The following is a 144179-nucleotide window of genomic DNA, read 5'->3' as shown; positions in this document are numbered from 1 at the left end:
CAAGGGACTGCAGGAAGACTGGGGACACACTGCGGTCCCTAAAAGAAAAGGAGTACTTGTGGCACCTTAGAGACTAACAAATTTATTTGAGCATAAGCTTTCGTGAGCTACAGCTCACTTCATCAGATCATTTCCTGTGCACTGTGGAAGGGAGCTGCCTGCCAGCCCCAAACAGACCAGCACTCAGTAAAGGTTTGGGAGGACCAAGAGAGGGTGGTCTGGGGAAGGGCTATGGGATCTCCAGCTTTGCATATTCAGTGGCCCTAACACCCCATACAGGAGGTGTAAAGTGGCGAGGGCCTCTATTCCTGCCTTTGGCTGGGGTCGTGTCTGCAGAGGGGCTGTATGGCAGCCACATGTGGGTTGGAAGTACTGAATCCCAGCCTCCTCGATTCCCACTTAGTATCCCGCACAAAGCCCATTGATTCGGGCTTTGTGTGGGTTTCTGCTGTTTGTTTGTGGCTTTGGGGCTGGTAGGTGGATAGGAAGCTATACAATTGTGTCCTCTGATCATTATACATGTACACACAGAACTGGATAGAGATAAACAGAATAAACGGGCAAACACGGGGCTTGATACGGCATTGTAATATACTGTTTATATAGAAATGTATATACAAGTTTTCATGCACACAATGTAGCTATTGTTTGCTGTAGATAGGTGTGTGGGTGGGGTGGGTTCAGTTAGTATGGGTATCTGTATGTAAATGAAGAGCTGACATCTTTTCTAGATACAATACAACATTGCCTTTGCTCAGAGCTTTGTTTTTGGTATATTGTGAATAGATTACAAACTGAAATCTTGCAGGTTTTTAATCAATTTTGAGACTATCTGATTTAAGCTGTGATTTGTTCCATCTCTCATACTGCTTGTGTTTTCTTTACCCACATTCCATTTATATGGCTTCCTTTTGACTGGATATGACTGGAGGAGAGCTAATGTGACGCCAATTTTTAAGAAGGGCTCTAGAGGTGATCCCAGCAATTACAGGCCTGTAAGCCTGACTTCAGTACTGGGCATACTGGTTGAAACTATAATAAAGAACAATATTGTCAGACATAAAAATGAACATAATTTGTTGAGGAAGAGTCAACATGGTTTTTGTAAAGGGAAATCATGCCTTGCCAATCTACAAGAATTCTTTGAGGGGGGTCAACAAGCATGTGGACCAAGGGGATCTAGTAGATATAGTGTACTTAGACCTTTAGAAAGTCTTTGACAAGGTCCCTCACCAAAGACTCTTATGTAAAGTAAGCTGCCACAGTATAAAGAGGGAAGGTACTCTCATGGGTTGGTAACTGGTTAAAAGATAGGAGACAAAGGGTAGGTATAAATGGTCAGTTTTCAGAATGGAGAGAGGTAAATAGTGGTGGCCCCCAGGGGTCTGTTCAGGGACCAGTCCTATTCAACATATTTATAAATGATCTGAAAAAAGGGGTAAACAGTGAGGTGGCAAAATTTGCAGATGATACAAAACTACTCAAGATAGTGACATCCCACGCAGACTGCAAAGAGCTACAAAAGGATCTCTCAAAACTGGGTGACTGGGCAACAAAATGGCAGATGAAATTTAATGTTGATAAATTCAAAGTAATGCAAATTGGAAAGCATAATCCTAACTATACATATAAAATGATGGGGTCTAAATTAGCTGTTACTACTCAAGAAAGAGATTTTGGAGTCATTGTGGATAGTTCTCTGAAAACATCCATTCAATGTGCAGTGGCAGTCAAAAAAGCTAACAGAATGCTGAGAATAATTAAGAATGGGATAGATAATAGGACAGAAAATATCATGTAGCCTCTATATAAATCCATGGTATGCCCACATCTTGAATACTGTGTGCAGATGTGGTTGCTCCATCTCAAAAAAGATATATTGGAATTGGAAAAGGTTCAGAAAAGGGTAACAAAAATGATTAGGGAAGGCTTCTGTATGAGAAGAGATTAATAAGACTGGGACTTTTCAGCTTGGAAAAGAGACAGGTAATGGGAGATATGATTGAGGTCTATAAAATCATGACTGGTATAGAGAAAGAGTAGCAGCTGTGTTAGTCTGTATCCGCAAAAAGAAAAGGAGTACTTGTGGCCCCTTAGAGACTAACAAATTTATCTGAGCATAAGCTTTCGTGAGCTACGGCTCACTTCATCAGATGCTTATGCTCAAATAAATTTGTTAGTCTCTAAGGGGCCACAAGTACTCCTTTTCTTTTTGGTGTAGAGAAAATAGATAAGGAATTGTTGTTTACTACTTCTCATAACATAAGAACTAGGAGTCACCAAATGAAATTAATTAGGCATTAATTAATGAATTATTTTGCTCCAGATCTAAAGGCAGGGAGAGGTCACTGTTTTCATGTGTTTTTAAACCATGGAAATTAACAGACAAAAGGCTCTCTCAGTGCAGGTTGCTATCTGTGTATCTACGAAGGAACTGCATATTTAAAAAAAATCTATGCATTTTAAGTCCGGAAATGAACAGTTAAGGGAAGATAAACATTCCAATATATTCATAGTCCATACAATCTCTTAGACAAACATAGCCATGTAAAATATGCCATTGCATATGCCAAAACCAACTTTAATTCCACCCCTGTAGACTCATTTAGGAAGCTCTTGTAAAATAATACATGGCCCATTGTGGTATATTTTACACGGTTAGAGTCAGTGCTGGGAGAGGACTTTTGTCACACCCATGAGATAAAATGGAAAGATTAGATACCTCAGATCAACCAAATGTGCACACACACACAACCTGGAGGTGGGCCCGACCCAAAAACCTGAATTCAAATACACAACAGAGTTGAGAAACTCTAGAACTGGATTCAGATCTGAGGTTCAGACCCTGTTTCACCAAAAATGAAGAGACTCAAAAGAATATATATGTATATTTTGCTTTTGTGGAAGAATGTGCCTGGATCTTCTAATATGGCCTGATGTCTGCAATACTCCCTATAGTCAGCATTTGTATTCTCTGAGATGGGATCATGCTTAGTACATACATTACTAAGAAGTGTTCATTACTATTGTTAGTATGAAGGGGAAGGATGAACCAATTTAGACAAAGTGAAACCCAACCAGAACTTGGCCTAGATTAGTTGCAGTAGAGCTGGTTGAAAATGGTCATGCTTAAAAGAGGAAATGTGGGCAATTTTTAAAAAAAGGAACTGTAATAGCATTGTGATTTCTTGGGTTTGGGAATTTTTTCATAGTCAGTATTTGATTGGTTGACTTAGTCACATGGTGGGACTTTCATAGTCAACATTTTGTTTTCAGCATGTTTCTATTTTGAAACTCAAACTTTTTTTTGTTTTTGGAAAAAATCTGATTTTTCAGAAATGAAAATATTTCTGTCTGAAAAGATTCATGGCAATTTTTGAAAAATAAAAATTTCACTCCATTTCCAAAACCAGAAGAATGAAATAATCTTCAGGAAAAATGGTTTTGAATTTTTGACCATCTATATATAAGTGTTTAGAAAGGCAGATGAACACCAGTGGGGTAGGGAAACCCACCGTGAACCCACAGGGAGAGGCTCACTGGGCCTAGTAGGCTATGGGAGGGGAAAGAAGACCATCACCCTTTCCTCTCAGGATGATAAGCTAAATAGCAGGAGCATAGGCCTCTGAGTGGAGTGGAAGGAGGATGTTCCAGGAGGCTTCTTGGATATCCCCAATATTTAAACCTTCTCCCACACACTTTTATAAAGTACACTAAGTATAGAATCCAGAGAGGGTTCAAAGTTTGGTACAAATCTAAGTCCTGTGGCCTAATGCTTTAACAACTAAGGAACTCTCTGCTTTCATCTATTGAGGAACAGGAAGAAGAATGGCTGCTGAGCTGCTTTGTCTGTATAAGCTTAGGGCTGCCAATTTTCTAATTGCACAAAACCAAACACCCCAGCCCTGCCCCTGCCCCAGGGCCCTGCTCACTACATTTCCCCCTTCCTCGGTGGCTCGCTCTCCCCCACCCTCGCTCATTTTCACTGGTTCTGGGTTAGGAGGTTAGGGTGTGGGAGGGGGTCAGGGCTTCGGCTGGGGGGGCAGGCTCTGGGGTGGGGCTGGGGATGAGAGTCTTGGGGTGCAGGACAGGACTCCAGGCTGGGGGGTGGGGCCAAGGGATTCGGATTGTGGGAGGGGGCTGCGGGTTGAGGCAGGGGGTTGGAGTGCAGGAGGTGGTACTGGCTCTGGGGTGGGGGTACGGGCTCTGGAGTGGGGCAAGGGATGAGGGGTTCAGGGTGTGGGAAGGGGCTCTGGGCTGGGGTTGCGGTGCAGGGGGTGAGGGCTCCAGCTGAGGGTGCAGGCTCTGGGCTGGGGCTGGGAATGAGGGATCTGGGATGCAGGAGGGGGCTCCAGGTTTGTGGGGGCTCAGGGCTGGGGGTTGGGCTCGGGTTTGGGGCATGGATTTACCTCGGGCAGCTCCCGGTCAACAGCGCAGCAGGGCTGAGGCAGGCTCCCTGCCAGTCTTGGCACCACGCTGTGCCCCAGAAGTGGCCAGCAGCAGGTCCGGCTCCTGGGGGCTGGGGGGAGGGGGCAGGAGGCTCTGTGCATAGCTCTTCCCCACAGGCACCGCCCCCCCCCCAGCTCCCATTGTCTGCGGTTCCCAGCTAATGGGAGTGCGGAGGCAGTGCTCTGGGTGGGGGCAGCACATGGATCCCCATGGCTCCCCTGCCTAGGAGCCGGACCTGGTGGCCACTTCCGGGGCACAGCGCAGTGCCAGGACAGGTAGGCCTTAGCCTTACAGCACTGCCGACTGGACTTTTAACGGCATGGTTGGCTGTGCTGACCGGAGCCACCAGGGACCCTTTTTGACCTGGTGTTCCGGTTGAAAACCAGATACCTGGCAATCCTACGTAAGCTATTTACCCAGAATTCCAGATGGACAGAAGAGGCAGAGGGAAAGAAGTTTCCTCTCTCTATCTAGTGGTGGACAGGAGAATGTATGGCTACAGAGAACTTCTTTTGCATAAAATTTCAATGTACAACTTCTCCAGTAACACTGTGGAGTCCCCCTAATTGTACACAGACTCAGAATTGGTTGGAATTGAACTGTGAGAGGAGAGAGGATAGAAAGAGCTCATACTTTAGGATGGGGAGTACATGCCCGGTAGCAAGGACTGTGTTCAAAGGTTCCCCTCTACTAAGGATCCTTTGTTTGTTGGAAGGAATCTTTCATTGGGGAATGATGCAGGGAGCAGAGATGAGTAAGCTTTGGTAAGGCTGCTCCTACCCAGCCACTAAAGAAAGCTGTACTCCAAAATCTAAGTTAGGTGGTAGAGCATCAGGGCAGGACTAACCAACACTCAAGAGATTGGAGAGAGGCTCTAAGGACTCTGGGACTGCACTACACACTGACACCAAACCACGAGTAGGGTTTTGCAAAGGGAGAAGTGATATGATAAAGGACATTTGCATATTTACAAATTCCAAGGCCAGAAGGGTCCATTGTGGTCATCTGGTCTGACCTCCTGTATAACACAGGCCACAGAACTTCCCTAAAATAATTCCTAGAACAGATCTTCTAGAAAACAATCCAATAATAGTACTGCCCAATCTCACAGGACTGTTCGGAGGATAACTATGCTAAAGTTTATGAGGTGCTCAGATTTTATAGCAATGGACCACAGAACATAGCTGGATTAAGTGCTTCCTGCCCATCTCTCAGTAGGGCCCTTTGGATTATTTCTCTTCTTGCTGGCAGCCACAGCTCCTCCCAGTTCAGTGTCCTCTGGGAATTTCTCTTCGCTGTTGGACATTCACTCCAGCAGATGAGGAACTGAGTTAACAGACTACTGACAAAGTTACAGTGTTATTTATCATTCATATAGCTATATTGATGCTCTGTTCTCTTTTTACCCTTAATAAAGCTTTCTTTGTTTCATACACACACTTGGTGCTTGTGAATGGGGAAGTATTGCAAATAAGTGCATCCAGGGAAGATATTTAGTGATTCTAGAAATTCTACATGAGGGCAAGAGATGGTGGTGTTTGTTTGTAAGTTTTAAGAGGGATCCCTAGATTTGTGGAACTTGGCCTTTGTTATTAATCACCTGGCAAATGGCTACATAATAAGCATTTCACACATTTCCCCAGCACCTTCTAATTAAACACTCAAGCTTATAAATGGATCCCATTCTCCTAAATCCAGTCACTCAGCATATGCCAGACAGGGCTGGGCTCAGAACTTCCTTACAGCTGAGGGTTACTGCTAGAGCCCAGGAGGCGGTCAGTTGGCAGTAACAAGTGTCTGCTCCCCAGGTTGCGCCTGGTTTAAATGTGCTTTAAGGCTGGTGATGAAGAGGAAGTCACCCATAAGAAAGGCAGTGATAGCTCAATAGATCAGACCATGAGACCATGATTTGACTACTGAGAACTAGTCGGCAGGATGAACCTACTGCTGTAACCAAACACTACTATTGGCACTGGTTTGAAATTTCTGGATGGACAGGTTCCGCCAGAAAATGCCAAATTGTAAGAAATTGAAATGTTCAACAGAAACCAGTTTGTTTTGATGGAAGTTCCATGGAAAACTAGACAGGTTTCAGTCAGAAACTTACCTGATGTCCTGCCAGTCTACCTGCCTCCCTAAGTCCTTGGTAGCCCATATGGATGGCTGCTGGGGAGCCCAGGGTCCCTGACTCTGCAGCAGCCTATTGGCTCCCAGGGCCGCCTGATGAACTGGCTAGAGAGCAAGCTGAAAAACTCTGTTTCAGTTGATCTGAAATGGAATTTCTTCTGTCTTTCCCTCCTGCAAAAAATATTTTTTGACCTTTTGTCCTGATTTTTCATGGTGGAAAAGACTGAATTTAGAATGGCTATAAAACAATACATGTGAGAGAAGTGACTGTTCAGACCCACAGACAGGCTACATTGCCTCTGATACCAGCAGTCTACTCCTGTGTTCCTTCCCCTGCCTTGTGGTGTCTCATTGGTACTCCTTTTGTGGTCAAAGATTGATCAATCAGCTTCTTCCCTCCCCACCCCATCCTCTCGTCTCTTTCTTCTCCTTGTCTTATTTTGGCTTTCTGTTTGTCTCTGCTAGGATAGTGCTACCTACAGGAGAGGAGGAAGTACTGCCACCAGATTCAGTCCAATACTTCCTCCAGCTAATACTGGTACTGCCAGACTATGTCAGTATCACCTGGCACTAGAAGGCTGGTTGCCAGAGGTGCATATCACAGAGAATTGAGAGAGGTTTTGGAGCTAAGAAAGGAGATTGTTTCTTCTTGGCATACACTTTGTCCTGGACTTCAGGAATGATTTCCAGGTGCTTCATGCTCTTAAAACCAGCTGCTCGGTTACTCCTTGTCACACTCATGGGACGAGCTGTCAGAGTTCAGGATTCCTCAGGTTGACCCTAGGCCTGTGTGCTAAGCAAACCTAATGATGGGGCTCTCAAAGGAAACTCTGCCACACAGAGATAGGTCCATTGCAGTAGCTTCACCTGTTTGAATCTAGGATAGGCCTTAAATAAACAGATCTGGTGTTAGACATGTTTTGGGAGGCAGAATCCAACAGATCCTAAGTTAAACTTTTTGACTCACAACAAATCTCACTTATGTCACCTTTGAGAAACAGACGGTGGGTGGACTTGGAAGTATCATAGGGACCTATGTGTCACCTGCTCTCTCTTTCACTTGAGAATGTATACCAAACTGCTCCTTAGTTTATAAATGCAATTTTTTGGAAGGGAAATGTGTACAAACTGCTATATATTTTATATGCTGGTCATTGACATTTTGAAAATAATCACATGCTAAATTTTAGCAAGCAGACCATACAGCCAATAAATATCTCCCAAGTGGAACTGTTTTAATTTAGTTGATTGGTTACTACTGTGGCAGGTACAAGTATAAATAGGAGAACTAAACTCCTGATCGTCCTTCAGCAAGTACCTCGAGCCCCAGATATGTATTTCCCTTCTAATTTTCCTGCAACACTTTTGACCAAATAACTGTTTTGATTATATTGTGAACTGTCATTTTTTTGCCTTTGATTCCCCAGATTGATTGTTATTCAGGGTAGCTGGAAAAAAATATGGCCTGATTTTTTTTCCATTTGCTTCAGTGAGAACAGTGGGTGATTAGTATCTTTGGAAAGCAGATAGTACATCAGAAGGGCCAAGATGGAATTTGAGAAGCAAATAGCCAAAGATAAAGACAAAAACCAAGAAATTCTCAAAGAATATCAGAAGCAAGAAGCCTTTCAGGGTTTATTAAACTACTAGGGAGGAAAAGGACACTGCAGAGAAGTTACTAAAAAAATACACCTCAGCCTTTCTAAAAGGGGATGATGGGCAGATACCTACCCCTGAGATACTTTATAGAGGTGGTAATAAAGATGCGGCAGTGCTAGAGTGTGAGGTGTCAACGTAAGACATGCTGGAACAAATGGATAAAATAAAAGAGCAAGAAGTCACTTTGACTGGTTGGTGACTTGGCTGAGCTGCTAACAAAAATCTGTAATAGATAATGAAAATGAATTACTCTGTTAGTAGACTGGAAGGTAGCCAATGTTGTTGCTATTTTCAAACAGGTGCTTAGGGTGAGCCTGGGAACTACAGATCAGGGAGCCTTACTTCAGGACCAGGTACATTAAGTGAAAAAATAGAGAATTATAAAACACTTACATGATAGCATAAAGAGAGGACCAGCGGTGCTCCTGTAAAGGAAAATTGTTTGTCTAACCTATTAGAATTATTTTCAGGACGTTAACAAATTAGTGGATAAAGGAGAACGAGTAGATATAATTTGTTTGGACTAGAGCTGGTCAGGAATTTTCCAAGGAAACAGGTTTTACTAGGAAAATGCCAATTTGTGGAAACAATGTTTGTGAAAACACATTAGTTTCAACAAACTCCTGACGAAACATAGGCAGGGATCTGATGGAACTTTGCCTGGTTTCCTGCCAGCTCACATGGTGGACTTCTGGGGAATCTGGCAGACTAGTAAAATGATGGAATCTTAATGACAAAAAGTACTATTTGCATCCTCTGTATGCATCACCTGGATAATAGCATAGCTGGAAGTAGCTCTCACATTAAGCCATTGGGCAAATCTCTTATCTGTGGTGTAATCAAGTAAATTATAAAGTGCATTTTGGTCACAGTTCATCTGTCATGATTATTATTATCTATCAATGAGCAGAGTACTGGGAAAAAAGCATAAACAGAAAAATACACAAAATCTAGGACTCTGTCTTTAACAGGTACAGGTGAACGTGCTGTGGATGTAAAGGAAAGAAAGAACTGTTGTTATTCAGGCATTTGAGAAAAAGAATGCCAAACTAAGGGATGTTGTTTTGATTCAGCTCCACTGGGCCCCCAACATAAAAACATCAGAACGGCTACACTGGGTCAGACCAATGATCCATCTACCCAGGTGTGCCCTGGTGTTTCCATCCTCCGATAAAAAAAGGTAACATATCTCTATGAAATGTGTATAATTATCCCATTGCTTGAATACACGAAACTAATGGTAGTGGAGGGTGATCCTGTGTTCTCCCCGGCCTGCATTATGCTTTGTGTGATGCTGGCAAATCCCTTTTTGACAGAACTTCATGAGTTTTATCTTTATTTGGTTTTCTGTCTCTCCTATACAGACACACTCACGCCCACAGTATTACATGCTGCACAGCGTGGTTCATCCTTAATTGGCTACCACATACTAGTACTAGTCCAATCTCATTTTTAGTGGACTACATGTGCCTAATTCAAAATAGCCAATGCTGTGTTATGTGGAGAGGATACCCTTACATATGGCACGAGCCAGCTCCCATTACATCAATGGGAAAATGTAATTTAATTTTAATTTAGATTAAAAATCTAAATAATTTCCATGAACATTTTTATGGAATTGGAAAATATTTTGACTATTTTTTTTAAACCAGCTTTCATGCTGGTTGTAAACTTGAGGGTAGGGAGAGGAATAATAATAATAAAAAATTGTATAAAAATGTTTGCAGTTTTTTGTTAGAATATCTTTTCAACTAGCTGTAGTGAAGTGTCTATCTTCATTAACCTGAAAAATCGAGAATAGTTATTGCATGGGCATCACAGTTATATGTTGCCTACACAAATAAATGATATAGATTGGTTTCGTATTGCTGTATGTACACATGGTACATATGGTACTATTCTTCTGTTGTTGGCCCTCCACAGCTAGGATCCTGTGTCCTCCATTAGTCATCAGGAGAAATCCCACATGAAAGGCAGATTCCAGTTGTGGCATCCCAGTCTTTATGCAGTTTCCACTATCAGGGCCTCTCCTCTGATCTTAGTCACTTCTTGGACATAACAGAACTAATGAAAAAGAAAATCTTGACACATTCCTCATAGACCAACTGAACTGTACAGTCATCTGAGGAGGTGTAGAAGGGGACTGTTGAGCTGAACAATTGCCTAATATACACCTCTCAATTTGTCACAGGTTTCCTCCTTTGTGATTCAGAAAAATAATTTTCATTGACCTCTGGACTTGATGAGAAAATCTGACCCTTTAAATATTGGTTTTCTTTTTTTTTTTACCCTCGGATTGTTAAAGAAAATCTACCCCAAGAACATACACCAGGAACTTTTGTCAATAGAGCCATTTCCTAAGGAATGTGTTTAAATCTAGTGGTTTTACTCAGTAAAATTCTGATTTCCAGGTCATTCCTGTCTTGGTTCTACTACTTTACAATGACACAGTTGATCATTGGACGTGGTGGGGGTTGGGTACCAACTCATTTTTAAACAAAATCCTCTTCACTGGTTTAGTACTGGGCAACTGTTTATCATTTTCAATGAATCTAAATAAAATATATAACTGGTGTGTTGCATACCAGTTTGTTTTTAATATTCCTAATGTTTCCTCTACCTTTCAAAATTATGTCTTTGATTCTACACTTTGTCTGTGCTGCATAATAGGTAGTGGTGGCCTCAAAAGCTGGCTACAACTCCCTGATTCCTGACTGCTCACACCAGTGGGAGTCAGAACAGCAGAAGGCCTACTTCAACTTCTGCCTTTGGCACATGCTAAGCTCACACTACTGGGGGGACCAGACATAGGTGGAGCCCAGCTCCACTGGGCCCCCAACATAAAAACATCAGAACGGCTACACTGGGTCAGACCAATGATCCATCTAGCCCAGCATCCTGTCTTCCGACAGTGGCTGGTGCCAGGTGCTTCAGAGGGAATGAATAGAACAGGACAATTATTGAGTGATCCATCCCCTGTCATCCATTCCCAGCATCTGGCAGTCAGAGGCTTAGAGATACCCAGAGCATGGGGTTGCATCTCTCACCCTCTTGGCTCATAAACATTGATGGACCTATTCTTCATGATTTGTTTAATTCTTTTTTGAGTACAGTTATAGTTTTGGCTTTCACAACATCCCCCAGCAATGAGTTTCACAGGTTGACTGTGCATTGTTTGAAGATGTACTTTCTTATCTTTGTTTTTAACCTGCTGCCTAATAATGTCATTGGGTGACCCCTGGGTCTTGTGTTTAGGTGACGGGGTAAGTAACACTTCTTTATAAACTTTCTCCACATCATTCATGATTTCATAAAACTCTACCATATCCCCCCTTAGTCATTTAATTTCCAAGACGAACAATCCCACTCTTTTAAATTTCTCTACATATGGAAGCTGTTACATACCCTTAATCATTTTTGTTGCCCTTCTCTGTATCTTTTCCATTTCTAATTTATCTTTTTTGAGATGGGGTGACCATAATTGCATGCAGTATTCCAGGTGTGGGCATACCATGGATTTATATAGTGGCATTATGACATTTTCTGTCATATTATCTATTGCTTTTCTAATGGTTCCTAACATTCTGTTCACTTTCTTGAACTGCTAAGGCACATTGAGTGGATGTTTTCATTGAACTATCAACGATGATGCAAGATCTCTTTCGTGAGTGGTAAAAGCTAATTTATACTCCATCATTTTGCATATATAATTCAGTTTATGTTTTCCAATGTTCATTACTTTTCATTTATCAACATTGAATTTCATATGCCATTTTGTTGCTCAGTCACCTAGTTTTGTGAGATCCCTTTGTAACTCTTTACAGTCTGTTTTGCACTTAACTATCTTGAGTAATTTTGTATCATCTGCAAAATTTGCCATTTCACTGTGTTTACCCTTTTTTTCCAGATCATTTATGAGTATGTTGAACACTGGTCCCAGTACAGATCCCTGAGGGACACCACTATTTACCTCTCTCCATTCTGAAAACTGACCACTTAATCCTACCCTTTGTTTCCTGTCTTTTAACCAGTTACTGATTTATGAAAGAACCTGGCCTCTCTTCCCATGACTGCTTAGTTTGCTTCAGAGCCTTTGGTGAGGAACCTTGTCAAAGGCTTTCTGACAGTCCACGTAGACTATATCCACTGGATCACCCTTGCCCACATTTGCTGACCCTCTTAAAGAATTATAATAGATCAGTGAGGCATGGTTTCTGTTTACAAAAGCCGTATTGACTCTTCCCTAATAAGTCATGCTCATCTATGTGTCTGATAATTCTGTTCTTTACTATAGTTTCAACTAATTTGCCTGGTGCTAAAGTTAGACTTACTAGCCTGTAATTGCTGGGATCACCTCTGGAGCCTTTTATAAAAATTGGTGTCACATTAGCTATCCTCCAGTCATCTGGTACAGAAGCTGATTTAAGTGATTGGTTACATACTATAAGGAAAAAGAACGAGGAGTACTTATGGCACCTTAGAGACTAACAAATGTATTTGGGCATAAGCTTTCATGGGCTAAAAACCACTTCATTGGACGCATGCAGTGGAAAATACAGTAGGAAGATATATATACACAGAGAACATGAAAAAATGGGTGTTGCCATACCAACTGCAACAAGACTAATCAATTAAGGTGGGCTATTATCAGCAGGAGAAAAAAACTTTGGTAGTGATAATCAGGATGGCCCATTTCCAACAGTTGACAAGAAGGTGTGAGTAACAGTAGGGGAAAAATTAGCATGGGAAAATAGTTTTTACTTGTGTAATGACCCATCCGCTCCAAGTCTTCATTCAAGCCTAATTTAATGGTGTCCAGTGGCAAATTAATTCCAATTCTGCAGTTTCTCATTGGAGTCTGTTTTTGAAGTTTTTTTATTGGAGTATTGCGACTTTTAGGTCTGTAATTGAATGACCAGGGAGGTTGACATGTTCTCCAACTGGTTTCTGAACATTATAATTCTTGATGTCTGATTTGTGTACATTTATTCTTTTTCGTGGGCCATCCTGATTATCACTACAAAAGTTATTTTTCTTCTGCTGATAATAGCCCACCTTAATTGATTAGTCTTGTTGCAGTTGGTATGGCAACACCCATTTTTTCATGTTCTCTGTGTATATGTATCTTCCTACTGTATTTTCCATTCCATGCATCTGATGAAGTGGGTTTTAGCCCATGAAAGCTTATGCCCAAATCAATTTGTTAGTCTCTAAGGTCCCACAAGTACTCCTCGTTCTTTTTGCTGATACAGACTAACACGGCTACCTCTCTGAAACATATTACAAGTAGTAGTTCTGCAGTTTCACATCTGAAGTCTTCAGAACTTTTGGGTGAATACCGTCTGGTCCTGGTGACTTATTACAGTTTTTGTGACAGTCTGAATGACTCTCTTCTGTACTGTGAGGATAGTATTATCTGCAGGCAAAGGCTTAAAAACGTAAGTGTCATTTAAGCCAAAATTTTCAAACTATGGTGCCTAAGGTCAGACACCTAAATCCACATTCAGGGCACTTAATAAACAGCCTGGTTATAAAAGTACTGAATATCCACAAACCAGTGTGAGCTGTGGATGTTCAGCCCTCTTTAAAATAAAATAATAATAATAAAAATGATAAAAAAATTAAACCACTTATTTAGGTATTTCTTCACCCTCTACTTGTGATATCTGGGTAACTGCATCCGCAAATACAAATTCAACTCTATGCAGATGACTCAAATCTACCTCTCTGCTGCAGACCCGACTCCTTCTGTCCAAACTAAAATCTCAACCCGTCTCTCTGACATCTCCTCACCTATGTCAGCTCAAGCGCAAGATGGCTAAAACAGAACTCTTAATCTTCCCACATCCCGAAACACGCTCCACTACTTCTACCTCGATCAGTGTGGACAATACCATCATTTTGCCTGTCATTCAAGACTTTGACCTGGGCATCATCTTTTACTCAGACCTCTCTCTAGAACTCACCAGGGGCTTTGCAGACTCAGCTAAACCACACAAAGACACTTCTAATGTGGAATAAGAGTGTCACATGGGGAGTTCGTGTGGAATAGCTATTGCACTTTAAAGTCACACTTTAGTTTATTCTGCACTAACTTCTCTGTGTAGATAAGCCCTAAGTCTTGCCAGTTCTTTCCGTATCATGTCTCTGATTCTACCCTTTTCTTAAACTAAAACTCTTGTCCAGGCTCTCACCTTGTATCTTGATACTACAATATCCTTTTCTTTGGCCAGGACAAATGCAATCTTGCCCCACTCACAACCATTCAGAATACTGCTGCAGAGTTAATTTTCCTAGCCCATTGTTTTGACCGTGGCCTCTCTTCACATCCCTCCGCTGGCTCTCTCTTCATGGTCATATCAAACATAAGTTACTTATCTTCATTTTCTAGGCCTTTCATGACCTATCATCTCTCATTCAGTATTCAAAGGGCAACTCACACCACTGATCAGCCCATGATACCAGCCTCCATCTAATGCCCCTTTGTGCATTCTCCTGTGCAGCATCTCACACTTGGGAGGAGCTCCCGGTAAATGTCTGCAAAGCCAAATAATTTTTCTCCTTCAAATCCCTCCTTAAAATTCTCCTTTGATATATCTACAAAAAACTTGACAATGGTTAGGCTGTTGGTGTGCTGAGACCACTGCCTATCATACTGACCAATATTGTCTCATTGTTTCCTGTCAGTCTGCATCCATCTCTTGTCTCTTATACGTCAGTTGTAAGCTTTTTGGGGCAGGGACTATCTTTTGTTCTAGGTTTGTACAGTGCGTAGCACAGGGGCATAGCTACAGCTGGGCGGGGCCCACCCACTTAGCATCCGGGTCCACACAAATCAGGACCAGAGCTCCCCAAATCCACAGGCTGGGATGGGGTGAGTCTTTCCAGGCGGAGGGTGTGCTTCATGGGGGTGGGTCTGGGCACGGCTGGCGCTAGGGCCGGAGCAGCAGCACACGGCACTGGCAGGAGAGGGACGCGGCCAGCCGGGCGGACAGACCCTAAGACAGGATGGATCTTGAGCCCCGGCAGGGCCCCCCCTCTACCCAATGGGGGTGCCCTGCAGCCTCATCTTCTGGTGCCTTCTGAGTGGTGAGGGCTGACTGGAAGGATGGGGGGAGACAGGCCCCCCATCATTGCCTGCCCACCCAGTTTTCCTGTCCTAGCTACACCACTGGCCTAACACAATGGGGCCTGGAACTCTTATGCACTTGTACAATACAAATAATAGGACTTGAACCCGGATCTTCCACATCCCAGGTGAATCCCCTAACCACTGGACTATTAGAGAAACATTTGAAGAGACTAGTTTTTGTTCTGATGCAGAATGAAAACAAATGTTAAAACCTCAAGATTTTTCAAGGAATGGAATTCTTATTTTCTGGCCCACCATCGCCCTAAATAAAGTCAAAGATCTTACTCCAAAACACTATAACCAGCCTCTCACTTTAGGATTCTTTTTCAGAGCTTCTCTGACCTCTCAAGGTTGTTTTTAATTTGCTTCCTGTGCCTCAGATGATTACCCATTTGGAAATGAGCTGCACCTGTGCCTTAAACAGATCACTGCTGTTCTGGCTTTTCTAGCCATTAGTAGCCAGGCAACCATCAGCATTAGTTCCTACAGAGGAATACATATTTGCCCAATACTTCTTTTCCTAGTTTCCTTCCTGCTGGGTGGAAGAAAAGAAGTTGCAGCACATTCAGAAAATGTAAATGCAAAAGAACACTTTACTATGTTTTTTATCATTAATTTCACCTTACCATTTATTCACATGCCTCCAGCCCGAGCCCAGAAGTCTATACAACAATGAAACATGACTGCAGCCTGACCCTGTGACCTCGAGTCAGCTAATATGGGCCCGCTGTGGGTATTTCTTTGTTGTGTAGACATACCCTAAGCATCAGGGCTCATTCTTCTTTATTCCAAATACTTAATCTACCTGGCCACAGTTTTTCTCAAGCAAGTGATCTGTTTCTGATTTGTCTTCTTACATCTGATATATATAGCTAATATTAATTCTTTGCATTTACACACTGCTTTATCATCTGTAGATCTCAGAGCGCTTTACAAAAGGTGAGTAAGCACTTTAATCTTATTTTGCAATTAGCCTAAAAGCTGAGATTTGAAAAACTTTATGAGAGGCAATGTTGTCCAATGGATAAGGTATGAATCCATCAGGGGTTCTGTCCCCAGCTCTGCCCCAGATTTCCCACATAATCATAAGTGAGTCACTTAAATTCTGTTCCTCAGTTGCCCCAGACACTTCACCGTTACAGTGATGTTATTGATCATTATTAGGGCTCTGTGTCTGTCACAGAGGTCGCAAAAGTCAGGAATTCCATGACTTTCTGTGACTTCTGCAGCAGCCAGTGTGTCTGACCCCACGGCTGCCCAAGCAGCTGGCTCTGGAGCCAGCTGCTCATGTGGCCCCCAGGACAGCCCCACCAGCCACTGCTCCAGCCCCCAGGCAGCGGTCCCCGGCCAGCCAGAGTAGCCGCAGTCCGTGGCCCCGGCAGCTGGTACTGCTGACCCCAGGTGACCTCCCAGCAGCGGCTCCCCCATCCCTCCCGGACAGCTCCCCTCAGCAGTGACACCCCCTCTTGTCTCCCCAGCACTCCCCTCCCCCAAGATTTAATCACAGGTATTTTTAGTACAAGTCATGGACAGGTCAGGAGCCCTGAATTTTTATGTATTGCCCGTGACCTGTCCATGACTTTTACTAAAAACACCCGTGACTAAATCCTAGCCTTAATCACTATTTAAAAAGGGTTACTTAGGTTGTATCTTAGCCATCGGTGCTGGGCCTTAGCTGAGCCTTTATCAGTCCTTCTGGATTATGTAGCATCTGCAGTTATCAATAGTGTGACATTTTAAAGACTAAGGCCTAGATTTATGCCATTTAGATAAACCTTGAGAGATAATTTTCTGGAAATAAAAGAACGAACAAACTGTTCAGAAACTTCTTCTTCCAGATGTTTTATTGTAAGGTTTTATTTTTACTGTGTGGAGGAGGGAAGTGCAGCTCTGCTTCTCCTCCAGCTTTCTTTATATGGATAGCAGGAGCCCGAAGTGCTACAGACAGGTAGTCAGTTATACACGGGAACTACCATATGACTGAAGTCAGTCATGTGCTTAAGTACCTTACTAAACTGAGGCCTTAGTTCAGAAGTGAGAAAAATGTTAAAAATCCTACATAACTTTTGTCTGCTTTTCAGATTTTTTCCCCTTTTTTACCCTGAATTATGCACTACCAGAAAGTGCTCATATACTACAGTGATGAGGTGATATAAGAAGCCATATAGAATAGAACTAGTGTCTCAGACATATGGGCACGGAGGCCCAGATATTTAAGTGTTGCAGCACCCAGCATTGTAACACCTAACTGATTTAGGCTCCTAGGTGCCAAAATCCCATTGACAATTGATGGGATTTAGGCTCTTAGGAGCCTAAATCACTCTTGCAAATGGTCTTTATGCTCCTAAATCTATTAAGTATTGCAACACTGAGCACAGCAACACTTATGTCCTTTTAAAAATCTGCTTCCTGGTGGCTTGCCAAAATATCACTTTTTTAATATTAAAAATAATTGATACTGAACGCACCCATGATAGAGTTTCAACTTCCTTCTGATAAGGTTAGGTTGACAGTACGGAATGTAAAATCTGATTGCCATATAAGCTTTAAATCTACACCAGCATTTTCCCACTTTCAAATATTTATTACTTCACTGGACATTGTATGGGCTGGAAAATGTTTTAATCAAAAAGAGATAAATGGAGAGAACTGCCAAAAATGCCTCCTTAGGTAAATGTTATTTGAAACTATTTGATCAAACAAAACTGCTATAAAACAAAACCCTCTAAGGACATTTTCATCTGTAGACTCACATTCTTCTTAAAGACTGAACACTGAAGACTGCAATGGAAAATAAGGTGTTCTGGTTACTGACCATTTCCCTCATTGTGGGGCTCAGCAATGCCTTGCTGCGTAAGTGCATGTTTAAAATATCATGTTCAGGGCATAAGCTCAAACCACCTGAAATTAATCAACACTAATTCTGAGTATTGTTAAATAAGGTATTTCCCAAGGATCTTACTTTATAATTTCAGTAATGTTAAATATTAAGAAACTATTATGTTGATTGTTATGTTGAGATGTAAAATTTAATGTACTTTAGCTTCATAATGATTCCAAATGGGAAAGAATAAAAATTAGGACCCCTCTAATATTTTTTTCTTGGCATGAGTGGGAAGGATAGAGCAAAGATGTTTGAGATCTAATACATTTATGTTTTTTTCTGTCATGCAGAGATAACTAGATGTGGGTCTGTTCTTCTAACAATAGTGTTTTTTTTCCTGGAGAGATTTGTCCACATAGGGCCCAATTTTGATCTGGATGTTTGTGCAGAATTCTACTGATTTCATTGGAAGCTGTTCGTGTTCAGGGAAAAAAATTATCCCAGAGATGGGAAAAATAGACCTGGAGGAATTAGACATAATACAGTCTTGTGGCAAGGTGCACTACCTAGTGTATTAGCAGCATATAGCAATTCTTTCAAGAGCTTAGCTCATGTTTTTGTATTTGCGAGAGTCCTTTTGCAGAAATGTTTGATAGTACTGCTTACAGAACAGATCTATATGATAGAAAGATGACATCCTTGTCCCCAAAATATAGTCTTTGGGCCCTTTGCATGTACATGCTTGGGCAGCTGCTCGCAAAAGAGAATACACAATATGCAACACAGCAAAAGTCATTTTTGATAAGGTGAAGCATGTTTTACATACTCCTATGTAGGATCTTATTTTTCTATGGAGTTAATATTATTTAAAGAAAAAAAGTCAGTTACTTTAGAACCAGAATTAAGGTTTTGCAAATCTTATTGGGAATTACTTCAAAATTTTACAAATTTATAAACAGTTCTTGTTTGGGCTTTAAGCTTCGAGCAATCCAAATGCTGGAATCCAAACATTGTTCTATTGTAGGGGAGCTATCTGCCTATCTTAGAATTTTATATTGCTGCCCATCCCCATATCATCCGAAAGCCTTCCATGAATATAGGCTAGCAACAGTGAGGCCCCTAGAGGACTTCATGCTAGACTGACTAGTCCATTTTCATGGTCCAAGTTAAATGCATTCTAAAGTACTGTATATAAACCAGCATATATAATGTACATACTTCAGATTTTTAGTTATATTTATATTGTTAAAAATACAAGGAATTTTAATACACAAATTTATAAGACGCAGTACTGCAAAATTCTTATTATGCAACCCTCAAAAAGCTTTTCCTAAGGTCCCGATCATGCTCCCATTAAAGTAAATGGAAAATTTCATTGACTTCAATCTGCAAGATCAGGCCTTAGGAGCTGCAGAACCAGGTTGTGCCTATTTGTTCCCATGAACTCGGATGGGCTCCCCTCCAGAAATCCACCCAGCTTTCGAAAAGGGCCTGCTCCTTAAAACCAGGTTGTGAGTGTGTCTTAAGTACTTACATAGCACCATACATGTACACCGTGCTTTACAAAGCATGAACAAAGACAAGATTCCTGCTACATGGAATTTACTGTCTAGAAAGGGTAAGAGAATCGTGTCAAGTCAAATCTCCAGAGAGTCTAGGTATTCCAGACCTGAAGTTTGGAAAAACGCCACTCTCAATAAGTAAAGTAGCAAGAAAACAATTTCAAATAAACAAAAAATAAAAAGGACTAGTTTTCACATCTGTGGTATTAGATGATTTAAGCAAAGTACTCGATATAGTAAACCAGTTCCCACTTTTGCATTTCTACTTTGATTTTTGCCAGTCTGCTCTCACTTTTCATTGGGATTTTACACAAATGTAACTCCATTGATTTCAGTGCAGCTTCTTTCAATTTACAGTAACTACAAAATTAGGGACAAATTCTTCTCTGGGGTACTTGCCTGGGGTACTACTGACATAGCTGGAATTTGGCTCTTAGTATTTTACAATTACAAATTTGTACTACCAGTAGTTGTATAATTTTTGTAGTGAAGTAAAACTACTGTACAGTAATGCTTACTGTTACTGTGCTGGAGGGAGGCTTCTTTTGGAGAAAGAATGCCAATCATTACAAAGCTGTCTAGTGGTTTCATAGTGGTATAGGATGACCAGATAGCAAGTGTGAAAAATCAGGACAGAGGGTGGGGGTACTTGGCAGCTATATAAGAAAAAGCCTCAAATATCAGGACTGTCCCTATAAAATTGGGACATCTGGTCACCCTATAGTGGTAAGAGCAAATATTCAGCAGTCTCAGGACACTAGACTCATTTAAATTGTGAATTTGAACGTATTTCTTCTGCAATATAAGTCTAAGGAAATAACCCATTTCACTGCTTGGTCCCATGCTGAGGGACTGTTTTGAGCTGGGTCTATTTATAGTTTAAGGTAATAAATTGTTTAGGTTTACAAAAGTGCTTGATGTGGCTGAAAGTGTCATTTACAGGCCGGTGCAATTTTGAATCCCTTAAATAACGGATTCATAATGATTTAAGGAAAAATATGTTAGGCTATTTACCTTGTACTTCGTTTTAAATAGCTCCAGGTGAATGTGATGTGCAACCAAAAGCAAGAGAAAACTGTGGGTATCCAGGCATCACTGAAATTGAATGTAGTGCAAGACAATGCTGCTTTAATTCAGATGCTCCAAATAGCCCCTGGTGTTTCAAACCAGTTCCAGTAGAAGGTAAGTGTGTGAAGGATGTCAGTTTTTTCAGTGCTGGCAGACAGACTTATTTGTATAAATCCCAGTTCTGCAAGGTGTTGAGCATCTTCCCCTTCCATTAAAGTCAATGCAGCAACTTTCAGGAGGAGTCCTGTGATCAGTTAAATGTCATGCTAAGGTAGGGATTGGTGCTGTCTTCTGCATGGTGACGTTACCATCTTGTGAATGCAACCATATAACTAAATGCATTCTTACACACTAGTGTGTACAGAAGCCACACGGTGAAGCAGAAATGACATTTTAGTAAATCAGTAGATTTCAAAGATAAATGGAAGATTACAAATGTGACTGCCTTAGAGAGATTGGTCATCTACAATTAATAGATACATTGAAAGAAAAGGAGGAAACAGAGGAAAAACTGAGAGGATTTGGGAGGTTGAGGAGAATCTTGTTTAAACTGGTTTTCAGTTTTTCCCTCTCATTTATTTTTTCATTTTCTTCCTATTCAACACCATCTGGCACCCCTTTATGTGAAAATATTTAGAGTTCAGTTACTAATTTGTTTCCTCTATTGATGACAGGGAAAATTAAACATAGTCCTAACTTTCAGAATGATGTCAGTGTTTGTGAAATGGGTGTTTTTGAAATTGTTTGAGATAGGTAACGCACTGGGCAATGGTCATTTTCATTTTTTTCCTTCTCCACCCAGAATGTCAACTATAAAATGGATCTTCTCTAGAAACGTGTCTCTCACAGTGGAGTTCTTCATTATGACAATGACAAAGTTCACTCATCTGTACAATGTATGCAAGCTGTAATGATGCTGATTTCCATGCAGGTCATTTCTGATCCCTCTGTTTTCTTTACAATGACATAGTTTACCACTGCAGTCTTTTTTCTATACTTTAGTATCATGTACCTGCCTGAAACAATAAAAGCAGCAAAACAAAAATTGCTAGATGCTTCTTTGGTATTTTTGTGCTCTAAATAGGTTGCCCTTTCCTGGAAAGTGGATATTTCTCTCTCTGACTTCCCAAGAGAAACCAATTACTGTCAGTTCTGGAGAAAAATACATCATCCTATTGTCAATACAAATACTACAGATTAAAACATTACCAAAAAGATGAAACTAGCGCAAGTTGGGTATGAATTAAAGTTACCAGCTAAAGACTTTTCTGTGGCCTACATGATCATAGTCTATTTCCAAATGGACAAGTATCCACATGGCTAACCCATCACATATGGCATGGATTGATAAATTTGTTGGCTGTCTTAACAGAGACACAAGGACTCAATGGACCAAGGAGACTGAACTACCTCCTCACCCCGCAGGTACTTCCTCCAGATCATGGTTAAAGCACCTAGACAGGGCAATGTGGACAAGTATGCAATGCTACTACCCATGCTGCTGGAGATTTTAGTCTCCAGGGCTTTCATGCTAGAACTTTTCACGAGCACTAGATGTGCTCAAACAAACCTTGTTTAGATGAAGAGAACTGATGAACTAATCAGATAATTCTGTGTCACTTGGATTTGATTTCATGATATGCACTTGCAAAGGATTCCTGTCATGGAAAAAATGCCACGAGCTCAATCCATTTCCCACTGAAGTCTTTTCATTGACTGAGAGTTGATCAGGGCCCATGTTTGTAATGAACTGGAGCTTGGAATCCATCTTTCCAGTCACACCCTCATTGCAGATTTCTTCTGCCTTTAAATTCAGCTTTCTAGCTGTGTCTTGGACAAAATGGTTAATCCCTATTGACACCAGACATATCTTTGTGCTTTTATCCTATACAAACCCCCCACTGATTGTTGATAAAGAAAATAAATAAATGGCAATTTAAGCTTTACATTTCTCAGATGCAATTGCACAGCCTGATCAGAAATAGCCTGCCAGTTTCCACATTTAAAACAGAAGTCACCCCGTAGATAGCTTTACCTTCAATAGACATCAATAATAATTATTTATTTATATATATGGTCATACTTCCTAGAGGTCTGGGCCTAATTCTCATAGATATTAAGGTCAGAAGGGACCATTATGATCATCTAGTCTGGCCTCCTGCACAATGCAGGCCACAGAATCTCATCCATCCACTCCTGCAATAAACCTCTCACCGATGTCTGAACTATTTGTCTTGCATCTTATTCCAGTGCTTAGTCACCCTGACAGTAAGGAAGTTTTTCCTAATGTCCAACCTAAACCTCTCGTTGCAATCTAAGCCCATTGCTTCTTGTCCTAGTCTCAGAGGTTAAGAAAAAGAAAATTCTCCCTCTTCCTTGTAACAGCCTTTTACATACTTCAAAACTCAGGTTTCAGAGGAACAGCCGTGTTAGTCTGTATTCACAAAAAGAAAAGGAGTACTTGTGGCACCTTAGAGACTAACCAATTTATTTGAGCATGAGCTTTCGTGAGCTACAGCTCACTTCATCAGATGCATACCGTGGAAACTGCAGCAGACTTTATATATACACAGAGAATATGAAACAATACCTCCTCCCACCCCACTGTCCTGCTGGTAATAGCTTATCTAAAGTGATCAACAGGTGGGCCATTTCCAGCACAAATCCAGGTTTTCTCACCCTCCACCCCCCCACACAAATTCACTCTCCTGCTGGTGCTAGCGCATCCAAAGTGACAACTCTTTACATAATCAAGTCGGGCTATTTCCTGCATAAATCCAGGTTTTCTCACATCCCCCCCACCCCCATACACACACAAACAGCAGGAGAGTGAGTTTGTGTGTGTATGGGGGTGGGGGGGATGTGAGAAAACCTGGATTTATGCAGGAAATAGCCCGACTTGATTATGTAAAGAGTTGTCATTTTGGATGGGCTAGCACCAGCAGGAGAGTGAATTTGTGTGGGGGGTGGAGGGTGAGAAAACCTGGATTTGTGCTGGAAATGGCCCACCTGTTGATCACTTTAGATAAGCTATTACCAGCAGGACAGTGGGGTGGGAGGAGGTATTGTTTCATATTCTCTGTGTATATATAAAGTCTGCTGCAGTTTCCACGGTATGCATCTGATGAAGTGAGCTGTAGCTCACGAAAGCTCATGCTCAAATAAATTGGTTAGTCTCTAAGGTGCCACAAGTACTCCTTTTCTTTTTGCGTATACTTCAAAACTGTTATCAAGTCTCCCCTTAGTCTTCTCTTTTCCAGACTAAACAAAAGAAATTTTTTAAATCTTCCCTCATAGTTCGTGCTTTCTAGACCTTTAATCATTTTTGTCGCTCTTCTCTGGACTTTCTCCAATTTGTTCACATCCTTCCTGAAATGTGGTGCCCAGAACTGGACACAATACACCAGCTGAGGCCTAATCATTGCAGAGTAGAGCGGAAGAATTACTTCTCGTGTTTTGCTTACAATACTCCTGCTAACACATCCCAGAATGATGTTCGCTTTTTTTGCAACAGTGTTACACTGTTGACTCATATTTAGCTTGTGGTCCACTGACCCCCAGCTCCCTTTCCTCAGTACTCCTTCCTAGGTAGTCATCTCCCCTTTTTGTACATGTGCTAATATAAACACACAGAAGCTCATACATAAACAACTCCCCCCTTCAAAACAAAGCCTTGACAAAACAAAAAATACCCTACAATTCACCCACCAAGGAAATGAGAGTGAACGAATCACACATTAGTATGGTTAGATAGGTTCTCCTGCCATCCGCATCATAATACTATCTAGAATAGGCAGAGCAAAAATTAGAGATCTGAACCACAAGGGGATAGTTTCACCAAACCGCCTTCAACAAAACCACGGACAAGAATTTAGGAGCAGTTCATCTGTGTATGAGAGAAGCTGGGGGTAGGGACTGAATTGAAGGGATGGGGACAAATTCCCTCCACCCCAAACCCGATATAGAAAACTTTGTAAGGCAAAAAGGAAAGTGAACTATTCTATATAACGTGACTATTGTCTGCACCTTACTGGGAATGGAAGTGAGAAGACAAAGAAGGAAATGATACCTTTGACAAATATTGCAGCTACATGTAATCTCTTCAGGGACTATATTCTGCTCCATGAGAGAGAGTTACTGCAGCTCCCCCAGGAATTAAAAACAGTGGTGTTTGTGTGGGCATTGATTATCCCTGCCCCAGCCTGGAGCCCCTTCCTGCACTCCAAACCCCTCGTCCCCGGCCCCACCCCCATTTGGAGTCCTCACTCCTCCCCACACCTCAACCCCCTGGCCCAGCCCAGAGCCCCCTCCTGCACCCCAAACCCTTCATCCATGGCCCACCCCAGAGCCCACACCCCCAGCCAGAGCCCACACCCCTTCCTGCACTCTGAACCCCTCGGACCGAGCCCCACCCCAGAGCCTGCAACCCCAGCCCAGAGCCCATACCCCTTCCCGCACCCCAACCCCCTGCCCTCGCCAGGTGAAAGTGAATGAGGGTGGGGAAGAGTGAGCAATGGAGGGATGGAGCGAGCAAGGGGTGGGTCTCGGAGAGGGGGCAGAGGAGAGGGCAGAACAGGGGTGTTTGGTTTTGTGTGATTAGAAAACTGGCAACCCTAATCTAAGTGCTCATAGCTCTCTGAGCCAGAGTAACCTATAGTGGTACAAGGCACATTTAGAGCAGTATAACTGCATCTATATTAGGGTTTATACTAGTAGACCTACTTTGGTTAAAAAACCCTGAAAGTTATACCAATACAACTTTTAAATATAGGTCAGCCTAAGGCCTGAATGTAGCATGAAAACTGACTTCCCCTGTCATCCCGACTCCAGGGCAAGGCTGAAATACCTGGGCCGGGACGGTTTATGTGGGAAGCTTGCACTACTGCTACCTAATCTGGCTACTGCCATAGGCAGGATACAGAGATAGATGGACCTGACCTGGAGTGGCAAAACTGATATGGATAAACAGAGGTCTTTAATGTCCAGAGCGTTCAATCCAGTATTGTTCACCAACAGCAAATTCACTTAAAGGTTTAAAAAACAAAACTAAATAAATTTTTCATGGGAGCTCACAGCAGAAAACAAGCACAAGGAGATTTCCCTCAAATCCCTACCTCAGTCCCTATTGACTCTGCCTTTCTTCACCTCCCAAGTTTCAGGCAGTCTGCCTCTCTCCCCGAAAACCATCAGGGATATGGAAGTTTTCTTGACCTGGCTGGTTCTTTCTACCCCACACACCAATTAGAAGCAAGAAAAAGGTACAGATTTTGGAGCCGGAATCTTTCTTCTATAGCAGTAGCTTCTATAGGACCATCTAGCACTTCTGAGCCTGCTCAGTCAGCCCATGTACCCTGTAGGTTTGCTCTGCCACAAAACCTTCCCAGCATCTACATCTGCCACCGATGGAATATCTGAGCTGCTGAATACATGGATAATAACCAAAGGGCATGCCATGTAGATTTGCTCCTCCCCACCAGCATCTGCCACTGATCAGAAAAGAGACAAATAATTAAGGCTGTTGTGAAATTCACCAACTGAAATCCCTCCTTTAATGCTGGTGCCCTTGGTCAGCTTTTGATCAGGTAAGTGAATGAGAACTGGCTTGAATTCTAAACACAGAGGGGAAGTCTGGTACGTAGACAAGAAAAAGTGTTGTCCAAATCTTATAATAATTAGCAGGACTGTTAAAAGGAGTTTTTTTTTCTTTTTAAATGTACTGTTGCAGAAGTACAGCACCAACTAGAGCAGTGGCTCTCAACCTTTCCAGACTACTGTACCCCTTTCAGGAGTCTGATTTGTCTTGCGTACCCCCAAGTTTCACATCACTTAAAAACTACTTGCTTACAAAATGAGACATAAAAATACAGAAGTGTTACAGCAGACAAGTCCTGAAAAATTGCTTATTCTCATATTTACCATAATTATAAATCAATTGGAATATAGTGTACTTACAATTCTAAGTATATAGAGCTGTATAAACAAGTCATTGTATGAAATTTAATGTGTACTGACTTTGCCTAGTTTTACAACAGGCTACATAAAAAGCACTAGCAAATATCTAGATGAGTTGATGTACCCCCTGGAAGACCTCTGTGTACCCCCAGGGTTACGTATATCCCTGGTTGAAAACTACTGAACTAGTGTACCGTGGATATGTTGTTTCCTAAACGCAGGTACGACAACTACTTGTGATGAGAAGCCACTACCATCCGTGTTACATTTATTCTTAAAGGACAGTCACCTTGGAAAAAAAAAATTCTACTGACCAATTTTAACAAAAGATCAAGTTTCTGGCCCTATTTGAACAGTATATCCTGATTTTCCTTCCATTCTCCCATCCCCAGTGATAGAGTCTCTTCAGCAGGGAATCGTGGGCACTGGCCTAAGAGCAACACCACCCAGACATGCTTGGCCCCACTCTTCCCTTTTGTGCCCATGCCTGCCTGCTGGCCCCCTCAGCAGCAGCATTGAGGTAAGTCCACTTTACACCTTGTTTGAACCAGGAGTGGAGACCTTGACCCTGAAGAACCATCCTTTCTGCTGCCTACCTCACTTCCCACTGATTCATGGCTCCACGTAGGGCCCTGTGGAGGGAAAGAGTTCTGGGATTGCTAACCCTCAGAGCTCACAATGAGTTAGAACCCAAAGATTCATGAGACTTTAAAAATAAATTCCCTTCCAGTTTTTCAGGCTTTAGGCTTCAAACCCAGTTATAGGTCCATAAGCCATTTCAAGGCCTCCTCTGTGACACTGTGGATATCACCCACGTCGTCATCCCTATTTGGGGCACTGTGTTAGATGTTTTTCATGTTCTCACTGCAGCCTCATGAAGGGGAGTCTTTGATTTTCCACATTACATCAAGTAGCTGCAGCTTCTATGGTTTATTTGGATGTGGTTCAGTATGGCCCAAAGTCTGCACAGCAGATTGAAACCTGGAGGGCAGCTAATTGGGTCAATAATAATGTGCTTGTTTGGAACAGTGAATGAGGTCCAGACACTTTGCCATTCCCTGGCTAGATCCAGAGACATGAGGTGGCTGCATGTGGTTTCTGCAATTTCAGGCATTGTTGGGGTATGGTGTCCATAATCTGCCTGATGGGAAGTTGGATGGAAGAGGATAACCTTCACGTGGTTCACCATGTTAAGTGGAAAACCACAACTCAAGTAATCAAACTGGCAACTGAATGTTGACTGTCAGTCAAAAGACCAACAAAATAATAAGTATAAGTAATAAATAAGTATCTGGTTAAAAGATAGGAAACAAAGGGTAGGAATAAATGGTCAGTTTTCACAAAGGAAAGAGATAAATAGCAGGGTAACCCAAGGATCTCCACTGGGACCAGTGCTGTTCAACATATTCATAAATGATCTAGAAAAAGGGGTAAATAGTGAAGTGGCAAAGTTTCCAGACAATGCAAAATTAGTCAAGATAATTAAGACAAAAACTCACGGCAAAGATTTACAAAGGGATCTGTAACAGCATGTCACCCACCTCTTGCGAGCACCCCATTCTGCTATGGTGCGTCTGCAGTTTTTTCCAATTTCCTCTAATCATGGTGCCCCCTGTCGGCTGCTGCACTTGTCAGGCAGGCCTTTGGTGCCTCCGCCCTCTCACAGTCCATGTGAGGAACTGAAGAAAACAACTTCCTTTCGGGGTATACTGTCTAACCGAGCCTATCTCAAAGTCCTCAGTAACGTCCTGCAGCTCCTCCTTGTCTCAGTCACTTCACAGTCCAACAGGGCCCATTGCAATTCCCTTCCTCTGGCAACATCTCTGTAGCCTAGCCCAGGCTCCAGTCCTCAGTCTGACCAACAGGGTCTATCTCAGTACCCTAGTTGGCCGGCTTACTTGCAAAGGTTCCTACTCTTGGATGGAGCAGCACCCCCAGGGCTTCCTCCATGGTGACTCTTCATCTGCCCTTCTGTCCTCTGACTCTGGATCTCCAGCTGGGTCAGTCTCAGTTCAACCCCCTTCTAAGCGGTTTACAGTTCCATATACAGTCCTTTCCCTGGGCTTATCTAAACTCCCTTCTGTCAGGTCACAGCCACTTCCCCAATGGCTGTTGGAGGGGACCCAGGCCCACTCATTACTTTGAGCCCCAACCCAGGAAGCCTCTAAGTAGCAACTATGTGCCACATCACTTTAACTAACTGTGTTTCCCTGGGCCACTTCCTCATGGCCCTTATCTTTGTCGAGTGCCAGCAGCCAGCCAGGAGCATCTTCTTTGCTCCCTATCCCTGCCAGCAACAACCTGCCTTGGCTATTTCAGCTACTGCAGTCAACCAGGAGCACTGCTTGCTCCCCCAGTTCCCGCCAGCAGGCTGAACTTACTCTGGGCTCACAGCTCCATTTATACAAGTCTGCTAGACCCTGATTGGCTGCTCCCTGCAGCCTCTCTGATTTTCTGCATCCTACGCCACCTCTCTAGGCAGCTTGGAGGATCTTTTCCACTGCCTTTTTCTGGGGCAAGGTGTGGCACGGCAAGGCCTACAGCTGGGGGCCTCAAGGCCTAGTCTACCCCATCATAGGATCTCACTAAATTGGGTGACTTGGCAACAAAATGGCAGATAAAATTCAATACTGATAAATGCAAAGTAATGCACATTGGAAAACATTGGAAAACCTTCCATCTGAGGAGAAATTAAGACAACTGGGACTGTTCAGTTTAGAGACAGCTAAGGGCCAGGGATATGGTAGAGGTCTATAAAATCATGAATAGTGTGAAGAAAGTGAATGTGGAAGTGTAATTTACCTCTGCACATGACACAAGTACCAGGGATCATCCAATGAAATTAATGGGCAGCAGGTTTAAAACAAACAAAAGGAAGTTGATGTTCGGGGGGAGGGATAGCTCAGTGGTTTGAGCGTTGGCCTGCTAAACCCAGGGTTGTGAGTTCAATCCTTGAGGGGGCCATTTAGGGATCTGGGGCAAAAATTGGGGATTGGTCCTGCTTTGAGCAGGGGGTTGGACTAGATGACCTCCTGAGGTCCCTTCCAACCCTGATATTCTATGATTCTATGATTCTAAGTACATCTTCACACAACGCACAGTCAACCTGTGGAACTTGTTGCCAGGGGATGTTGTGAAGGCCAAAACTATAACTGTATTAAAAAAAGAATTAGTTAAGTTCATGGAAGATAGATCCATCAGTAGCTATTAGCCAAGATGGTCAGGGACACAACCATGCTCAAGGTGTCCTTACATCTCTGACCGCTAGAAGCGGCGATTGGATGACAAGGGATGGATCACTCAATAATTGCCCCGTTCTGGCACCTGGCACCAGCTACTGTCAGAAGGCAGGATACTGGGCTAGATGGACCATTGGTCTGACCCAGTGTGGCCATTCTGATGTTCTTATTATGGGGATCCAGTGGAGTGGGGCTCCACCTATGTCTGGTTCCCACAGTGGTGTGAGCTTAGCTTGTGCCAAAGGCAGAAGTTGAAGCATGCCTTCTGCTGTTCTAACTTCTCCTGATGTGAGCAGTCAGGAATCAGGGAGTGGCAGCCAGCTTTCTGAGGCCACCACTCCCTATTATGCAACACAAACAAAGTGGAGAATCAGGGACATAATTTTGAAAGAAATAGGAAACATTAGGAACATTAAAAACAAACTGGTATGCAACACACCAGTTATAAATTTTATTTGGATTTATTGAAAATGATAAACAGTTGCCCAGTACTAAACCAGTGAAGAGGATTTTTTTTTAAAAAAAAATAGTTGGTACCCAAACCCCACCCCATCCAGTAATTAACTGTGTCATTGTATAAGACAGGAATGACCTGGAAATCAAAATTATTACAGAGTAGAAATCAGAAGATTTAAACACATTCCTTCATCAATGGTTCTATTGACAGAGAAGTTCCTGGGGTAGATTTTCTTTAATAATCTGAGGGTAGAAAAAAAAGGGAAAACCAATATTTTAGGGTCAGATTTTCCCATCAAGTCCACAGGTCAATGAAAAGTATTTTTTCTGAATCCTGAAGCAGCAAAGCTGTGACAAATTGAGAGGTGTCTATCAGGCAATTGTTCAGCACAACGGTCCCCTTCTACACATCCTCAGCTGACTGTACACAGGAGTTCAGCTGGTCTAATAGAAGGAGTGTGTCAAGATTTTATTTTTCTTTAGTTCGGTTATACCCAGGAGGTGGTGAGTAAGATCAGAGCAGAGGCCCTGATAGTAGAAGTTGCACAAAGGCTGGGATGCCACAACTGGAATCTGCACCAGCTTTTTGTGCCCTTCATGTGGGATTTGTGCTGATGGCTACTGGATGACAGAGGATCCTAGCTGTAGAGAGCCAGCAGCAGAATAATAGTATATATCATATGCACATAAACCAATACAGGGAGATGAAACAAATGTATGTCATATATCTGCATAGGGAAGAGATAACTGAGATGCCCCTACAATAAATATTCTCTATTTTTCAGGTTAATGAAGATGAAAAAATCACTAAAACTAGTTGAAAAGTTATTCTGATGCTAAACCATGAATTTTATTTACCCTTTTTTACTATTCCCCTCCCTACCTTCAAGTTTCCAACCAGCAGTAAAGCTGGTAAAAAAAAATTGTCAAAGTGTTTTCCAATGAAAATGTTCATGGAAAACATTTAGATTTTTAATCTAAATTAAATTAAATTAAATTTGTTAAATTAAAATAAGCTTGGTATTTTTGAAGACAAATACTGGGAGTCATCTTTCTCAATATTGAAATCCCATTGGCTAACATAAAACACAGGATTTCCACACACTCTTGGTTAAAGAAGGAAGCTAAGAGTGTTGGTTTATAAAGTTATGCTTGTCTGGGGATAGTCACTTCAAAGGAAGGGAGTGCTAAGAGTGAGATTTTCTGTACTATGTGTGCTGAATTACCCTGGCTGGACTACTGGATCTTTATTATTCTGGTCTCACTTGATATTAAGTTATCATTCATCAGTGGGATATAAAGTGTTTGCAACTTATCACAGCAGCTCAGTATGAGTGGGAGCCCAAGCTGGTGGGTCAGAGGGCTCAGTGGAAGTAAGGCAGTTTCTGACAAAGATTTGCCTCCACAGGAGTACAGATTCACAGACTGAATGGCAATGTGAATGCTGGTGAAAGTAGAACTTATCACAGCAGCTCAGTGTGAGTAGGAGCCCAAGCTGGTGGGTCAGAGGGTTCAATGGCACCCCAGATCCAGGTTGGCACCCCAGGGGGAACCTGACAGATTATCCTCTCGGATTATCCTCCAATCTAATCCATTTTCCACTAAACTGCGAGTACTGAGCTCGCCCCTTCCACTCCCGTAGCATTGCTGTGACTGGGCTCAGTAGTGGAACACACAGCCTGATTCAGGAGAAATGTGAAACGGCATCCCAAATCCAGCCTGCGTGAGAGCTCTGCCACTTCTTTTTCCTGCCTGGAACCCGTACAGCACTGTTTTCCCAGGAAAGTTCCTGTTCAGACCTCTTTGGCTCCAACAATTTCTCAAAAATGGATTAACGCTTAGTAATTCATTAACCCTTTATAAACCATTTATGAATGGAATGTTAATATAAAGGATGACCATTAGTCCCCTATCCTTAAAAATGATGTGGTTTCATTTTAAGCCGCCACCTGAAATACACTGTGGTTGTGCATTAGGAAGTAAGGCAGTTTCTGACAAAGATTTGTCTCCACAGAAGTACAGATTCACAGATTGAATGGCAATGTGAATGCTGGTGAAGGTAAAAGCTTGGAGGGCTTTGCAACTTATCACAGCAGCTCAGTGTGAGTGGGAGCCCAAGCTGGTGGGTCAGAGGGCTCAGTGGTACCCCAGTTCCAGGTAGCACACCGGGGGGAACCGGGGGGAACACAGTACTTACCCTCTCCACTTTACGCACTACTGGCTATTTTGAGTCAGGCACACATGGTCCACTAAAGATGAGATTGGACTAGGACTAGTACAGGGAGCCAATAAAGAATGAAACACACTGGGCTGCATGTGATACCGTGAGTGTATATAAGGGAGAAAGATAAGAAAATAAAGTAAGAGCCCATGAAGTTCTGTCAAAAAGGGATTTGCCAGCATCGCACAAAGCATAATGCAGGCCAGGGAGAAAACAAGCATCATTCTCCACTTCCATTAGTTTTGTATATTCAAGTAATGGGATAATTATACACATTTCATAGAAGTATGTTACCTTTTTTTAGGTGAGGATAGAAACACCAGGGCACACTTGGGTATTTTGCATCAAAACAACATCCTTTAGATGTACAATCTTTCACTGAAATGCCTGAATAACCACAGTTCTTTCTTTCTCTCACGTCCATAGCACATTCACCTGCACCTGTTAAGGCAAAGTACAAGATATCTGTATTTTCCTGGTTGTGGTTAGTTTTCAGAACTCTGCTCGTTCACATTTTTAGCTTAATAGCAGTGTCATTTATCTCCTATGCTTTCAGAAGTTAAAATTCGTAGCTCTCTCAAAATGGAATCCCCTCAATTTAAACACCCCTACCAGTAGAAAAAATGTGAAATTGTGAAATGAAATCTCAGTTCTTACAAGTAAAACCTGACAAACTATAACATTGTAGAGTGAGATTTTGAAAAGGGCTTTAGAGAGTTGGGTGCCCAGCTCTGATTGCTTTAGTGCATAGGAATGTCACCACAGTCAAGTAGAGGTGAGAGTTGTAATCGTGCTCTCCTCCATTCCAGTCTAATCCACCTTCTACTAAACTATGAGTATTGAGCTCATCCCTTCCACTCCCATAGCATTGCTGTGACTGGGCTCGGCAGTGGAACACATGGCCTGATTCTGCAGAAATGTGAAACAGCATCCCAAATCCAGCCCGCATGAGAGCTCTGCCACTTCTTTTTCCTGCCTGGAACCCGTACAGCACTGTTTTCCCAGGAAAGTTCCTGTTCAGAGTAGTTTACCTGGCCCCACGGCACATACGATGGCTAAGTCTGGTATTCTTGAAGACAAATACTGGGAATCATCTTTCTCAATATTGAAATCCTGTTGGCTAACATAAGACACAGGATTTCCACACACTCTTGGTTAAAGAAGGAAGCTAAAGGTGTTGGTTTATAAAGTTATGCTCCTCTGGGGATAGTCACTGCAAGGGAAGGCAGTGCTAAGAGTGAGTTTTTCTGTACTATGTGTGTTGAATTGCCCTGACTGGACTCCTGGATATTTATTATTCTGGTCTTATTTGATATTCAGTTTTCATTTATGCCTGGCATATAAAGTGTTAATAGCTATTATGCGCATGTGAGAAATGGGATTAGTTTTATGGATGGTTAGAAACACATCAGTAGAAGTTGTTATAAGCCAAGGCTATGAATAAACTAATGACCTGTTGGGCTCCAACAATTTATAAAAATGGATTAACCCTTGGTAATTTATTAATTTTTTATAAACCCTTTTTGAATGCAATGTTAATATAAAGGATGACCATTAGTCCACTATCCTTAAATATTAGTTAATTACTCTCAGTATTCAAAATTCACACCTTATTTCCAGTTTGAATTTTTCAAGCTTCACTTCCAGCCACTGGATCTTGCTATTCTTTTGTCTGCCAGATTAGTGAGATCTCTGGTACCACTTTCCAGGAGATGGATAGTGTAACGCTAGGAGGGTGACCTGCTGGGTTTCCTGGCCTGAAATGGGAAACTCTACATTTTGGAGAGAGGTTCACTGAGGAGAGACAGAGGCTGCCCATTTAATAACAATTTCCTGAGGATGCTTCTAATTATTGGGAATGCGACGGTTTCTACTTCAGGAAATGTTAAATTATTTCTTAGAACATTCATTAGTGAAGCTACAAATGCTATGGTTGCCTTTTTGGTAGTCAGTGTGGGAGGAGGTATTGTTTCATATTCTCTGTGTATATATAAAGTCTGCTGCAGTTTCCACGGTATGCATCCGATGAAGTGAGCTGTAGCTCACGAAAGCTCATGCTCAAATAAATTGGTTAGTCTCTAAGGTGCCACAAGTACTCCTTTTCTTTTTGCGAATACAGACTAACACGGCTGTTACTCTGAAACCTATCTCCAAGAGAGAGCAAAAAAGTCTGATGTAGTGAAGGAACATTGGAAACCAAGATTATTGCCCATTGATACATGGCCTGGCTTTGCGTAGGGAATGAAGCACCAGAGAACACCTTTGATGCTCGCATTAAAGCTAGTCACAAAAAATTCTCAAAATGTTTTCCAATAGAAATGTGCATAGAAAAGATTTAGATTTTTAATCTAAAGTGTATTAAATGAAATTTCCTATTGATGTTAACGGGAGCTGGCTCATGCCGTAAGTAAGTTGCACATTATTGAATATTTTGACTCAAGCACATATGGTCCACTAAACATAAGAATGGACAAGGACTAGTACAGGGAGCAATTAAGGATGAAACACACGGAGCAGCGTGTGATACTGTGAGTGTGTATAAGAGAGAAAGATAAGAAAATAAAGGAAGAGCCCATGAAGTTCTGTCAAAAAGATATTTGCCAGCATCACACAAAGCATAATGCAGGCCGGGGAGAAAACAAGCATCATTCTCCACTTCCATTAGTTTTGTACATTCATGTAATGGGATAGTTATACACATTTCATAGAGGTATGTTACCTTTTTTTAGGTGAGGATAGAAACACCAGGGCACACCAGGGTATTTTGCATCAAAACAACATCCTTTAGATGTACAATCTTTCACTGAAATGCCTGAATAACCACAGTTCTTTCTTTCCATTGAGTCCATAGCACATTCATCTGCACCTGTTAAAGACAAAGTCCAAGATTTTGTGTATTTTCCTGATCATGGTTAGTTTTCAGTACTCTGCTCATTCAAATTTTTAGCTTAACGGCAGTGTCATTTATCTCCTATGCTTTCAGAAGTTGAAATTTATAGCTCTTTCAATCTGGAATCCCCTCAATTTAAACACCCTACCAGTAGAAAAACTGGGAAATTGTGAAATGAAATCTCAGTTCTTACAAGTCAAAGCTGACAAACTATAATGTTGTAGAGTGGGATTTTGAAGAGGGCCTTGGAGAGTTGGGTGCCCAGTTCTGATTGCTTTAGTGCATAGGAATGTCACTGCAGTCAGTAGAGGTGAGAGTTGTAATCATGCTCTCTATTCCAGTCTAATCCACCTTCCACTAACCTGCGAGTACTGAGCTCGCCACTTCCAGTCCCATAGCATTGCTGTGACTGGGCTTGGCAGCGGAGCACACACGGCCTAATTCAGCAGAAATATGAAACGGCATCCCAAATCCAGCCCGCGTGAGAGCTCTTCTGCTCCTTTTTCTTGCCTGGAACCCGTACAGCATTGTTTTCCCAGGAAAGTTCCTGTTCAGAGTAGTTTACCTGGTCCCACGGCTCACACTAAGGCTAAGTCTGGTATTCTTGAATACAAATGCTGGGAATCATCTTTCTCAATATTGAAATCCCGTTGGCTAACGTAAGACACAGGATTTCCACACACTCTTGGTTAAAGAAGGAAGCTAAAAGTGTTGGTTTATAAAGTTATGCTCCTCTGGGGATAGTCACTGCAAGGGAAGGCAGCGCTAAGAGTGAGTATTTCTGTACTACGTGTGTTGAATTGCCCTGACTGGACTCCTGGACATTTATTATACTGGTCTTATTTTATATTCAGTTTTCGTTTATACATGGCATATAAAGTGTTAATAAATGAATACTCAATATTATGCGATATCATCTTAGAAATAGGATTAGTGTTATGGATGGTTATAAACACATCAATAGAAGTTGTTATTAGACAAGGCTATGAATAAACTAATGACATGTTTGTCTCCAACAATTTATAAAAAATAGATTAACCCTTGGTAATTTATTAATTTTTTATAAACCCTTTTTGAATGGAATGTTAATAAAAAGGATGGCCATTAGTCCCCTATCCTTAAAAATTATGTAGTTTCGATTTAAGCCGCCACCTGAAATACGCTGTGGTTGTGCATTAGGAAGTAAGGCCGTTTCTGACAAAGATTTGTCTCCACAGAAGTACAGATTCACAGATTGAATGGCAATGTGAATGCTGGTGAAAGTACAAGCTTAGAGGACTTTGCAACTTATCACAGCAGCACAGTATGAGTGGGAGCCCAGGCTGGTGGGTCAGAGGGCTCAGTGGTACCCCAGTTCCAGGTGGCACCCCGGGGGGAACCTGACACAGTACCCTCTCCACTTTACGCACTACTGGCTATTTTGAGTCAAGCACACATGGTCCACTAAAGATGAGATTGGACTAGGACTAGTACAGGCAGCCAATTAAGGATGAAACACACTGGGCTGCATGTGATACCGTCAGTGTATACAAGGGATAAAGATAAGGAAATAAAGGAAGAGCCCATGAAGTTCTGTCAAAAAGGTATTTGCCAGCATCGCACAAAGTATAGTGCAGGCCGGGGAGAAAACAAGCATCATTCTCCACTTCCATTAGTTTCGTATATTCAAGTAATGGGATAATTATACACATTTCATAGAAGTATGTTACCTTTTTTCAGGAGAGGATAGAAACACCATGGCACACCTGGGTATTTTGCATCAAAACAACATCCCTTAGATTTGCAATCTTTTACTGAAATGCCTGAATAACCACAGTTCTTTCTTTCTTTTACGTCCATAGCACATTCATCTGTACCTGTTAAAGACAAAGTCCAAGATATCTGTATTTTCATGTTTGTGGTTAGTTTTCAGTACTCTGCTCATTCAAATTTTTAGCTTAACGGCAGTGTCATTTATCTCCTATGCTTTCAGAAGTTGAAATTTATAGCTCTTTCAATCTGGAATCCCCTCAATTTAAACACCCTACCAGTAGAAAAACTGGGAAATTGTGAAATGAAATCTCAGTTCTTACAAGTAAAACCTGATGAACTATAATATTGTAGAGTAGGATTTTGAAGAGGCACTTAGATAGTTGGGTGCCCAGCTCTGATTACTTTAGTGCATAGGAATGTCACCGCAGTCAGTAGAGGTGAGAGTTGTAATCATGCTCTCCTCCATTCCAGTCTAATCCACCTTCCACTAAACTGCGAGTACTGAGCTTGCCCCTTCTGCTCCCGTAGCATTGCTGTGACTGGGCTCGGCAGTGGAACAGAGAGCCTGATTCAGCAGAAATGTGAAACGGCATCCCAAATCCAGCCCGCATGAGAGCTCTGCCACTTCTTTTTCCTGCCTGGAACCCGTACAGCACTGTTTTCCCAGGAAAGTTCCTGTTCAGACCTCTTTGGCTCCAACAATTTCTCAAAAATGGATTAACGCTTAGTAATTCATTAACCCTTTATAAACCATTTATGAATGGAATGTTAATATAAAGGATGACCATTAGTCCCCTATCCTTAAAAATGATGTGGTTTCATTTTAAGCCACCACCTGAAATACACTGTGGTTGTGCATTAGGAAGTAAGGCAGTTTCTGACAAAGATTTGCCTCCACAGGAGTACAGATTCACAGACTGAATGGCAATGTGAATGCTGGTGAAAGTACAACTTATCACAGCAGCTCAGTGTGAGTGGGAGCCCAAGCTGGTGGGTCAGAGGGTTCAATGGCACCCCAGATCCAGGTGGCACCCAGCGGGAACCTGACAGATTATCCTCTCGGATATTTTGAGTCAGGCACACATAGTCCACTAAACATGAGAATGGATTAGGACTAGTACAGGGATCCAATTAAAGATGATACACACTGGGGAGCATGTGATACTGTGAGTGTGTATAAGAGAGAAAGATAAGAAAATAAAGGAAGAGCCCATGAAGTTCTGTCAAAAAAGGATTTGCCAGCATCGCACAAAGTATAGTGCAGGCCGGGGAGAAAACAAGCATCATTCTCCACTTCCATTAGTTTTGTACATTCATGTAATGGGATAGTTATACACATTTCATAGAGGTATGTTACCTTTTTTTAGGTGAGGATAGAAACACCAGGGCACACCGGGGTATTTTGAATCAAAACAACATCCTTTAGATTTGCAATCTTCTACTGAAATGCCTGAATAACCACAGTTCTTTCTTTCCATTGAGTCCATAGCACATTCCTCTGTACCTGTTAAAGACAAGTCCAAGATTTTGTGTATTTTCCTGTTTGTGGTTAGTTTTCAGTACTCTGCTCATTCAAATTTTTAGCTTAATGGCAGTGTCATTTATCTCCTATGCTTTCAGAAGTTAAAATTTATCGCTCTTTCAATCTGGAATCCCCTCAATTTAAACACCCCTAACAGTAGAAAAACTGGGAAACTGTGAAATGAAATCTCAGTTCTTACAAGTAAAAGCTGATGAACTATAACATTGTAGAGTGGGATTTTGAAGAGGCACTTAGAGAGTTGGGTGCCCAGCTCTGATTACTTTAGTGCATAGGAATGTCACCGCAGTCAGTAGAGGTGAGAGTTGTAATCATGCTCTCCTCCATTCCAGTCTAATCCGCCTTCTCCTAAACTGCCAGTACTGAGCTCGCCCCTTCCAGTCCCATAGCATTGCTGTGACTGGGCTCGGCAGTGGAGCACACACGGCCTAATTCAGCAGAAATGTGAAACGGCATCCCAAATCCAGCCCGCATGAGAGCTCTGCTGCTTCTTTTTCCTGCCTGGAACCCGTACAGCACTGTTTTCCCAGGAAAGTTCCTGTTCAGAGTAGTTTACCTGGTCACACAGCTCACACTAAGGGTGTCAAGGTTCCTTCCCCACTCTGAACTCTGGGGTACAGATGTGGAGAACTGCATGAAAGACCCCCTAAGTTTATTCTTACCAGCTTAGGTTAAAAACTTCCCCAAGGTACACACTTTCCCTCGTCCTTGAACCCTATGCTGCCGCCACCAAGCGTGTTAAACAAAGAACAGGGTAAGAGCCGACTTGGAGACGTCTTCCCACAAAATATCCCCCCAAGCCCTATACCACCTTTCCTGGGGAAGGCTTGATGAAAATCCTCACCAATTTGTACAGGTGAACACAGACCCAAACCTTTGGATCTTAAGAACAATGAAAAATCATTCAGGTTCTTAAAAGAAGAATTTTAATTAAAGAAAAGATAAAAATCACCTCTGTAAAATCAGGATGGTAAATACCTTACAGGGTAATCAGATTCAAAACATAGAGAATCCCTCTAGGCAAAACCTTAAGTTACAAAAAGACAAAAAAACAGGACTATACATTCCATTCAGCACCGAGTATTTTACCAACCATTAAACAAAAGGAAATCTAACGCATTTCTAGCTAGATGACTTACTAACTTAACAGAGTTTCTGAGACTGCATTCCTGATCTGTTCCCGGCAAAAGCACCACACAGACAGACAGACCCTTTGTTTCCCCCCCCTCCAGCTTTGAAAGTATCTTGTCTCCTCATTGGTCATTTTGGTCAGGTGCCAGGGAGGTTATCTTAGCTTCTTAACCCTTTACAGGTGAAAGGGTTTTGCCTCTGGCCAGGAGGGATTTTATAGCACTGAATACACAAAGGTGGTTACCCTTCCCTTTATTTTTATGACAAAGGGTAAGTCTGGTATTCTTGAAGAGAAATACTGGGAGTCATCTTTCTCAATATTGAAATCCTGTTGGCTAACATAAGACATAGAATTTCCACACACTGTTGGTTAAAGAAGGAAGCTAAGTGTTGTTTATAAAGTTATGCTCGTCTGGGGATAGTCACTGCAAGGGAAGGCGGTGCTAAGAGTGAGTTTTTCTGTACTATGTGTGTTGAATTGTCCTGTCTGGACTCCTGGATATTTATTATTCTGGTCTTATTTGATATTCAGTTTTCGTTTATGCATTGCATATAAAGTGTTAATAAATTAATACTAACTATTATGTGCATGTTAGAAATGGGATTAGCGTTATGGATGGTTATAAACACATCAATAGAAGTTGTTATTAGACAAGGCTATGAATAAACTAATGACCTGTTTGTCTCCAACAATTTCTAAAAATGGATTAACTATGTATGAATGGAATGTTAATATAAAGGATGGCCATTAGTCCCCTATCCTTAAAAATTATGTAGTTTCAATTTAAACGGCCACCTGAAATACGCTGTGGTCATCAAAATCCAGAGAATAAATTTGAAGTCTGTTCTGCATTAGGAACTAAGACAAAGATTTGCCTTCACAGATGTACAGATTCACAGACTGAATGGCCGAAAGGTACCATTAAAATCCTCTGCGTAACATAGCCCTAGAATTTCACCTATTACTCCCTTCATCAAAGCCCAGTAACGAGCAGCGCTTAGACAGCTATGCTTGATTTAAAAGACTGCAAGTGATACAAAATTTACTGCATCCCTTGGTAAATCTTACAGTGGTTAATTACCCTCACTCTTCAGAATTCACACCTTATTTCCAGTTTGAATTTTTCAAGCTTCATTTCCATCCACTGGATCTTTGTATGTCTTTGTCTGCCAGATTAGAGAGATCGCTGGTACCATTTTCGAGGAGATGCAGAGTGTAACTCTTGGAGGGTGACCTCCTGGGTTTCCTGGCCTGAAATGGGAAACTACATTTTGGGAGAGAGGTCTACTGAGAAGGGACAGAGGCTGCCCATTTAATAACCATTTCCTGACAATGCTTCTAATTACTGTGCATGAGACGGTTTCTACTTCAGGAAAGGTTTGATCATTTCTTAGAACTTCCATTGGTGAAGCTACAAATTCTATGGTTGCCTATCTGGCAGCCAGTATCTCTGAGAGAGAGCAAAAGTCTGATGTAGGGGGAGAACACTGGAAACCAAGACATATTTCCCATAGATACATTACCTTGCTTTGAGTAGGGAATGAGCCATGATCATATGAAGTCAATAGAAGTTTTGTATTGGCTCATACATCATCACCTTGGGATGAAATGTTAATTGTACTTACTTGGTATTTCACCTCCTTCAATCAGGATTCTGCATTCCAATACCAGGACCACCGCCAGTAACCAAACCCCCTTCTCTTCCATTTCACTTTGTAATCTTCAGCCTTCAGATTCTTCTGAAAAATTTGAATGTAGGATGAAAATCTTTCACATCTAAAGGGGCTCATTTCATATCCTCAGGTATATCTATGAATCAAAAAGCTTATTGAAGTCAATGGAATGACTCCTACTGACTTCAGTGATCTTTGGATCAGTTTGTATGGGCCCTATCCATTAAAGCCAACGGAAATCTTTCCATTGATTTGACTAGGACTTGTATCAGTTTCTAGATTTTGATTACATTTTCCAGACAATGATCCATCTACTGCATGTATATCTTTTCGCTCCATCTACACTACAAAAATATCCATGTTTAAGCAAGGTTGTGTAAATAAACATGGTTGTGACTAAGCTGTCTTATAATGTGTAGTTTCTTCTCTGTGTGGACATTTAAAACATATTTTTATAACTTTGCTAGAGAGAAAACCATGTTTTAATCCTAGTAGATACATATGATCTGATTTTTTTTCTCAAATCAATTATACACCAGTGTAACCTTGTTGGCTTCCGCAGCGTTACCCCTGAGATACATGGGGTTGTCTACACTTACACGGCTGCAGCAGGGAGCATGGAAGCCTTGAGGCCCCAGAATCTGGGACAGTCCACATGGCAGGGTTTCTCTGGAACCACAAACCCTGGAAACTCTACAGTCCCCAGTCTCAAGTCATTCCACGTAGTGGGGTTGCCCCAGAGCTACGGAGGCAGGAAACCCTGCTGTAACTGCTTCCAAGGCAGTCCATGTGGCAGAGGTGCCCCACAGCCATGAATCCTGGGAGCCCAGATTCCCCAGCAGCCCAGCCTGTGTTTCGTCAGGAGTTTGTTCAAACTGATATGTTTTCACAAACGTTGTTTCAACAAATTGGCATTTTCCTAGTAAAATCTGTTTCCCTGGAAAATTCCTGACCAGCTCTAGTCCAAACAAATTACATCTACTGGTTCTCCTTTATCCATTAATTTGTTAACACCCTAAAAAGAATTCTAATAGGTAAGCCGGACAATTTTCCTTTACAGAAACGCTGCTGGTCCTCTCTTTATGCTATCATTAGAGCCCTACCAAATTCATGTCCATGAAAAACGTGTCATGGACTGTGAAATCTGGTCATTTGTGTGCTTTTACCCTATACTATACAATTTCATGGGGAAGACCAGCGTTTCTGAAATTGGGGGTCCTGACCCAAAAGGGAGTTGCAGGGGGGCTGCAAAGTTATTGTGTGTGTGTGGGGGGGGGGGTCACAGTATTGCTATCCTTACTTCTGTGCTGCCTTCAGAGCTGGGCAGCCAGAGAGCGGCGGCTGTTGGCTGGGCTCTCAGCTCGGAAGGCAGTGCCCCAGCAGCAGCAGCACAGAAGTAAGGGTGGCGATACCATACCATGCCATCCTTACTTCTGCAATGCTGCTGGAGGTGGCTCTGCCTTTAGAGCTGGGCTCCCGGCCAGCAGCCGCCGCTCTCCAGCTGCCCAGCTCTGAAGGCAGTGCCGCCACCAGCAGCAGCGCAGAAGTAAGGGTAGCAGCACCGCACCCTCCCCTACAATAACCTTGCGACCCCCCCACAACTCCTTTTTGGGTCAGGATCCCTATAATTACACCACTGTGAAATTTCAGATTTAAATAGCTGAAATAATGAAATTTGCAATTTTCAAAATCCTATGACCGAGAAATTGACCAAAATGGACCGTGAATTTGGTAGGGCCCTAGCTATCATGTAAGTGTTTTATAATTCTCTATTTTTTCACTTAATGTACCTGGTCCTGAAGTAAGGCTCCCTGATCTGTAGTTCCCAGGCTCACCCTAAGCACCTGTTTGAAAATAGCAACAACATTGGCTACCTTCCAGTCGACTAACAGAGTAATTCATTTTCATTATCTATTACAGATTTTTGTTAGCAGCTCAGCCAAGTCACCAACCAGTCAAAGTGACTTCTTGCTCTTTTATTTTATCCATTTGTTCCAGCATGTCTTACGTTGACACCTCACACTCTAGCACTGCCGCATCTTTATTACCACCTCTATAAAGTATCTCAGGGGTAGGTATCTGCCCATCATCCCCTTTTAGAAAGGCTGAGGTGTATTTTTTTAGTAACTTCTCTGCAGTGTCCTTTTCCTCCCTAGTAGTTTAATAAACCCTGAAAGGCTTCTTGCTTCTGATATTCTTCGAGAATTTCTTGGTTTTTGTCTTTATCTTTGGCTATTTGCTTCTCAAATTCCATCTTGGCCCTTCTGATGTACTATCTGCTTTCCAAAGTACTGATCACCCACTGTTCTCACTGAAGCAAATAAGAACTGTGGGTTCACAGCACCTTTGGAAAAAATCAGGCCATGTTTTTTTCCCTCGGCCCCGAATAACAATCAGTCTCTGGGATGAAATGCAACAATCACAGTTTACAATATAATCAATACAATTATTTAGTTAAAAGCACTGAAGAAAAATTAGAAGGGAAATACATACCTGGGGCTTGAGGTATTTGCTGAGTGAGCACCAAGCGTTTCGTTCTCCCTATTTATACTTCTACCTGCCATAGTAATAACCAATCAACTGCGCTAAAATAGTTCCACTTGGTAGATTTAGTCACTGTGTGGTCAGCTGGTTAAAATTTAGCATGTGATTGCTTTCCAAATAATCTTTGACCAGGATATGAACAGGATATAAAATAGTTAGCAGCTGGCTCCTTATTTTATACTGACACGCCCATCAACATGTGTTTCTAAAATGTCCCATGAGGTCTGTTGTGAGTCAAAAAGTTTAACTTAGAATCTATTGGATTCTACCTCCCAGAACATGCCTAACACGAGATCTGTTTATTTAGGGCCTATCCTAGATACATACAGGTGAATCTGCTGCAAGAGACAGAGCTGACACATGAAGGGGAGGTCACGTGGGGTCACATGCCCCTGCCCCCAATTTTTGTCCGGGTTTGCTGGCCCCGCTTGTCACATGGTGAGGTCAGGCCTCCTTCCCGCATGTTAGCTGCTGGAGCCAGCAAGCTGGGATCTGTGGCCATACAGAGAGGCAGGGCCAAGCAGCTGGTAGCTGCAGGGTGACCCGCTGCTTTTGCTGCTGCCTCTCCCACGGAGCTAACACTTGGGACCTGCAGGGAGGGGCTGCTGAGAGTAAGAAGGGCAGGGGCATAGGTGGGGGGGGACGTGACTCAAGCTGTTGGAGGGGATGAACCTTTAAAATGTGCCCCCGACCTACTCTCAGCAGCCACTAGTCATTTCTGGCAACGGATCTATCTCTGTGTGGCAGAGTATCCTCTGAGATCCCAATCTTCAGGTGTACCTGGCTCACAGGCCTAGGGTCAACCTGAAGAGTCCTGAACTCTGACAGCTTATCCATGAGTGTGACAAGGAGGAACAAAGCAGCTGGTTTTAAGAGCATGAAGCACCTGGAAATCATTCCTGAAGTCCAGGACAAAGTGCATGCCTAGAAGAAACAATCTCTTTTCTTAGTTCCAAAACCTCTCTCCGTTTCTTGTGATATGCACACCCTGGCACCCAGCCTTCTAGTGCCAGGTGAAACTGGCATAGTCTGGCAGTACCAGCATTACCTGTAGAGGCTGGAGGAAGTACTGGACTGAATCTGGTTGCAGTGCTTTCTCCTCTCCTGTAGGTAGCACTATCCCAGCAGAGACAAACAGAACACTGAAGAAAGAGAGGTGTGTGGGGATTGATTATGGCTGTTGCTGGGACTGTAAACAGCTCCAGAGAAGTACCGCATCCCGGGGTGGTTTGCATACCCTGGTTCAGAGCAGTCCCAGAAGAGATGTGAGACACAAAGAAAGGGTGTAAAGGGCAAGTTTGAACTGACAGAAAGGCCTTCCTTTTGATGCCACAAACAGCTGTGACCCAAAGGACCTTTTCCGTAATGAAAGAGACAAGGTGGGTGAGGTAATATCTTTTATTGGACCAACTTCTGTTGGTGGGAGGTTCAAGCTTTTGAACTACACAGATCTCTGTGTTGCTCAAAAGCTTGTGCCTTCCACCAAGAGAGGTTGGAATGTAGCATCCAAAACAAAACAAAAGTTAAGGAACTGGTCCAAATTGGAGCATTGCATCTTTGGTGATATATAGGAAGTCCTCTAACGTGTAAACAGGTCTGGTATAAACAGTGGTAGGTTTGGGGGTTGTAAAGTGAACTGAACATGCCGTGAGAACTTGCTTCCCAGTAGGATTTGGTAATGTATTAACTCATTCTTTTCTCTACTGTATTGCTTTGTCTTGGACAAAGAATTGGCTAAGCTTGGTTATTTGATCTCTTCAACATTTTTAATATCAAACCACAACTGTAGTCAAGCAACTAGCGATACATTTTAGCAATACAGTGAAATACAAGGGGGCTGTAGATTAAACCCCTTGTCAGAAGGGAGCAGGACAAGGGTCCCTGCCCAGAAGGAGGTGACAGCTAGAGGTCCCTTCAGTAGACCACAGAGGAGGTTAAAGGTTCAGTTACCCTGAAACTGTGACACACTCTAACTCTGATTTCCATCTCCTGTGTTCTTCTGTACAGACGCAATTTGGTTAAATTATATTCCTTATGTGCTGTGTAAATAGGGTTGAGTGAAGAAATCAAACTGACAACACACAGACCAAGCACTGTACATGACAGGTACCTCAAGTATAGGGAAAGCTGATGAAACAGGGGACTAGATGACTAGATGTATGGAAAACCTTCCATATGAGGAGAAATTAAGACAACTGGGACTGTTCCGTTTAGAGACAGTCAAGGGCCAGGGATATGATAGAGGGCTATAAAATCATGAATGGTGTGAAGAAAGTGAATGTGGAAGTGTTATTTACCCCGGCACATAACACAAGTACCGGGGTCACCCAATCAAATTATTCAGTAGCAGGTTTAAAACAAACAAAAGGAAGTACATCTTCACATAACTCACAGTGAACCTATGGAACTCATTGCCAGGGGATATTGTGAAGGTCAAAAGCAAAACTGTTTTTAAAAAAGAATTAGATAAATTCATGGAGGATAGGTCCATCAATAGCTATTAGCCAAGATGGTCAGAGACGCAATCCCAGGTGTCCCTGAGTCTCTGACTGCTAGAAGCTGGGACTGGATGACAGGGGATGGATCACTGGATAATTGCCCTGTTCTGTTCATTCCCTCTGAAGCACCTGGCACGAGCTGCTATAGGAAGACAGGATACTGGGCTAGATGGACTACTGGCATCAAAGGCAGAAGTTAGAGCAGGCCTTCTGCTGTTCTAACTTCCCCTGGTGTGAGCAGTCAGGGATCAGGGAGTGGCAGCCAGCTTTCTGAGGCCACCACTCCCCATTATGCAGCACAGACAAACTGGAGACTCAGGGTCATAATTTTGAAAGGAAGAGGAAATGTTAGAAATATTAAAAACAAACTGGTATGCGACACACCATTTATATATTTTATTTGGATTAATTGAAAACGATAAACAGTTGCCCAGTACTAACCTGTGAAGAGGAATTTGTTTAAAAATGAGTTGGTGCCCAACCTCCACCCCGTCCAGTGATTAGCTGTGTCATTGTAAAGTAGTAGAACCAAGACAGGAATGACCTGGAAATCAGAATTATTACAGAGTACAAACCACAAGATTTAAACACATTCCTTAGGCAATGGCTCTCCTGGCAGAGAAGTTACTGGTGTATGTTCCTAGGGTAGATTTTCTTTAACAATCTGAGGGTAGACAAAAAAGGGAAAACCAATATTTCAGGGTCAGATTTTCCCATCAAGTCTGCAGGTCAGTGAAAAGTCTTTTTCTGAATCATACAGTAGCAAAGCTCTGATAAATTTTACACATCCTCAGATGACTGGAAATAGGAGTTCAGTGGGTCTATGATAGAAAGTGTGTCAAGATTTTCTTTTTCTTTAGTTCGGTTATACCCAGGAGGTCGTGAGTAAGATCAGAGCAGAGGCCCTGATAGTGGAAGTTGCATAAAGGCTGGGATCCCACAACTGGAATCTGCACCAGCTTTTTGTGCCCTTCATGTGGGATTTGTGCTGATGGCTACTGGATGACAGAGGATCCTAGCTGTAGAAGGTCAATAGCAGAACAATAGTACTGTACACTAATATAATAGTACTGTATAATAGTACTAAGTATCAGAGGGGTGGCCGTGTTAGTCTGGATCTGTAAAAGCGGCAAAGAGTCCTGTGGCACCTTATAGCAGCTATAAATATGCAAACAAAAATCAGGCTAGGGATAACGAGGTTAGTTCAATCAGGGAGGATGAGGCCCTCTTCTAGCAGTTGAGGTGTGAAAGCCAAGGGAGGAGAAACTGCTTTTGTAGTTGGCTAGCCATTCACAGTCTTTGTTTAATCCTGAGCTGATGGAGTCAAATTTGCAAATGCTCAGGATTAAACAAAGACTGTGAATGGCTAAAAACTGTATTCAAAAATAAAACAGTGTAAAACAGTGTAAAACTGTAGAGCCTACAGGTCCACTCAGGCCTACTTCTTGGTCAGCCAATCACTCAGACAAACAGGGTTGGTTACAGTTTTCAGGAGATAATGCTTCCTGCTTCTTGTTTACAATGTCACCCAAATGTCAGGATATGCATTCGCATGGCACTGTTATAGCTGGCGTTGCAAGATATTTATGTGCCAGATGTGCTAAATATTCATATGTCCCTTCATGCTTCGGCCACCATTCCAGAGGGCATGCGTCCATGCTGATGATGGGTTCTGCTTGATAACAATCCAAAGCAGTGTGGACCAACGCATGTTCATTTTCACCATCTGAGTCAGATGCCACCAGCAGAAGGTTGATTTTCTTTTTTGGTGTTTTGGGTTCTATAGTTTCTGCATCAGCGTGTTGCTCTTTTAAGACTTCTGATAGCATGCTCCACACCTCGTCCCTCTCAGATTTTGGACAGCATTTCAGATTCTTAAACCTTGGGTCAAGTGCTGTAGCTATCTTTAGAAATCTCACATCGGTACCTTCTTTGCATTTTGTCAAATCTGCTGTGAAAGTGTTCTTAAAATGAACATGTGCTGGGTCATCATCTGAGACTGCTATAACATGAAATATATGCAGAATGTGAGTAAAACAGAGCAGGAGACATACAATTCTCCCCCAAGGACTACAGTCACAAATTTAATTGATGCATTATTTTTTTAACGAGCATCATCAGCATGGAAGCATGTCCTCTGGAATGTGAATGCTTGTTCTCACTTTCAGGTGACATTGTAAGTAAGAAGCAGGAAGAAGTAGCCCCTGTCAATGTAAACAAACTTGTTTGTCTTTAGCAATTGGCAAGAATAAGAAGTATAACTGAGTGGACTTATAGGCTCTAAAGTTTTACACTGTTTTGTTTATGAGTGTAGCTATGTAACCAAAAAAAATTACACTTTTAAGAGATTGCACTTCAGTACTTGTATTAGGTGAACTGAACTATACTATTTCTTTTGTTTATCATTTTTACAGTACATATATTTGTAAACAAAAATAATAATATAAAGTGAGCACTGTGCACTTTGTATTCTGTGTTGTAATTGAAATCAATATTGAAAATGTAGAAAATCATCAACAAATATTTAATAAATTTCAATTGGTATTCTATTGCTATAAGTGTGATTAATCACAATTAATTTTTTGAGTTAATCGCGTGAGTTAACGCCGATTAATTGACAGCCCTACTTTTAACCATCTTAATTTAAATGAAACAAGAACAGAAACAGTTTCCTTACCCAGTGACGGATTAGCCACTGGGCCAATGGGGCCTGTGCCCAGGGGCCCCGGCCAATTGGGGGGCCCTGGAAAAATAGGTGCCCCCGCGCCCTGACCCGCTCCACCCACTCGCACGGTGCTACTGCCAGTTTGTACTGAGGTTTTCGAAATCATCGTTGGGAATGCTTTCACGAGGCTCTGCACCTGGGCCCTTTGTTAGGGACAAAGTTGTTCTGCTACCTGTATAGCCTCTGGGGACAGGGTGTAAGGCACTTGGGGCCCCAGTGCTGGTTTGGGGGGGTACAGGGCGATGAATAGGCTTTCTTGTTCTTTCCACGCCTTCAGCAGGTAGATCTGATAGATCTGGGTGGGTTTCTGTTAATCGGGCTGTCTAACCTCATCATGACTGGCCTGACTGTGCTATTTTTTAGGGCCACTTGGTCAGTAGTTTAGACTCCATGTTTGGGAGTAGAAGGAGGACCCGATCACCTGGCCTGAAAGTGCATACCTGTGCCCCGTTATTATAGGATGTTCCTGTGTCTGTTGGGCAGTGAGGAGGTTTTCTTTAGCCAAAGCTCCCACAATCTCAAGTCTCTCCCAAGTCTCAACACATACTGTAGGACATTCTGAGGTCTAAGAGTTTGTCCTTCCCACATCTACCAGAGCAGGCTGAGGATTCCCCAGGGCCGTCTCCCATACAAGAGCTGGAGACAACTCAGTAGAGGATTGTGGGACTTCCCAAACGGCAAACAGGAAGGGGACGGGGATCAGCTGGTCCCAATGACACAAGTCTTCTGGCATAAACCTTTTCAGCATCTGCTTCAGGGTTTGGTTCAACCAGGCCATTCGTCTGCAGGTGATAAACTGAGGTGCAGAGATTCTTTATTTTCAGACCATCACAAACTTGTTTCATCTAGCAGGATGTGAAGTTCATGCCTTGGTTGGTGAGAATCTCTTTGGGAACCCCTACTTGAGCAAAGACGTTCAACTGTTCTGTGGCAATAGTCTTTGCATTGGTGTTACGTGGTGGGATTGCCTCAGGATAGCGAATAGCCTAATTGACTATCACCAGTAGTGTTCGTATCCATCTGCACTTTTTTCCAGAGGGCCGACAAGGTCAATACCAATTTGTTCTAAGGGGACAGCAATGACCGGGAGAGTGGAGTGGGGTTTTCACCCCTTCTTTTGACCCATCTAGCTCACATTCAGGGCAGAAGTTGCAGAAATGTTTAACTTCTTGATGTACGCCAGGCCAGAAGAAGTAGCCTAAGATCTGGGCCAGAGTTTTCTCCTGTCCAAGATGGCCTGAGGAGGGGATAGCATGGGCCAGTCACATGACTTCTCATCAAAGTGGCTGAGGAACAATGAGTTGTGATCCAGTTTCCCACATCCGATGGTCTTTTTTCAGCCAATATAGTCATTCCTCCTGGAGTTCAAAGTGGGGGTACTGTGCAGCCCAGTGGGGATCTACGACCTCACTGCTAACCACTGGCAGTTGTTCATATGCACTACTCAAGGTCTCATCCTCCCTCTGGTTCTTCATGAAGTCCGCCTCTCGGGTCAGTAAGTCCCCTTCTTGGAGCGGGGTTTGTAATGACTCCTCATTAGGAGGATCTTCCAGCAGCACTTCCTCTTAGCTAGAACCCCCCATTTCTGGGGTCCTGCTCCTTGCCTACTCCAACCAGTGTCATGGGCTGGGGATCCCTGACTGCCCTGGTTCCCTTGAGCACTTCCTCCAGGAGCAGGTCTACATCCCCTCAATATGTCAGAGAAGTGCTCCCAAACCCAACCCAAGATAACAGGGTAGGCTAGGGTTGGGGCTAGCCCTACTATGAGGATCTTTATGTTCTCCCCTATGGTGACCTCTACCTGGGAACATTCCAGAGAAACTGAGATGAAGCCCAGGGGGTTCTAAAGTGATTCAATAACATTCATTAGAAATTACTCTAAAAATCTGTACCATTTAACAGAGGAAGCTATATCTGCTATAGGGTTTGTTAGAGAACAATATCGCTGCCCTAGAATTCTATAGTTTGGTTACCATTTTCTACCAAATTCAAGACTTTTCCATAAGGGATGGCTTGAAGTTCAAGTGAATATGAACATGAAACTAACAAATTTGGATTTGACTCCCGAAGAGGAGAAAATTTAAGTTGCACACTCTGAGATAAATGGCTGTTTGATCTAGAGTTCAAATCATGGATGGTTTGGTGGGTGATTGTGGGATAGCTAGTGGCTGGTATGTCTCCTAGGGTTTTCTATTTTTTTAAAAAAGTGTGGCTTCTTTCAGAAATCCAAATGAAATCAGATAACAGCAACTAAATGCATGAAACACTCATGTTACTAAGTCTTTATTAAGTATTTCACTGTAAAGGACAAACTAACAACATCTAAAGTTCTGCTTAATGTGCCCTTCTCCATCACAATTTTTTTTTCAATTGATGGCAGCAAGCAGCTTTCAAGCAAAGAGGAGGTGCTGGCTCCAAAATTAGGAAGAAATTCCACTGTGGTGTCCCACAGTGTGAGAGGATTGTGGGAAATGTGTCTGCTCCCCATTCTGCTAATATGGAAAAGCTAATGAACAGCAAGCCTTTATTCAATTGCAAGTGAATTATCAAATAAAATAAATGTACAGTGTACATTTTCATAATGTACGTTTCCTTGAATAGTAAAAGATTGTATATGTGAAGGACACATACACTGATTTTAATGGCAATGCAGATGAAATTGCAAAGAATTCTGTAGCAATGATAAATTGCTGCAAAGATTCATTCAAAACTGGCAGAGATCTTTTCACTAGGCAATGCAACAGCATATACTGCTGACAATGCCTCAAAGAGCTATTGAAAGCATCATTCCATCTTCACCGTTGTGATACTACTCAGTTTAACCTTTGCAAACTAATTGCAGTAGACATGTATTGAACAATAGGGCCATTTATGGGTCTTGCTTCTGATGATGAAGCCAGTCTGATAAAAAAAAAAATCCTAATTTAAATTTTTGTAAACGAATATTTTCATTGACATTTTGAATGTCAGACGCAAAAGGTTTCCCCTGCTTTTTAGTTAGTTCTACATTGAACGTTTAATAATCAAATGTTTTGACAAGTTCACTACTCCGCAAAGGATTTTCAGAAACTGAACACAGAAATACAGTAGCCTACTGCATCACACGCTGAGGAGCAGATCCTTGTGAATCAATAGCAATTAATGGCAGCTGAATGTAGCTCGTAGTATACGTAATTTTTATTTCTTTGGACCAGAGCCTGCCTATTTATTTATTTAATTAGAGATATCTTTTTATCGATAATGTCAATTTAATGTGAATTTGATTAAGAAATTTAAATTTAGTACATTAATACCTTGACCAGTCCATCCCAGCTTCTTCTTGAGAGTTGGCTACCCCAATATAGGCATAAAAGTGATCTGATTTTCCAAGTGAAGAGTACTAACAGCTGACTTAAGTGGGAGCTGAAAACTCAGTCCACTTAGTTATGTACCAAAATTTGAAAAATTTAACCTAGGGGACTGTGTTGAAACATATATTACCACTTGAATTGATTCAGCTTGTACTTAGAAGTTGAGGGAGTAGCAATATAGGTCAAATTTTGACTTACACAGCCATCTACTGTGGGTTTAAGATTTAGTCGTCTGTGTTTCTATTTTATTTTGTTTGTGTTAGTAACCGCTGTTGCTGCGGGTAAGGCTCTCTAGATAAATTATTCATGGCAGTCGCATTGGTTAACAAAAAGTGAATTGGCTTCACCTGGGAATAACTGCTTCACTTCTTAACCTTCTTTTGAAAAAGATTGAAAGTTTCAGTATCCTAACAATCTGAGGCCTGTTACGTGCAAAAGGAATAGATATTTCAAAACCAGCTTTGTGAAAAGTGCTAAACACAGCTAAATTAGGTCATAAAGCTTATTAGAAAGTTCTGAGAACCACAGTAGCAGTGCAATGTAATATATGGCAGTGGTAAATTTACAGCTCCTCGCTCTATCCTTCACACAAAGATAAATACTCTCTCTGGATGTGACATTGAAAACTGAGTTGCCCTATGACAGGTTTCAGAGGAACAGCCGTGTTAGTCTGTATTCGCAAAAAGAAAAGGAGTACTTGTGGCACCTTAGAGACTAACCAATTTATTTGAGCATGAGCTTTCGTGAGCTACAGCTCACTTCATCAGTGCCATGCACAAATGAATTGTGGCCCATCCAGATTTACTTTACAAAGATCGTCAGTGGTATCAGCTGTTGTCACGAGCTAGCTGTTGCTATATGAAGGCCAAAGCCACGCCTGGCTGGGGGATAAAACATAAAGGACAAACCCAGGTAGTTATAGAAGTAGGAGAAATTTATCTTGTGAGGACCTTCAGTTCCAGTGACTTTTTTTTCCCTCCATTACACTGATGATGAGGCATTGGTAGAATGGAGTGATGAATATTCTCTCTCTTCAGTATTGTTGAAAAAACTATATTCTCATTGGCTTAGTAATGACCGAACATCCTGTTGTTTGCTCTGGTTTACCAGAACCTGGCCTATTCTTAAAAGTGTCATTTAATGTCTACGTATAAGTTAGTTTCTGATTAGCTGAAATAGTGAGTCCTAAAACTTAACTGGTATAATGCCAACTTTCTCCTGGACTGACATGAATTGCCTGTGGCAGAAAGCCAAAAGAGTCACTTTGGCACACATCATATTCTTTCAAAATTTTTTTCATAGCTTTGTTTTAAATCAGTTTTCACCATTAGCTGAAACTTAAAGTTCTTAATAATGGAATAGTTTTACCTCAGGTTAAGATTATTTCTTTTAGTTAAATTACTTTCTGGAACTGTGACTGTTGTCTTTCAGACATCTTTGGCTCAACAGCAGAAAAATTGGACTGTAACAGGATCAATAGGTGAAAAAAAAGCATAATGGTCAGGTTTAAGAAAATTGGGGGAGATGAAAGAACCACGTGTTGACCTGTGAACATCTGATTCTTGTAACACCAGTGTTGTCCAGATTAGCAGTGAACACCTTTGCGTAATGGTATGGATAATATCTAGCCATCTTCATTTTCTATGTGGGAAAAATTGAGCAGGTAATTTAGGCATAATGAAATGGGATATGATGAGCTTGATTATTATTGCAGTGCATAAGCATTGAATGAAGTCTTTGTATAAATGCATTTTGATATATTCGTGTTTTTAATGGGGTGCAGGGGGCCCAAATGTTCTCTGTGCCCAGGGCCCTAATAAATCTTAATTTGCTTCTTCTGTACATACGCAGTCAGGACTTTGGGGGTCCATAACTTTAGTAGTCCCTCACTTTCCACCAGTAGTCCCACCAACACCAGAGTGTGCAGCTCAGACAACCTTGGGACCCCAGTGAGGTCAGTAGTTTGAGTCTCTGTGAGCTATTTTGTGAGGTTGGAAGAATGACTGCAGGCTCACCCCTCCAACATCTTTCACTGTAGTCCTAAAGTTACCTATGTTCCACACAGATCTGGTATCTAAAAACTGAGGTTATAGAAAGAGCTGTTTGCGTCAAGGAAGCAAAACAGTGTTTTAAGTTTCCTGAATGAATAATATTTTGAGTGTCACTCATTTGGGGAGTCTGTACATATTGCAGCACCATTTGGCTGTGGCAGGAAGGCCAGATATGAATGTTGGTTGGAAGTAGGGTGACCACCCATCCTGAATTGGGTGGGACAGTCCCAAAATGCAGAGTTCAAGTCCCGGTCCTGGGCCGAATGATTCCAGAACAGTATTTGTCTCGGATTCCCTACAGCGCCACTCTGAGCATGCCTGAGGCTCAGGGCTGGTACCAGCCTATTCCTGGTGGCAGGGGCTAGGTGGGCCTTAGCCCTCGCTCGCCATGGGGCCCTGCTCCTCCTCTCCCACCCAAGGCTCCACCCCCTGGCCAGGCCAGAAGCCGGAGCTGGGCTGTGGTGAAAGCCCCCAGGGAGCCTGGGCCACTGTTGGAAGCCCCAGACTTTCCACCTGCCCTGGGCACTTCACCCCAAGGGGCGGGGGGCATGGGCCAGGGGCTGCGCTGAGGCCCTCTGCCCCCCTGCCCTGGACAGGTGGAAGGCCTGGGGCTCCCCACAGCAGTCTGGGCTCCTCGGGCAGCTCAGGGAAGAGGAGGAGCGGGGGCTGGGGTCATAGAGCGGGACAGGGCTCCTGCATGCATCCTGCTTTTGTCTTTTGAAAAGGTGGTCACCCTACATGGGGGAAGTGGGCGAAAGCTGAGAAGGGGGCTTAATCCTAACAGCCCCATGGCATCTGGATCACAGTGACATCAGAGCATATGTGCCATAACAGGTCAAGGGACTTTATGCCCCCTTGCACCTGAACCCTGCAAGGACTGACTGCTATCTCTGAGAGGGGGAGAGGAACCTTAGGGCTCCAAAGGCCTCCAGCACCTCATGGGAAAGACAGCCCAGGTGGAGAGGCTTAGCCCCTCCGCACACACATATTTCATCTGAGGGAGTTTTGGGGATAAGCTATTGTTTAAAGACATCATAAGTAAAGGGTAGTTGGAAGATGGTTTGCATAGAAAGGGAGAAAAAACATGAATAACTACAAAGAAAATAGGCTGCAATCCCAGAGTCAACTGGCTGAGAAACAAGGGAATAAAGGGATCTTGGGAGGGAGGGAGGGGGCTTGACGAATTTGGGGCAGGGGGGAATTATGTTGTTATGGGGGAATTTTTACAAATTTAAATGATCAAACCCTTCAAGTCATTTGTACTGTGAGCCCGTGTAACTGCAAGACATTGTTACTGTTACCCTCCTATTTCCATATTCATGTGTTGCATCTCATCTTTACACCGTAAGTTCTCCATGGATGATATATTTGCACAGCACCTAGCACAATGGGGCCCGAGTCTCCACTGTGGCCTTTGGGTGCTACCATTATACACACACAAGCAAATTCTAAGTTCAATGTAAAGTGCCACCACTGCCCCAGAGCAGCTAGAGACTGATCATTCTCCACGCACAGTGAGCTGTACCGTACTCTGCAAGGGATCCAGTCAGGGAGTGTGATACGCGACATAAATACATGTAGTAGAATCAGACCCCAGATATTACAAAACTGCACCTAGTTAAGACTTGTTTACTCCTTTACTATAATTAACTTGCTTCGATGGCCTTGTTTCAAAACCTCCTAATTTTCTTTTAAAGTTATTTTCGCTGTGTGAATGTATTAAACACTGAAGGCATACGTAATATGTGTCTTGTAAAAGCAGATAGTAAGTAGCCTTGAATTAACTGCTCATTTTGCTGATGATTCATAAAAACTTTGTGTGTCCAAGACTTTGATACATTTCCAAAGCACTTCTGAAAATAAAGACTAGGGTTCAAATCCAGCTCCCTGTTAAATCAGTAGGAGCTTTTCCACTGACTTCAATGAGATTTGGATCTGGCCCTAGGGCAGATCACCATTTTTCTGAGCAATCTGTGAGGTTGTATTTTACCTCCCCTATATGAGGTTTGGCAGCATAACGATTAAAGTCACTTGCCAGCTGGTTTCCAAATTGACAAAGGTGAATTTTCATTCCATCACCGAGACTAGTGTCCAACAGACATGAAAACTGCAAAAAAGACAAAGCAAACATAAAAAAATCACAGCAACAACTCAGCCTAGATTACATGAAAATGGAGATTAAAGTTAAATATTGGATGCGACTCTTGAGATCAAAGTCAAGGTACACTCGAGGTAAGCATGCCTTATGGCTACCTTGTACCTACCCGAAAGTTAAACAGACAAATTTGGCTTGCATCTTCCTGTACTGTGTGAAATCTCAGATTTCAGTTACATGTAAATGAGATACTGCTTCCCTTGCTACGTGCCGGCTCTTTGTTGAAAAGAAGAAAGCCAATATACATATTGTGAAATGCTTCCAAAGATGTACCCGCAGAAGGTAGGCTTTTAATAGAGGAATCAGACACAGCATATCTCTTGATGGTTTGACTACACCCAAATGCTGCTCTGAGGCATTGGTCAGCAACACAACAGTTAAATCCTATAGGTTTGTGGTGAGGCGCATGGGGTATAGGAGTTCAAACTACTCCCCTGTTGCACTCACTTGTTATTCAGGTCAGTTTCAGCTCCCTAGAGCCCTTTAAAAGGGTTGGTTGAGGCTTCTCTGCCCTTTTTAAAAAATTCACTATGCAGTTCTTGCGTCTATGTTCTTAGACTGATACAGAACTAGAGAAGTGAGAAGTAATTCAGAACAAAGAGAAACAACAGCTGTCATTCATTCACCTAAAAAAGAATCAAACATGTATCTCATTTTCCTTTGAATATCTTAAGCGAAAAAAATGAATTCTTGATTGGCCAAAGGCAAGTACAATTTTCCATTTTATAATTACCAGATCATGGTAGCACATTTTTTAACCTTGCCTCCTTTGGTTTAATGAAGTCTGTGGTCCTCTCCTGCCATCCACTGATGATGGTGAAGGATTTTTCGAAACATGCTGCACATTTAACTCTAAAACCACTAATCAGTTTGCTGAGACTGTAGCCTTTTTTTTTTAAGGTGTTGCTGTCTGTGTATCCTTGCACATAGTATGTCACACCAAGTGTGTCATATATCTAAGGGATAATTTGACCGTAATGACAGGTTTCAGAGTAGCAGCCGTGTTAGTCTCTATCCGCAAAAAGAAAAGGAGGACTCCTTTTCCTTTTGACTATAATGTAATCCTGTGTCAATCCCAGTTCTTTCAATTGTGAGTTAGCAATTTTCAAGCTGTTTAATCAGCTTGTTTAATAATGTAACAAATATACACGTCTATAGTACAAAGATTTTCAAACACTGAGGCACTTACCAGGGAATTATAGAGAAAACCTTATTAAACTGATGAAGGCGGGGAAGGGTTGTGCATATTTTTAAAATAGCCATTGGATGAAAAGAATAGAAGTCACGGCCAGAGGCAAGAACTGAAAACATGCCAGTATGGTATTTAGATGTTTTACACATATACAATATGGTCCTAAAATCATCCTGCAAATTAGACTTTAACCACAACTGCAAAACTGCACATGTAGAGACTAGAAATTCAATTACCTTGTGGAGAATTTCTTTCATCTTTACATATCACTTTTTCTTGCAAGGATTGTCACCTGAACTTTGCATTAATATATATATGTTTTCATTTAAAGGAAAACTGCAGTGATTATTTATTATATAATCTTACTTAGGAAATAAGAATAGTTTAAAAGGAATTTCAAAGCAGTTTCTAGAAATACATCACTGTCTCAGTTCGGTGAATGGTACTGGTATGTCTCTTGGTGTTTGCCATTTTAATAATACATGAGACTGATTAGATCTATTAGAATAACCAAATGAGAAATTAATAAACAATTAAACCATAAAGTAACTTTGAAACTCTGATTCACAATGAGGTCTGAATTCTTTCTGTCCTAATTTGCCACTAAGTATCAAAATGGCAGCTTACTGTTGTTGTTATTCTGACACTTAATATATTTTAATTGAATAATTTATTATTCTTTGTAACTAAATGCAGTCTTTAGTTTTCTTTGATGAACATTTAGTCCTGGTGAAAGTTACTAGAATAGCCATCTTTGAAACCAAAGTATTCGGTGTATCCACAGCACAATATGGGCAGTGACAGTTCAAACTCTCTCACATTGGTTTGCCATTGTCTCTCAGCTTTGACCCGATCTCCACAGGTGACAGCATAATTCCGATTTCATCCTTTTGCTCTCTGCTGAGATGGCCAGGAAGGGTTTTTGTGATGTGGATAACTATCTGCTGGCAACTTGCCTGAGTCCAGACCTCATTACAAATATATCGTCCTGCAGTCAGCCATCCAATGGTGGTATTAGGTTGGACCAGCTTTGAATCAGTGACTAAAACTTCTGTATACCATTATCAACTACTTGAGCTATCCAGCCCCCCACAAGTGCTTTCTAAAATAAGAAATACTTAGTTTGCTATAATTTTACAAAGAACGGGTATAAAATACTGGGTATTTTGTAACATAACCACAAGAGGCAGCTGTTTAACAGCTCGTAAGTCAGGAAACCACAGCAGCACTTTATATGCCTTTCCCCCTCATAAGCTGGTTATCTTCGTGAGACTGATTCAAGCAGAATGCTATTTTTGGGTAAGGTGCACAAACAATACAAAACCTACTGCTCTCTCTGGAGAGAGATTTTGTGGGCTTCTTGTGTAATTTTGAAACACTGGATATATTTATAGATAGTCATAGATGGTTTGGGTTTACTTGGTCCTGCCTCAGTGCAGGGAGCTGAACCAGATAATCTCTCAAGGTCTCTTCCGGCCAGATATGTCTGTGGTTCTACACCATGCTGTGCTATCGTGCTCTATGGCATGTTTTAGTTGTAGCAACATGTGTGTTTAATTTAATAATCCATCAAAAAGCAACAAAGGAGACTCTGCTAAACTATCTTCAAGGCGGTCTCTGAATTTATGTGCAAAATTCCATTTTGCCGATTTCAGAGCCAATCATTTACAACACCGTGAAATATTTGAGTCAAACTAAGGTATGTTTTCAGCAAAATACAAGTGGATCTGGGCTAGATCTCTCTTAATAATGGAGAATGGAGCATACTTGAAAAATCACCAAATATTTCTTTCTGTCAATTTAGTTAACAAAGAAATCTGACGATAGCTGTGTATTGGAGTATGTAGCTTGAATGTGCACAGATCTAGGAGAAGAATAAACTTCTTGTACTCTGATCCCTGGAAAGGAAGTATAAAAATAGCCACTGATTTGAATTTCCTGCTCTGCAATTTTTAGCTAGTACCACCCAAGTCAATTTTTAATTCCTGTAGCACTCTGTATTATCAGTCTTCTTGCTGTCTTTTCTTTACATGAGACATGTAGGTGCCAAAAAGCATACATGCACATCATCCCAAATCCTACTTGCCTTTCACATCTGAAAGGGGCTGAATGCAACCAGAAGAGACCATTGTTCTTTTTTGTTAAATACAGTAATTTCTGAGTACCAATGAAGAGATGATAGAAAGTAATTGCTGTTAATATAAAATACTATATAAGAGTCCATGGGATGGGGTACATGATTCTGTGGAGCAGGAATTTGAAATCAAGTTTCAAAAGTTTAGTGAATCAGTGCTATCTTCAGGTTCGCAGTTCTTCTCTCTGAAAATAAAAAACATGTTTGCATCTTTTAAAATATTCCTCTTACTGCTTCATGAAATGATTCTAAAGTCACATGATTTCTTTAATCCATATAGCACAGTAAATGACTGCTGAAATTACCTCTAATTCTAGATTGTAGTAAGAACTCTTCAGAAAAATATGCCCTGCACTGAAAGAAGGTACAGACTAGCTCCCATTCTATTTACTGAGAATCAGAAGAAACACCTTTCTGCTCACCAAATCTCATTGATACTTTTGAATGCTTTAATCCAGAAGTTCTCAGCCTTGCTGGGGACTGAAGGTGGGGGACAGAACAACTGAGGATAAGTGTGGGAGCACTGGTGCTGTATGAGGAGGCTGAAAGGCACATTAGTCGGGCTGATGGAAGTACTGTGTATGGGTGCAGGTGGTTGGTACTAGGTACTAGGCAGGGTTTTGGTTTTATTGCTGGGGTGGGGACACATCTCACTAATTCAAGTTTAATTGGCAATGTGTAATATTCCTCAGGGTGTAACTCATTCAGGTTAATAATAGATCAGTTACATTCTGACAAGGCCTGACATGGTTTCATTTCCTCCCCATTGGGATATGTCATTAATAGGGGTGAGGGTGTGGGGTGGAAAACCTCGTCTGAATGTTGAGAAAATACCTTATTAAACATCACCAACTGACTTTCCTCAGGTATTATAGGGTTATAAAAAGTAATTTCATTATGACTACAGCAGACAGAGGTTTAGCAAAGCCTTTGTGTGCTTCTAGAAGTCTGAGACCAAGTTTGACTGTGTCTAAATGAAGTTTTGCATTATAAAACGGAATGTACATGCAAATGCCACATCCCTAGACAGTGCACGGCTTCCAGCCTTGCCCTGTTTAGCTCTTTAAGGGTATCATCTGTGTGACAACTTGGGGAATCTGTGTGCAACTTATTCATTCTGGTTGATTTTATGAAATTGCTGTATCATTGGATCCCGTGGTGTATGTAGAATCCACCATCTGCCATCAGGGCTGTAGCACTTCTCTCCCAGGCCAGGGACAAGGTAGGTGGCTAAAGCTTGATGATCCCGCATTCAAACGGGAGCCCTTAGGAGAATGGATTGGATGAAGCGATGAAAGGGGGGGGGGTCACTGAGAGCACAGGAGAGACAAGCTATCCACTCTCAAGCGTTGAGGTTTGTGGTGCCCAGTACAGCCCACTGTACAGCTATAGCATGGTCAGTGCAGATGGACTGAGGGAATTTAGCTGCTAAAATCTGAGGTCTCTATTCAGCACGTGTGCACTGTGATTTTTCTAAAGCTAAACTATGATTTGGCCAAATTTGGGCAGAATTTCATAAGGATAGTAAAAGACATATCCCTGACACAGAGGCCACTCCCCTGCAAATTTCAAGTTCCTTCTCTAAAGCATGGGGGTGATCGGGCAGTTCAAAGAAAAGGTCACCAGAATTTTTTAACTTGAGCAAAACAATCATTTTCCCCCCTAGCTTTGTTCTTGGAAGTGGTTGAACTATTTTGGCTCAAACGTTCCAAAAAATTTGGCCTGAGGCAGACACCCAGCATGGATAATTTCAACTCAGGCAATCAGAGATTGGCAAAGTTATAAATGACTGAAAAACAGGGTCTTATCATGGAGAGTGTTGGGCAACCTTAACCGTAGGCAGTGCTACCATCCCCACCAATAATATATCAACCAATCCCTGGGCACAATGATCTCAGATTTAAACAAAGTCCAGAAACTGGTAATCCACATTGTAAGAAATTATAAAAGTGAAATATATACTTTATTGCTAAAGCTTTTTTTTTTTTTTTTTTGAGAAATAAAACATCACATCATCGGCTACCACTAGCAATTGCCTGGTAGTCATCCTAAGTGGTCATCCCCTCCTTTCTCTTTGTGTCTCCCAGACACAACTAAAATGTTGACTGCCCCAGTAAGGTAGCTGCCCTGCTTGTATAGGCATTGTTGGAGTCCTCTCATTCTAACCAATGGACCTGCTTGAAGTAAGAGCAAAATCTGATTATCAGACAAAAGATGGGAGGGGAAAAACAAACCTCCATTTGTTCATGTATCCAGTCAAGAAATGAGGTGGTACGGCTGTAGACTCCTGGTTTATTTACTTCTGCACAGCCCATCCCAAAGCTGGTAGTTCCTACCAGCTTCCAGGTGTTCATATCTTTACAGGCTAAGGGTCCCCCGCTATCTCCCTGAAGGACCAAAGAAATAAAACAAATAGCATCTCCAAAAAAGAAACAATTAGAGGAGCTATTTATTTTGGAGTATAGCAAATAAGGCTGGTTAAAAGAGTTTCTTAATTCCTCTCCCTTCTGAATCTTATGAAAAACATACACTACAGGGACTTTGATTTTCACAGACAAGTGGCTTTTCTATAGGGTAGACAAGTACACGTGAAATTACATCCCTCTTTGCTGTGAAAAAGTGTTATCTGTCATTTCTCATTCATATGTGCAAAGATGTAGTAGGTGTTAGAGCTGGTAGGGAATCTTCCATGGGAATGATTTTCTCACAGAAAATACAGTTTCCATGAAATCAAAATTTTCCTGTGGAAATTTTGTATTTTGTTGAAAGTTTTCATTAGGAAAAGCAAAATGACATATTTAGTTTTTGGTTGGTTCAAGAGTTGTTGAACAAACCCAATGTTGAACAATCTTCATTTAGAGTCAGTTCAACATTAAACTGCATTTCCCTACTGTGATGCGTTGCCTCATGGGAATTGTCATTCAGGCCCCCATTCTGTCCTATGGGCTGACCTCCCTGACTGGACCACATCTCCTATGATGCAACAGTGTTCTCACTGAGTGGCATGGTGCATAATGGGAGTCGCATGAGAAATGTAGTCAGGCCAGGGAGCTTTGCCCATGGAGAAGAATGGAGGCATCTGGCAACTTGAACTACAACTCCCATAAGAAAATGCACCATAATAGGGAAATGTAGTTTAACGTTGAAATGACTTGAAACAAAGTATTTTGGGTCAGTTCAACAAACCAAACTAAAACATTTCTATCTGGGAACGCTGAAATGTTGAAATGTTTTGTTTTGATGTGGGTCACTATCGGCCCATGATTTTCTCACTGTTTAATGGTTTGAGAAGTAGAAGCCCTGCATTTAAATCCCCAAATTGGGGTCTTTATCAGGTTGGAACAAAAATTACTTGAAGATTCTTTGGGATAGATGGATAAAGAGTCTACTTAGAGTTACACAGGGATTGGGTATCTGCTTTTCCTAACTGTTCATGGGAAATCCACAAATATCAATTTACATGTGGGTATGCTGAGGCGCAAGAGAACCCATCACGAATGATTCACTACTGGAAATGCCATCCATGAAGTTGCATTGCTACACCTGCCAACCAGGGCTGCCTGACCCCGTGACTCTGAAGTACTGCTTCTCAGGGTAGCATTTCCTTTGTTTATTATGGTCACGTCTAGGAACTAACCAAGATTGAAGCCCCATTCTGCCATTAACTGTATGAACACAGAATAATAGATGTGACTAGTCAAATTCCTGATCGACAGTGCTACTAGTATGTCCATGGTTTGACAATTATGACAATACTTGAAGGCATTCTAACTATCCCATATCTATTAAGCCCATCTCTCTTTCTATTTAACTCAACACTGTCAGCAGTTCCAGAGGGAACTCTTTACGTCAGGGGATGCCACTTCCAAACATGAATATTCAATGCAAACAGCAGGGCTAGTAAACTGGTACATTTTATCCCTCTCCCTTGCCCTTCATTTGTGAGCTTCTTAGGGCAGAGCAGTATTACTAGTATTTCTCTATATTTAGACAGCACACACTAGTATATTGTGGGAGCTCATCATCATCACTAGGACAAATCCCAAAGGGATGTAGCCTCCTTGCAGATGAAGGGCCATCCAGGTCAAACTCTAGCTAGGTCCTTAAGATGGACTGGCTGGATATTCAGTTCATGTCCACCACTGGTGATCTTACTGTGCCAACAAAGCTTTTGGTAACCCTATGATCACTGGCCACATAGTGACACTCTTTGGTAAAGACACTTTGTAATTCATTGGTTTTGTGGGTGCTACCATAAAACAAATAATTAATGACTTTTGATCACTAATCTGGGCTGGATTTGAGACAGTGATCATAGAATCATAGAATCGTAGAATATCAGGGTTGGAAGGGACCTCAGGAGGTCATCTAGTCCAACCCCCTGCTCAAAGCAGGACCGATCCCCGACTAAATCATCCCAGACAGGGCTTTGTCAAGCCTGACCTTAAAAACTTCTAGGAAAGGAGATTCCACCACCTCCCTAGGTAACGCATTCCAGTGTTTCACCACCCTCGTAGTGAAAAAGTTTTTCTTAATATCCAACCTAAATCTCCCCCACTGTAACTTGAGACCATTACTCCTTGTTCTGTTATCTGCTACCACTGAGAACAGTCTAGAGCCATCCTCTTTGGAACCCCCTTTCAGGTAGTTGAAAGCAGCTATCAAATCCCCCCTCATTCTTCTCTTCTGAAGACTAAACATCCCCAGTTCCCTCAGCCTCTCCTCATAAGTCATGTGTTCCAGTCCCCTAATAATTTTTGTTGCCCTCCGCTGGACTCTTTCCAATTTTTCCACATCCTTCTTGTAGTGTGGGGCCCAAAACTGGACACCAGATGAGACCTCACCAATGTCGAATAGAGGGGAACGATCACGTCCCTCGATCTGCTGGCAATGCCCCTACTTATACATCCCAAAATACCATTGGCCTTCTTGGCAAAAAGGGCACACTGTTGACTCATATTCAACTTCTCGTCCACTGTAACCCCTACGTCCTTTTCTGCAGAACTGCTGCTGAGCCATTCGGTCCCTAGTCTGTAGCAGTGCATTGGATGCACCTTGTCCTTGTTGAACCTCATCAGATTTCTTTTGGCCCAATCCTCCAATTTGTCTAGGTCCCTCTGTATCCTATCCCTACCCTCCAGCATATCTACCACTCCTCCCAGTTTAGTGTCATCTGCAAACTTGCTGAGAGTGCAAACCACACCATCCTCCAGATCATTTATGAAGATATTGAACAAAACCGGCCTGTGGACCGACCCTTGGGGCACTCCACTTGATACCGGCTGCCAACTAGACATGGAGCCATTGATCACTACCTGTTGAGCCCGACAATCTAGCCAGCTTTCTATCCACCTTATAGTCCATTCATCCAGCCCATACTTCTTTAACTTGCTGGCAAGAATACTGTGGGAGACCGTGTCAAAAGCTTTGCTGAAGTCAAGGAACAACACGTCCACTGCTTTCCCTTCATCCACAGAGCCAGTTATCTCGTCATAGAAGGCAATTAGATTAGTCAGGCATGACTTGCCCTTCGTGAATCCATGCTGACTGTTCCTGATCACTTTCCTCTCCTCTAAGTGCTTCAGAATTGATTCCTTGAGGACCTGCTCCATGATTTTTCCAGGGACTGAGGTGAGGCTGACTGGCCTGTAGTTACCGGGATCCTCCTTCTTCCCTTTTTAAAGATGGGCACTACATTAGCCTTTTTCCAGTCATCTGGGATCTCCCCCGATTACCATGAGTTTTCAAAGATAATGGCCAATGGCTCTGCAATCACAGCCGCCAACTCCTTTAGTACTCGCAGATGCAACGCATCCGGCCCCATGGACTTGTGCTTGTCCAGCTTTTCTAAATACTCCCGAACCACTTCTTTCTCCACAGAGGGCTGGTCACCTTCTCCCCATGCTATGCTGCCCAGTGCAGCAGTCTGGGAGCTGACCTTGTTCGTGAAGACAGAGGCAAAGAAAGCATTGAGTACATTAGCTTTTTCCACATCCTCTGTCATTAGGTTGCCTCCCTCATTCAGTAAGGGGCCCACACTTTCCTTGACTTTCTTCTTGTTGCTAACATACCTGAAGAAACCCTTCTTGTTACTCTTAACATCTCTTGCTAGCTGCAATTCCAGGTGTGATTTGGCCTTCCTGATTTCACTCCTTGAAGCCCGAGCAATATTTTTATACTCATCCCTGGTCATTTGTCCAATCTTCCACTTCTTGTAAGCTTCTTTTTTGTATTTAAGATTTGTATTTGTATTTGTGATTTATAGATATTGTGAAACACTCCATAGTTCATTACCAATCCTCTGAGTTATCTAGTTTTAGTTTTTCCAAATCTAGTTCTCTTCCAGATTTACACATTTCCATTTCTCACTTGAGTCAGTCAGCAAAGTGAAAGGCTCTTGTTGCTGTATGTTAACCATGGAGTTTCTGCACCTTGCAGCTCTTATGAGCTGTTTTAAGTGAGAACTCTTCACCTTGCCAGTGGTTGTGAGCAGGGCACAGAGTGGATGGCACCGTGCTTAAGCACATCAGAGAAGTTTGAAAATATCTTAAGTACATTTTTCTTTAGAACTGTAAATTTACCTTCTGCTCTAGCTGGTAAAGTACACAGATTAAAAGAAGGAAGGGAGCCATACTTTCTGAATGCAAACAGTCACAGTATCTCGTATACACACATAATAAAAATCTGCAAATATTTTCTGAGAAAAAGGCAGGGAGTTGTCTCCTGATAATGTATTACTCTTATTTTTACAACCAGTGTTAACCAATACAATTGTAGTTAAGAAACTTCCATACCTGGCAGGTGTCCACACCTCCCTTTAAAAAACCTGCACAAAGCATTGAAGAGGTTATGATTCCCCCATAGACGTCCCTGTGGTTGCAAACCTTATTAGAAATCAAAGGAACACCAGCAAAATTCAAGGTCTCTGAAGTATCACCTGTTTAAAAACATAAATAATGCTCTTCTTTTTAAAGTCCTACAGTTTTTACAGTGCTATTATTTCCTTGAAACCAATGTCCTATAGTAAAGAACAAAAGTTTAAGGATATGAAGAATTAGCAAGACAAGGATAAAAGAATATGGTTTAAGCTTAACATGATAATACGCAAACAGGAAATCTAGACATCCTGCCACTTGCCTACATTACCCACTAATGAGCCACAGCATATAGCTGTGAAAGTTGGGCATTATGTAGTTCTACAAACTTGACAGCTGATGGTGATATAAAGAACTTTAGAGCCAGTCAAACTGTTCATTACAAACAATACTGGTTAATTCAGCCCTCTGTTTAGTTGGCAGATTATTTGAAAATAAGCCTAATTTTCTTTGAGTATATTCATAATTTGTAACTATTGACCAAATTGTTTGGATAAATGGTTTCCACAATAGGTGTTGTTCACAAACTATGCTTTGACTGTTTGCTGTTCACGTTGTATGGTTGGTTGCCTCTCTCTCTTCCTTTGATTTTCTGAAGGCACCTCTCGCCTTGGCTTTACCTAGGTCCCATAGTGTTTCTGCTCTCTGACTGAATTATTGAAACGTTTTAAAGAGGTGACTAATGAACAGTAAGTGCCCTTCCAGTGTGAGTATTCAAAAACGTTCACTTTCATGGAGTGATTCATCCGGTGGTTGATGAATGTGATGACCCCTATGATTCAGAGTAAAGTGAACTCTTGTTACACATGTTTTCTTTGTTATCCAGCCAGCTCTAAAGTACATCAATGTAGACAATGTACATTGGATCCTTGGAATCATGCTATACTTCCTCTACTTGAGGTTAGAAACAAAGAAACCAATCAAATTAGGTAAATTAATAATACTCTGGGTGGTATTTGGTAGAGACGAAATTTAGCCCTGTGCAAAGCCCTACTTTGAGGCTTTAAGTGGTGCATCTGCTTTTTTTGGACCCGCTGCACAGGGGTGAATTTGACCCTAAATTATTCCTATATTTAGGAATAGCTTTGCTTTCCAGATTTTTCTGACGATTTAATGCTGTAACTGCAACTGCCAAACACTGTACTTATTCCACATGACTTTTTTTAGTGCATATCATTTACAGTGGACATTAAAAATACCCACCTCCTTCTTCTCTGGCTCCCCATCCTGATATCCAGCACATTTTCCCTTCTGGAAAATGTTCACCAAAATTAGGCAGACAAATTGGTTCTATCAGGCCTATTTAAAAAAAAAAACAATTGCTCTTAAAACATGCAGAGGAAGACCTACATGGGGGTGGGGTGGTACTTGTATTCATATGTGTATTATTCCATATATCTGATTCTGATCTCCTTGGTAAAATGCTTTGAGATCTACTGATGAAAAGTGCTATTTAAGTACTATTATTATTACATATAAAATAATTGAGTCAGAGCCTCAGCTAGCGTAAATCAATTTACGCTCACTGGGGATATGTCTTGAAATGTTTAAAACAAGAAAGTGTAACTTCAGAAAAGCTGTAGCTGCACTAAATGTGTATTTGATAGGAACCGCTCTAAAGCTGCTATAATGCCAGATCTGGAAGGCTGTTTTTTTTAACTATCACTCAGTCTTTACCTCAATGAGAGTTTTATGCCTGAGTAAGGGCTTCAAGGTTTGCCTCGAGGTAAACATGTAATGAAAATCAATCCATCTAAAAAATAGAATAGTCTCCTCCCACACGCAAAATCCAAAACTGCATCTAAAAACAGTATATACCATTTTACTTGCTAAAGTACATATTTAGTAACCTATGTATAAGTCATGGGAGCACACCACTGCCCTCTACTGACTAGACTGTCGGGGCTCTGCAAGTGCTTTTATCTTTCTTCAGTCAGCTGAATATATAGGCTTAGGATTTGGGGCATTGAATGTTGTGCGATTTATTTGATGCACTTTACCAGTGAGTGTGGTATCACTGTATGTCTGCAGCTGCAGATCGCGACGTGTTTAAAGAAACTGGCAGTAAGAAAGGAGAGTTTTCATCGCACAAATACTAGTAGCACTCAGGGGCTCACAAACAGTTCAGTTCTCCAGCTTGAATTTGTCTCTGTGCAAAGCATCCGGCCACAAGTGTGTAGCCTTCCAAGTTCCCTTTAGATACATTCCAGCTGTTCTGATCATATTGTGAATACATTTCGGAGATGGTCATGTACTGCAGAATGCTTATAATCTTGATACTATCCTAAACTTTTTTTTTAAATACAGTAGTTGAGATTTTGAAAAAAACCTGAAGCTTAATTTTTATTTAACAGCAGAGTAGATATGGTTTCTAAAGAAGAGCCAATTGGGGAACTAGAAAATATGGAGCTGAGAAGCGACAACATTTGTAGAACTACCCCCATGAAGAAAGGCATCATCTTTGGGGAGATATTTATAGAGTATTTGAAAACAGCACGATGCTCTTTTTACCAATGGTTCTGTATTTTGGTTCACCAGCCATGTCAGTTGAAGTTGGCAGCCTGATCTGAAAGTTAGAGTGATGTTTGTTTTGTTTTTAATTTAAATGCATCACTTTATTTTAATTGTCTCGACTTTTATTTGAAATGTTAATACTCTTGAAAGGTGCCAGATTCAAAGGCTCGGGCACTGCCCACCTCCATATATTCACAGACATTAGCGGGGGCACAGGCAGGCCGGGCACAGGGAAATTAGCAGGGGCACAGGCAGCATAAACTTCACACTTTAGTCTCACCTGTGAGCTGGAAGGGTGAGAGGCTAGCTCATTTCTACCAGGGATGGAAAAACTAGTTTGGAAGAATAAGAATAAATGGTTCAGATAAGTAGCTTCCTCTCTCTGTGTGATTTCCAGCAGCCCACATAGCTTTGATATTCATGTGTTAAAATGGTGACCACTGTAAGTAGTATATAAATGGACTGGCAATATTTTAAAGACTAGTTTGTGTCTTTTAATGATAAAGATGATAAAGTATGAGCAGACAGCTCTGCTTTGCAACTGCTTTGAAGTAGACAGGAGTCTGCCCTTCAAAGTTCAGATCCAGTTTGGATCCAAATCAGAATTTCTCCAGAAGTCTGGCTCGGGGTTCCTGTTATAAGGCCCATTATAGACATACGCCTGAGCTGCAGTGTTTGAATGTGGATTGGATCTGAACTGCCCCAAAACTCATTGCAGGTTCCCCATTGAAGGTGACAGGAGTTTTGCACTGACTTCCAGAGGAGCCAGGGTTTCTCCCCAGTGTTCTGATTCAAGCCCATCTGTGCTTCAGAAGCTTTTCTGGTCTGTATCACTAGAAATTACCCCGCGCTTTTAATTTAAAAAAAGAGAAAAAAACAAAGGGGAAAAAATTACCATTGAGAGCAAGTGGTGCTGCCAGCTTCATCAGTGCAATATCATTCCCCATCGCTTTGGGTTTATAATTTCTATGGTATATAATTTTTTCCACTGAATATGGATTAACTGAAGTGCCTGGTTGAGTCACAAAGCCCGCCTGCACGCTCCATGAGCTAGGCAAGTACAAACTGAAACAAAGAGGCAGGAGGGAGAAAACTTTTATAAATGTCAAGTTTTAAAATTGGCGACTGCACCTGCATGCCAAATTAATAGCTATAGGACTCGGAATATTTATACTCTACACTACTTTTCTAGCTATCTGTTAATATCCGCCATGTTTTAAACGTCACTTCATAAATAAACATACATACAGTCATAGGCATTGACTCCATGCTCCAGCTCTGGAGCACCCACTGGCACCCCCCCATTCAAATCCTCCCCCCTCCCCTCAGCACCTCCCGCCTGCTGTGATCAGCTGTTCAGCGGCGTGCAGGAGGCCCTGTAGGGAGGGTAAGGAGCGAGGGGGGCACACTCAGGGGAGGGGACAGACTGATGCTGGGTGGAGCGGGGGTGGCAAGAGGCAGGTGGGGCAGGGGTAGGAAAGGACAGGGGTTTGGGGGAAGGGGTGGAGTAGGGGCAGGGCCTGGGGTGTGGCCAGGGTCGAACATCCCTGGCAACTTAGAAAGACGGCACGTCTGCGTCCAGTGACTAGCTGAGTACACATACATGTATATGTGTATATATAGATATATATCTCAAATTACACTAATGCTCTAAAGGCTGCGCTGGCTCCCTATCAGTTTGATGCAGTTTAAGATCTTGATTTTCTCTATAAACACTTATGTGGTTTTGCATCCTGCCTACTTGAAAAACCACCTCTCTCCCTGTGTGACACCAGAGTGGTTGAGATAGTCACTAGATTTATTTAAGAGGGCTAGTAGCATGGCATTTTCAGTGGACAGACCTGCATTCTGGAACTCACTTCTGTCACTAGTTCACCACTATTCATTTCTGCTGATCTTCAGGGCATGCGGTAATTCCAATCTCTTCTAGGATTTAGCCTGTGATGCTAATCATGGGTTAGCTAGATTGCTGGGTGGGGGCTCAGGAGATGTGTGTTCAGTTCCTGGCTCTACTACGGATTCTCTGTGAAATATTGAACAAGTCACAAATCCTTAACCTGTGAGTTCCTAGAAGTAAGGATGGGAGCCTTCCGATGCTGGCATGCAAACAAGATCTCTCATTGGGAGACTATTCTCATTACACATAAGGAAGGGGAACAGGTTTAATATTACTCTAAGAAGAAAAATCTAAGCAAGTCTTTACCCATTTACAGTTTTCACACTAGACTGTAAGCAGTCCTACAATTAACTGATTTTGGACAAGCTAAAATGGTCTCATAAAATAATTTGGAGATTGTGAATATAAGAATCGTCAGGTACAAATTCCTCCTAAATTATTAAGTCTTATGCAATATGGTCAAAATGTTCAAACTTGAGTGCCTAAAGTCAGGCACCTAAATGAATACTTAGGCTTGGTTTTTCAAACTTACTAAAGATGACCTCACTGTTCAGAAGAACATGATTTCATGCATGTTCAGAATCTCAGAAAATCAGGCCACTTATTTTAGGATTGATTTGATACCTAATTTCAGGTGTCCCAGGTTAGCAATTTTGGCCTACGGCCTGATTTGTTCAGAGGTACTGTGCACCCACAGTTCTCATTTACATCCAAAGGAGATTGAGTGTTCAGATCCTCTGAAAATAAGGCCCAATTTCCCAGATGTGACCTCAGATTTTGATGTCACAACAGTTAGACCATTATTAGTGTATGCATTTTTTCAACAGGTGCCCTCTTTATACAGTAACACGTGAGATACTTTCATTGGAGGAAGTAAAATAAGGATAACACTTTGCTCCTGTGCAGAACTGTTCTTCAAAGTCATTTGTCGTTTGTCGTTCTGTTTCCTTTATCCTTCCCCTGCATGAAAGCAACTATCCACAAGGTAAGTAGATAAGATACTTACTCATAAACACAGTGGGCTGCTGTGACAATCCACCATGGGGTGATGATGGATCCTCCACACAGATGGAATCCTTGAAATTGAAGGCTGACCTGCCATGGCCATTGCCAGGGCAATGATGCATTTCCACCGACTATACGGGAGGAGTACCTGGACCTAGTACCACACTCTGCATGGATGGGAGAGTATTATAAACATGGTAAGCACAATCCTATCTGTGTGAAACACAACTTTATTCCTTACTTTTTGAATTCCAGCTGTTCTCAGTCCCTTCCATGTCAGACAGTCTTCACAGTAGATGTTCCCCATCCTCCAACTGAAGGCAGACCATGTCTTGGCTCTGAGCCTGGGATTAGGACCACACCTCAGGAAGAACTCCCCAGAATTCTGTGCCTCCAAGCAGTACACACAGCAGGCTCCAGGGCTCCCTTTGGAGCAGAGCTTTCACAGGATTTTTAAAAAGATTTTAACTAAATGTCTCTCAGTAGTTTCTTTTCTCCATCATTGGCTTCAAGGTTGTTCTCCTCAAAACTGCTAAACTCAAAAAAACCCAGAACAGACAAACAACACCCCCCCCACACACACACACTTTCCCCATTCCTTTGGCTTTTTCTCCCCTCAGAATGGTAGACATCCAGCAGGCCACAGGAGCTCAGCTCCCAGTTGGTCTGTGGGTGAGGTCCAGGTTAAGACAGTGGAACAGACCACCATGAAACCAGTTTCAAGCTCTCCTAAGGGCAAGGTCCCCACCAAGACAGTAGAGCAGGCCACATCAAAGCTCCTTTCACTGAGACCAGACCAAAGACTGTGTTGTAGAGCATTGTGGGTAAAGTTCAAAGTCCCCACTGCATCTGCCTCAGGTATTGGACCCCTGTTCCCACAACTTGCAGATGAAGCAGGAAAGTTTCACTGGAACCTCCTGAATTTCAAGGGAATGCAAGGCTCCCACATCACAACCAGGAAGAAAGAAATGCCTGCTCACAGACAGGTCTATGCCCAGGTGATCGAGAAGGCCACAAAGTATCCTCCCTTCCCACAAGTTGCCTGCAACCTTTCTGATACCAATGAGTAATTTCTCTCCAATGGCTCTGGCTCACCCCTCCATTCTTCTTGGTCCCCCACTCAGCCCCCACTCAGCCCAGACCCAGCATCAAGGTATGGAATGATGTGATTCAGATTAGAGCTGGTTGGGAATTTTTTGATGGAAACACTTTTAGTCAAAAAGCACCAACTTATTGAAACCAAAACTGTTTGCAAGAAAGACTTGGTTTTGACAATTTTTTCAAATAAAAAAGAATGTTGAAATTTTTTTTTTTAAATTGTCAGTGTTCCATTTGGGCATTTTCTAAATGAAAAAAAAATCTAGTTTTCTGGTTAGAGATGACTTTTTTTGTAATTTAAACTAACTACAGTAAAATACATTAAAATGGTTTCATTCTGGTATTGATATTTTGAAGTTATAGAAACAAAATGTTTCACTTGACCTGCCCCGGAATTCTTTTTGGGTATTAGATATTTCAGCCTAATTTGCAACTGGAACATCTTTTGATATCTCAATTTTTTTCACAGAACAGGAAAACAGTTCCCCATCCAGCTCTAATTCAAATCTCCTTACATGTGAGATGGACCTACCTCCTCTCCTTTTCCAGCCTCCAGGGGTTCCATAAGCAACAATAAAGTGGATATGATTTTCCTAAGGGAGACATGTGGGATACATGCCTGCAGACTGTCCTTTCAATCTCCCTGGTAACGCACTCTCCCCTCACAGGCTCCCTCCCCCTTGGTCTCAGGGGTTTGGCTGAGGGACTGGTGAAGGATATTGCTCACAATCAGGAGAGAGTCTCCCCTCTAGATCCTCTAAAGAGAAGGAGAAATCTCTACAGATGGGACTTTGAGCAACATATCTCAGATTCTTAGCTAAGCATGCAGAATTAATCACAAAGGGGTGTTTATCTTCATAGGTGCTTCTATTTTTAGAAAATGAAACCAAAGGGGAAAAAAAGCCTTGAAAAGTTGAAGAGCGGTATAATTCTTCCTCACCTAGCTTATGAGGGTGTGATTAAGGTGAAGTGGGAATTCCCTATAAAGACATACCTATACCTAAGGACTAAAAGATCTTCATAACTCTGCTTGTTAGGCCTGCTTCAGTTTCTTAGTAAAGGGCATTGTCATATCATCTGAGAGATTAGTCCTGCCAAACCCACAGAAAGGAGAATAAGATCATCACTCAGTCTAAACTTGGATACAAAAGCCTCATATTGGCTACAGTTTCTTATTATGAAGATCATGCTCAACTGGGAGGCCATCTTGAGCCTGCACAAAACAAAACAGGAAGAAAAACATGAGAAAATTGCAGGCTAACATTGATAGTCTTCCAAATATTTTGTTGGTAAGCACTTTGGGGAGCATGAAGACAAAGCAGCCACTGAGGCATTAGACAAGGGAATAAGTTCCACCCTACTTCCAGTGAGAATTTCTGAACTACCTTGTCTAGGCAGGTGTTCCCTTTGAACCTGCTGCTCCTCCACGTTCCAGTGTAGTGATTACCCATTAGGAGGATGTCATTGCTGCCTTTCCTGAGACCAATGCTGGGAGTCTATAGAAAAGTATCAAACCCCAAAAGCTTCTTTTGGGGCTCTCAAGTCTGAGCAGATTTATCCCTCCCTCACCCCATGAGGGGTGCTTCAGGGTGGGCCCTCATCTGGGAGTGAACCACTTCACAAAGCAAGTGCTGGAGTCAGGAAAGGATATCCAACAGAACATACTCTTATTCCCCAAACTCAGGTTTATTCTTTTCCGCAAAGTAAATTAAAATATATCAACATTATCAACGAGACCATCTGTAATATCAGAAGATGAAGGTGCAATAGTTCATCTCCCATGCATTGGAACAATAGTGTTAGCCAATACGTATATGTTATGTTGACCAAATTATATTACGTTTTTCCCACAATACTGTTCACTTCTGCTCACTCATGTCAAGATATATGTCCCACAGCTTTGGGAAAGCCAGCTTTAGGCTCTGAAAAATATGAAATCTATCAAAGACAAAATATATTCATTCTGTGTCCTGGTAGAAGTTGGTAGTTACTTTCACAGATAACTGGATTAAATTAATTAAAAACCGGCTAACTGACGGATCTCAACATTTAATTGTAAACAGGAAATCATCATCAATTGGATGTGTTTCCAGTGGGGTCCCACAGGAATCGGTTCTTCACCCTATGCTATTTAACATCTTTATCAATGACCTGGACGAAAACATAAAATCATCACTGGTAGAGTTTACAGATGACACAAAAATTGGGGGAGTGGTTAATAATGAAGAGGCCCCATTAATTGATTCAGAGCAATCTGGATTGCTTGATAAACTGGGCACAAGCAAACTGTGTATTTTAATACAGCTAACTGTAAATGTATATATCAGGGGACAAAAAAGCCCAGGATGAAGCCCAGGATGCTTATAGGATGAAGGACTCACTGGTAAGCAGTGATTCTGAAAAAAGATTTGAGGGTCCTGATGAATAATCAGCTGAACATGAACTCCCCATGTGATGCTGTGGCCAAAGAGCTAATGTGATCATGGGATGCATAAACAGGGGAATATGGAGTATGAATAGAGAAGTTATTTTACCTCTATTTGGCATTGGTGTGACTGCTGCTGGAATACTGTGTCCAGTTCTGGTGCCTTCAGTTCGAGAAATATGTTGATAAGTTGGAGAGAGTTCAAAGAAGAGCCACAAGAATGATTAAAGGATTAGAAACCATACCATATAGTGATAGACTCAAAGAGCTCAATCTATTGAATTTAACAAATAGAAGGTTAAGGGGTTTGATTACTTGATTACCATCTATAAGTATCTACATAGGGAACAAATATTTAATGGGATCTTCAATCTAGTGGAGAAAAGTATAGCACGGTCCAATGTCTGGAAGTTGAAGCTAGGCAAATTTATACTGGAAAGAATGTGTACATTTTTAACAGTGAGAGTAACTAACCATTGAAACAGTTTACAAAGTATTGGGGTGGCTTCTACATCACTGATGATTTTTAAATCAAAATTGGATGTTTATCTAAAAGATCTGCTCTAGGAACTATTTTGGAAAATTCTTTAGCCTGCATTATACAGAAGGTCAGACTAGGTGATCTCAGTGGTTCCTTCTGGCCTTGCAATGTAGTATCCAAAACAGAGATAAGGAAAGGTACGCGGTACCAGAAAAACAAGAAAACAAACTAATTCGTAAATTTTAGTCTTGGGTGATATACAGAGTGCTTTTAGCTCATAACAGCTATGATATAAATAATAGGTAGGTTTGGGGGACATATTTTGGAGCACACCTTCTGTGTAAGGGGTACTGAATGCTGGGAGAACTGCTACCCAAAAGGTCTGATAACATATTAACTCTTTCCTTTCTGTATTGTACTGCTTTGTCTTTATAAACCCCAGATGATGCTCCATCCTCCTAACTGGCCATTAGGCTACTGCGACAGTGGCCGGAGCCCTGGACACTTTAAATTGCTGCCGGAGCCCCGGGCAGTGCGGAAGGGCTGGCTGGAAAGGCTGACCACCAGCTCATCCCTTTTACCCGAGCCTCTGCTCCTTCTGCCTGAGGCCCTGCCCCTTCCAGGGGCCCAGAGCCAGGCCCCCATAGAGGTAAGACATTTATGTTATTTTCACCCCTGGCCTAGAGGGAGTCAGGTCTGATGAATCAGAACCAGCAAAGGAAAGGAGAGCTTCTTGGGAGAGAGTCTGCATGGATCAGAAAGTTCTGCAGATCCTGGGAAGTGGGAGGAGTTGGTTAGAAGGCCAGTGGAGGGGCTACTTTGCTGACTGTCCCATGCTAGGGAGCCAGTGGTGGGAGGCTGAAAAGGGCTGAAAGCTAGAAGCCAGTGTAGGGGATAGCCATCTGACCTGCCTGAGCCAGAAAGCCAAGGCCAGAGAACCATGAAGTGGCTTGAAGGCTGAGAGCATTTGGTGGGGGGGGGGGGGAAGGGAGGGGGCGGTACCTGCTGGCTCTCAGAGCCAGAGAGCTGAAGATGGAGGGAGAGAGGTCTTAAGAGTGAGGAAGAGGTGTGGTGATGGATGCCAGAGCTGTACTGAGCACTGGAGTGTAGTGAATGATTCTAGGATGTAGTGAAAGATGCTGAGGTTGTTTGTGATGTACTGTTGAGACTATGATTATGGGACACGGGTAATGGTTTCTATGCACAGGGCTTTTGTTTGTAATTAATCCACCCCACAAGGGCTATCTTTATACTCAGATAGACTGGTTGTGAATTAGTGGGGACTCTGATGGAGGGGAAACTGAGGCAGGTGTATGGCATGGCATGCTGGCAGAAGGTGCTCCAATCAGGACCACCCTAGCACACTGCCCCACTTCATGAAACTTAGAGAGAATCATAGATAGTTGCATTTGCTGAATAGTGGAGCCTATTTTAAGAACAGAGCTGTTTGGCTTTAGAAGAAGAAAAGGGAGGACAGATGGTATGTTCATTGTTAGACACCTGGTGGAAAAGAAGCTGGAGGGAAATGTCAAGCATAGTTGGACAATCCTTGATTTGGAGAAAGCATTTGAAAAAGTACCATACCTAGGAGACTGCTGGTGCCCCTGCTACAATTTGGGGTACTGGAAGATCTTAGGGTACCAGAGGATTTTGTCCAGATGGCAGTGGGTTTGTAGGATGGTTCCATGACAAAAGTGCAGACACCTTTCAGTGTAATAGAGGGTTTCAAGGTGAAGGCTGGACTACACCAGAGATCACTGCTTTCTTCATTACTATTCATAATTGTGATGTACTTCATAAGTAAGCAAATTCAAGAGGAAGGTGGTATAAAGTTGATCTATGCAAACAATATTGTGCTAATGGCCAGTAGTGAAGACAATTTGGTCGAAGTGACTGATGCTTGGAACAGGGAACAGAGAAAATGTGACCTCAAAATGAGTAAAGAAACAACTGAAGTCATGTGGACAACTTGCGGAGAACCAAGACAGATAAATATAACATGAAGAGCCAAGGCCTAAATCAGATTTCTGCATTTAAGTATCTTGGGGGCTCTTTAACAGCAAATGGAGAGATCAACAGAGAACTGCAAGCAAGGATGCTGAATGTGGGGGAAGTCTGATGCAGGATAAGTGAAGTGATTTATAATAAACAGATGCTCAGACTACTTAAGGGACAACGATACAAAACCTGGGGAAGAGCAGATCGTCTGTACAGATCAGAGACATGGGTGACCAAAGAGAGGCACTTGAGAAGACCTGACACCATTGAAATGAGATATTTGAGGGCAGTGAGAGGAGGACATTGCTGGACCATGAATAAAATGATGTAATTAGGAGCACGACCAAGGTCTGCGATATCAGAGAAGTTGCCATAGAGGAATGGAATGAGATGGTATCAGCATGTACAAAGAATGGATGAAGGGAATCCCATTAGGGAGGCATTTGAGAGTAGAATTCATAGGTGGAAAACAAGAGAAGAGCCAAGAAAATGGTTGAAACACTGTGTACAGGAAGATGCAGTGAATATGGAATGAATGTTCGACCAGCAAGCTTGGAAAAGACTGGTATGGCAACCTGACCCTAGCTAGCTGGGAAAAGGGGGAGAAAATATCTAGACTCCTCTATGACTTGGGTAGGATGTGGCTGAAGGAGAAGACATTTCTTGTTCTATGGACCATCACACACCCTCCTTCATTTGCAGCAGATAGTTCTTCGGGAACATGAGGTGTATATATAACTGTTGAAAGGGGAGAGAACTTTCAGCATTATTGAGAGAAGTAGCCTTATTCTTGTCTTGGGGAGAAGTTGTGTCTCTCTTTCTCAGAATTCTATGCCAAGAAGGAAAGTCAGGGTTGGCTGGCTCAACAAGACACACTTAAAACCAATGGAATTCAATCTAGACCATCTGGCATATCACAGGCCAGGTGTGAAGCCTAATGATGAACCTATTTGCATCCAAGACCAGCTGGAAAACCAAAAGAGGTACTACATGAGGAAGAGACATTCAAAAACAGAGGCTGTGGTCCCCTTATCTCAGAAGTAGACTAAAAGGCCTCCTTTATGTCTTTCCACCCCCTGCCACTAAGAGTGAAGATGGTAAAGGAGATGATGAAGGTATAAGCCACTGTGAAAATAATCACCACCTCATTAACCCTCAGGTCCTGGTTCTCAGACCTGATTTAAATGTAACTGAAACCTCTTCTCAAACTGCCAACACATGCACAAACAAAACACAGTGCAAACAGGACCTAGCTTAAACTAAAATCCAGTCCTGCCTAACTCATCAGCAGAAAGGAAGGAGCTACAGTCATTCTAAGAAGGTAATGAACATCCTTCTACCGTCTTGGTGGAAATTCCGTCTGATGTCTATGCATCACTTGGGATTTAGATGTTGGTGTTACAAGGGACACACATCAGGGCAAAGCCAGCTGAAGCAAAGGACTTTCTAGTCTTTTTACAATATGACCTGACCATGAGGCTCAAGAACAATGCTTTTTGGAAAGACAAGTTAGTGACTGCAGGCATATTGCCCTGTAAGAAACCTATGAGAATCTCGTATTACTGTCACATAACTGCAGGTTTCAGAGGAACAGCCGTGTTAGTCTGTATTCGCAAAAAGAAAAGGAGTACTTGTGGCACCTTAGAGACTAACCAATTTATTTGAGCATGAGCTTTCGTGAGCTACAGCTCACTTCATCAGATGTTTACCGTGGAAACTGCAGCAGACTTTATATACACACAGAGAATATGAAACAATACCTCCTCCCACCCCACTGTCCTGCTGGTAATAGCTTATCTAAAGTGATCAACAGGTGGGCCATTTCCAGCACAAATCCAGGTTTTCTCACCCTCCACCCCCCACACAAATTCACTCTCCTGCTGGTGCTAGCCCATCCAAAGTGACAACTCTTTACATAATCAAGTAGGGCTATTTCCTGCATAGATCAAGGTTTTCTCACATCCCCCCCACCCCCATACACACACAAACTCACTCTCCTGCTGGTAATAGCTCATCTAAACTGACCACTCTCCAAGTTTAAATCCAAGTTAAACTAGAACATCGGGGGGGGGGGGTAGGAAAAAACAAGAAGAAACAGGCTACCTTGCATAATGACTTAGCCACTCCCAGTCTCTATTTAAGCCTAAATTAATAGTATCCAATTTGCAAATGAATTCCAATTCAGCAGTTTCTCGCTGGAGTCTGGATTTGAAGTTTTTTTGTTTTAAGATAGCGACCTTCATGTCTGTGATTGCGTGACCAGAGAGATTGAAGTGTTCTCCGACTGGTTTATGAATGTTATAATTCTTGACATCTGATTTGTGTCCATTTATTCTTTTACGTAGAGACTGTCCAGTTTGACCAATGTACATGGCAGAGGGGCATTGCTGGCACATGATGGCATATATCACATTGGTGGATGTGCAGGTGAACGAGCCTCTGATAGTGTGGCTGATGTTATTAGGCCCTGTGATGGTGTCCCCTGAATAGATATGTGGGCACAATTGGCAACGGGCTTTGTTGCAAGGATAAGTTCCTGGGTTAGTGGTTCTGTTGTGTGGTATGTGGTTGTTGGTGAGTATTTGCTTCAGGTTGCGGGGCTGTCTGTAGGCAAGGACTGGCCTGTCTCCCAAGACTTGTGAGAGTGTTGGGTCATCCTTCAGGATAGGTTGTAGATCCTTAATAATGCGTTGGAGGGGTTTTAGTTGGGGGCTGAAGGTGACCGCTAGTGGCGTTCTGTTGTTTTCTTTGTTAGGCCTGTCCTGTAGTAGGTAACTTCTGGGAACTCTTCTGGCTCTATCAATCTGTTTCTTTACTTCTGCAGGTGGGTATTGTAGTTGTAAGAAAGCTTGACAGAGATCTTGTAGGTGTTTGTCTCTGTCTGAGGGGTTGGAGCAAATGCGGTTGTATCGCAGAGCTTGGCTGTAGACGATGGATCGTGTGGTGTGGTCAGGGTGAAAGCTGGAGGCATGCATCCATCGTCTACAGCCAAGCTCTGCGATACAACCGCATTTGCTCCAACCCCTCAGACAGAGACAAACACCTACAAGATCTCTGTCAAGCTTTCTTACAACTACAATACCCACCTGCAGAAGTAAAGAAACAGATTGATAGAGCCAGAAGAGTTCCCAGAAGTTACCTACTACAGGACAGGCCTAACAAAGAAAACAACAGAACGCCACTAGCGGTCACCTTCAGCCCCCAACTAAAACCCCTCCAACGCATTATTAAGGATCTACAACCTATCCTGAAGGATGACCCAACACTCTCACAAGTCTTGGGAGACAGGCCAGTCCTTGCCTACAGACAGCCCCGCAACCTGAAGCAAATACTCACCAACAACCACATACCACACAACAGAACCACTAACCCAGGAACTTATCCTTGCAACAAAGCCCGTTGCCAATTGTGCCCACATATCTATTCAGGGGACACCATCACAGGGCCTAATAACATCAGCCACACTATCAGAGGCTCGTTCACCTGCACATCCACCAATGTGATATATGCCATCATGTGCCAGCAATGCCCCTCTGCCATGTACATTGGTCAAACTGGACAGTCTCTACGTAAAAGAATAAATGGACACAAATCAGATGTCAAGAATTATAACATTCATAAACCAGTCGGAGAACACTTCAATCTCTCTGGTCACGCAATCACAGACATGAAGGTCGCTATCTTAAAACAAAAAAACTTCAAATCCAGACTCCAGCGAGAAACTGCTGAATTGGAATTCATTTGCAAATTGGATACTATTAATTTAGGCTTAAATAGAGACTGGGAGTGGCTAAGTCATTATGCAAGGTAGCCTGTTTCTTCTTGTTTTTTCCTACCCCCCCCCCCCCAGATGTTCTAGTTTAACTTGGATTTAAACTTGGAGAGTGGTCAGTTTAGATGAGCTATTACCAGCAGGAGAGTGAGTTTGTGTGTGTATGGGGGTGGGGGGGATGTGAGAAAACCTTGATCTATGCAGGAAATAGCCCTACTTGATTATGTAAAGAGTTGTCACTTTGGATGGGCTAGCACCAGCAGGAGAGTGAATTTGTGTGGGGGGTGGAGGGTGAGAAAACCTGGATTTGTGCTGGAAATGGCCCACCTGTTGATCACTTTAGATAAGCTATTACCAGCAGGACAGTGGGGTGGGAGGAGGTATTGTTTCATATTCTCTGTGTGTATATAAAGTCTGCTGCAGTTTCCACGGTAAACATCTGATGAAGTGAGCTGTAGCTCACGAAAGCTCATGCTCAAATAAATTGGTTAGTCTCTAAGGTGCCACAAGTACTCCTTTTCTTTTTGTCACATAACTGATTCTTGAAGACTAACTATTCTTATCAGTTCTCTGGCAATATGCAGATTCGTGTCATGATCTTAATCTATGTACTATACATTCTAATTGAAACCATATTTCAGCTTCACAGTTGGTAGGTCTCTTCCTTTTGTCACTGAAAATATCTTTTGGCTATTTGCCACCTCTTTGACAGGGGATTTTGGAGCTTGGTGTGCTCTCAATGAAACACTCTGTCAAATATGGTAATTAAGGAGGCCTCGATCCACAAGATTATCAACCCAAGGTCAATGCAATCTTCTTTATGTAATAGGAAGTGGTATTGTTGCCCTTCTGGTTGAATCCAAACATCTTAAGGAAGTAGAGAAGTTAGATATGAGCAGAGCCTAGTGCGGAATAAGGACTATATAGCAGAGGCATTCAAAGCCTCAGTTACAACTCTTCTCATTATTATACACTCAGTGAAAAGAATAGTGATTTTGTGGAGTGGAGGGCTCACACTCGTCTTATGCAGAGGTTTGAAAGAGTCCTACAGAATCTTCCATCCACATTTTCTCCAACACTATCAGGGCAAAATCCTTATCCCAGGTGATGCAGTGTTTGATAAAATGTTATGGAAAGGGGTGCCCCAATAACTTTTAAATTCCTTTTCAGTTCCTCATGGGTAAGTTGAATCCTGCCTCCCTTCCAAGAGATGATTTATTGCTTTCTGCATCCCACTGTGAAGACTGACATGGAGGGGTCTGGAAAAGGGAAAATTCTGTCTTACTTGTGAATTTTCATTTGAGGGTGCACCATGTCAGACAGCCTGACTCTCCCTCAGAGGATTGCATTATGTCCAATTTTTTTTCTGGCTATTGCTCACTTTTCAAGTAGTTTGGAAAGGGAAGGAGGGTCCTTCTCTAGGAAAACCCTAAATTTCATTTCAAGGCTCTGTTGCAGATGGTTTGAATTAAATAGCACTTTTAAACTTATATAGTATTTTTCAGCTTTGGATGCTGTTAGAGTGAACACTTCCTGAGGCGCGGTTACACACCCATGCTTAGAGCGAAGTCTGGTCTGCTTCTATTTGCCATGGAAATGGAGAAGGTCCCACTCTAAAGACTCTCTGACATGGAAGGTCCTAGAATGAAAACTCACAGGTAAGACAAAAATTTCCTCTCCCCAGTGACAGTTAGGTGGAGTTATAATATCCATCCACTGACTGAACACATTCAGTATCCTTAAAGATTTGCTTCCTCGCTTGCACATAAATCCTCCCCATATATGCTCCCGTGCCCCATCACTTGCCTCCTCACCCCACATCTTCTTCTCTGCCCTTTTATAATTCCTTCCTTGAAACTTTATTTACAGAAAGCAGTTCTTCCTGGACATCACAAAAACACTACTCAATGTTTACAACGTGGCAATATACTCCTGGATTTTCTTAGATTCATTCCCCACACATTAGCCAACTGAATATAACTGAAGATAGTTTTTGATCTGTTACTTTTAATTTTCACAAACACTTACCCAAACATTTTAGGATGATTACTTTGCCTGCAGTACACTCTTCTCTAAGATGAAAAGACATTAGTATTAGCTCCTAAGCATGCTCTTTGGTTTCTCAAATTTCAGGGATCAAGGCCGGCTTTTGGGCCGATTCCCCCGAATCGGGCCCCGCGCCTAAGAGGCCCCCGCGCTGGAGCCTTTTTAAGTTTTACTCACCCGGCGGTGCTCCAGGTCTTTGATGGCGGGTCCTTCAGTGCCGCCGAAGGCCCAGAGCAAGTGAAGGACCCCCCACCGAAGTGCTGCCGGGTGAGTACAAGCAGGTGTTCCAATCGGGCCCTGCACTCCCTAAAGCTGGCCCTGTCTGGGATATATATCTGGTTTCATATTTAGGGTCTAATTAAAAGAATAGACACTGAATGTTGTGTGAGTGTGCATATATATTTGCATGCAGAAATAAACTGGATGTGTAGGTATGTGCATTTGAATGAGTACATACATCTCAGAATATATCTACAGATGTACAAAGGGCCTGATCCAAAGTCCACTGAAGTCAATTGGAGTCTTTAGTTTGATTTTAATGGGCTTTGGATCAAGCCTCTAATATACATGAACTCTCATTCTTTGGGGAACAAGTAATGAAGCTGCCACTGAACCCGGGTCTCTGCTGTATAACAGAATGAAACACTTATGAAGGCCTACACGTCTGAGAAAAGGTGCAACTTACTGAGAAAATAAGCTAACAAACTTAATCTATTAACAATTCTTATTCCATTACTTAGACCATTTCTATCACCATATATACTCTGATTTGCTCAGTAACTTTTCTCAATTTAACTAAACAATCTGAAACATACCTTAAGTATGATGCATTGTGTAAGGCTATCACTTGATCAGCTGATGACCAATGACTGACAGAAACAAAATGTCTTTGAAACTCCTCTTCGATTGCAGCCACAGGCAGGTAACCAGAACTTATATAACTGAAAAAAAAAAAAAAAAAACCTAATCATAAACTCAGCTTGCTGATACAGAATTTCCAATAATACTTTTAAATGATTCAGTGGGGTATTACTAAAAGATTCAAAGTAGTAAATATATCAGTCTGATACTAACAGCATATAAAGCAATACAGTCATCTCTCACAAAGGAGGCTATTTGCCTTATCATGCCTGCATGGAACTACCATTAATATGTATGGAAGTTACACACACTGAGAACAGAACAGGCTCCCTAATTTGGCAGAGAAAATAGGTTTTACTTCTAATTTTGTACTGAGCTTTTTATCTTTAATTGGTCAGTACATTTTCTGTAACACTAACATACATTTCTTCTTCTCCCTCTAAAAAAAGACTTAGTTTTTATAGTAGAGGAGATTAAAAAAAACTTGTTACAATTTTTTTTTCAACAAATTTTGCTTTTCTTTCGGTTTACAAATTTTTCTAGAGAAGAGTGTGAATATTTTTTTAAATTTCTTCAAATAATTCTTTCTCTGTAGATCATTTGTGACTAGCTCATTCTGAATAGTTGTTACTGAAATTCAAGCTGTTTTGGTTATACTTAATTGGACACTAAATCACTTGATGTTTATGTACCTATCAGATATGTGTTTATTTTCGAATCAGTTTGCTGGTGCAAATACTCACTTATTTTCAAATTTTACCTTTAATAAATATTCTACAATAGTCACTTAATTTTTTCAGTTTCCATCAAGTGAAACATGTGCTAGGATATTCATGGGAAGCAAACACAGAAGGGGTGGGAACACAAGCAAAGTGAGTTACTTTAAAAGGTGAATCAAGATTCCAAGGAAACCTTTTGCTGTATTTTCCCTAGCTCTAGGCTGAAGTTTGTTGCATGTGATCTGACTGAATAGAGGTGGACAGTATCTGCTGCATTACAGCTTATAGGAAATATCAGTTCAGTGAAAAAACATTTTGTGGTGAAATTTGAATCTGGAAGTGAACATTCCAGCAGCATGGCACAGCAGGCTCTTATTTCCTGAATGAAGCTGGTCTGTTCAGTAGATAGAGCTTTCTCAGGGGGTGAGTCCAAGCCTGGCAAGAATTCCTGCAGGAACTAAGTAGCCCTTCCCACCAGAGAAGTTTATTTAAAATGTCATTTAGAGACTCCCACATTTTTATTCAGTACCTTGAGAAACCTAAGCGTTTACATGTAGCATTTCCATTCCCATCGTTCCAGTCATCTGAGCAGACAGTCCTCCAGGAACCAAAAGTAAACACCTGAAGCACTGCCTTCTTTCCACTCAGCCTGACTGAGGGATTCAGAAAAACATGAAAAGCATCAATAAGAAGTTAATAAAAACCACTGAGAAATCTATCACGTACAAAACAATGTAAGAAAATCACCATAGCTTCTATATCTCTTGGTTCATTCTGTCTGTGTTACTTGTCTCTTCTGAACACTTGCTTCTTTGAGATAACTCACCTGTATCTTTTTCCAAATAGAAAATTGATTTTCCTTTACCTTCATCACTACTTGACAATACACCAAGGGACACCCAGCAAATGCAGCTTCACCAGTGCAGCCTGACATACCTGGCAAGTCCCCACATAAATGGACATGGATTCAGAACGTTTTTGCCAGAATTCTAGCAGTAATAGATTAATAGCCTGACTTTCAGAGTTTCTTGGTGAGTGAATGCCATTTTAAATCAATGGGAGATGCATGTGCTCAGAACCTCCGAAAATCAAGCCCTAGCTGAGTAGCTTTGAAGAAAGTAATTAAAAGTAATTGTTGCTATATTAGCAGCATGACATAGTTGTAGGGACATAGTTGTTGGACATGCCTGATCATCACATCAAGCCTGATCTCCCAAGGATCCCTTTGTGGAGATCTCTTTGCATTATCACCTCTGATGGAAGGGATCTTGGGGACTGTGGAGGGAAAATGGAGATACAACGTTGGGAGCTGCAGTGCTCCCTCTACAGGTCACCAGCCATGAGCCAGCACAACTCCCGCTGAGGCAGTGCTTCTAAAGCCTGGGTTCTATGGGCTGGTTAGTAGAAGATTCAGAGCGGGCCCAGAGGGAGATAATACAGCTTGGAGTTGATTTACTTCCTGACCAGATTTTCATGGAGAAGTCCCAGATACTGTGTACAATTCTGCTCTCCCATGTTTAAGAAGGATGAATTCAAACTGGAAGAGGTGTAGAGAAGGGCTACTAGGATGATCTGAGGAATGGAAAACCCACCTTATGAGAGGAGAGTCAAAGAGCTTGGCTTGTTTAGCCTAAGTAAAAGAAAGCTGAGGGGAGATATGACTGCTCTCTATAAATACATCAGAGGGATAAAGACCAGAGAGGGAGAGGAGTTATTTAAGTTAAGACCCAATGTTGACAGAAGAACAAATGGATATAAACTGACTATCAACAAGTTTAGCTTGAAATAAGGCAAAGGTTTCTAACCATCAGAAGAGTGAAGTTCTGGAGAAGCCTTCCAAGGGGATCAGTGCGGGGGAAAATACCTAACTGGCTTCAAGACCGAGCTTGATAAGTTTATGAAGGGGATGATATGAGACGACTGCCTACAAGGGCATGTAACCAATCTGCAACTGCTAGTAGCAGATATCTCCAATGGCTGGTGATGGGACACTAGATGGGGAGGACTCTGAGTTACTACAGAGAATTCTTTCCCAGGTGTCTGGCTAGTGGGTCTTACCCACATGCTCAGAGTCTAACTAATCACCATATTTGGAGTCAGGAAGGAATTTTTCCTCAGTTCAGATTGGCAGAGACCCAGGGTTTTTTTTGCTTCCTCTGCAGCATGGGGCACAAGTCCGTTGTAGGTTTAAATTAGTGTAAATGGTGCATTCTCTGTAACTTGAAATCTTTAAATCATGATTTGACAAGTCTAGTAACTGAGCCAGAGGTTGGAGTCTATTACAGGAGTGGATGGGTGAGGTTCTGTGACCTGCAATGTGCAGGAGGTCAGACTAGATGATCACGATAATCCTTTCTAGGCTTGAAGTCTATGAGTCTAATAGATCCAGGGATGATGCTGTAGAACACAACACATCCCCTGCTTCATCCATTCCTTTCCCCAGTTCTGCCCCATGGTCTGCAGAGCTCCAGCTGAGGAGAATTCACATGGGAAATGGCAGAGCAGAGGCAACATACCCCCCACACTTTCAAGTGGAAAGGAGAGATCAAGGCCTGGATCAGTGTATTATTAGCTGGTTCCAAAATGTTAAGATTAACTTTTCATTCTCTTACTGGCAGGCTGAAAAATGAGAAGGGCAAAACTTTTCTAAAATTGTGTACATGGTTTAGGATTCCAAATCATTAACAAAACAAACAGCATGTAAATGATTCCAAATTACAAATCCACTTATTTGAAAATCAGTCCATCTTTCCTTCACTACCTACTACTGAAATTAGGGTTCTAATTTTCTCCTCAGCTGTTGAAAACATCACAATCAGCTACTATAAAACAGCACAGGAAGACCCTATTTAAAATAGTTGTGTGGCACCAGAAGTTGTTACAGGGAAATGTTGGAATCTTGAATACATGTGTCACATGTGTGGCAGCAAGGTCAGTCACTGCTCTGAGCTCTCATGCCATCTTGTTGTGCGTCACTCAATTATTCATTTCTCTCTTTCCATCTCTCCCTTGAAGTCTTTATAGCACACATTTTGCTATAACATGCCAAACGCTCTGCTGCCAAGAAGAGTTAGAAGTGACCCATAATAGAATAAAAATTACCACAGCTGTATTCATCTTCTCCTCCTTTACAGTTAAAGACACCATCACACCTCGCTGATTGCTGGATACACTTGAAGGACGATCTGCATCGAAACTTCCCAATGCAGTTGTACTGGACTGCCAGAAATTAAAGAGAACACACTAACATGAACACAACAGGATAGTAATTTGTGTGCTGGAAGTATTTTTTTTTCTTACTTTGATTATATAGCCCCAATTTTGTGTTGTTTGTGAAAAGACAACCCTCGAATTCTAGGAATGCTGAACTACAATCTGGAGGTTGCTACACAATGCTGTTAAATTTATTCATTGGTAATGGCAACTATAGTGAAACAGCATTGTTGTCAATTATGGCTCCTTTCCAACTTCTCTAATCCCCAGTTTATGTTTCATTCTAGGGAGAGTTTCTGGGTCTGGTATATATGACTGACTCTGGATCAGCAAAGAAGGAAAGGAGAACCTCCTCAGAACTGCAGTGCTGAGTTGTTTCCTCCAATGTGTATCTCAGCCTTGTAAGTCTATGAATTTTCTGTGTGTGAAGGTTTTGCTCTACCACTAACAAATTCTGTGTCTGCACTTGTGCAGGTGTTACCTTTCAGTTGCAACTAAGCTCATTCTTTTTCCTGTTCCCATCTTTTTGGGTTGGAGGAAAGGACATTAGAGCACTCAAACACAATGATGTCAGTCTTTTGTTAGTATATATGAGAAACATACAGGACAAATATGGCATTGTCTGAAGCCATATCTAGTCTTTATTCCTCAAGCACACAGGCTGCTTAAATGTTTGGCATTTTTTGAATGGGGATCATTTTGTTGAATCACTGACATCTGTGTTTTCAGTCAGTTATGTCTTCAATTACAGTATTTGCCTTGAAAGTTTCTTACTGTTTCAGGTTTCCCAGTGTGTGAGTGAGGGTTATGCCCATGGTCTCTCTTGTGTGCCAGATCAATTTTGTTCATACAGGTAAATAAAATTTCAAGTCATCAAACCAAAAGGATGTTTTACTTCAGTAAACTATTTTGGTGGCAGTTTAATTCCATTCTCAGTAAGAGACTCATGAAAAATTAAGTGCTTGAATGGTTAATTGAGAACCTAATAAATAACTAATTGTACTCACCACCCAGGCCAATGGCAACTGCTAGGATTACTACAAGTAATAAAACAAGGATAAATGGAAGAAATCTTAGGGAGACTAAAGCATGGCACTTCGAAGATGGCTGGGTAGCTCCTAGAAACCAAAAAGAAAAGTGAGAAACAGCCGCTTCTATGAAATATTCACACTTGGATTTTCAGTGAAAACATTTTTTAAATTTAAAATAGACTCAAGTAGTAACCGCTCCGTTCAATTTTATGGTATGGCCTGATCCTTTGAAGCACCGACTAACTTTTGTAAGGAGTTGAGAGCACTTGGAACCTTGCAAAGGGTGGTCTGCACATTAGGACTGGATCCATAGGTCATTGAAAGCAAAGGAAAGACTCCCTTTGCCTTTGATGGGTTAGAACAGGGCTGGGCAAACTTTTTGGCCTGAGGGCCACATCTGGGAATGGAAATTGTAAGGCGGGCAATGAATGCTCACGATATTGGGGGTTGGAGTGCGGGCTCTGGCTGGGAATGTGGGCTCTAGGGTGGGGCCAGAAATGAGGAGTTCAGGATGTGGGACGGGGCTCCAGGCTGGTGCAGGGAGTTGTGGTGCAGGGGGGGTGAGGGCTCCAGATGGGGGTGCGGGCTCTGGGGTGGGGTTGGGGATGAAGGGTTGGGGATGCAGGAGGGCGCTTCGGGCTGGGACTGAGGTTTCGGAGAGTGGGAGGGAATCAGGGCTGGGGGAGGGGGTTGGGGCACGGGAGGGGGACAGGGATGCAGGCTCTGGGTGGCGCTTACCTCAAGCAGCTCCCAGAAGCAGCAGCATGTCCCCCCTTCAGCTCCTATGTGGAGGATCAGCCAGGTGGCTCTGCATGCTGCCCTGTCTGCAGGTGCTTGGGACAGGGGCAGAGTGCGAAGCCCCGGGCTGCCCCTACACGTGGGAGCTGGAGGGGAGGACATGCTGCTGCTGCTTCCGAGAGCCGTGCAGAGTGGGGCAAGCCCCAGACCCCGCTCCCCAGTGGGAGCTTGAGGGCTGGATTAAAATGTCAGGAGAGCAGGATGTGGCCCCCAGGCCATAGTTTGCCCACCCCGGGTTAGAATCAGGCCGTTAGTGAGTGGTTAGGCTAAGCCCCACTGAACTCAAAACTTGACTTCTAAACCTTCTGGTTTTCATGATCAGGAAGATAAAAAGTATACATCTCTCTCTCTAAAGAGTTAGATGACTCTGAGAAAAGAAAATTCAGAATTGTTTATATAATCAAACCTGAATAAAGTGTAGGATCTACTGAGAATTTTAGAATAGATTATAAAACTCTCAAATGGAGAAATACAATTCTCTTCAAAGAATTAATGGCTCTGAATGTCACTTTTATGAAAACTTCTGCCCAAAACGACTTCTGAATCTCTCCTGTATCAGCTTAGTACTTCTGACACTCTCTGCTACCATCATCTCTGGCTGGATGCTACATTGTCTGCTGTATTCGGGACAACTGAAATCCAGTGAAGAGGAAGGAGGTGGTATGGGTCCACTTGTGACAGTGAGGAAGTAAGTCTAGCTGCAGCACACTGCATTTCCTAAAGTCTGAAAAATAAAGATTCAGAGCAAAGACTGGAAGTGAATAAGAGATGCTAAAAATTGAAACAGAGGCAGGACAGAATCAAGAGAAGGACAAAATTGGCCAGTGTTCTGGAAGAGATGATAGACAGGCCCACATATAAAGGAGATGGCAGAAGAAAGCAAAAGTACAGGGCAAGAATAAAGCTCTAGATCTTTGGCTTTTGAAGCAAGGCTAATTGGAGCAATAGAGTTAGAAATATAGGTGTAGAAAACTGAACCCAAAATTAGAAGCGATTTTTGCAAATTTGAGCCTCATTGCCTTGGTCAAAGTCACACAGTCAATCAATGGTAGAGGCAGGAATAGAGACCTAGCCTATTCCTGTGAAATGGATTAAAGAACAGGAATCCATAGCAGTGGATCAACAAGAGAGGCAACAGTTTCCACTGAACATATGGATGGCTTTGGGGGGCGGGGGGGAATTATTCCTATTTCATACACAAAGGCCAAAGCAAGTGTAAATAATGGAAATGTGCCATTTACATATACAGGAGGTCTTCAGTTTTGATTCATGCAGCTGTGCCCACCCTACCCCTAAACCTACCTTTGAATTTTGGATTTGCAAAAACTTGAAGCTCAGACAAAACTGCTGAGTTTCATCCAGTTTCACTCAAACCTGTTCAGTAGAAATTGAGCAAATCTCTTAGACAAGCAAAATGTGAAATCAGGAAATGTTATCTGGTTTCAGGTGTCATAATGAATATTTTGCAGCTGTCTTAGTTAAATAGTCTGTGTGAATTAATATTGCTTTACCTATGACCTTAGGTCTGATTCTGCTCCCACTGAAGTTAATGTGTGTTTTGTCACTGGTTTCAATGGGAACAAGATCAGGCCCGTAGAATGTAACCAAAATGCATACTCTGCTATCCGTGACCTATTCTACTGCATTGCCTTTTTCTAATGATATGGATTTCCAGACTTGGAAGGTTTCATATCAAACATTCAAAATTGTGTCATATCTGAAGTAAAAAACAAATAATCTACTACCTGGATGAAACTATACGAATAATGCAGCCTTGCAAAAGTGTCATGGAAACATATCCGCCCAGGCAAAAAATGTCCTCACCCACTCTCACCCGATGAAGCTAGTGAAAAAAATAAGTGCTACTTTCTCACTAATAAAAAAAAATGTACCCTGTTTGTGTAAGTATAGTTTTGCAAGGCTAAATTACTACATAAAGCAGGGGTAGTCAATAGGCAGACCACAGGCCAAATCTGTTTTCATTTACTTATTATTATCATTGTTATTATTTTTTTCTCTGGAGTCTGGACCTTGACCAATACATTTGGATGATGACAAAAAACCATTGACTCCCCCTGACTGTACACATTACAAAGGGATGTAGAGTCCCTACCAAGTCCATTTGCACTGGGATCTACTTTTGCTTGTTGTATGCTGAAAAATCTTTTGTAGAAAAAATGAACTTCAGCTCCTGGCAATTTGTCTTCAGTAACAGAGGTGATTTCAGGATGTCCAGTATTGGGATTATTCTCCAGTACCTGGACCAACAAAGAACAGAAGTCACTTTTAAAACCGACTACTCATTCTCCTCATACCACCCCAATGCCTTTCTAGTGGTGATGATTTTTTTTTGTTGGGGGGCCCTGCTTTGAGCACACTTTTGGAATGAACAGCTGATACAAAGCAAATCCAGGGACAGCTTCCAGGCCTGCTCTCTCTTTGCCTCAAAATAGCCTCATCCTGCAAGATGCTGAGCACCTCCTGTGTGTTACTGAGGAGCTCATGCAATTCCCATTGACTTCAGTGAGAACTGGGGCACTCAGCAACTTGCACAGATGGACAGCTAATTAGCAAGCATTAACCAGCAATTTACTGAAACTAAAATGTTGCTCGAGCCTGCCTATAACCACAGTTATTTAGAGTAATTCATTCACCACATCAAGAAATTCTGACAAGCTCCTTCTTTAAATGTCAAGGCATTTTCCACAGGGTGCTTTTTAATTGCTACTGTAAATACTGTAAAGGAAAGTATAAGTTATGAACTGTGCAAAGCCTGCTCTGATCTGTCGGACTTCCCATTTAGCTTATGCTGAAGAACCTTTGAATGTTGTATGCAGATCACAAACTGAAATTAAAATGTAATTCTGGGTAAATAAACCTTACATTTTAAAATTAACAGGAAGGTATAGGATACAGAAAACTTCGGTATCTGATTCTGTAAGCTCTGTACAATCAATGACATAGTGGGTCTGATTCTGCACTCACACTGGTGTAAATCAGGAGTAAATGCTTTGAAGTCAGAGGAGCTAGTGTGCTGTAAATCCAGAATATCAGGCCCAGGAAATGTTTGCCTTGGACAAAGTATAGTTCAGCTTTGCCACCAACTTTTAGGGAACGTAGAATATCTTTTCACCATCTAGCAGAGCATTATCTATCAAAATACAACTTTTCTCTCATTTTCTCAGATATAATAGACATTCCTGGTAACTAAAAATTTCAAGAGGTATTGAATAAACTGCTGTTTTTAGGGCAGAAATAAGGAAAGAGCATACTACTGCAAATGGTTTCTGAACATAAAGAATACCTTCATTGCTACATGTGTTGCTGCTCTGGAAATAAAACAGCATTAAGACACATGACATACAGTTACAAAATGTTGGAGAATCATTATTTACTCTGGTGTAGGGTGTTACTCACCTCTTCTTGAGACGTCATCGTTAAAAACAAAAATATGTTCTTTTTTCATTATAGCAATAAGCCAGAGCGAAATCTAGTTGTTGTTAAACCAGACCACTCAGGAAATATTTTCATCAAACCACCCAGAATTGCCGGCTCAACCACTGTAACAAATGACATTATTACTGTAGTCTGTGTAATTCAGCCTGGTCATAGATATCAGGTAGCCTAGGATGACATAGCTATGGATACCAGGAAGGCAAAAACTCAGCAACTCTTTTAATCAGTGTAATCAGGTAAGGTAATATTGTGGTATTTGTAAACCTTTTTGTGAACCTGTCTGAGAGGAAACGCTCCAAAGATTAAGTCACAGGTGTGCTTGCTTGTTCCATTTATCCTAAATAAAGTGGCTGGAGAAAAGCATATGCCAGAATTCTGGGCTCTGGTGAATGAGCCCCTCAAAGCTAGTCAGTTTGGCACAGTAGGCCCTTTACCTGGTTGCATTGCTCTTTGTGAATTTGGTGTGCTCTTTGCTAAATGCACCCAGCAGGCATGAGGCAAAGAGCAAACCAAAAGATAGTTCCCAGGATAGATCTGCATTTTAACTATGAAAAGAATTCCACCTCCATAATTTTGAAAATTGTGCACTTGAGCCAATGAGAAAATTCCACATGCTCTAAACTCAGAAGCTCATGGAGCAGCTGAAATGAAAAATCCTGGTCAGAATAACAGTATAGTCATGATCTTGTTTTGATCATTTTTTTTTTTTCTTTTTTTGATGGAAGGGGAACGGGAGGTTGTGAAGCAAGCTGAAAAGCCATGCTGGTATGTAGAAGTGAAGACAGGGCTACTGAGAGACTGTGGCTTCCCTAATGAGAGTGCTAATATTTTAGACTAGGTTAGTCGCATTTACTAATGATGGGAGAATCTCAAAAGTTTCAGAGGAATCTTATTCAGACTTGGCTCTGCAAGATGGGAGTTGAACTCTTACAAGAAAAGGAGGTTGTACAATATTTCTGATACTTCCTCCTCGTAGTCAGGACACCTTTGTGACAAGAACAGCTTTTATTACCTTATTTTGGCAGGTTTCAGAGTAGCAGCCATGTTAGTCTGTATTTGCAAAAAGAAAAGGAGTACTTGTGGCACCTTAGAGACTAACCAATTTATTTGAGCATAAGCTTTCGTGAGCTACAGCTCACTTCATTGGAGGCATTCAGTGGAAAATACATTGAGGAGATTTATATACACACAGAAATGAAAAAATGGGTGTTTATCATGCACACTGTAAGGAGAGTGATCACTTAAGATGAGCTATTACCAGCACGAGAGTGGGGGGAGGGGGGAAACCCTTTGTAGTGATAATCAAGGTGGGCCATTTCCAGCAGTTAACAAGAAAGTCTGAGGAACGGGGGGGGGGGGGGAATAGTTTTACTTTGTGTAATGACCCATCCACTCCCAGTCTCTATTCAAGCCTAAGTTAATTGTATCCAGTCTGAAAATTAATTCCAATTCATCAGTCTCTCGTTGGAGTCAGTTTTTGAAGTTTTTTTTGTCGAAGTATTGCCACTTTTAGGTCTGTAATCGAGTGACCAGAGAGATTGAAGTGTTCTCCAACTGGTTTATGAATGTTATAATTCTTGACATCTGATTTGTGTCCATTTATTCTTTTACGTAGAGACTGTCCAGTTTGGCCAATGTACATGGCAGAGGGGCATTGCTGGCACATGATGGCATATATCACATTGGTAGATGTGCAGGTGAACGAGCCTCTGATAGTATGGCTAATGTGATTAGGTCCTATGATGGTGTCTCCTGAATAGATATGTGGACACAGTTGGCAACGGGCTTTGTTGCAAGGATAGGTTCCTGGGTTAGTGGTTCTGTTGTGTGGTTGCTGGTGAGTATTTGCTTCAAGTTGGGGGGCTGTCTGTAGGCAAGGACTGGCCTGTCTCCCAAGATTTGTGAGAGCAAAGGGTGTCCTTCAGGATAGGTTGTAGATCCTTGATGATGCATTGGAGAGGTTTTAGTTGGGGCTGAAGGTGACGGCTAGTGGCATTCTGTTATTTTCTTTGTTGGGCCTGTCCTGTAGTAGGTGACTTCTGGGTACTCTTCTGGCTCTGTCAATCTGTTTCTTCACTTCAGCAGGTGGGTATAGTAGTTGTAAGAATGCTTGACAGAGATCTTGTAGGCGTTTGTCTCTGTCTGAGAGGTTGGAGCAAATGCGGTTCTATCCTGGAGCTTGGCTGTAGACAATGGATTGTGTGGTGTGGTCTGGGTGAAAGCTGGAGGCATGTAGGTAGGAATAGCGGTCGATTTCTGACCTAAAAGTGGCTATTCTTCAACAAAAAGACTTCAGAAACAAACTCCAAGGAGAGACTGCTGAATTGGAATTAATTTGCAAATTGGATACAATTAACTTAGGCTTGAATAGAGACTGGGAGTGGTTGAGTCATTACACAAAGTAAAACTATTCCCCCCCCCCCCCCGCTCCCATTCCTCAGACTTTCTTGTTAACTGCTGGAAATGGCCCACCTTGATTATCACTACAAAGGCTTTTCTCCCCCCCTCCCCTCCTCCACTCTCCTGCTGATAATAGCTCATCTTAAGTGATCACTCTCCTTACAGTGTGCATGATAAACACCCATTTTTTCATGTTCTGTGTATATATAAATCTCCTCACTATATTTTCCACTGAACGCATCCGATGAAGTGAGCTGTAGCTCACAAAAGCTTATGCTCAAATAAATTGGTTAGTCTCTAAGGTGCCACAAGTACTCCTTTTCTTTTTTGCTTATTTTGGCAGTTCTGCTTCTGGTCATTGCAGGAATTAGGAAGCAGAGGCATTTAAAAAAAAGGAGAAAAAAGAAAAAAAACTGTTCAAAAAGGTTCAGTTTTGGTTCAGTTAGAGGCAGGAGTGAAAGCAGAATTGGCTTGTCTACGCATGGAAATGACTAATATTTCTCTTTTTTCCTAGGGTACTGAGCAAGATCATGGGTTTGATCCTTGGCTGCCCTGAGCTCAGCCTCGGAAGACCTGGGTTTGATTCCCCACTATGCCTGAGGGGAGGCTGTTAGGGAACTAGTCACAACTCCCTGATCCTCAGCCACTAGGACCTGGCGTAACTTAACGTTTCCAGCTTGAGGTGTGGAGGCATCTTCAACTTGCATCACTCAGGAACCTTACAGCAGTGGAGAATCAGGCATAGCAAAGGATTGCTTTACCATGCCCTCTCCTGTTCCTTGATGACCCTTTCCCTCTCCCAGCCCCTGATATACACCCTGCCCCCCCCCCAGCCCCCCCGCCCTTGTGCCAGGAGGGACATGGCAGCACAGGAGGCAGAGGAGATTCAGTGGAGATTCCCCTCATGTGGGGATTTTTTCTGGGCAATCTCTGGCCATTTTAAACTCGTTCTATAGTGTGTAAACTGGAGAGTCTGACATCCTGTCTCTCCCTGCTGCTGAGTCATCAAGGGAATGCTTTAGTTTACCCAGTACATCATTGGTCTTCGTGCTTGATTGCCAAGAGCAGCTCAGGCTGTGGAAGTACAATTTCTCCCATGCTGCCTAACCTATGTGCTTTGAAGCTGACCTGGAGGAGCCACCTTTAAAGGAGAAATTCTATTTCAGCCTCCATACTCATTCAGTTCTTAGCCTGTCTGATGGGGGTGCCAACAAGAGGCCCAGCTGTGGTGCTGGTTCTGTGAGGCGGAAATCTGTCCGCTAAGAACCAGGTTCAGACCACCAACTTATTTCACGTGTGCTGCTGGACAACCAATGCATGGCAACAGCTCATGCTCACTGGCTCATTACTGCCTTGGGGTGCATTTAAAATGGTGATCTGAAAGTGAGAGATTCAGTTCCCTGCTGTAAGCAAATTTGCACTTACTATGCATTGTGCTATACTGTGGACATATACTAGGTTAGTCTTGTTGTGCTACAGTCTGCGGCAGGCATACAAAGACTGCATATATTTCTTGCCTTTCAACCACCCTAAAGTAAAAGTGCAAAGACTAACATGCTATGAAAACAGGATATCAGCTTTTGTCAAAAAGATCACAAGGGTTTTGAGGTTTTTTTATCTTAGCTGCCTCTCCCTCCCTCTCTCTCTGTCTCTCTCTCTCTACTAATTTCTGCCTGTACTGAACATACATTCACAGGAGGAGTGGAAGAGATGGCAGTGGCTGAAACACAACTATATTCGAAGGTCTTGAACAAAGTCAGAAACAGAAGCACTTGTGCTTTACTGGAATCCCTCTTATCTATGGGATTCCCTGCACATACAGCGTGAGTAGTATTTTTAAGTTACCTCAATATATTAAAAGAATTTTCTCATAAAAATTTGAACACAGACAGCTTGCATTTTTAATAGAGAAAACAGGCAACAGCTTGACAGGGATGTTTCTGTATGTGGATAAGATCTTCTGCTTTGGGCTTAATTTATAGCATTTTGTGGCGTATTAATCTTATCCTAAAAAGAAACCTACAGTGCATCCATTTATTATATCTAAATCTAAAAACTATCCACTTTTGGGCTGAGAGATTGTAAAATGTATTAAACACTTGATGCGCTCAGTTATCTCCCACAGTATTACCAAAAACGAGTCACATTTTTCATTCATCACTTTTGCTGTAACGCAGTTAAGTTTAAAGACACCTTTTAGCCTATGCTGGGTTCTACGACAAAGCAAAGGCATCTTACCATATGTACGACATTAGAGACTGGGTTTATTTTTCACAAGACATTGTCTTCCTGTTTTTAAATATATAAAACTATTCAATATAACTGTCATTTTTACTCTTTTTATTCCATAAAGAATTTTTCTCCGTTTAGGATCATGTTAAAAAATTACATGCCAAAGGGAAGAGGGGAAAATAGTAGCTCCATGAAAAATACAAATGCTGTCCTCAGTTATACTGGCAACCCCTGTGAGGGAGCAGTGTAACTGTGGGCAGAATTTGACTCTGCATTAAAGAAAAATGCAGTATTAAGGTCACTTTTCCCCCAAACATCTTCAGATGGGATAAGCACATTTTATGTGAGATTTTCAAAGGGATATGGGGGAATCTAGGTCCTCAACTCAGTGACAGTTGGGCAGTTTAATTTTCCTATGTGAAAATCTCATTCTTCAAAAATTTACTCCCTTTCCTGCAAATTCCTTAATGTGTGTGTGTGTGTGTGTGTGCATGTGTGAGAGACAGAGAGTGAAATAAGCATCCATCAATGTGAATTTAAAACTGACTACAGTACATCTTCATAATCTGTTTTTTAATATATATATATATATATATATATGTTGGCTTCTTACTGAAAATAAAACCAACCAGTGAAGCAACTATGTCAGTATCAAAAGTATTGAATTAATTTTCTAAAGAGCCCTCTATTTTCAGGTGCCAGCTTTAGACACCTTGGGCCTGACTTCAGAGGTACTGAGTTCCCATTGCTCCCATTATATGTCAATTGAAATTTTGGGGACACAGGTCTTCTGAAAATCTGGCTCATGGTCTTTCCCATCGGGCATCCCAAAACTGAGATACCCAAAACGAGTGGCCAGTTTTGAAAATTTTTGGCTCTGTAGTCTAAATTCTTCAAATCTTTAAAGCACAGTGGTGCTACCTATGGACTGTATATGTGCTTTCTAGTGTAAAGGAAACAGTTAGATAAATAGTCAAAGTGTTGAGCAAGTTTGGATAAAATTTAAAAAGTAGCCTGGATTTTTGCCTAAAATTTGAACCGAACAACTTTCTGAGCTTAGAAACTTTGGTTATTATTTTTAAACCTTTTGCATGTGTTTTCAGTTCCTGATTTCAGCCATTCAGCATTCCTGGCCTGGCCCAAACCAGTACTCATTGTTATTAGCATTTCCAGACAGGGATCTGATAGTTTATTCTTCTTCTAAAACAGTACTTTAAAATATATATATTTAAGATAGCCTGATCTTACATGATTCAGAGCTGCAGTGCCATAATCTCTTTTACAGTAAGGCCCCTTTACATGGAGCAGTTTAAAGGAGCATTCGTGTAAATGGGAATCAGGCAGAATCTCAGCAGCACGTTAACCCCAGGCTTACAGAGTACTCATTGTTATTAGCATTTCCAGACAGGGATCTGGTAGTTTATTCTTTTTCTAAAACAGTACTTTAAAATATATATATTTAAGAACTCTTCTCCTTTCTGTTTGAATGATCTTTGTAGACCTAGGATCCATTTTTGCATTAAATTGCCTTATTGTCTACTATTTGCTTTGTGGAAGTGCACAGGAGCCCTAGTCACAGGCCAGGATGCCACCTGGCAAGGTGCTATACAAACACAGAAGAACCCTAGTTGCTGCCTCAATAAGCTTAAAGTCCTAATATGAGCTGAGACAACAGATAGATACAGACCGGCACAAGGAAACAATGAGACAATGCTGATTGGTATGGTAGGCAGAGGTCTCAGCACCCCAGCTGCCTAGCCATCTGTCAAGTTTTCTATAAGCCTAATGGCAAAGGATAGTTTTAAGGAGGAAAATGAAGGAAAGCAATGATTTGGCTTTGTAGATGTTGAGCGGGAGCATTTCCAAGAGTTGGGGGTTGCATGGGAGAAAGAACAAAAGCTCATTTGAAAATTGACGGAGGATGGCATTGGCAAAGAGAAGGCAGGAGCTGACCTCTTGATAGTGTATGGGAGATGATAGGTAGGGTAGGGATCGCTGCTGAAGGGCCTTGGAAGTGAAAACAAGTTGCTTATGCGTGATGCTATGGAGAAAGGGGAGCCAGTGGAGGGAGGCAAAAAGAGGGGTGACATGATTAAAGCAACCAGTAATCTTCACAGCAGCATTCTGAATGGATATGAGTGGGTAAGATTGCATTTGTCAAGGCCAGAGAGAAGGATGTTGCAGTAATCAAGACATGAGATGATGAGAGCCTGGACGAGAGTGTTGGCGGTGAGGATGGATGAGAAAGGTCATACCTTAGAGATGTTGTGCAGAAAGAATCAGCAAGATTTGCACATAGTTAGGACATAAGGTCCTAAAGAGAGGTCTGAGTCATTCAAAGCTGACACCCAGTTTACTGGCCTGAGTGACAGGAAGGATTGTGGTGGTGTCCACAGTGCTCAGAAAGAAAGTAGCGGGAGGGCTTGGGGGAAAGATTAAGAGTTGTATTTTGGCCATGTTGAGCCTTCAGTAATAAAAGGACACAGCATGTCATACATAAGTAACATGTTTAATTCTTTATTTACAAATCCACATACAATTTTCTCCCTGGGGCGAAGAAGACAGAAAAAAGCACATGAGATCAGCCGCACTGTTTAATGTGCTGCTGGAAGGTGCACAGATACTACAGGGTGGATGCAGTATAAGAACTTGAACAGAAGGGAATTAAATGTTACAAATTTGGCTTCAAGACCCCAACAGGCAGAAAATCTTGTTTCAAGTGTAGCAAATATTGTCTCTTGGGTGTAGCAAAAGAAACACACGAGTCATAGTGAGTTTTAGAATTGTGGCCAGGCTGAAATCTCCAGTTCCTCTGCTGGTCTTCTCCCCACCTCCCCCACCCCAAGAAACTCGACTCAGTCTCAAAGACGTGTATGTGCAGGAACATACTGCCCTGATAGAAAAAGAAACTGAATTTGGGTATAATTTGGTTCCATAGAACAGTAATTACATATTAGAGATAGACCTGAACCAAAACACCAAACCTGAACCAAAATCCCTGAACTTGTGGCTCAAATCTGTCTCTCTAATGGGCAGAAACCAAACACTGACTCCTTTGGGAAAATTTGGATCCAGATTTCCAGATCCCAAGTATAAGAGTGTTTGGATCTAAGGTTTTGGTTCTGCCCAAATACAGTGTTTGGAGCTGAGATTTTGTTTGACTCATCTCTGATAATAATGTGGGCCCATATACAGTACAAATCATGCTTATACAGTGTATTAAGAAAAAGTCTCCAGAACTCAAAGGAGAATTTGCTGTCTTACTGCATCTATTCTTTTCTCATGGTGAATCCACTTTATTTTCCTTAGGCAAAAAGCTTTGGCTGCTACGGGACACAAGACAGCAGAAGAGGCTTCAAAGTGGTAAGAATGAAACAATTTACAGTTCCCCCAGGAGTACTTTCACATGAAACTGAATGAAATGTAGCTGCTTATGGGCTGTTTCCCCACGGGATTTGGCTTTAGCAGACTTCATGATAAAAATGAAATTAAATCTGAACTCATCTTTATTTTGCTTTATGGGAATAGTTTTATTCGATCTTGTTTCTTGTAGGCATAAAATTATTTGCACAAAGTAAGAGCAGAGTTACTGCTTCCTAGATGATGGTTCTATTTTATGGAACATGAGAGAACCTGTGGGTGTGGGGGATGGATGCTGTCATGATCACCTAATTTTGACATAGTCAAAGAAGGGAGGATTGTGAGGAATCATTATGTAATAAATGTGTCCAATTTCTCACACCTCCATTCGTGCACAAAAAACTCTCGCTCTCACGGAACTGGATGGTGACTATAGATCGGAGAGGAAAGCTTAGATACTCAGCCCATGAGGCAAAAGTAGAAAAGGAGGTGTTCAAGATCAGAGCGATTACAATTGTAAATGAATTTGGAACATGTTAGGTTAAAAGGCATTGACTGGAGGGAACACAACCCCAGGTGGGAAAAGGCTATAAAATCAAGCTGAATGGCTAAGAGTTTACGGTTTTAAAAATAAGAATCCAGGATAGGCATGACCATGAGTAATGTCAATTGCTATTCTTGGGTCATCCGAATTTTTTTCTCCAGCTTGAGACACAGGTGATGGAATATGGAGATGTTGCTGATGCTGATTTATTTTGCAATTTAAATCCCAAATCTAAGGGCATGTCTACACTATACCCCTACAGCAGCACAGCTGGAAGGCTGCGGCTGTGCCACTAGAGAGTCGTAGTGTAGATGCTTCCTACGTTAATGGAAAGGGGTTTCTCGGTTGATGTAGTTATTCCACCTTTCTGAGAGGCAGCAGTGACATGGGCAGACAAATCCTTCTGTCGACCACACAAGGGATTAGTTTGACCCAGCTACACCATTCAGGCCACAACATTTTTCACAAACTTGAGTGACGTAGCTAGGTCAATCTAATTTTTAAATGTAGACCAGACCTGAGTCAAATCTCAAACCCACGCTCTGTGCTGATATTTGTGAGACACAGAAGAGAGATAAAAGAGCACGCAGCACCAGCAATGCCTCCTACAAAGCAACTGATGTTGCTCCAAGTGGGGCAATGTGAGGCAAATACAGTTAATCATCCAGATACAAAGGCTTAGAATGAGAACATTGCACAGTTGAAATATGCATTGTTGTATATTCCTCTTTGTTGTGTTTCCAGCAAGGCTGAGAGGACACAAGTTATGACTTTTACTTAGAGTTTATACTACAAAGAAGGTGGTTCTGGATTTTTTGGATCTGGGTCCATGTGTTGCAAACCATGCTGATATGTGGCATATACTTCTGACACCAGAGTGGTGATCAAGTGGTGGATTGCATGTTCATCCCAGCACATGTCCAGGTCAACATAGGCTACAAAACAAGCTCCATCAGAAATTACTTCATGCTCTGAATTGAAAAAAATCAGAAGCGGATCGTGCTGCAGTTCCCAAAGCAAAATGACTGTTATTACAGATTGGATTATGATTTATTAATTTCAGTTGATGCATTTTCTTTTGGGTTTTTTTTTGGTGGGGGTGTTTTGTTTTGTTGTTGTTGTTTTAACTAGAGGTGGATAAAAATGCCAATTGTTTTTTGAAGGATTTTTTTTAAACCTATTTTTTCAAAACAACCTTCCAATTTTTTTTTTTTCATTTTTTGGTGGTTTGCTCCCCCCACCCCTTTTCCTCCCTTTTCCAATGGCAAAATAGAAAATGGGGGAGAAAATCAAATAAACAATACCACAAGTTTTCTGTTTTCAAATACTGAAAATTATGTTTTCATTTTCAAATGTAAAAAAAAATGAAAATTTTCATTTAAAAACCAAAAGACCTCATCCCATCAATAAATATCATAAGGGGGAATTTTTTGACTAACTCTAGTTTTAATCTGTTCTTATTTCATTATGAATTTCTGCTCATGTAACGACTGGTCGCTTTTCTTTCTCTGCTTTTATTGTGGATGTCTTCACCAGAGCAACGGAGGAATGTGTACACAATCGTGCCTTAACTTACCCTGTGCGATGCACTCTCAATTTCAGGTTGCACTCTCATTGTAATGATCCTTCTTTGGATGATCCAATCCCTCAGGAGTACGCGCTCTATTTGTGCCCAACTGGACCCTTGCTTGACAAACTGCAGGAATTTTGGAAAGAGAGCAAGAACCAATGTGCAAGAAACAAAGCCCATGAGATTTTCCCACACATAACTCTTTGTGATTTCTTTACGGTAAGAAAGCCTTTAACAATTCCATTGAGCACAAAAAACATGCTAATGTAAAATTAAGATTGAAATCTGGGCTCTCTTGAGCATGTATTTTCACTTGCTCTTACAATTATTTTGCACTAATAATTCCTTGCATAATTGGAGAAACTCAGGTGTGATTGTTTTCTATCTGCAAGGAGCACAAATGGTAGTGTGTAAAAATTATATGGATGAGGAATTCAATATGCAAAGGTCAGTGTGTTCAAATAAATGTCATGTTTTGAAAACCCAGCAACAGTATCCCATCACAAAGTATGCTGGGACACAGGCTAAGGTAATTGCATTTATTCCCCTCTACATTTACAAATATCAATAAAAATATTCAGATGGTGGATATTGAGGAATAATCAGGCCAACAAATGTTATGAACTGGAAGTAGGGATTAGAGGGAGATTTTCAAATCTCATGAGAGCAGAGTGGCTGGATTTAGGCTTTTTTGAGGTCTGATCGTTTAAACTCTATGTATGAATATGTCAGTGCAACTGCACACCTAATTTGTACATGCAGCTAACATGGCTGTATTTGCAAATCATGTATTTGCACGTGCAAGTGGTCAATAGTATCTCTTTTTGCCTTCTGAGCATACAAATTAGGCAAGCAGTTGCATACGCAGTGTGCACAGAAAAGCAAACCCTCAGCCATATTATCTACTTAACATCCTCTGTGCATTCGTTTGTCAGTGTTTTTGGATGCTGACTGGAAGAACAGTAGTTGCTCTCAGCTCACTGTTGAGAAAGTTTCACATACTAAAAATAGGTATAGAAAAAAAGCTGGTTCTCTTTGCTTTTTCTTCCTGCTTTGGCTGGGGCTCCATTTGCTCTCCTGCCCATCGCAGCTCACATTCTATACCTTAGTATTGCCATGGAGTAAAATCTTAAAAAGTGTGTAAGTGACTTAGGAGCCTAAATCCTATTTTCAAAAGTACTTTAGAGACAGATTTACAGACTTAGGGGCCTAAAGATGCTGATAGGTACCTAGGGGGATTTTCAAAAGCTCCTAAGCAGGAAATTCACCTAGATGCTTTTGGCACCAAAATATCTTTGTAAAGCCTAAACTACCCAGGAGGGTAATTTTGCACTGAGTTTTTATGCACTAACTGCTGCATATTAGATAGTCACAGCAATTACATACACCAGGCAACTGTTTTCTGCTTCAATATAATTCAGTGTGTCTAAACTAGTTGTCCACAATGTCTACATTATCTATGATTTATCTTGTCCTTTGGCAGTTAGTAGCCTAAGTCTAAGGCTATGTCTACACTACATAGCTTTCAGTGACACAACCAAGCCGCTAACAGGTGCGCAGTGTAGCTGCTGTTTGTCGGCAGGAGAGAGCTCTCCTGCCCACAAAAAAATTCCGCTCCCGACAAGCAGCAGCAGCTTAGTCGGCAGAAGAGCACTCCTGCCGACTAAGTGCTGTTCACTTTGGCACTTCTTGTCAGTAAAACTTTTGTCGTTCATGCCTTTTAACCTAACATGTTGTCTTTTTAACACCCCTGAATGACAAAAGTTTTGCAGACAAAGTTCCAGTGTAGACAAAGCCCAACTGAAAATCAATGAGACTTAAGATCCTAAGTACCTAAGTCAGTTTTGAAAATGGAACTTAGCCTCCTAAATAACTTAGGCACTTTTGAAAATTTGACCTGTGATCAGAGTGTTTTCTGAATCTAAAGATAATATAATCTAAATAATACGCCCTATGAATATCGAGATATTCTCTACAGAATGAAAAGGGGTACTTGTGGCACCTTAGAGACTAACCAATTTATTTGAGCATAAGCTTTCGTGAGCTACACCTCACTTCATCGGATGCATTCAGTGGAAAATACAGGGGGGAGATTTTATATACACAGAGAATATGAAACAATGGGTGTTACCATACACACTGTAACGAGAGTGATCAGGCAAGGTGAGCTATTACCAGCAGGAGAGAAAAAAAACCTTTTGTAGTGATAATCAAGGTGGGCCATTTCCAGCAGTTAACAAGAACGTGTGAGGAACAGTAGTGGGGGGGGAGGGGGGAAATAAACATGGGGAAATAGTTTTATTTTGTGTAATGACACATCCACTCCCAGTCTTTATTCAAGCCTAATTTAATGGTTACTCTCATTACAGTGTGTATGGTAACACCCATTGTTTCACGTTCTCTGTGTATATAAAATCTCCCCCCCCCCCCCCGTATTTTCCACTGCATGCATCTGATGAAGTGAGCCGTAGCTCACGAAAGCTTATGCTCAAATAAATGTGTTAGTTTCTAAGGTGCCACAAGTTCTCCTTTTCTTTTTGCGGATACAGACTAACACGGCTGCTCCTCTGAAACCTCTCTACAGAATGAGTCTTAAACAGCATCCCCCCAAAGGATCAATGTGTACACTTCAGTGGAAGAATGGCATGGGTATCACTAAAACTATATTGATCTGTAAAAGTTTTAGAGACCTTTCATTGCTGGCAAAGTTGCAAATTAGCATCCTTGCAGCTCTTCGCCATTAGCTTAGACAACGATCTATTGAAGCAATATGGAAAGTGCCGCGATGGAGCAGTTGGACAAAGAAATTATATTCATTATACTTTCATACTGTATAATGCTGCTGAGACTACAAAATAAAGAGAACAAGTGTCATAGCAAAATGTCAAACACCGTGGAACTAGTTGGCCATTAACGACATTTATAGGAAATAAACATTTATTAATTTGTAATGCATGTAGAGTGTTCTTGCAAGGTGTCAGATGTCAAAGTCTGAATTAACCACAGAAAGCATGTATGGGCAGCAGCACTGTCAAGCTTCCGTACAATGTATCTCAACCCCGTCCTAGGTGGAATATTTCAGGGGATAAGAAAGTAATGTAAACTCTGTGAATCTTCAGTACTTGTTCTTTCTGCTGTGACTGCCAGCCAGAGTGCCAACTAATACCGAACGATGGTAGTGGTTTTATGGTTTGGATACGGACCAGTAGGAATTGTTTAGGAGTCAGTGGGTGCCGCTGATGGTTTGTAATGCATGCTCCCCATATGTTTTCTTTTAGTGTGAAGACCGGAAAGTGGAATTCTTGCATGAAGCCCTAAAGAAAGTTGGTGACAGGTTTATAAATATTTTCCCACCTGTCATTTCTGTATCACTACATTCGTCTGTCAGCTACCTTGGTTTCTTCATTAATGATGCCCATGCAAATGTCATCAAAGAGTTTGCTGTGGCTTTTGCTACTGAGGCTTCAATCTTGGCAGGTACCATCAATGTCAATTGGAAATTGTAGTAATTTAAGTATCTCCTGAATTTCTGATGGGGCTCAGATCAGATTCTGGTATTCGCTTCATGCAACCATCCTGCCCCAAAGTTTTGAAAAAATCATGCTTGGGGAAAGTGAGGGGCAGGGGATGAGAAGAGTTGGGGGCCCTGCTTTCTCTCTTATTTTACCCAGCAGACATAATGTATCAGCCTAAGATATCTCTTTTTCCCAAAAGCCAGACACATAAAATGGCAGTTAATAGAAACACTTCATGGTGTTCTTATTATCTTTGAGAAATCTAAGCAAAGCCTTCACTTTGTAACATTCTGTAGGCAATTACTGGGTAGATTTATCTGTAAAATATATATACTGTGTATCTCTCTCTATTTAGGCACTTAACTGTGGTCATCTCCATGGTTTCTGAGGCAGGCTTGATGTCTGTTCAGTGTTGCATTGCTAAACAGCAGTTTCAGGTCAAGGGGTTACCTTAGTAGGTGTCATGGGTTTTTTATAAAAATAAATTAATGCATAAATTGGAAGCATAATGTGAAGTATTAATGTTCTGAGCCTCCAAAATGGAAAGGGACAGAGAGTATAAAACTTCACCACCCTTAAACTTGAAGCCTGGCACATAATTTAGGATAATGGTGAGTTTTATGATCATGGATGAGGAAATGCAAGAGAAAACAAATGAGTCCAGAAGAAATACATCAGCCAAAGCCTTATCATGTCAGATCCTCTAGCTCTATTCTTTAGTTATGGCAGTGTGGGAAGGTGATGGGCCCCTTTGGCTTTTGGTGACATTCAGGTTACTAAGGTCATGCTGTGACGAAAGGGAGGCAGGAAGAAAGATAGGCATCCAAACAGATCTGTAAATGTCTGGAATTCCTGCAATGCCCCCACAGACTAGTCAGCTCTCATAGTTTGTTACTGAGTTACAGATTTCCCTTCAGGGACCTGTGCTTCGCAGTGATCGTTGAAAACTGCATAAGTGAGACATGAAATACTGAAATAGAAGTTTCCTACATTGATGTCACAGATCAAATCAATAAATATTGCTAAGAATGCCAAAGACTAATGTTAAGCATCTGTAAGTGTAATTCAAAAGACAAAAGGCCAAATGCTGGGTCCATCTTACACTGCAATAAGAAGAGGAGGGAAAGGTAGGGATATATTCAAAGCAATGTTTCTTATGCTGGGGAAGGGAGAAGAACTGAAGACTCTATGAAGTCCAATAAGGACTTTGCAGTACAGCTCTGGTATGTTCTTGGATGTTACAGTGATGAGTATTATAAATAGTCTTATAATATATAGACAGTAATGGGTGCAATAAGGCTTGATACAAAAGAGGTCAAGGGGGGGATTGATCTGTATATTTGTCTTTCTTTGAGTTTTCCTTAGCACTCATCACATCAGCGTACAAGTGTTCTGCAGGTAGGAGCCATGGATTTCCCACCAAGCAATCTCCATAGATCCTGACCTCCTTTCTCCTGCTCCAGGGATAACAGAGGTTACTGCAGGCCTAGGGCTCCAGTCACCCAGTACTGCTCCTGTGTGAGGAAGGGAAAGAGATAGCCTTGGGGTTAAGGGTTCCAGCTATCTCCTCGTGGGAGAGAGAAAGGTGGGCTAAGGGGAGGGGGCTGTTTCAAAGCCATTATCTAAGCAACCTCTTCTTGACCATGTGTCCCATTCATTCTCTCCAAGCTGTAATGCCACCTCCTCCTCACAGTCAGCTCGCTACCCTAATTGGGAGGCACGGCCTCCCCATATGCAGGGGGGCTGGAACAATTTGTATAATTGGGGTGCTAAGAGCCATTGAACTATACTGTAAACCCTGGATATGATGGAAACCACTTCAAGCCAAGGGGTGCAGCAGCACCCCCAGCATCCCTAGGTCCAGCCCCTTTGCCCATATGTCATCTTCCAGCACTCTGATTTCTATGTTTGGCAGTCAGGACAGTTGCAGGGAAAGGAGAGGAGTCAAATGTGCAAAGGAGTTTGGGGTGGGGTCATGAGATCATGGAGGATAGGCACTATGCAGCTGCATCAGACAGAGAGAGAGAGTACCTCTCTCAGGGTCCATGGAGTTATATGCAACTGCAGAACCCAAGTGGACTATGCACCAGCTGATGGCTTAGCAGGATTTGGTTGATGGTATTTTCATTTCTGAGAAGCAATATTTTGTCGAAGAAAATAAGGGAGTATTCATTGGTGAACCAGAAAGAATGAAATATTTTTTTAGAGCAAGGGTGAACTGTGCACATCACCAGATTAAGAATGTTCACTTGGAAATAGTGTAATAGTCTGAAAGATTGCCTTTGATTACTACATTGTTTCATATACTGTGCAGAAGCCTATGGAATAAAATTCTGCTTCATGGTGCTAAATAAACAGCCTAGGTACACTTCACCTCATTTTGTGACCTTATAGGATTATTATTTTATTCCTAGATTGCCGCGTGAAACCCTGCACAAAGCAGCTGCACCTTACCCTGGCTCATAAGTTTTATCCTCACCATCAAAAGACTTTGGAACAATTAGCCAAATCTATCAACCCAGGACAAAGCTGTCTCTGGACAGCTGCTCTGTATTCTAGAGATATGCGCTTTGTAAATTACCAGGTACAGCGTTCAACATTACTTAGTCTTCTGTAGTCATGTATTTAAAAGCCTTCCTAAAGCAGATTTGTTTTTTATTTATGAACAAAAAAGTGTGCATAACTCATAGTTTCAGTATACATTACAATGCAAGGTGCTTCTTTTGGCTGAAAAATTGTATTCTCAAATCAGTGGAAGATAACCATGCGACATTGTGTGGCTGTTGATATGCAGACCAGTCAGATCTAATTCCAAACTCAAACAGGAAAACTTAATTTTAGACTATTATGGAGTGTGAAAATAAGAAGACAGAAAATAAGCATGAAGTATTTGAAAGTACCAGCATTTTTCCAGGCAAGATCACTGCATAACTGTAAAAACATAAGTTAGTTGACTGTACCTACCTTGGAAAAACCGGTAAGGGCTGAATACCCTAATGTAGGGCATGACTATATCCCTGAGGATTTTCTGCTCAAATGATTCTTGATTAAAATTGGTCAACATTTTTCAACTTTTCAATGAAGTTTTTTCATTAAAAAGTCTAAATTTTTTCATGACATTTTCACCATTTTTCAACCAGAGCAGTACAGCATATCATTTGAATTATGGTAGCACCTCAGAACCCTAGTCAAGGATCAGGACCCTATTGTGCTAGGCACCGTACAAACAAAACACAAAGACAGTCCCTGCCCCACAGATCTTACAATCTAAGTACAAGACAAGAGATAGCCTAGTGTGCAACACTATGAAACTTACAGTATTTTTTTTCATATGCCAGATAATTATAAATTATGGAAAACATACCTACAAATATTTCTGTCTTTTTTAAACTATTCTACACTTGTTACAGAAAATGAGATTTTTCTGAACAAACGTCTATTTTTATATATAGTGTAAGAGTCCACTACACTCTTTTTCTCTATGATAACGAAAAATGTCATTAAAGAATAAGCTACAGTATTAAAAAAAATAGAGAAACAATTTACGGTACATAGTTAAGCAGCTGTTCTCTGAAATGCTCCATCACTGATAACATTAATGTTCTGGAAATGAGACCTGGCATGCATTTGAAGACATTTCCTTTTTTAAATTACCCACCAGATCTTGCAAGCACTCTTCCAATACAAGCCTCAGAACATTGATGAACTAATGCTGAATACTGGAGATTTGATATATGTTGACCGATCACAACAATCCGATGTTAGTGATGGCTGGGTGATTGGTACCTCGCACCGGACTGGCTGCAGAGGATTTCTTCCTGAAAATTACACAGAAAAAGCCAATGAGTCAGATACTTGGGTCAAACACAGGTTAGTAAAGCTCCTCTCTGTAATTTCCATGCATGGCTATAGGTACTGTTCTATATTAGCTCCCAAATGCAGTGATTGAGGTCTTTTGACCCACCCTGTTGGAAGGTATTGGAACCCTGCAAAGATGCTGATTGATTCTTGCTGACCCATTACAGGAAGTGGGTGCCTTAACACTACCTGGGAAATAAGGAGGTGAGAGTGGTTCTCTGGGCAGAGCTGGCATAGGGTCTGATACACAACATAGCATGCAGTGTACACATTTATAGTGAAGTGGCATCCACAATTACACAGCGTAAGCCAGTAAGCACCAACAGTCCTTAAGGAGGAAACTTGGGGGGAGGGGGATTTGAGCTTGGAATTTATGTCATGCTGTCATTAGTTTATTTGTAATTAAGCCAAGTTGCAGGAAATTTAATTTTGACCCTATACAGCGTGTGGCTGAGTTGTGGAGCTCTCTTTTCCTTCCTTTCTTTTTTCTACTCTTGTTTTCTCTTAGTTCTCTCTCTCTCATGCTATTCACTGTATCCCAGTTCTGCCTCCATAACTTAACAAAACAAAGACAAACAAACCAACAGAAATAGAGACCAGGCCTATATTCACATTCTGTGTGGGATGCCTCCTTTCCCCCATATTTCACCTTCATTTTTGATCTTTAATTTTCTTCAGAGCAAGAACTATGTTGGCTTATGTGTTTGGAAAACATCTTTTGGAGCTATTAAAATATAGACAAGGATCATCTTTCAAGAATTTCTGCTAGCAAATCTTAGGTTAGAGGGGGAACACACCCTGAAGAATGCTCTCTAGAGCTGTGCCCTCCAGCTGCCCTGGTATGACCCCTCAAACTGCAGGGTCTCTAGCATGCAGAGATTTTGCGTGAGGGCTTCCATGGACTTCAGGGCAGGGGACAAATATGCACTGGAACTGTAATGTCTCCCACATCCATGCTCCCTGTTGCATTTACTCACCAGTTTGTTCCCCTGTGCCTGTGTCACAGAAGAGGAGTGTCTGTCCTATCAATTCAAGAGTCTCTTTCATGAGTGCAGAGACCAATTTGTGTCTTATACATAAGTGATTGTTACTCACTCTACACTGAAATTTGGCGTTCAAAGACTCAACCCAGGAACACTTTGCATACCAAATTTGGCGCGAGTTGTTTTTAGAGGGCTTAGGAACATTAAAATAAAAGGATTGTGGCTGCAGATGCTTTTTGGTCCCTGTGTAACTTAAAAATCTTAATGAATTTTAGAAGAAAACATTCTGCAATACAGATCGGCCCCTTAGCCTATGTTCTGCTTATTGCATCTTCTTTCTTCTTGTTTTGCATTGTTAGAGGTTACAGTGATAATTAGAAATGAGGAAATGTGGAGGCTGCTTCCCCACATAGGTGCCACCTTGATCTTGATGATTTTACCTCATTTCAAAGGCATCTGTCTCTGTGCTGCATTTTGCTCTGTAGTTGCAAGCTCTGCAGATGGTATTTATAGATAAGAGCTTAGCTTCTACACAAAAAGCTGAAAAACAGTCCTTGCTGTATCCTTGAAGGGAGGGAGCTAACTGTGTATCATTTCCTGTCTGACACATTTAAGAGGGTTTACACACTCTCCTTGCCATGAATTAATATCTGTTTAACATTATACGGGACAGTTCGTAGGTCAGAAACAGCATGCTTTGGTAAGTGTATAAAATAATTTGGCACAGGAAGCATACCCATGGACTAAGGACTCACTTATGTCCCTCCTGGGGCTACACAGTCCTTAGATCTGACTATATAGGAAAAGCAGGTCTACTCACCTACTTGTCCCACTAACTGGTGGGTGGGTGGGGATGGGATGAAGCCTTAGCTCCACCACCCTTCACTCAATGGCCAAGGAGCTGAGCCAGCATGGGGGGGACATGAGCTGTAGTAATTTGGCACTGGTGTAGACCAGCAGTAAATTACTATCCACCAGGAGGAAGTAGGAGGAAATTTTTGTATTAGATGGGTGAGAGTGAATTTGTGTGGGGGGGTGGAGGGTGAGAAAACCTGGATTTGTGCTGGAAATGGCCCACCTGTTGATCACTTTAGATAAGCTATTACCAGCAGGACAGTGGGGTGGGAGGAGGTATTGTTTCATATTCTCTGTGTGTATATAAAGTCTGCTGCAGTTTCCACGGTATACATCTGATGAAGTGAGCTGTAGCTCACGAAAGCTCATGCTCAAATAAATTGGTTAGTCTCTAAGGTGCCACAAGTACTCCTTTTCTTTTTGCGAATCCTCCTGCAGTTATTCCTGAGGTGTGCAGCTTAGGGCTTGTCTACATGGCAAGTTACTGTGCTGCAAGCCCAGGTGTGAATCTGTAGTGCACTAGCTTGCTATCCAGTATTGTCCTGTGTGGACACTGCTATAGTGCACCGAAGGCCCCAGAGTGTGGTTCGGCTTAACCCATTGCTCATGTGGTTGCCTGAATCACAAACTAGGTAACTGGAAGGTTTGGTACAGATCTGGCTTTACTCTAATTTGTGAATCAGATTTTTTCAATATTCATTCCTTGTACTGAGGCTGCAGCTAAAATATATACATACATCCCAGATCATCACATCATTGCATAGTCTATTGGCCTATTTATTCAAGGGAGCAGATTTTTTTAAATATACATGTTTTGGGGATTTCAAGTATTAGAAAAGCGTAAAAGTGCATCTTCTGAAGTCTCCTTGATTGGCACATTATTATTGCATCCCTTTCATGGGGCAAAATTGCAATGTTAGGCTAAATATTGGGGTGAGCCTGAGAACTATATAGAGCCTGATCCAGTAATGAAGCCAGTGAAATGTTCTCATTGACTTCAGGAGGTGCAGAATGTGCTGCCTTCCCACCCGCCACATGCCTGTGCCAGTTCACAAGATTACAGAGGTGGACATATGGCAGCTACTACCTTAACCTTCATTGAATGCGTATGGTATGATAGTGTTATTATTGTTATGCTGAGAGGTACTGGTGACTGCATCATTCAGAAACCTCTTTGAGACTGGGTGTGAATGTCCCCTTCTTTGAATGTAACTGTCAGGCTGAGTTAATGAGAAGCCTCCCAACACAGGCCATGTCTACATTACAGCAGCCACAGTGACACAGATACAACACTGCAGCTGTGTCGCTGTAGCACCATAATGTAGCTGCTTCCTACATTGACAGGAGGGGTTTTTCCATTGATGTAGTTAATCCACCTCTCTGAGAAGTGATAGCTAGGTCAGTGGAATAATTCTCCCATTGACTTAGCAATGTCTACACCAGGGGTGGGGGGCTAGTTCAAACTTACTGTGGTCCTCCAGGCACAAAATGTTTCAGTCATGAGTGACCTAGCTAAGTTGATCTAATTTTTAAGTGTAGACCAGGTCTAAGATAAATGGGGGTTGTGAACCTTCCCAAGAGCTTGGAGTGAGAGGGCAGAGGGGGTTTGCTGAGTATTGTTTGTGTTGTGCATATGAGGGGAGGGAGAACAAACAGAACAGAAAGAGAGGCAGAGGCAAAAAGCAAGAAAGCCAAGTAGTAGCTAGTGAGTACAGTGTGACGCACACAAAGAGAGCTTTGGGGTCTGTTGGCTAAAAGAGGCTTGGGGATATAAACTAAGAAACAGCTCCTTTTGTTCTTGGTTTCTCCTGTGTTCAGAGAAGCAGGACTTTGTACATTCCTTGTACATAAACAAGACTGCATCAAAGAAAATACTAGACTCCATCAATTCTACTTTGAGCTGGAATATGGCCGGGGCTCTGAATTTTGACTAGCCACATGGGTCAAAAAATGCACAGTAGTAGTAGGATCCAGTTTCCAAGGATACAGATTATGGTATTCCTGTTGAACCAAGATGGAACAAATAATGGAGATGCCTACAGAAATCGGAAATGGCCACTAGAAATTAAAACAAGGCCTAAAACAAGAGATTTCCAAGAAAGGGCTTAGAGAAAATTTGGAGGATGAGATAAGATCCTTGTTGGAGGAGCAACTACAAAGTGCCTCGAGAGACTGGGAAACACGCTTGGGTTGGAATGGTAAAATGGCTTGATGAGGTGACCAACAGTCTGACTGCCATACACCAGAAGTTTTTCCACAAAATAGTGGAGATCAAACAGGCTTTGGCCAATTTGGAACTTGCTAACTGAAATGAATTGCAGCAAGGACTTAACAAGTTGAAAAATTCGGCTCCAGAAGGAAATCTAAATATCACAGAACACAGTGGCAGGCAGCCACCTGGATGAGAAATTGAGTCAGCCAGAGGACTTGGGTAAGACCAGATGTTTGCAACAGATTTCACGCCGCTTGTAATCTACAAAGGCCCAGAGGGGAGCGTTCAGCCTGTCCCAGGTCAGATAATGCAAAAGGGAGGGGAAAAGCCCCTAGGACACTTATTTGGCTCAGTTCAACATTATAGCTCAAATCAATGGCAGATGGACAGAAAAGGGGGTTACTAGCAGCCAAGGTGGGTGACCCAGCTCTGAAAGTGCTGCAGAACTTACCTGCAGAAAAGAGACAGAGTTATCCAGACCTGGTACAAGCCCTGGTCATGCACTTTGAAGCTAGCCATCAATCTGAGCTGTCCAGAATGCAGCTAGCAGCTAGAAAGAGAGAAGAAACCCCATCTGGCAGAGGACCTGCAGAGGCTTGTGCTCGTAGCATACCCAGATAGGAATGAGGCCTTCCAGGATACATTGGCGATGGACCAATTTCTAGATGATCAGCTGGAGTTGGACTTGCAGATCAAGATCAGTGAAAGGAGACCAAAGACACTCTGAGAGCCTGTGGAATTTCCCACAGAACTCGAACATTTCTTTGCAGCAATGCACCAATAGAGGAAACAGCTGATAGTGAGGAAGATAGAAGTTGAATGCCAGGAGCCCTGTAAGTACCATTCTGTGTCTAATATATATGATGAAAGAGGGGATTCTATTCTGGTTCATGACCGTATTGAACGATTAGAAAAACTGATTAATTTGGTTTGTAAAGAAGGGAAATTGGCAATAATACAAAATTTAAAGGAAACAGTCGGTTAAATGCTAATACTGACAAATGCTGACAAAATTGGCCACCAACAAGAAGGACTTTTAAAACTGTATTTCAGGTCAAGACAGACTGTCACCAGTGTGTAGTGAAAGCCTCTGTCTCAGTTCAGGAAATGGTGGAACACCACGCTGAAGGGTCAACGGGTGGTGGAGGGTACAAACATCAGCCCCTCAGTTTTCGTTTCAATGTGCGCAGTTGAACAAACATGGGGGTTTGGCTATTGAGTGTGTAATAGGATCTGCAAAATGCACAGTGGTGATTGGCACTGGCTCAAATATTATAGTTATTAAACCAGACCTGTTAAAAAAGCTAGGGGACAGGGGATCCATAACTGAACCCCCTCCTTGGTCTCAAATGGAGACAGTGACTGAGGCAATGAAACCCATCCAAAAACTGGGAAAATTGGGTTTGAAGATTGGACCTCTGGAATTCAAGCCAGAGGTCTGGGTGGCTGAAATAGTGGCTGAGCTAATCGGATTTGAGCTTGGCTTGGATTTGATTATGGCTAATAACTGCGTAATCAGTGCCAGGAAAGGTGTTTTACAAATTCAGTCTGTGGATGTTCCCTTTAAAGATATAGCACAGATGAGAAAAATGGTTTGGAGGCTGTTTGTTTGCAATGAACAAATTGGCCTGCCCCAGGGGCCAGAAACCATTGTACCAGCTACACACTGTGGTAGCTTTGCAGCACAGGAAAAATAGGGAGCAGAAGAAATCTAGTTTGAGACCCAGCATCTTAGGAGGAATCTTAGCAGCTAAAGCACCTGTGGATCTGAAAGAAGAACTGATCCCCGTTTGCTTGCTGAGTGCTTCCGACAAGCAGCAAATAGCAAAACAAGGAAACCATTTCAGTGGACAGCAGGGTGAGCTTTAGCATTGTCACAGCTGAAAAAGGCTGTTGGGACTGCCCCTTTCATATTGGACACAGATCCTAGTGCTTACTGTTCCGGGGGGGGGGAGGCAGGACGGAGGGAGAATTTCAGCTTGGCTGCCCTCCCTCCTCTCCTTTTGAATCATTTGAAAATGTAGCTGTGGAAGTTGAGGTTGGGGCCTGGTCTACATTTAATAGTTAGGTCGACATAGCTGTGGTGCTCAGGGGTGGGAAAAATTGACAACCCTGAGCACCATAGCCATGACAATCTAACCGATGGCATAGATGCAAAGTAGGTAGACAGAAGAATGCATCCATTGGCCTAGCTACCATTGTTCAGGGAGGTGGAGTTCCTACGACAATGGAAAAACCCCGTTTCTCACTGTAGGAAGGATCTGCACTATGGTGCTACAGCAGTACAGCTGTGCTCAGGACTGGCCCTAGACCAAATGGTGCCCCAGGCGAGGAGTGTCTTTGGCGCTCCCCCCACCCCATTTGTTAAACTTTTCAATATCTTATTTTTTACTGTATTTGTAGCCCATTTCACAACTTTGATGCACGATTTGCATACACTCTTTAACCCTGTCATATAAGATGATAAATGTGCATGGTAGAATCTGTAAATCTGTTATTTATTCATGCCATATATAACCAAATAAAAAATTGTTTCCTCTAAGCTTATAGAAACTTTTTAATTCTAAGAATAACTGAAACATACTAAAATCAATAAATTGAACTGTGCACCAACATTGGGTGAACCAGTATTAATTAGTGTTACAGTAGGTGACAGTCTTAGAATTTAAACCTATTCCCTTAGTTCAAAAGGTCACTTTTCTCACCTTTGTCCCCACAAACTGAAGCACAGCTTCAGAGAGATTCAAAGATTGGCCAGTGGCATTTTCAAGCAATAAAATAGCAAGTGATGTCAGTCTGTCATTGGCCAGTGTCGCACAAAGATATGTTTTAATTAGCCTGATCTTCGAAGAGTTGCACTCACCACTCGTGACTGTGAATGGCAGCGTGAGCAGAATCCTCAAGCTATTCACACATTAGGAAAAGTGTCCTTCAGCTCTGCATCATGAATGAACTGGAGAACTTCGAATGGAGAGTGTTTCCCGGGTGGCAAAATGTGATGAATGTTGTCTAATTTGACAAACAAGTCTTTAATCATTGATGTCCAAACATTCTCCATGTGTCAGCATCCAGTGAAGGTCTGTACAATTGTTCAAGAATGTTTTCCTATCTGCCAGCAGCTACAAAAACTCCCAGCTCTATTCGTGGTGCTTCATTTGTCTGAACCTTTCTTCAATGGACACTTGAGCAGTGTCAACTAGTGAGCAAAAAAAACCTCCCTATTGAATTTTTCTTCCAAGCTTCCCTTCACTTCATCTCTGCCCTCGTAACGAAACTGTCTCTTCTTCTGATGAATGCCTGTTTCCTTGAAGACAGGCTCAACTCCTAAGTTTTCTGCCATTTCTTTGGCAGCAGTGATGGCATTTTCAAATCTGGTGTCTCTGGAGGCCACAATGAAATCAAGGCAGCTTCTCATCCAAGTAGTAGTGGTTGCGATGTCCACTGACTAAGTTTGTAATGCGTTGCTTACAACATTTACTTGGAACAGGATATCGTGCCAAACCACACTTGAGACCAAAAATTGGAAGTCAGTGATCTGGTTTGCCAGGCTTTGCGCCTCGTGTCGGATTCAGGCCTCGGCTTTACTCTACTGCGCCGGTTCCATCGGGGCGTCGTAAACCTCAGTTACTTGGTACCTCAGTGACCTTATGTTGTCAATGTGCCTCTCCCAGCAACTGTCACTTAGGCTTCATGGTCAGATTTGTAACATTGCCCACGAGGATCTTCCATCTGAGAGCTGACGCTGAAAACAGGACGTATCTCCTTTGCAGTACTCTGAAGAGAGAGATGCTGCATCTGACACAACCAGGCTGAGGGAATGGAGGCCACAAGGCACAAAGAAAGCTCTTGGATTCAGCACAAGGATCCTTGCCTGGATGCTACTGTTTCTTCCCTTCACGTTCACACTGTTGTCATAGTCTTGCCAGTGGCAGTCCTGAAGCTTTATTTTATTCTAATTCTAAACGTTCATAAACAGTTCTGTTAGGCCTTTCCCAGTAGAGTTGTCCACAGACCAGAAACAGATAAAGTGTTCCTTTATTTGGATACAGCCATCCTCATCGTCAACAAATCTTACTGTAAATGATATCTTTTCACTGTGGCTAATGTTAGGAGTGCACTTCGTTATTACAGGGTAGTACTTTGCTTTGCCAAGCTGCATCAATATGTTATCAAGCACCTTCCTTGCCATAAGGTCACTCAATTTGTTTTGAATTGTTTTGCTGCAGTAATGGTCCATTGCGTCTCTATGAACTACTAGATATTGGTGTTCATGCATGACATCGTCGTATTTCCCAGGAGCTCTACCAGACTGAGGAAATTACAGTTATGTTCACTGAACAACTTATCTGACAAGCCCCAGAAAATCAAATTATTCTTTGCAAGGAAGAGGGTAATTCAGATCAGACACTCAAGCACATTCCTCCCCTGCTGGGTTTCTACATTAATAATGCACTGGTTTTCTGCATCTATGTATTTTATTCAGCTTGAGCCTGGATTTGACCTCCATCCATTTAGAGTAGGCTGTAATATGGCCTGGTGATTTTTCATGTTGTTTCAGAGCATCAGCTAAATTATGCCAGTAATTGTACCCAGAAAGCAAAAGCAACAATTTGGCATTCTTGTCAAATATTTTGCAACAAAAACAGAACACTTTGTCAGTTAATTTCGAGTAAACTAGCCAATGCTGATTCAGTTTCTCACCATGCTTGCAAAAAGAAAAGGAGGACTTGTGGCACCTTAGAGACTAACCAATTTATTTGAGCATAAGCTTTCGTGAGCTACAGCTCACTTCATCGGATTCTCTAAGGTGCCACAAGTACTCCTTTTCTTTTTGCAAATACAGACTAACACGGCTGCTACTCTGAAACCTGTCACCATACTTCAGCACTCTTTCACAGTGTGACTTTGAGAAGTGTCGCTTCTGCTCATTTAATGGAAATCTCATATCCTTGATTTTGTCTGACCTTTTCAAAATTGTGCAATCAGTATGGGCAGCGTTTAGGATCACTGGCCATAAAGAAGGATCTGATGTATTGATTTGTGATGTGCAATTTTTCTCACTGCTGTTTCTGTCATCATGCGAGGCTGATTCTTCTTTATCGTTTCTCTCCTTTTCATGTAAACCAGATTTTTCTTTGTCATTATTCTCCTTTTCATGTGAGCCACATTCTTCTTTATCATCACTCTCCTTTATGCCACCAGGAAAACTGGATGATTCTCCATCACTTTCCTCACATTTCCATTCCTTATCTTCAGGTAAATCTGCTAATTCCTTAGTAATAAGACTTCCATCATTTACGCTTCACTCCTCAATTTCTTCTGCATTGGGACGATCACAACTGCTTAAAGTCTGGTCTATGTTCTTCTGTTTCAGATATCTTCCCATTAAATTTACCCCGACTGCAAACTAGATTGCAATTGAGATTTTCGCTTCCTATACTGAGCTCCTGAAGTCTTCTTCATGGGCATCTTTTTTGTACAGGGGAAAATAGACAGTATTAGGGAGAGCAAAAGTCTGTGTTCCGCAGTCTTAGAAAGTCCTCAAACATTATGTGTAAAGCATAGCAAAAGAAGAAACAGTATTTTTTTTATATTGTTGCATAGATATAGGTTCACTAGATATCTCTGGCATCTCATTAAATATGTCCTTTATTAATCGCTACTTACACTCTTAAGTCTTAAAATACAGTACACTTTCATAATTACACAATAAAACAAGGTTCACAATATTGCAGCTAGGCTCTCACTTCAGATCAGTTTGTTCTTATATCTCACTCACTGACTGACTGGCAACGCCATGCCCCGATATACTAGTGAGGGCATGGCTGACAACATTCTAGGAGGTTCGAGGAAAATGTAGTTCTCAAAGTCTGGAAGGTTCCATGAGATGCTACAAGGTCCAGAACATTCTAGGAGGTTAGTGAAAAATGAATCCACATATGGAATACCTGAAACATTTTACTTCATACCTTCTATTTTCCTTTTTTTCAGTAACAACCAAAAATTGTACCCCGAGTTCGGCGCCACCCAATCCCGGCACCCCAGGCAGTCGCCTGGGTTACTTGCCCCTAAATCCAGCCCTGACTGTGCTCATGTAGTGTTGTTGTGTAGACATGGCCTAGAAAAGTTGTTATAGAGATCAAGCCCACAACCCCCATTCAAACAGAATGAGCAGGGTCTGCTTCAGCCAACAAATTCCACAGAAACAATAGGGATTGCGCTGGTGATTGAAGGAAAGTCCGTCAGGGAGTAAAAAATGCCAAAGGGTTTTGGGTGGGAATTAAATCAATTTGGATTGATGAGGTGAAAACATCTTGACAGAAAGACAGCGGTCATATGTAGATAGAAAATTTTCTTTTTGCGAATACAGACTAACACGGCTGATACTCTGAAACCTGTCATATGTAGATAGCCTTGTATCATTTGGCGTGGGTCATACAGGGTATCGTCATTTTGGGTACATCAGAATTATGGACAGTGCTAAAACAGGAGGAGCGTTATGCTGAGAGGTACTGGTGACTGCATCGATCACAAACCTCTTTGAGATTGGGAGTGAACGCCTCCTTCAATTAACATAACTGTCTGGATAAGTTAATCAGAAGCTCCCCCTAAGGCAAACAGGGATTGTGAACCTGCCCAGGAGTTTGGACTGAGTGGGCAGAGGAGGTTTGGGGTGTGTGCGTTTGCGTGTGAGTGCATGTGTGTGTGTGTGTATGTGTGAGGGAGAGAGAGAGAAAGTGAAGCAATAGCCAGTAAGCGTAGTATGATTCTGGAAAAAGCCAGAGAGTGATCTTGTGGGTTTGTTGGCTAAAGAGACTTGGTGCCATAAACTAAGAAACTGCTCCTTTGTTGTTGGTTTCTCTGGCATTCAGAGAAGCAGGACTTCGTACATTCGTTGTACATAAATAAAACTACATCAATAAGACTCCTTCAATTTCTGCTTCCAACTGGAACATCTCCAGGACCTCGAACTTTGACTAGCCATTCAGATCAAAAGAGGCAACGTTATTTATTAACCACCATCTGGCAATAGCCTGGCACTTATATTAGTACTGTGGGATCAGACTTTCTCATATACAATTTTGCAAAGCATGTCAAAACTTTTTATGGTTCTGCTCCCACTGAAGTGAATGGGAATCTTGCCTTTGACTTCACCTGGATACAAGATCAGGCCTTAAAAATCCCACCTCTCTATGTGCATCTGTCTGTTGCTTCTACTTTTCCCACAGAGAATACACTTTAACTCCAGCTTCAGGACTGCTCCCCAAGAATGAAAATGAGCCAAGACCTAAACTGAATGGTGAAGTCCATAACCCAATAATGACAAAGAGTGTAACCCAAACGCTTGCTTTCCAGGTAATAATTCTTCATTTCTTACTCTTTGACAGATGCATAAATATCAGTGCAGGTAACATGCTTATACAAATACATGTTTTTAAATGAACATTTAATATCAAATTTCAATATTTTCTATAGAGAAATTGCTTTTACATTCTTAATGACTCTTTACCTCTGACTGTAAAAAATAGCAAAGCAAATGAAAAAAAAACATAGTTTCCAGCTGTCAGCTTTCTTTATGTGCAAGGAGTAAACAGATCCTCTAAGTATAAGCAAGGCTTGTGTCCAACTGTGGAGATACGGCTTGGGGAGCAATGTGCAGATATTGCTAACAGTAGGCATTGGGCCTAATTCGTCTCTCATACCAGTCTGAGGCCTGCATAACACCACTGATTTCAATGGATTTACACCAGTGTAACTGAGAGCAGAATTAGGCCCTTTGTTTGTACTTCCTTGGCCAAACTGATTTTATTTTAGATATTTATATGCCTTATAGTAGGATCTTAGCACCTAGTCTGTGATGTCTTTATGTGTTTTTTATATATATCTATAATAAATAGGTGTGTAAGACAATAGCAGAGTAAATTAGTTTAAAGGCTCACTATCAACACTGGCAGATTTAAATTTTTAACCTCTGCCCTCAAAATTGATGTGGTTTGTTTTTTCAGGGGCGTTGTTTTGGTTTTGATTTTTTACAATGTATACCCAGTATTTATTAACAGATGGCCCAGTAAAGGGCAAGAATTTGACTAAATCTCAGCTTCTCAGATGGGGTCTGATGTTCATGTGACCCGGGTGCATTTGTGTGTGTAGCACCATTAGTATATTCTGTCTGCAGATCCTTTCTTGTGACCTGGTAGGAGCCTGAAATTTGCAAGAACCCTGCACATTAGAAACAAAGGCTCTTAGAAATACTAATCCCCAGAAGAATGTAGCTAGCAGCCAGAATGTAGAGGATGTCCTGCTCAAAACCAGACCTCATCATGTTCCCTTCAGCACCCTGAAAATATGATGACTTCCATGGGCATAACACCTCCTTGACACCATAGCTTGTGTGCTCCTCCTCCCTTCTCTCACAGAGCCCAGCTCCATGTTGGAGTTCTAATTTGAACTGCAGTATGTTTCTTGCAGAAGTTCACATGTTCATTTTGAGAGGCCCTATGATGGAAGTTGCTCCTGCACTCAAGTTCCCTCAAAACAGAAAAGCAAGACTGCAAAACCCTGAATCATAATCTTCCCACTGCAGTTTATTAATATCTCTTTCTAAGGGTACTGCATGTGTGCAAAGCAAATGGAGATGTGACTGTAGCATGGGTACACACACCCATGCTAGTTTTAATCTAGCTATCGTGGGTAACAATCATAGTGGCATGGATTTCAGCTCAGACTAGCTGCCTCAGTACAAGCCCACCGGGGACCCTAAGTACATACTTGGGTTGTTAGCCCACACTGGGGACCATACGGCCACATCTTCACTGCTATCGTTACCTTGTGCTAGCTAGATTAAAGTTAACATGGGTGTATCTCTCTGTGCTACAATCACTCCTCCATTTGTGTCATAAATACACCCTCAGACGCAAAACAAAATCTGTCGCTACTGAGATAAAATAAGATGCAGTGTACAGTGGAAAATTTGAATGCAGGTCTGTCTGTATTGTAAGGATTCAAATTCTCCTTATCCAGCTTGCTCTGTCTATGTTAGTATTTTAACATGTGTTAGTTAAAACAGCTTTTTCCTAGTGTAAACATGGTCTTATAACCTAATCTATAGCCACTGAAGTCATAGTTCTCTTTCCATTGATTTCAGTGGACTGTAGAGGAGGCCTTATATTTCTGTGTGTCTAAGCATCTCATCTGTAAAATGGGAATAATACGACTTCCTTTCTCCCACCCTTTGTCTGTCTAGTTTATTCAAATGATTGTAAGCCTTTCAGGAAAGGGACTGTCCTTTAGTATGTGTGTACAGCACATTGCAAGTCTGATCTCAGTTGCAGGTTCTAGGTGCCACTGCAATAATATTAACTAATAACACTAAAATGTAAATGTGTCATGTCATCCAGCTTTCTCAGACTGTTGCTCTCAGAAGAGGCCTGTTGGTGATGCGCCATGGGGAGAGAGTGGATCATGTTTTTGGGAAGTCCTGGATTCAGCAATGCTTAACCTCAGATGGTAAATAAAAGAACAGGAGGACTGGACCTTGGCAAACCAGACTGAAAAGAAAATATTGTACCATGATGGCAATGATGCGTAAAGTCTAAATTACTACTTGTAAATGTCTGCAAACCAGACTAACTTTAGTGCTGAAGAAAGCAGTTATTCAGAAATACCCTTCCTACACAGAAAGCCTAGTTGTATCATACAGTCAAAGTGATACGGTAGAACCTTAGAGTTACGAACACCAGAGTTACGAACTGACTGGTCAACCACACACCTCATTTGGAACCAAAAGTATGCAATTGGGCAGCTGCAGAGACCAAAAGAAAAAAAGAAAAAAAAGATAAATACAGTACAGTACTGTGTTAAACATAAATTACTAAAAAAAATAAAGGGAACGCTTAAACAAAAAGTTTGACAAGGTAAGGAAACTGTTTCTGTGCTTGCTTCATTTAAATTAAGATGGTTACAAAGCCGCATTTTTCTTCTGCATAGTAAAGTTCAATACACATATTAAAGTGTATTAAGCCAATGTTTGGTTGTAAACTTTTGAAAGAACAGCTATAATGTTTTGTTCAGAGTTACAAACATTTAATACATTAATTGGTTAGTCTCTAAGGTGCCACAAGTACTCCTTTTCTTTTTGCAATCATTTCAGAGTTACAAAACAGCCCCATTCTCCAGGTGTTCAGAACTCTGAGGTTCTACTGTATTTGAGATATGCACAATCGATATACGATCTATAGTCACTGTACTTCCCATGTAGTCATCCTACATACGCAATACTGCACAAATAGAGCTGTGTGAAACTTTACATTTTTGTCTCGAGTTGATGTGCAAAACATGAATTTTTTACCAGCATTTTCAGAAATTTAAAAAATTGATCAATGACCAAATTTCCCTATTTTGTGTGGATAGCCATAGCTTTTCAACATTACAGTGTTGATCAAAATCATGACGCTGTGCTAGTCAAACCCAGTCAAGAATAACTGGAGTAGACAATGAGATTTTGTGGGGAAATGACCAAATGTTAACACTGTCTTAGGTGGAAAGTCAAGGTTGAAGGTTTTTTTGGCCTTCAAAGCATGATTCTGAGGTGAAAAAAAATTTTATATGTATACATTTGGGCATGAGGGTGGGAGAGGAATTGTGTTTTGCTCATGGTCTCCTGGGTTATGTTGGAAATCAGACAAGATGACCATAATGATCCCTTCTGCCCTTAAAATCTGTGAATTATTTTCTTTTCTATTTTGCTATGAAAACATTGTTTTTTGATAACTTTGGCAATGGAAAAAAAGGGTTTCCACCACTCTGATGTGAATATATGTCTCCGGTGAATTTTACAGAGCGTCTGTTTTCTCTGGTGTTCTGCCACTCTGGAACTCAGAGGACATGTATCATTCTGTCAGAGGGTTCTCTCCCTGGCTGTCTTTCCCAGAACCTAATGAAACTGGGCCATAGTGAATAAACAATTTCCCTGGTTTGCTTTGGTGAATGTAAAATGCAGTATCCCAGAGGTAATATTAAGGAATCACTCACTCCTTTTGTTCACCAAGGGGACAGTTAGGTTCGGGTTTTCAGAAATAGTTGCCTAAAATGCAGAAGAAAATTATTGTGCATGCATAACAGAAATGCGTTATGTATGTATTACTACGGCCTTTATATAGAGGGATGAAATGTTCTGTTTTGTTTTAGGAAAATACCACAGAGCAGATCTGAACTTCCCTGCCAGTCTGCCAAAACGAAGAGACAGCATCAAACATTTTGAATATGATCCTCCTTTATCATGCTGTGGTGTTTTCCAGTCTAGACTTGTAGGTAAGTTAGATATTATTCTAATAGGAATGAAAAGGGGTGGAAGAAAGACTTCTGTAATCTGCGAAAGTGCACACTGGCTTTACCATAGGAATGCTTCCTGGCAGCGTAACTGGTAGAGTTCCTTTATGGGCAGCAGGAAAGGGACCTTGCTCTTTCACGTGGGAACTCTACAGCAGAGTGGAGAGCAGGGCCAATTTCTCATGTAGTGCAAGAGCCAGCCTGCTACCTTATGTCAGGGAAGGGTCAGAGCAATGTGCCACAACACTGTACATTCCGCTTCTAGTCTGAACCAGAGCAGTGAACTGTAGCATCTCTGTTGGCTAGCTAGAGTGGGGCAGGACATGCAGTTTCTTGGTCTGTAGACTGTGTGAGAGCAGTTCATTGGGAGTATTTGATATTTGAGCTGTATTGGATAATCAGATTGAATACATCTATCCATGATGTGTTTCTGTTCCCTGCTTTGATGAGTATAACTCTCAGAAAAAGGGTTGTGATGAAAATACCTGTCTTTCTCTAAGTGCCATTTACAAATTTAAAATTGACTTTTTGTGACTGTTTTTCTACTTTCAGAGTAGCAGCCATGTTAGTCTGTATCCGCAAAAAGAACAGGAGTACTTGTGGCACCTTAGAGACTAACACATTTATTAGAGCATAAGCATTTCCTCTTCCCAACAAATATCCCTTCTGGTAAGCTTGTTCACCAGAATATTTGTGGAAAGTGAATTAAGTATTTGTGGAAAGTGAATTAAAAAGAGGCATGAGCGCATTCAAAGTCAGTTTATTGTAAAGTTCAAACTAATATCTGTGGGAAACATTTTGCAGTAGTACTAATGATTGTAAAGAGCAACTCTCGTGTGTATTTCAGGAGAAGCTCTGCTGGAGAAACAAGAGGCAGTTAGCCATGTATACTGTTCCCCTGCACTCCGCTGCATACAGACAGCTCAACATGTGCTAGAAGGTAGGTTAGCAAAATGGTTATGTTCTTATGCCACACTGGACATTTCTGAGTCAATCTTCTTCTGAGCCAATGACAGTGGAGCAGCTAAAATGTTGCATGGCTTTTTGAAAATTTACTTTTGCCTTTAATCAGGGCTGACAGATATTTCTGTCTAGAGCAAGGGCTAGGTGATAAGTGAGGAAGTAATAAAGTTTCCCTGCTATAATAGTACAATCATATTCAATTGAATTATGTCCAATAAAGTTAAAACAGAATCTAATGTTGTATAAGACAAAAACATATCAGAGTAAGTAGAATTTAACTTATTGGCTAGACTCAAATTGTTATACTTAACTCTTCCATGAATGATTTTGGTCATAAAATCAAGTGTTTCCATTCCATTGAGGGGAAAGAAACCTGAGACTTTCTCCTGGAAGTTTGCCTTTGCCAACAAGAGGTTTGAGACCGCCACATTATTAAAAACTAGTCTTTTTAAATGAAGAATCCCGCATGATAGATGACTCATAAAATTTCTTTTAAAATCACAAAGCCATGGATAATAAGACTCTGTGATTCCAGAACTGGGAAGGAACACTGCGTTTCTGCTGGGAATTCACATCACTGTGGCTTTCTGAGAATACAGAGTAAAACTCAGGTTACCTCTTTAACAGGGAGATTTTTCTTTAACACTATGTTTATAGGTTTGGATTTACTGCTCCACATAGGCCCAGTGAACTACAGGGTATATAAAAATAGCATGAAACAATTTTCTTCTTGATATTTACTTACCCTGTAACACCTTTGAGGAGCGAGTTGTTGTCTCCATCTTGTTCTGTACCCCACAGAACACAGTGGCATCACTCTGCAAATAACAAAGGTTTGAGAATAATGGTTTGAGAATTTACACTTACAGTCACTCTGGCAAGAATATAATATACTTTCTTCTCCTCCCCCTGGGTTGCTAGCTTCAGAACTTTACCAAGTATTGTTTATGCATGTGGAGAAGGGTATTTAGAAGGACTGAGACTCCATGTAGTCAACATTATGTGTTCTTAATGGTCTTTGTTTTACATTATATTTTTACTTTGTTAATAAAATTATTACCAGGAATAAGGTGCCATGTGAAGTCAAAGCTTAAAGCTCTGAATGCACTTTTCCTTTTTAAAAATCTCTTATTTATTGCAGGGCTTAAATTAGAACAAAAAGTTAAAATCAGGGTAGAACCTGGACTCTTTGAATGGACCAAATGGGAGGCCAACAAAATAATTCCCTCCTTTATGGCACTGACAGAACTGACAGAGGCTACTTACAATATAGATCCCAGTTACAGGTAAATGCTGCACGTACAGTATGTTAATGTGTATTTCTGATACCTCTCTTGTTTTTGGCAGTTCTTAAGTCCCACAAGACAGTGTTGCAATGAGTGATTCAGGATTTAGGCCATTGACTTCAACGGAGAGATTAGGGGCTGAGTAAAGCCTATTTGGTCCCAAGATATGATGTGCAGATATATAGTTAGTTCTTTCACAACATAATTCACTGCTTTTGGGCAAGGTGACATACTAACGGGCAAATCATTCTTACATGTATACAGATGGGTAAGTGTGTGCGTAGGGTCTGAATCCTGTTCCTATCAAAGTGAATGGCATTGACTTCAAGTTTGCAAGATCAGGCCTATGGCTGATTATCTAAATATTTTAGACTCTCATGATGGACATCCATATTTTTGTTTTACTTTTAGCTAAAAACTATGAGCCATGTTTTGCTAAATGTGAAAAAATTCCCGTCATGTCACATTTCAGCCAAGAAAGAATTGTATTGCATTTTGATGGGGGGTGAGCTGGGGAGGTCAAGTCCTTTCCTTGGTGCACAGCTCAAAATTGAGTGACGATTTCAGAATTTGTCCCAATGGGGGCTGATCTCACATGATCCCGTAGCTGCCAAGATTCGCCCAGGTCCATATGTGAACTTCTCAACAGTAAGAAAAAGTCACCAATTTTCAACTAAGCCCCTCTAAACAGCAAGCGTAAGGGAAACAGACCCCACGTCCCACACACGCTGGAGCAGGGAGTTGTAGGAACCAGGGGCAGCCCAAAGGTGTTGGGGGAAGAGAGATGAACAAAGCAAGGCATATGTCATTCTAATTTTATAGGTTGTCAGGATGTTAATGTTCCATTAAAATAGATTTCTGCATTGCATTCTGTGCTGTTTTTTGTTTTGCTCAAAAATAATCACTGGACTCGGCAAAGTCTCCTTTCTGGTCCCTGCCTTCCACAATGCAATTCTGTGGTTTGGTGCAGGTTCTGAATGTTTGTAAACCACAGCAGAACAGGAAACGACAACAGGCCTTGAATCTATTCTAGCCTCTTTTCTTGTTCACAGTGCCATGCTGCATTACCCCTGCAGTGCATGGCCAAACCCAGAAAAATCACTCGGTCAATAAAGGTCCGTAACTCTGGGGTTTCCCCTGTGTGGACAAGTGAAAAAGTGTTGTGCCTTTTTAGTATTTCTCAACACAGAGCAAAATGCTTAGTTTCAGAGTGAGTGAATAGACAACCCCTTTCATTTTCCTAGGTTCAAAATTATTCACAGCAAAGTTACTATTTTCCCTAGTTTCTCACTTTCCATACAAACTCACTAATCTAAAAAAAAAAAAAAAATCAGTTGTTATAAGACTCCACAAAGTCAGGCCATGATTGAAGATGGGTAAAGTGCTTAATGGGCAGAGGGGAAAACTGTAAAGTGTTGCAACATTGCAGCCAGCCAGCTACTGAAATATCTAAATAAACTATAAATATGAGTTTTATACATCAGTGAAAACAGTGCAGCGTCCTTCCCCAGATGTTGCATGTACGGCTTGCTGGATAATAACATGAGAAGTCTCCATGTTTCTAAAACAAAACTGGCTCTTTAATAAGACAACTGTTTGTAGAGATGCTGCAACTGCAGCTAGCATTCTAGTCATATGCACACAGACTGGCTTCCTGGTGCCTTTTCCAAACCCTTCCCTGCTGAAACCTGTGCTCCTTCCTCCGAGTGTCATTCAGGAGTAAAGCTCACATTTCTATTCGCTCTATCCCCACCCCACGTGAGTGATTATAAGAGACTGTTATGTCCTAGCCCCAGTCATCTGCCATAAATCAGAGTTAAAAAAGGTTAATTCCTGTCACATGGCCAGGGTCAAAATCCACTGTCTCCAGTAGCTACTGTTACCATATTCTCCGGATACATGTAACTTTGCAACACTGTTCCTTCCAACTCCTTTGGCTCCTCCTGTCTTCAGAATCCTCACTATTATTTCTTTTGGGAAGAGCCATTGCACGTGTTTCTTTTCCATGTTTATGGCCAGGCCAATTGAGGTCTAAGCTTTGCTTTTTAACTCCATCGCTGACTCTTGCTCAGTAATGCTGACCCTTGCTATCGATATACAAATATTATAGTCCTCAAATACTCCATCACCATGGGGGCTCTCCAAATTAGTAGACGCCATCAAGGTTTCACATCACTTCGAGTACTTTTTGCAGAAGATAGCATCTCTAGGTCACAGAAGAGTCAGTGAAATCTGTAACCTTCCTGAAAGGACTGTGCTCAGTGGTGAGATTTTTGCAAAGTCAATTAAGATATCTCTACCCACTGATTCACATTTAGATTATTTAAGTAAAAGTCATGATCATCTCTGGTCAGGTCCCTGATTACTCCCCATCAGTAGAGGTACTCAGTCTAAACTAAACTGATCTTTAATGGCATTAAAGAAGCAGCATTGTAATGGATAGGGTGCTGGACTGGGCATCAGGATACGTGGGTTCTGCTCCTGAATCAGCCACTGATGTGTTAGGCAAATCACTTTACCTCTCTACTTCCGTTTCCTCTTTCACATTTTGTCTTTCTTGTCAGTTTAGATTGCAAGCTACTTGGGGCAGGGACTGCTTCCACACATATCCAATATGTAGAGTACCTACAGTATGGAGCTTTGATCTCACTTGAGGTCTCTTGGCACTACTGTAATACACAGAATGACCTAGTATCGATGATCACACACTGAAAGATATCTGCATTCCTCACAGGTTTTTAGTTACTACTTATTCCCTGCTATCTGAATTGGTGCTTGGATACTCTGTTGAATGGGTCCCTGTAAAAGTAGAGGAGGAACACTTAATCGCCTATCTAGTCATTGTATCTCTTATTCAGTGTTGGTCCCATGGTTTAAAAGCTCTGAGGACAGTCTGAAATTCACTTTTGTACTGTTTGACAGGTATAGTACAATAGCCCTACCGTACATCAATCTACTTTCTACATTTTCACTGCTCATGCTGCACTCTGGTTTTAAATGGGTGAGATAAGATGATCAGATTCTGATCTTCTGTGTGGTTGAAAGAAGTTAGCTGGTATAGTTTCCCGGAACACAGTCATTGTATGTGGCAGAGCAACATGTAGCTGTGCAGGTCTCCAGCTAACAGAAGAGGGGACTTTATAGGAAGAAATAATGAAGGAAATAAAAACTTTCCTTTGTCCATTTACTCGAGACTTGATGGCAGAATCCTAAATCTTTCAGGCCAGATCCTCAGCTGTTCAGTGGAGATACGCTGATTTATAGCGGCTGAAGATCTGGCCCTTAATTTTTAAACAATATTTTTTACATGCAGGGGACACCTATACGTAAAAGAAACTATCAGGTCAGATCTTGAAGGCAAAACTGCCCAAAATCCTAAGACTGGCCCAATATTAATAAATATTCTTACTGGTCTTTATAAAGATTTATTTTTAAGTAAAAAGCAAACAAGGATTGTTTAATTTGCTTTGTCAAACCAGGTACAGGTAGGGATTTTTAAAGGGACACTAAAGCCAAGGGGCCAAATCCTGGAATCAGCCATATCATTGGTGTCAGTGGGAGTTCTGTATAGGTAAGAACTGAGTACAGACTTCAGGATTTGGCTCAGTTTTTAAGCCTAAAATCCATCCTACCTGGACAATGATTTTTTTTTAATATTCTTGCCTGGAGGAGCCTATATTTGTTTTTTGTTTTTTCAAACACAAGCATTTCTCGGGTATAATTCTTATAAACTGCATGATCCATTGTGAGGTTTACTAAGGGATGGTTTCTGCTACCCTTATTCACATTGGATAGTATCTTATTCTGTGAGTTCCTCTATTGGATTCAATTGGACTACTTGCAGAGAAAGCTACTGTTTGGTGTGAGTTGAAGTACCATGCTTCAGATCAGTGCATCTCTCTGGTAGAGATGGTGTAGGGGTACCGGTTTGTTTACTGAGCTTTGATAATGTTGATAATGTCCCAACAGACAAACAAATGTTACCTAGATGAGTGACTCCTCTGTGGTTTTTATTATCAGATGTACTTTCCCACTTTCCTCCCTGGTGCCATCGGAAAGTTATGAAGAGTATATAAGCAGATGCTCTACAGTTATAAAACAGATTGTCAGTGACTGTACAAGAAACGGTAAATATTTCACATTCTCGCGTTCAGAGCCTCATGTTTTCAACGACAGGATCAGAAACAGCTTTGCCATATGAAATACATTTAATGTGGATGCTTGGTATTGCCCTGTCTTTGAGGTAGATTATTGAACATCATACTAAATTAATATATCTATTACTTAAAATAGAAATAGACAAGACTAAACATAAGGCAGTAAAATACTCCATTGCTAAATCATATTATATGCAGTCTTAATTTGTCAGGATGTGACTTGATGCTGTAAGGCAGCTTCTTTTCTCTTTTTTTTTTTTTTTTTAAAGCTTCATTTCCCCCTCCCCCCCTGAAGCAAATGCTTGCTCTCATTAGTTGAATTGCATGAAACATACCAAACAGGATATTTACACCTGCCCAGTCTATATGTCACACAGCTCTGCAACGATAAACAACACAAAAACAGCCAATAAGCATAACCAACACGCAGTGAATTGTAAAGTTAGGGTTTTTTTTCCTTCTTTTAATTATTTTGGTGTCGCAGGTATTATCCTGATAGTGGGCCATGGCTCATCCCTGGATTCCTTCACTCGACCTGTACTAGGGCTCCCTGCCAGAGACAGCAAGGATTTTGCCCCATTGGTTAGAAAGGTAAGAAGTTTTTCCAACAGGAAGCTCTTGCCCACCATTTTTTCCTTGGTATATTTTCAGTAAGGAACATAGTCAAGCAATGGGCTGTTTGTTTTTTCAATTGCTCACGAACGAGAGTTACTCTCTGATTCTGGAGGGAGCTGCACTCCGTAGTTCTAGCACACAACTGGCTGTCAAAAGATGAGAGTTCTACCAGTCAACTGCCATGTGACCTTGGGCACGTCATGCCCTCTCTGGTGAAGATTTTCAAAGGCACCACGGCACCAAATTCCCATTGAAAGTCACTGAGAGGTACACACCGAACTGCCAGGTGTGCCTTTGAAAATCTACCCCTTGGGGTCTTGGTTTGTCTGTCACTAAGATGGAGAACTGTGTCCCCTCTGCATCTCCTAAGGTGTTGTGCGGCCTACGTCAAGAAACTACAGCTCCCATTTGGAAAAGTCGGTCCGTAAAGCGGTACAGTGAGGTGCCATGTTCACTGTGTCTCAGTGAGCCCAAATCATATTTGCTCACTTTATGAATAAAAAGGTGATCTGTGTTGCCAGCACTACAAGCTCATCCTGGGATCAGATGACCAGTCAATGCTTTCTGGTTTGTACCAGAATCACCGGTAACAAAGATTCTGTAAGCCAAATTTTCCCTTCCATTTTACCTGTTGCTCTGGTGTTAGGGAGGGGAGAATTTGGTCAGCAGTGTGTTTATTACTGGTGATGATGAATGAAATAGAAAGAACATAGCTTGATCATCAGATCTCTGGAAGAGCTTGTGGAGCGGATACAAGCTCCACTACTGTCCAACAGATAAGACTCCCTCATGCTACCAACTCATTTTAAGTCAAGTGGGAGAATATCTTGATATGTATTCCTAAAACACTCTCAAGGTACACACCCCTGTTCCACAATGAAAACTGTTTAATTACACTGTGCTTTCAATCTATATGGTATGTCTTCCCCATTTCCAGTGTATTCAGGAAAGTTCTAATACAAAGTCCTGTTGAAATCTTTCTGTTTTTCCAGATACCTTCACTGGGCATGTGTTTCTGTGAAGAGCTTAAAGAGGAGAATAGATGGCAGATGATTAACCCACCAGTTAAAACGTTAACCCATGGATCAAATGCAGCATTTAACTGGAGAAATGGCATACTGGACAGTTAGAATCTATACTCATTCATTATATATTTCAAAAAAGAAGCGAAGACAAATATTCTTCCTCCTGGCTCAACACAGGCCAGTGGTCTGTCCAAAATATTTAGAACTTGAGGGTATTTTCCTGTACTACTTGTATGAATTGTCAACGCACGGAAAGCACTTTTGAAGTTTTTGTGCCTGAGTTCTGTTCTTGTTACAGCGACACAGAAGAAAAAACCTATTAACTGACATAAAAATGAACGATAATTCATCCAGTGCTGAAGAATGAACTTTTAAAACTCTTTATTTAGACTAACATCTGCAATGATATATATAGATATATATATAACTGACTATAAGTCTCATTGCTTGATGCACTCAGGAAAACATATGGTTATGTCTTCAAGAACAAAGTACAATCAATAAAGATTTAGACATTTTGTTTCAGACATGTAGACATTTTGTTTTCTTATTGATTGCTTCTAGTTTATCCAGAGTATGAGTGGACATGATGTATCATACAGACTATTTATTTTCTTCTGATGCATAATAGGATTCCATCACAGGAGCTTTTCCATCAAGCAACTCACAATGCAAATATCGCATCATTGTTAATAAATGACTTGCAGAAAAAAAGTTTAAGAAAACTGAATTTATGGCCTCATTGTTGCTAAAAAAGATTGTACAATACATTGTCCTAATGGTCACAAGACCATGTTGTGGGTAATTCTACCCGCTGAAGGTTTTCTGAGATGACTGTCACGTAACAGAACCGCACAGCTTGTTTCTTATTGTTTTACCCCCAGACCTGAGATGACAAACTTTTTGGTTACTCACAAACCATGTACACCATTTCTATCCATTCCTTGTTTGTTTAAAGGGATACCGACCCAAATGCTCACAAACGCTTCTTCAAAAGATTCATATTGCCTCTTTAAACTATCCTCCTCATAATGCCCTGACTATCCCATGTGAAAATGGGAGATTTTGTTTCAATGAGAAATAAATGAGGTCCCTAATTCCTCTCTTATGTTGTCTGATATCGTTTTATTTTTCACTCTTAGACATGACTCATTCTCCGTTTCTTCCTAGTGCTAAGCAAAATTTTTCAGACCTAACTTTTTTCCTCCAAAACCCCCCATATTTGGGTCAACTGAAGCATATTTATGTGTTGAATTCAGCAAATTGTGTTGGTTGGAAAAAAATGAACAATAATTTAAAAAAACATTTGTTTTGCAAGTTGAAACGACTTCTTAAAAAAATTACTTCCATTTTATTTTTAAATAATTAAAAGGGTCAAAAAAGTTGGAAACCGAACAATGGGTGGGTTGATCCAAAACATTTTTTAGCGGTTCAACCACCAAACCAAAAAATCCATTATTTGTCCAGCTCTAATTCTTCCTTACATCTCACAAACCCTTAACGTTGTCTCCACTGACTTTCTGGGTATGCTGCAAAGCCTATCTTTTTATTCAGGCTTCTGGGGAGACAGAGGTATGGGGAAAATTCAATGAGATCTTTGCAAAAATAGGTGCCAAACAGCCTGCTAAAATTAGATGGTAACAGTCAGAGTAGTCATTAGAGGGACAGAAAAACATTTTCTATATTTAGGACTAGATTTTCACTGTGATAAGTGCCCTGGGTGGATCAGTGTAAACCTCTGGATGGTTTGCTTTGATTTTCTGGTTTTGAGGAAGCTATTTTTTTATTTATTTTATTTATTTATTTTTGTGGCAAATGACCAATGTTACTGTGGTGGGTCCCATGCTTCTCCTTCATGTGGGGGAGTCAGGGTGCCACTCCTTGCCCCTAATCTTGGTCATTATGGACTCTACTTGGGCCCCAGTGGGAGAAAGAGGGGAGGGGATCCAGGTCTGCTTTACTACTCTGGGTCCCAGCCCCTTCAATTTTGTGAGCTGCTTACCCTCTTTCCTCTTGGATAGGGTTTCCCTCAGTCTTCTGTGCCAGGGGAACCCCTCTGCTTGGACAGGGTTTCCCTTCCCCTAGTATGGTTTTCAAGCTAGCAGCAACACTCCTCCAAACACTACTCTGCTCCTGATCCTTCCCAAAGCAGGGGAGTTTTATTAGGTCTTGGGCGGGGCCTTAATTGGCTCCAGGTGCTCCAATTACCCTGTACTGTAATAACCTTTCCCTAGTCCCCAGGGACTAAGGCCTTCATCAAAGGAGGGCTTAAATACTTCCCATCTACCACTCTCCTGCTGCCTTCTGGCCCTGCTGTGTCACAATTTTAAAATGTCATTGCACTTTTAAAATTACACCCAATGCACCCAGCACCTGGACGGGTGCTTTTTAGTCTTGTTCTGGACCCAAGGTCTCTCCATTCAATTTTATATGTTGTAATCAGTCAACAATAGTACCCCACCAAGTAACCTTCTAGCGCTCCTCCATCCAGGCCTGACATAGACAGCAAACTGAGTTTGTAGCCTGATCTTGGATCCTAGCAAGCCTGCTTCAATTTGCTCTCCTTGCTCTGTAGCCACATGCTCTGCTCTCCTTTCCCACCTCATATCCCACTTCACTTTTCCCTGCTATTATGAAAAAATGGCCAGGTCAGTCACCTCAGCACACTTGTCCCCTCTACAAACCCAGTGAACAGCCTTGGCTCGCTGTCCTAGGGGAGAGGGAATCTGCAAGCCTCCCAAGCTTGCTTCAAGAAGGATGAACCAGGTATGAAGACTTACCAAGATGTAACAAGAGTGAGTCAGAGCTGGAATGATAGCTGTGCTCTAAGTCCAGGTTGCAAGAGGGGTGGGATTTGTTCCTTAAATGGCACCTTGTAAGAGAGGGGAGTTGTGGAATGCTCCCTGTTTGGAGATACAGCCAAAAGAGTGCAGAGAGAAAATTTATAAGATCCACCTCAGGTTTCTACCTGTCACAAACATACCTGTCTGCAGGACATATGACTGGAACTATCAGCTGTGGAGAAGGCAAAACTTGCTCAGTTTCTGAATTTTTTTAAATTGTAAATGATATTTTTTAAAAAATATATAATTATCGGTCAGTATGGTCTGTCTTGTAAAACACAGTGGAAATTTTCCTTTACCTGTGTTGAAATAATTATGGTTTGCCCTTCTATAGCATCTCTCATGCAAGGATCTCAGGGCACACTACAGACATTGTCAGGTAGTTTGGGCTCATAAATAAGTTTTGCTTTAAAAAAAAATAGAAATGTTTAAAAGTCTTCCAACTCTGGAAAAAAATAGCATCTTTTCACTCAACAGAACTGCTCTTTTGGTGACACCTAGTGACTATAAGGATGAAATAAATCCATTACATTTTATTCCTATTACCTCTGCACAGCTAATGGAGCTAAGAGACACCAACTTGGAATCTATTCCTGCTTATGCATCATTAACATAATTGTCCACTAAATTTCCATCAGTTACACCTGTACAAACTCCTTGACAGGCGTGGGGTGAGGGTTCAACAGGTGTCACTGAGAGCACAATTTAAAGATAGTGGACTAGCACAGGTGTATCTGAAGGATATATCTAACAGACCTTTTATTACAGGTCATGATGTGTAAGAACATCCTTTGAGTCTCAGTTTCCAGCTTGTGGTTGTAGGGCTGGCAATTTTATAAATACTTGTGTTATCTGTCGGATGCATATACTTGATATGGAAATCAATGAGACATTAAACATGGACTCCCACAGTGTGCTAGTTTCATATGCATTTCTCAGAGCAGACCTACACTTTAACTTATTTAAATTAAACAAAAATAGAAGGTTTTTCTGGATTTAAACACTTCTTTTTGCTGTTTTTAATACAAACATTGCAGCATTGTGCTAATGCATGAGAACCACAGACTGAAACTGTGCAGTCTACTTTTGTCCATGTCAAGGGTGGTGAAAGAGTAAACAGCATAAATGAAGAACAATTAAACATCTTCCAGTTTTAACAATTTAAGGACATAGATAAGCTGCTCCCTTCATGAGAACCCCCACACCGGGGTCCACTTCCATAAAACCGTTTGTCAGTGCCTCAAATGATAAGAAGACTTGTTTTAAAAAAATTGGTCAATATTTTCAAACTTAAAAATAAGAGTGACCTAACTTTAATAGATGCTGAGCACCTGCAGCAGCACGTCTGAAAATCAACTCCCTCTTCAATGTGATACATTCATAAATGTGAAATCAATTGCGGAATACTTGCAAAACCCTGGACTTTTCTTTGAAAGTTTTCAGCTTGATTAATGTGAGTAGATAAAAGGTAAGAAGTCTTTTCCAACTTCTTCATTCTTATGAAACTTTCAAAATAGACTTTAACCTATTGCATTTGAATTTGGTTTACCTAGATCTCTCTCTGTTTAGCTACTTAAAGGAAACCTGAAAAGGAATTTTTTAAATAGGGTTATACACTTTTGGAGGTGGGGGGTGTTTAATAGTGTATAAAAAGAACCTGAATGTTTTTATATTAAAAAATTCTGCTTGCTTTTTTTGGTTTAGAAATATTAGGAATATCAACACTGTTCTTCTCTGTGGGATGTCGGAAAGAATGCATATTGTTAGCGCTTTAATTTTTATTAAAGGGGTGAGGGTGTTGAATCTTCAATAACGCTTCCTTTTTCCAAAATGTTAATTAGTCATTGAAGTTAAATATATGTTCAAAAAAACCAGCTGTTCATTTTTAACAGTCTATCTAAAAATCCCTTTCCCTTTTAATTACTCATGGTTCACTCTGTTGGCTCTTGTGATATCATTATTTCACTAAAGTCTTTCACAGGCCAGACAAGACTTGAATATATAACGTTAAAAAAGAAAAATTACCAATTTTTTAAAAAGGCAATCCATTCTTTTTTCCCTTTGCAGTTACTTTTGAGAAATTCTATATAAGAATTCAGTACTATCATTAATTTACAAGGACACTGGGGGAATATACTGGAAATGTAAAAAATTCATGTCTCTAAATGTGATCTCCTGGATTAAGTGACATACTGCCCCATAGATTAATAGGGAAAATATAGCATTTCTTGTTTTGAGCAAAAATTAACAATAGTCTAAGAGCCAGTCTCGTGTGCATGTTTTGAAGCAAAAGAGATAGGAAATAGAAATATAAAAACAGCCATACTGGGTCAAACCAAAGGTCCATCTAGCCCAGTATCCTGTCTTCCAACAGTGGCCAATGCCAGATGCTTCAGAGGAAATGAACAGAACAGGAAATCCACAAACTTATCTAGTTCTTTTTTTAACCCTATTATAGTCTTGGCCTTCACAACATCCTCTGTCAAGGAGTTACACAGGTTGACTGTGCATTGTGTGAAGAAATACTTCCTTTTGTTTGTTTTAAACCTGCTGCCTGTTAATTTCATTGGGTGACCCCTAGTTCTTGTGTTATGAGAAGGAGTAAATAACTGAAGGACATAAATCCACACCGTGTAGAGGTCAAGCACAGCGCTGAGGGAGTGTTACCTTGCTTATTAGGCTCAGAGACACAGTTAATCAATTGATTACAATGGAATATATGGATTTTTCATGTGCGGGGGAAAGTGACAGGGTAGGCAGTCCCACTTCCCTGGATAGCGCTAACAGCAAGACATGATAGCACAGTAGCCAATGATCAAAGGTTACACAATGTCTCCGCCCATGGACTCAAGTTGACAAATTAACATTTAACATTTAATTAGTACTTTAATAAATGTATTAGTATAATATATATATATAGATATAGATATATTGAATTCTGATTTGGGGTTCATAGGAATGAAGTAGCTCCTTTGATTGTTCAACAGATATATATCTAGGGGTAAAAGCAAAGAAACAGTAAAAGTATATGGCAATAAAAATTGTCTTTCAAGTTGTTCATTTGTGTTTTAAGGCAGGCATTGGTCCCTGGGAAAGGGAGGTGGGAGGAGGTCATATCTTATACTGACATGCTTGAACCTTTTATAAACTCAAGGTTGAATGTGTGGCAAAAACATCTCCCTAGAGAAAAAACTAACACAACGGAAACAGGGCTTCTTTGTTCTATTTGCAACTTTGAAGAAAACACAATTATCGCCCCCAACAAAAAATCTGGTGTTTTGCTGACCAGGCATATTTTAGCAAAATCAAGGTTATCTTTGGTTATTTTGCTTGCTTTTAGCTATTGCTAGGCCTCTGATCTCTTGACCGAACTCTGGACTTTGGGCCTGTATACAAATCCATATACCAGGTTATTACATCAGCAATGGATTTTAACCCTTCAATAACACTTCCTTATTTACTTTCTCTACACCAGTCATGATTTTATAAACATCTATCATAACCCTTAATCGTCTCTTTTCCAAGCTGAAATGTCTCAGTTTTTTAATCTCTCCTCATATGCAAGTTGTTCCATATCCCTTATAATTTTCGTTGCCCTTTTCTGTACCTTTTCCAATTACAGTATCTTTTTTGAGATATGATGACCAGACCTGCACACAGTATTCAAGTTGTGGGCATACCATGAATTTATATAGAGGCAATATGATATTTTCTGTCTTATTATCTATCCCTTTCCTAATGATTCCCAACATTCTGTTAGCTTTTTTGTCTGCCACTGCAAATTGAGTGGTTGTTTTCAGAGAACTATCCTCAATGACGCCAAGATCTCTTTCTTGAGTGGTAACAGCTAATTTAGACCCCATCATTTTATATGTATAGTTGGGATTATGTTTTCCCATGTGCATTACTTTGCATTTATCATCACTGAATTTCATCTGCCATTTTGTTGCCCAGTCATCCAGTTTTGTGAAATCCCTTTGTAGCCCTTTGCAGTCTGCTTTGGACTTAACTATCTTGAATAGTTTTGTATCACCTGCATACTTTGCCACCTCACTGTTTACACATTTTTCATTTTTCCAGTGATCAATTAATAATTTCTTGTTTTACATATAGGCAAAAGAAAAAGTTTGAAGTAGAAACTGCAAATCAGTTCTTCTGGTCTTATGTAAGGGAGGTAAATTGTAGTTGTTTGGGGCTTGATAATACAGATCCTTGCACCTTGTGCAGTCATTTATACCTGTGCAAGTGAGTCTAAAACACTATCCAATCACACATACTCCCTCACTTTGCACAGGTATAATTATCACACTAGGGGCAAATCAGTGAGCCAGACCTTTGGCTATGTCTCCACTATGATTTTGCTTAAAATCTCCCAGTAACAATAGGAAATTTTAAGAAAAAGACACATGTAGACAAGGGCTTTGTTCCTCAGCTCAACAGACTGCTAAGAGTAGACATTTACCTATGGAAGCCTTCTTCCTTATACATGAAGAACGATCGAAAAAGCAGTGTAAAAGCTCAGGACAGAACTCAGACCAGTCCAGTCACATTGGGAGGGAGTTAATGAATCACCAAATTATTTAGGTCACCTCATCCACCCACTCTGTTTATAGTGGAGATAGAAGGTAATAAGTGCTCCTCAATCCTTTACCTGGGCTTGTGATTAGGACCTGAGTGTTTTGCAGAGATTGGGTTCCATGAGGGTGGGGTGGCCTCATTCCAAATCATCTTCCACCATCACCCAAATGCTGAGAGGAAAAAACCCTGTTGAGTGTGTTGACATTTATTTTACTTGCTTTCCTCCTCCATTATCCTCTCTCGGAAGGGGGATTGTGTACAACAGCTGGGGAAGTCCATGGGCGTATAGTTCCCGCTCGTGTGGTAGGAGGACCTGTAGCAGTGTGGAGGCCACAGGACCTCCATGGAGATAACTCTGGTGGAGTATCCAAGGTCTGCATGGTTCTCGAGAACTGATGTAACCTGCTGCCAGTTCTGCATGTGTGTGGTGTGTGTGCTCCATGCCCCTCCCCTCCATGAACAACCAGGTGAGAACTCTGTAAATGGGATTTTACTGAGTTTTCTGTACTCTCGGTGAAGAAATCCTGCATAGGGGATGATCTGCCCATAAGAATGTAATAAAGAAATTTTAAGGCCCCGATCTTGGAAGCACTTAAACAAGTAATTTTACTGATATGAATGGTCTTATTTAAGTCCATAGGACTACTTATGTGCATAAGCATTTGCAGGATCTGGAACTAAGTCTGTGTCTTGTTTAGGTTTCAGCTGAAATAAGGGGGGGAAACTTTTCACCTTTAAATTCTTTATTGATTCTACAGGAAAATGTATACCTCAGAGGATTTAAAATCATCCTTTTGATTCATAGTGGGTACTTGTGTTGTAAATCTGTTCACAAAAGCCCAGGAGTCTGGTTTTAAAATATTTCAACCTTCATTCATTGTCCAGGGAGGGCAAAAGCAGCTTGTTCCGAAATCTTATGCTAAGAAGCCATTTCCAGCAGTTCTTCTCCATCTTGCCACCTGAATGCTGGCAAACTGAATGAGTAATACACTAAATGGAAAATATATGAAGTATCATCTATCTCCAGTGACAATACAGGCAAACAAGTTTGCCAAAACATCAGTTTAAAAACCAGTGAACCAGATGCATATGTAGTCCCATAAATTTAGTTGAGGAAATCATTAATTTATTATCTTCTATAGTATTCAGGATCAGGATGTAAATCATTTGTTATGTCACTAAAATAGAAAATATTTCATGAGTAACGTAAGTACAGCACAGGAGAATAACTGTGCTATTTGAAAATCTCCAAGAAGTGGTTTGTGAAGAAGTTGGCTGAAAAAATTGCAGTCAATGAAAATAACTCTGTAAGAGAGAGACTGTGTGTGTGTGTGTGTGTGT

General features: G+C 41.5%; 4 protein-coding genes across 6 annotated transcripts; 2 read left to right on the top strand and 2 right to left on the bottom strand.

The window, feature by feature from the left end:
• Positions 1-8124: 8124 nt before the first annotated feature.
• Positions 8125-21866, top strand: LOC125630044 (integumentary mucin A.1-like). The gene is given in 6 exon segments (XM_048835464.2): positions 8125-8209; positions 9207-9317; positions 9380-9415; positions 18140-18220; positions 20789-20935; positions 21624-21866. Coding segments are annotated over 6 exon segments (474 nt in total). The 3' UTR covers positions 21638-21866.
• An 8610-nt stretch (positions 21867-30476) lies between these two features.
• Positions 30477-41739, bottom strand: LOC125630036 (uncharacterized). 2 transcript variants are annotated; one of them, XM_048835442.2, is made up of 6 exons: positions 41629-41739; positions 38689-38835; positions 37289-37435; positions 35409-35555; positions 32984-33130; positions 30477-30711 (listed from the first exon to the last, which is right to left on the bottom strand). In XM_048835442.2, the coding sequence occupies exons 1-6, from the start codon at positions 41708-41710 to the stop codon at positions 30704-30706; spliced, it is 678 nt and encodes a 225-aa protein (XP_048691399.1). In that variant the 5' UTR covers positions 41711-41739; the 3' UTR covers positions 30477-30703. The 2 variants fall into 2 exon arrangements, with proteins under 2 accessions (XP_048691399.1, XP_048691408.1); XM_048835451.2 differs by lacking the exon at positions 41629-41739 and adding an exon at positions 40011-40079.
• An 18676-nt stretch (positions 41740-60415) lies between these two features.
• Positions 60416-94493, bottom strand: TMPRSS3 (transmembrane serine protease 3). The gene is made up of 13 exons (XM_048835427.2): positions 94476-94493; positions 93172-93316; positions 90237-90347; positions 89119-89235; positions 86546-86669; positions 85252-85377; positions 84419-84462; positions 72618-72783; positions 70610-70779; positions 68404-68499; positions 67120-67262; positions 62560-62712; positions 60416-60510 (listed from the first exon to the last, which is right to left on the bottom strand). The coding sequence occupies exons 1-13, from the start codon at positions 94491-94493 to the stop codon at positions 60490-60492; spliced, it is 1434 nt and encodes a 477-aa protein (XP_048691384.2). The 3' UTR covers positions 60416-60489.
• Positions 94494-97579: 3086 nt separating this feature from the next.
• UBASH3A (ubiquitin associated and SH3 domain containing A) lies at positions 97580-136525 on the top strand. 2 transcript variants are annotated; one of them, XM_048865768.2, is made up of 15 exons: positions 97580-97596; positions 98611-98737; positions 102456-102509; positions 104653-104839; positions 107899-108097; positions 110550-110719; positions 111797-112005; positions 123273-123399; positions 125442-125550; positions 127231-127353; positions 128219-128311; positions 129476-129620; positions 133641-133747; positions 134262-134368; positions 135385-136525. In XM_048865768.2, exons 2-15 carry the CDS (start codon positions 98625-98627, stop codon positions 135520-135522), a joined length of 1881 nt encoding a protein of 626 aa, XP_048721725.2. In that variant the 5' UTR covers positions 97580-97596; positions 98611-98624; the 3' UTR covers positions 135523-136525. The 2 variants fall into 2 exon arrangements, with proteins under 2 accessions (XP_048721725.2, XP_074988649.1); XM_075132548.1 differs by lacking the exons at positions 97580-97596; positions 107899-108097; positions 110550-110719 and having other exon boundaries at positions 98567-98737.
• The last annotated feature ends 7654 nt before the right edge of the window (positions 136526-144179 follow it).

The sequence above is a fragment of the Caretta caretta genome, chromosome 1, assembly GCF_965140235.1.
Source record: "Caretta caretta isolate rCarCar2 chromosome 1, rCarCar1.hap1, whole genome shotgun sequence".
Taxonomy (NCBI): Eukaryota; Metazoa; Chordata; order Testudines; family Cheloniidae; genus Caretta; species Caretta caretta.
Note: the sequence above shows the minus strand (reverse complement) of the source record. Positions and strands in the feature narration are given on the sequence as shown.

Excerpts from the sequence above, each read along its gene's own strand:
- TMPRSS3 (XM_048835427.2), bottom strand. Across the intron at positions 90,348-93,171 it reads TCCCAGTGCAAATGGACTTG|GAGCTACCCAGCCATCTTCG; the intron begins GTAGGGACTCTA and ends TTTGGTTTCTAG. Across the intron at positions 68,500-70,609 it reads AGCACCACTTGCTCTCAATG|GCCTGATAGAACCAATTTGT; the intron begins GTAATTTTTTCC and ends TTTTTTAAATAG.
- UBASH3A (XM_048865768.2), top strand. The coding sequence starts at position 98,625 with ATGGCAGTGGCTGAAACACAACTATATTCGAAGGTCTTGAACAAAGTC. Across the intron at positions 123,400-125,441 it reads CCCAAACGCTTGCTTTCCAG|CTTTCTCAGACTGTTGCTCT; the intron begins GTAATAATTCTT and ends CATGTCATCCAG. Across the intron at positions 125,551-127,230 it reads GCAATGCTTAACCTCAGATG|GAAAATACCACAGAGCAGAT; the intron begins GTAAATAAAAGA and ends GTTTTGTTTTAG.
- LOC125630036 (XM_048835442.2), bottom strand. The coding sequence starts at position 41,710 with ATGGAAGAGAAGGGGGTTTGGTTACTGGCGGTGGTCCTGGTATTGGAA. Across the intron at positions 35,556-37,288 it reads CTATCCTCTCCTGAAAAAAG|GTGCAGATGAATGTGCTATG; the intron begins GTAACATACTTC and ends TGTCTTTAACAG. Across the intron at positions 33,131-35,408 it reads CTATCCTCACCTAAAAAAAG|GTGCAGGTGAATGTGCTATG; the intron begins GTAACATACCTC and ends TTGCCTTAACAG.